Here is a 103,972-nt window from a genome sequence, read left to right as displayed (position 1 = left end):
ACAGTGGGGATGGGAGAAAAATCATTTAAATTTTTTTTTTTATTTAAATATGTAAAACTGGTTTTACATAATGCTCCATACAAATGGAATGCACAGAAAACCTTGAAATTGGAGCATTTCATTCCGTAAAGTTTTAAACTGACTTTAGATATTGATTGTAATGGTTTTGTTCTACTTGTTTGTTGTTCAACTCGTTTGGTACTAATTGTTTAAAACTGTATTAGTCTGTCCAATGCGTTTGTATACTCCTATTGTCAACAACAGGTCTCTCTTGAAAGAGATCTAGATCTCAAGACAAAACCAGTAAAAATAAACTAAATTAAAATGATGAGGGTAAAACATGGCTGAAATCATGCATTAGTCGTTTTGAAGTACCCATGCAATGAAGGCTTTTAAATGATTATTTAAACATAAGTACTTTGGAATTTCATTTTGAATTGTTAAACCAAAAGCACCTCCATTATGCACAGTAAACCAATGGCAGGACTCTTTCCCCTTCTCATTTAAAAAACATCAACAGTTTCTCAAGAAACCATTGATATTTGGTGTATACACCACTAGATGGCAGCATATACTGACCAGGCGACACGGCTGTCTGTATCCCCCTCTAACAGTTTGCAAGAATGGTCTGAAAACAACATTGTAATTTCCTTTCAATCATCCATGGCGGTGGTTCTCAAAGTGGGGTCTAGGGACCCGTAGTGGTTATTGTGGGGGTTCCAGGGGTCACCAGTACAACTAAGAAGTTAGTACAAGAGGGAGAATGCATAAAAATTATGATTATGAGAGATTCCCCTCTCTTCTGCCATCTACAGTAAAGGCAGTTAGGGAATTCTGGATTAACGCAAATATCTATTCATATAGGGGTCTCTGCAACAAAGTCTTATCAAGTGGGGTCCATGGCCCATTACGCATCTATTTGGGGGTCCTTGACACAAAACAAAAATCACAGAACCACAGGTTTATACCACATTGAGATCATGCTGGCCTAGATCTAGGAAGAATCCCTGAACCAAGCCAACTGCTGTCTCTCCCTCGAGTTCCATCACAAGGAGACAAAGACCACCTCAAACAACACTATGGCAGGAGGGAGAGAGGTCAAGGGTCAAATCAAATGCAAGTGAAAAAGGCTAAGACAATCCAAACACAGCTCTAGAGACTCCTATGCAGAGCTCTGTACATCACACAAAGCCCAAAACATGTTTTGAAGGTGAATGGTTACAGGTCTCATGGTTAATGAGGCTGGTTGTCATGCCGATAGTTGATCAAGCCCATTTCCCCCTTGTAGTCATGAAGAAAATAGCTAATTAAAAGGGTATTCATCCACTAATTAAATTTATTTGATAAAATAAAAAACACAACCACAGGGCCAGGGTAGCGGCTTGCCATCAACAATGTATCCATACAGTTACAACGCCCCAACATAATGAATGGCTTAAGATATGCACACAATCTACATTTAAAATGGAAGAAATAAAACAAGATTGCAGGGGAAAAAACAAGCAAGCCCTTTTCAATCCAAATCACCAAGTACTAAAAATTATGAATTCCGTTAAAGGAATAGTGTTTTGTCTTTTACATTTGGAGTGAAAATGTCATTCTAACCTACTTCTTACATGCACTATCAAATGTATGGGATCTCAAACAGTGAACACATAACAGTATTTACACTCTATAAATACATATATATATCCGTCTTCATATGCCTTGCATCGAAGAAATTACATTTCATACAATTGAAAAGACAAAAAGATATCACACATAGTTTCAGGGTGCACAGTGGTAATTCAGTAGTCAATGACCCATTTTACATAAATAAGGCACAGGGTTATGCCTGTCACTCATTAACAATGTTCACCGCTGCCGACAAGGACTTTGTTCCATGCAGTCACCAAATCCTATGGTTCCTGCGCCCATCATGGAGGCCACAAGGCCTCGTAGGACTAATTCTAAGTGTACACACACAAATAAAAAGGCTGAATCCTATATTGTGCATACCTCTATACATTACATATTTAAGTACTTCTTTTCTAATAGACCGTTCACTCTCACTGGCAAGGTGACCGTTAGATGCCATTGACCAGAGCAGTTTTACTTCTTGGTCTTTAATGCCTCACTGGGCCTGCAGAGCCTGGACCAGGTTGATACCCGACCCAGGGGCCAAAGCCCAGCCCTCCTGACCCTGGTGGGTCTGGAGCAGGCAGTACAGCTGCTTTAGGTGAGTCACAATGTTGTCCTTGATGTCTGGGATGGAGATCTGCAGGCGAACACTGCCGCTGTCGAAGGACCGCGTATTGTCTCCGGAGAACATCTCGCTGATCATACGCGCCACCACCGGGATCACCTGGGCGGGGGAGATGAAGGACCATTTATTGTTAGGACAGGACAATTAATACTAGGGTGCAAGGTTATCTGGTTTGTTTTAAATTAAAGATATTTTTTTAATAGTCAATTCACATTTATTTATTATTTATAGTATAATAGTATTCATTTTATAGGGTGAATGTAAAAATGTTAAATAAAGTGAACACATGAGACAGCGCAGATTCTCTATGTTTAGACTGATATGTCTTTGATTCGTTGAGTTCTAACAGCGCATGCCTGTGTATTAAACTGTCAATGGGGAAGATTAATTGAGCACATTGATTAGTAGGAAGAGAGTTGTCAAAGCAGCTTTCTCATCAGTCTTGGACTATGGTGACATAATGTATAGGCAATTAGGCTGCTGCGGCCTCAACCCTTACCTCTTCCGGTACCGGACCGCAAATGACATCACGTCATAAATCAGTCTCTCTAGACTGACATAATTATCGTTTTTATTTCCAAATGTATTCAAGAGTAAACATCCTAACCATGTCACAACAGCAGTCAGTGTATATTTTCAGCAATACGTTTGTTTACCAATAGGTTAAAGTGTTATTAGTGAGATTTTAGTTTTTGAAATGTGTTGTTTTGATCGCGGGGATCCGCCATTTTGAATTAGCGACCGTCACTGAATGATGACGATTGTAGACATTTTGAGAAGAGGACATCCAGATCTCTCAATGAGCGTTGGAATTTTTTTAAACTACACTTCCCAACGGCTTCTAGCTGCCTTCAAGGAAATGACTAGTGTATGAATTTTTTTTATTTCTCTTACTACTCCGGAATCAGGATTATATACCACAAAACTTAACGTTATTGGCATATATTGGAGCGCAGTTAGTTTGTCTCCCCTATTGTGAACATTTAGCAACCATCCGATTTGAAATCAGTTTAAAAATGGCGGAGCTGTCGCAAGAATAAAAAATAAAAAATAAAAATTGTTGTTGCATGAAGCCTATTTCCTAGGGGTGGAACGGTACCCATTCGAACCGTACACCGTTCGGTACAACCTCCATGGTTCGGGGCATGTGTGTAATTGTGTATTGTTCGGTTATAAACGTTAGCCTCGAGCTAGGCTAACGTTACGTTAACCACGAGCTAACTAACTTTAGCCGCAAGCTAACCGTTAGTGGGGAAGGGGGGTATATTGACGAGGCTTGACAACAGAAGTTCAAAGATAACGGTTTGTGTTCAATAACGAGCCAGGAGACTAGAGCATGTGTGTCAACTGTGCGTCTGTATTGCCAACCCATAACACAACGTCATAGTTTACATCCTGGTCACTGCTGGGACATACCAACTCCACACACCACTGTGGGGGGGGGGGGGTTATATAACATCACCCATTCCCTTGTAACATCTTATTTTTTATTTTTTTAAAGATAACAGTTACAACATTCCTTAGTGCAAATTATTATTAATACAAGAAACCCCATAAACGTCCTCATTTAAAACCCTAATCATCTTTTCTGTGACTTTTCCTTTTTGATAAGAAAGTCTAGTGCTGGTTGAGCATATGCATACTTTATGTTGATGGCCTTTGTCTATAATGTGGCCACAAAAATGGAAAGGTTTAATTATTTTTGTTTGTTTGCACTAAGTTAATACTTTGACAAATGTTGCCTATATTTTTCAGTCAGTTCGGTCTTTGTGTGCCAAACATTATTTAAGGCAAACCGCTGTAAACCTTTTTTTTTACCAAATAAATTAGAAGCATGTTTAAATTGGCAATGCCTCCCCTCTTGCTGTACCAAAATATCTCCTAGCTCTAACCCGGTCACTGTCAAAATGATGTGCCTGATGTCAAACTGCCTCATTCTTTCAGTTTTTGCATGACTACGTCCTTGAGAATAACTGAAAAGTTGGATTATTTTTAGGCTATATATCTTATGGTATTTTTAGAGTGTTAGATTTAAAAATAATAATAAAAAACAACGTATACCGAACCGAAAACCGTGACGCCAAAAGACAGTGATACGAACCAAACCGTGGATATCGTGAACCGTTCCACCCCTACTATTTCCCATATAAACGAGTATAGGCATATACACGTGTAATTGCGACGGCGTTGCGATCACTTGGAATTATTCTTTTTGGAATACCTTCTGGCTAAGGTAAGGTATATTCTAGGTCTATTTTACCGAACCTGAAACATGTTTTTGTAACGATCACAGTTTTGTGTTTTACCGGACGTAAAACATGCTCGACAAACACGATCGCAGTTTCTAGTTGAAACACCCCCCCTCTTGATGATTTTGTGTGAAGGCACATATGTACATGGTATATACCTTTGATTTGGGAGTATTTAGGGTTTCAGGCGATCAACCAGAACGATTTGGGCTTATTGCATATAACGCAGCGTATCTCGCGATCTATGGAAAAAGACTGGATTATTTTGGAAAGGGGCGATGTTTAGCGTGTAACAAACTACAGTGTGTAGAAATGAACTAATTAGTCAGTAATGGACTATGAACAATACCTGTCAAATGAGCCATACTATTGTCTCCATAGCTATAATACAGAACAGGCTCTTTTATGAGTCTCTAATGGGGATCCTTTAATAAACAAACACACGATGGGTCTGCAAACATCGCTAAAATAGTCAATAACGCTGGCCCTAGCCAGTAGGGATGGGTACCTTTCACATTTGAAACGATACGGTACGGTACCGGTACCTGTGAATCGATACCGGTACCCAACGGTACCTTTTTTCGGTACTTTAGTCTAAAAAAATTTATTTACCTACCTCAGTCGTGAAAAAAATAATCCAAACTTCAAATAACTACAATTTCGACCGTTTTCGGCTTGCCATTGCTCCGACTGCTTTGTTGTTGAATCAAGTAAAATCCTAGGTAAGCATATATTGTGCGTGTGAACGTTGACATGAAAAGAAAAAAGTAAAAAAAAAAAGTACCGACGTGTTTCGGTTCGGTACCTCAAAAGTACCGAATTCGGTACCCATCCCTACTAGCCAGTGCAGATGGGGAAAGCTTGTGGCGCTCAAAGAGTTAAGAGGTTAAAAGAACACGCCAACATTTTGGGAAATTAGCTTATCGTCTTCTCCAGAGAGACAAGATGATAAGATACCAGTTTCCTCTCTGTGCATTCAGTAGAAAGCTATCTGGCTGCACGTTAGCCTAGCTTAGCACAATTAATGGAAGCGGACATGGCCGGTTAGCCGAGGCATTGTCCTACTAACAACTCTCTCGAAGGATAACCGGCCATGTCTGCTTCCATTCATTGTGCTAAGCTAGGCTAACATGCAGCCAGATAGCTTTCTACTGGTGTTTGTTTAGGAAGAGTGTCTGTCATCATTTTCACCTCAAGTCTGTACTGTCCTGTGGACATGAGTTTCAGACAGTTTTAAAAAGTGTTGCTACTAATGATTAGTAAATTACAGTAATCATGCAGGGGCTCTATATGTTTGTAGTTTGCTAGCATTATGCATTAGCAAGCATTGTTGTGTGATGATGAGCAGCAGCGTTAACTCATGGATGATCGCTGTGTGTATTCTATGTTGTAGGATGTTGTCTGTTAGATAGATTTGTATTGTCGTGTTGAGAAATAGAAATATAATTAGAATGTGAAATGGGTAGGCGGTCAGGTGGCGTAGCAGAGATTGCGTTCGTCACCAACCCCGGAGACGCTGGATTCGCCTGTTCGAATCCAGCTCACAGCTCCGGGGTTGTCACCAGCTTGGCTGGCCATTCACACTAATACAATTGGCAGTATTAGAGGGTGGGAGAAGCTGGCGGGGTGTGTCCGGGTCGTTGTAAACAGAGACTCCTACAGTTCGGTCGGGGCGCCTGCTAAGCGCGGATAGGATCTAAGTGGGATAGTGTGATCCTTCCACACGCTACGCCCGCTACGCCCTCTCAGTAAGAGTCCGCGCTGCCAGGTGAAAAGAAGCGGTTGATTGGCTAGACGTGTGTCGGAGGAAGCACGTGATACGTGATAGCCTCCACTCTCCCAGACCGACTGTGGGGGGTAAGTGCGCAGTGACCAGGAAGGGGATTGGGAATTGGCATAACGACTAACATTGGGATGGGAGAAAATCGGAGTAAAAAGGAGGGGGAAAAAGATCAAAAAAAAAAAAAAAAAAAATGAAATGGGTAGATTGAGGTACGGCAGACCACTTGGAACCATGTTAAGTAAAAGATAAAAAAAACAGCTATCTGGTTTATGACAGCGGATAGCCGGCTATCAAAATAATTGTTATGCACATCCCTAGTTAACACATCCAGCGCCAAAAACGCTGTCCAGCGTTATTGCCCGCCAACATCGCTGTACAGCGTTTTTGAGATCAATATTTAATTTTTTCGCCATGGCATTCATAATTCATCCACCCAACCCCCGGTGCCCTAGCGGGACCCTAAGTGGGACTGCAACGACTCAATACCGCCGCCTGGTGGATGGTCGGGCGAGTTACACACTCAAAAACGCGAAAGTGTCATCGGTGCGTCAAGGAAATTCCTCCGGCAGTCACATCTCGCTACGGGACTCCTGACAAACACTATAGTACATATGGATCGCTGCCATAACGCAATAATCGATATGATTTCGGCGTTTATTGCGCCATACAAACCGGAAATGGATCTAGGTGATAGGTGTCAAATAATTGGGATCTTTCTCCGCCAGTCTCATCGGCGCACGGTAAGGGGGCAGTAACGTTATTTTCAACCCGATTGTGCATTTCCTTGTTTGCAAACAGTCTGATCAATATATCAACCCATAGTAAATAAAGCCGTTACTGACGATCAAGGAATTATAAATGACCCCCCCCCCCTTTCCTCCACGCATGATGAAGCATAATGTATACCGATCATATACATTTGAATTTTGTTAATATAGCGTGTATGGGAAAGAAACGCCAATCGATCATCTATATATGCTTCAGGGCCTATAACTACTGTTTTTGGAATTACAGCAGAAAAGATTAAAAACACTTATATTCTTGAAGGTATTAACACAACAATGTATGAATGAAAAAAATAGAACGTTCCCACATCCTGAACAATAGATAATCGATGTTGAATGGGCCATAGTAATGTCAATATAGCAATAAAATGTTTAAAGTTATAGCCCTGCAAAGAAGGTAAACATCTCCATAGGCTTTCAACGGTGGCAGAGAGTGGTATAAGATGGGCACAACCCCCGGCGCTCCAATGTGTTAATACAAAAATAGACCCGTTTTGAGTGAAATTTACCCATTTCAAACACTGCCTTCTTTTCTTGATCCTCCAATCACAACTGTATTGACAAAGTCTGGAGTGAAACAACAGTTGTGATTGGAGGGTAAAGAAAAGAGAGCAGAGCTTGAGATGTCAAGCTCAATTGTGTTGCTAGGTAACAGCTTGGGCAGCAATTGATTACCTGTCAGTGTTTGCGAATATCAACAACTCGACAACTGACAGGAAATCAAATGTTGTCCATTTAGAATGTTTATATTTTGTCATCTGGTATATAAAGGATCTCTAGGTAAGGGGTTTATGCATAATTTCAGATCCTTGCAAATGATTGTTCTATAGACGCTGAAATAGAATCATCGGTTACTATTCTTTGTTGACTTTATCAATTAAGGGAATTAGGCAAATTATTAGGCATGAACACAACATACGGTATTGTTTAGATTAAATACAGTGCACTTAGTTGGGTTTTGTAGACCAATCAGTGTGCATTTATATATTTGTGGAATAGTGTTTTTTCTTTCCAGAAAACACTTTAGAAATAGTCCAGAAAAGTCAAAACACAGTCGACACACGAAAAAAATTCCAAACTTGTCACTTATAAAATTCATTGAGCAAATAACCGACTATCAACTATTGTTAGTCGATGTCCTAAAAAGGACATCCACAACAGACGTTCAACAAAATATTACACAATCATAAATGACTCACCTGTACCATAATGAGTTTCCTCTCCCTCGGCCTGCCATCGGGCCACTCCTCTCCAAAACACAGGTTTATGTCAAAGTCAGGGGGGCTTGATGTCAGACCACGCTGGTGGGCTATTACACCTACACATCACATGAACCCTGTCAAAAGTTCTGTTCCACAGAATGCTACATTCAATACACAATGAAAGTGCATGTATGTCATTTGTAAATGTTGGAGACACCTATAATGGCTGGAGACATCTGCCATCATTCGATTGCTTGGTTATTGGTGTTTGATTACTTTGATAGCTTGTAATGTTGCAGCTTGCTGGTTGATTAACCTTAATTAACCAAAGCTGCTTCAGTCCACAGCCGACTGAAATCAATACAAATACAGTAAGTATATAATCTATATAAAATGCTTGCTGGTTGATTAACCTTAATTAACCAAAGCTGCTTCAGTCCACAGCCGACTGAAATCAATACAAATACAGTAAGTATATAATCTATATAAAATGCTGCAGCATCCCTTTAGGAACTGTCCAAGATGTAAATTACTTATGAGCAAAGTGATGTAGTCGTAAAATTTAAAAAAAGGTTGTTAAAGTATGAACTCCATGTATGTATACCACGAATTTCTATAATAAAAAAAGGTTTAAATTGTTGGGTAAACTATTTCACAAATAAAAGGTTGAATAAACAAAGTTCAGGTGGCGTTTACGTGCGGTGTCATAGAGTTGGGACTCACTCACCACTGAGAAAAGACTCTAGACAGAAGAGCTTGACCTTCCTCTGTCGCTCTATCAGGTTGGGTGCTCCAGGGTTTGGAGCACAAGGCCCAGACCAGTACACCTTGCACTGGCACAGTCGCACCGCATAGATGTCGTGGCCGCTGACCTCCAGCACGAGGCCTCGGTCCATCACGTCCAGCAGGCGGCTGGTGAAGACCCTCTGCTTGTCGTTGGTGATGTGCTCCGTGGATGGGAAGCGCAGCTGCTCCAGGCTCACCGGCCCAAACAGCTCCTCCTGGTTGACCATGGGACCCAGGTCCCCATAGAACAACCTGCAGCCCTGGGGGTTACTGATCGTCACCATGGGACACACCTCCTTCCCCCGGTACTGGAACTGCACCTCCAGGTCAGTCACTGACGAGAGAGAGAGAGAAAAGATCACATGTTAAAAATGGATGTCTGATGAAGTGTGTGTTCAGGAGAGTGGTTTGATGCTCCATTTATGATAAAGAGCATTCCTGTTCCATCGGGACAAAGTATCAGGGGGATTTATGAATTGTTCAGATAGATGGCAGGATTGACCAAGATACGTGTCAACATCCCATCACAACACACTTGTAATCAAGCAGTTCCTCATTCCCAATATAATTTGTTCCTATTCCGTTGATACATTGTATTAAATCACAGAAATAATTGGATGTGTAACCTTTGTTACTGCTACATCTTTTCTGCCCTATACAAGAATAAGAACGTTTAATTTAGTTTATTGACGTTATTATAGGTTCATAAAAAGTTAAACACTGAATTATTTTGCTGTTACAATGAAACATCAAGTAGACAAAACATTTTAAATGTAGCAATTATCCATGTTAAAATATAATATCTCATGTCACAAATCTAAAATCTGCCGTCATTGAGGGCTCTGCACATATATAGGGCAGCGTTTCCGTTAGCCGGTAATTACCGGTATTTGACTGGCAAAATCTGTTGAAGTCCGACAAATTTAATATCTCCGGTCATAGTGTCCGGTGAAAATAGTTCCCTCTGGGCACAGTTTGATTATTTGAATTGTATTTGGATGGGCTGGAGTTGGGTGGCCTATGCGATGAACGAAACAATCATTGCGTTTGTTGTCGTTGCTTCGCTCAGCGAGAGCTTGCTGCTGGATTTGCGGAAGGCATGCAGCTGCAGACCCACAGAACCCACCAGCTTTGCTGGCACAGTGCGGTCCCCAGACCTGGAAAGCTGCTCTGCGGGTCTGCAGCTGGATGCTTCTTGCAAACTAACTGCGGCGCTCGCGCTGATATTGTTGGACCGGCTGCTTGGTGGAGCAACGATGAAACGAATGTAATGAATCGTTCGTCGCATGGGCTATTTAATTTTGGCCTGTTTTGGTACGGTTCGGGTGGTCAAGTTGTGCTTGGAGGGAGTTGTTTTCACCGGACATTATGACCAGCACCAAGTCGTTGGGACTAGGTGGAGATATACATCACGCAAACCCACGATAATGTTGCCGTCTCTCTGCCAAATTTCTCAGTTCTTCGCTTGATATAATTAATACAAATGTCCAATATAACGGAATTCGTTAGCTCATAAATGTGATTATAACAGACTGCTGTTTATTAATGTCGGGCCGACTGCCCACAGACACAGGTCTATTTGATTTAAAGTCGGCAGCAGCACGGAGTCTCTGGACTTATTTTATTTGGAATATAATGACTGTATACGCAAAAGTAGCCTAGCTTTAAGTTAAAATATTATAAATCTACATGCCTTGAGGATGTCATTCTTTATATAGCCTGTTGTTTTTAAGCTCAATAAACTCTGACCGGAATTTCTCTCATTTGACCGGTAGATAAAAATCTACCGGACCCTGAGACCGGCAACAATTTTTTCTAACGGAAACCCTGATATAGGGGACTGGTGATCTGCATCTCTCAGGTCAACATATTGGCCAGTTTGTTTGAGTTCCGTGTCTGATGACCTGCAAGCTCCTCCCTGGGGGGGTGGGGGGAGACACAGCGAGTGCATCTCTCTGCTAGAGCACAATCTGAGAGTGCAGCGGGCTTCTGGGTAGCCCGAGTACCACTGGTCAAGTATGATTTTATGATTTGCTGTGCCATTCCTCTGGCTCCTGCCTGCAACCGCAGTGCAAAGATCTTAGTATATTACTCTCTCTAAATACATTGGTCAATTACTAAGAAAATGTCATTTTTAGTGGCAGCTAGTTTGCTAGCAAATTTACCCTGTTGGCTTGACGCCATTCAGTACATTTGAACCATTTGCTACACGTACTGTGTATACCTCACTGAATGGCTAGAATGTTCTGAATGAATGACTCTGAATCTGAATGCTTTGTGAGGGTTTACACTCAGACTAATTGGAGTCAGGTGGTGGCTTCCGGTTTACGCTCGGATCAGATGGCTGCGTGACTTTTCCGAGCTCCGTGACCACTTCACATTAATATTGATAACGACGCTAATTTTACACCATACGCTCACATTATACTTCGTAGTTATGGCTAAACTAATACCGAACAAGATTGGAACATTAAATGAGGTTGACAGTGAATTTATCAGGACTTTGTTCCGTGCTGAGCTTGATGCTAGTATGCTGCAGCTAACCAACAGACTGGACTCGGTACAGGAGGATGTAGCTAGCGCTACCACGCGGCTCACTAGAGTGGAAGAAGAGATGGCAGAGGTTGCGATTGTAGCTGAAACCAACTCCACCAAAATCTCTGTGATTGAAGACAAGTTTCTTTTTTACGAAAATAAGATGGCTGACCTAGAGGACCGGAATAGAAGGTGCAACATCAGTATATACGGCTTGCCCGAAAACATTGAAAATGATGCGCCGATTCAGTACCTTGAAAAGATGATTCCACAGTGGTTTCCGACCATCACTCTACCGGAGATTGAGCGGGCGCATAGAATATTCAGGAACGGTCCCCCGGAGAAGGGCGAACGTCCACGCGCCATTATATTCTGCTGCCAGCGGTTCACTACACGCCAGACTATTCTCAAAGAGGCCAGGAAACACCCTCCAAAAGTGGGTAATTATACCCTTAGATTCGCCACGGATTTCAGCGATTACACCGCCAGTCGTCGCAGGGCCTTCTCTAAGGCTATGGGATTTGCTTGTGAGAGGGGCATCGAGGTTTACCTACTATACCCTGCAACTTTGAAGATCGCGGAGTTGTCTCCTGCAACCGCCTGTTCACGTCGCCGTCCGAGGCAGAGTTTCCTTCGAAGGGAGGCGAGCCGGCCCCGGTGGAGCAGGCTACGGGCATCGGGGAATAACAGGCCCAGAGCCCTGGTGTGCCAAGTACGAGGCGTGCTTATTTTCCGGCTATCTAAGCTAACACTATCGCTACCACTCACCTACCGCAGCTTTTCGGACCAACAGAACGGTAACACTCAAGGTTTATCTCCGCTGTATTATTCCAGAAACGGGTATGCATACTAACTATTTTCAAGTATAATTCAGACGACCTGTGCTTTTTAACACATTGGCCTTTTTATTGTCTGAACATTGAACTCTGCACTGAACTTCGCATAGATTGTTATGCATAGTCTTTTTTCAAGTTGCACTTGGACGAACTGTGTTTCACTAGTTTCACTCAAACAAATGATGTTTTAACGTATCTGCCGGTCGAGGGGGATGGTCCTTTCTCGGCGGAGCTGCCTACGTGAATCAGGGTATAACAGGCCCTAAGCCTGATTAAGCTAAGCTCGGGGCGTGCTGGTCAGGCCATGTGAGCGGATCGGAGCGTGAGCGGCGCGCGGAGCGGGGCGGTTTTGACGTGAGCGAGGAGTGGGTTTTAAAATGGGTCGGTGCGACGTCCGGAGCGAGAGTTCTCCTCCGCTCCAATCCACTCCAGGTCGCTCACAGTGGTTTAACACTGTTGATGTAATATACATGCAGTACAATGCCAAAGCAACAGATGGCGATGTACAAACATGAAGGCCATTTTCAACCAATGAGAAGGGTGAACCTGTGATATCCGGTTCAGGCTTTGTCACTGTAGAGACGCCCACACTCACTCCTGTTCGAAAAAGTATCGACGCCATTGTTGTTGACGTTAGCTTACATGCTAACGTTAATGGCAGCGACCATAGCATTGTGGCTCGGCTAGCCTATCATCGCTTAATATAGCTAGTGAATGGATAAACAACGTTATTTAACATTGCAGAATGGGTACAATTACAATGCGGCTCAATACAAACAATTGTTAAGGGGCCCAGGGGGTGTAGACTGTTGTAGTTTGAGCTAATTTACACCATGCTCAAAAAAAAAAAAAAAATCTGCCGAGCGATCTGGCGCGGGGCTCGATTCAAGGTGAGCGGGGAGCGAGCGGAGAGCGACTTGGGGGCGGGGTCAACATGATCGATTAGCGGAGCGGACCAAGCTTTAAAGAGCGAAGAGCGGATTTCTCGGCCGCGCCGATCCGCTCACGTGGCCTGGTGCTGGTTGTCCAGCTCTCCTAGCCAACATTGCCGTTGCCACGTGCCTACTATGACTTTTTGCTCCAGCTGAACGATAACGCTCAAGGTTTGTCTCCGCTGTATTTTCTCAACAACGGGTACGCATGTTGCCCTTTTTTCAAGTTTAACTCAGACAAGCTGTGTTTTAATGCACCCGTTTTTATCGTCTGCACTTTGAACTTCGCATTGAACTCTGCATAGATTTCTTCTCTCAGTTGAGTGAAGTGGGTTCCTTTTTTCTAAATTGTTGAAACGTACCTTACAAGTTATTGGTATGGTTAAGTTACATAATGTTGTTGTGGTTGCTGTGCTCGGTCAAGGGTGACCAACTGATGTTTGATCGATACCGGACAAGTATTCTGATGGGGGGGGGGGGGGGGGGGGGGGAATGGGGGATTGTGTTGTTTTTTGTTTTTCTTTCCAGTCGACTCGCTGTTTTATTTTTGTTTTCACGTTCACGCTCTGTACTCAATAGGACCTTAACAAGTGGATATGTATCTATTATAGTGTTCTACTCCAAACGAATTACATTCAATCATACTGCAGCCTTTTTAGACTATGGCTAATTTGAATATCCTGATCTGGAATACAGGGGGTCTCAATATACCGCTAATTTGAATATCCTGATCTGGAATACAGGGGGTCTCAATATACCGCATAAACGCACAAGTGTACTAACGTGGCTAAAAAGGAAGGAAGTGGACCTTGCTTTACCGAGTGAAACGCACCTTTTATTGGCGGATAACGCAAGACTGGCAAATAGATTTGACCATAACATAAGTTCTTCTTATTTTAGCACCAAGGCCCGAGGGGTAGCCATAATAGCGAAGCGAAATTTGAAGATTAAACTGTTGGATGTGTGGTCTGATGCAGAGGGTCAAATTACTATTGCTAAATTAGAATGCTCTAACCGGAATATTGCGCTGATAGTTTTTGGGACGCTGAATTCAGTATGCAGTAAAGGATTATAGCATCAGCCAATGGACATATGGATCTACCAGATGGCGATCGATAACTGGGAAATCCTTTTTGCAGTCCAACCGGCCACAGGTAAGAGCTATTTGATGTAAATTACAGCCCAATCGGGCCTTGCTTTGATTGCTTTGCCATCCACCCGGTCAGCGAATTAGGCTACTGAGGCTAATGCCGTTATTGGTAATCAATAATCAGAAACGAGGGGTGGGACGGTTCACAAAATGGACGGTTCGGTTCACGGTTTTGGGGTCACGGTTTTAGGTTCGGTTCGATATACGTTAATTTTTATTAAAAAAAGAATTGAACACTCAAATCTAAACATGCTTCTCTATATATATATATATATATATATATAAAAAAAGTTTACAGTGTTAACAGCCTTAAATAATGTTTGGCACACAAAGACCGAACTGACTGAAAAATATAGGCTACCGTACATTTGTCAAAGTATTAACTTAGTGCAAACAAACAATATGCTCAGCCAGCACTAGACTTTCCTTTCTTTAATATAAACACAAAAAAACAATGTCAACCATGTTTAAATTCCCTGATTGTCAGTTCTTAATGGAAAGATTCGTTTTCTGCTTGAAATTAAAGTGCAGTATTTGAAATACAATGAAAGGAATATGGCTGGATTTCTTATCAAAGGGAAAAGTGTCACTGTTATTTAAAATAAATAAACAAATTAGAAAGCCATCAATATAAATGGCAGCATACATCAAACTAACACACACACACTGTACCGTTTAAAAACACTGCTCTGTTCATTCTATTTTTAAAATACGTACATTATCAGTCTACATTTATTTAGACTAACATTATTTAAATATTGAGTGCAACTGTGGTGGATTACGTAATTCGGTGAGTTGGAACTATCTATGGGTTGGCGGGTCCCCACGGACATTTTAGTGTCACGGACCTTCAGCTCAGGCAATGTTATCAGCTCCGGTAACGTTAGGAGGAGTTCATAACATCAACATGCAGTCGGAAAACGGCAATAGTCCCGGTTGGAGTTAGTAAACACAGTTGTATGTTAGCCTTCTTGGATGTTGAATAAACGCCTATCATTGTCTTTAAACACCCCGCCTCTCAGACTCCCATTTCCTCCTCTGCTAGCTAGTAGCTACGGTAACATTTCATTGACTGTATTAGCTGGCGGGCTACCATAGTTAAAACGTGTGTTGTGTTGTACAAACTGCTAACGCTATGGCAAGATGTGTGTAGGCCTATGTAATGTTAATGGCTATGTTTTTAAAGGTGTAATGAAGATTGATTTATATTGCGCTTGCCATTTTTACACAAACTGACTAGCACCTGGCTGCAGTGCTGCCTGCAGCCAGTGCTCACCTCTCCCGGCTCCGCTAAATGAATTTTTTCTTTTTGCAATTTAAAGAGAAGCTCACTGAATTCCTCCAGTTTAATGCTGGTTCGGTACAGGACCCCAGAATTCAATCCTACTAGGGCCGGAGTCCGGTGACCTGCCGGAGGGGCCTCCTCCCGGGGGCTGGCGGCCGGCCACCGGCCCTGGCACTGGATATGCCCCCCTATGTGTGCGAGTGTGAGTGTGTGTGGAGGATCTGCAAATACACACACACACGAGAGAGAGAGAGAGAGAGAGAGAGAGGTCAGGGAGCCACCAAGCAGGGTCCTCTACAGAATGGGCTAGGGTTCAAGGCTTAGTGGGGTTTCGTTGTATCGTGTCATTTGACTCTGTGTGTGGGTCATGCGTCCGTCTCTCTCTCTCTCTCTCTTCCATCTATATAAACATCTGATCGACGAACACACTGCAACACTGCTCCGTAAGTGTACAGTCATGTCTGGAATCTGTTACCTGATCAAATGGGGCTACCAGTCTCCCAAGACTTGGATGAATGGTGTGCAATTAAGCTTGACGCAAGCCGCTACTAGGAATAGCTTTCATTTCGAAGAGGACTTGGAGATTGTATTCAGACTACATGGTATTGAGAAATGGTGTTATTCCAACGAGATAAATAGACAGTATCACACCCATGTCATCATCGATGGTACCGACTATTCACCAACCTATTTGTGTAGTTTCAAGAAGGATCTCAATGCTCTGGTGGCTAATCATTGGTCAATTCTCAAACAGGAGGATTCCCCTGCGCCGTTCTGTCCCCAAAAGGTGACATCAAAGAGAGACAGTGGAGGTGCCATCGCGAGATATGGTTTCCTCCGCCTTGTCACAGGATATTTCCTATCAAAACAGGAAATTCCCTTTACGGGATGTGGATCGGACGACATTCATATTGACCCGTTCACTAATAAGAGGACGACGTTCAAGTGTGTGTGTAGCATGGGTACACAACTGTTAATAAACACAGTTTCCTTGCCGAATACTTGTGACCCTTCGCCATCTGGCCAAGTCATGTTACAGACACCCTCCAGAGATGAACTACAATCAAGAGACGACATTTACCTGTCGAAACAAGGTAGCCACTTCAGGACATACGTGGACGAATGTGTCGCTAAAGGTGTTGTCTGCCACGAAGACGTCCGAACCTTTCTACCGTCCATTTACTTCAACAGCATGGCCAGAGGACAGTATATTCTAAATAATATACTCCAGGCCGCTAAGATTGAGATCATAGAAAAGAAGTCGGCCTCTGACTATCTCATGGGTTCACAGCATATAGACAGTCGGCCGTTATGGGAGGCGTTGCCTTGTCCGAATGTTTTAGCTGATATTGTTAGGTATCAGGGATATGATATTAACTACTTCTGCCGTGTATTTCATCTCTGGTCTAGGAAGAAGATGGGGAAACGCAATACGTTTGCCATATGGGGTGTGCCCAATGCAGGGAAAACAATGTTTCAAAAGGCTGTATCCTTCGTAGTGCCACTGTGTACATCAGTGAGTAAGCAAAGTGAGACGTTCCCATTCAATGATTGTATCAACAGTCTGATGATTATATGGGATGAAGGCCTTATGAGGGGTTCTGTAGTCGAGCAGTGCAAAGGCATTATGGAGGGTAGTCCTACCTGGGTTGATGTGAAAGGAAAGGGTGGGGCTATGGTCAGGCCTACGCCCGTCCTCATGACCACTAACTCTGATAAAAGTATTGTGACCAATGGCAACACGACAACTCATGCTTACGTGGAGTCATTGCATGCTAGAATGACACAATACCATTTCGTAAAACCAGTGACATTCGATACACAGGCATTCCCCTACGCTTATCCCACAGACAGCCAGTTAAAGCTTGCTATCACAGAGTTATATCTGTGGGGTGGTTATGCTAAGTGTAAGGAACAGACTATTCGCACAGACAGTCATATTCCTCACACGTACCATGAGTTATAGTCACGCACTTATTGATCTCGGTGTCAGTACCAGGAGGACTAACAACCGGTTCCCGTTTGTCACGACAGGATATCAGAAGGAATAAGACACTGTCAAGAGCGAATGGGAAAACGATCGGCTAATAGAGTACCGTGAGTTTCAAAAACAGGATACTCTTGATGATGAATGTAACACACTGATATTATTATATTGTAATAAAGAAACATCAATACAAATTGTATTTGCTTGTATTTTATTCTGCCATGAAATCGGGATTACGTCTTACAATCCTCCTCGTAATTATACGAACAGCCGGAGCGACGGGTGGGAACCACTCTTCAATATCGGTTGAGTCATCATTGTCGAGATATTCCACGGGCATGGCAGCAGATGTCGTATGACTCGTCACAGCAGCAGACGGCACATCTATAGGAGAAAGAACACAAAACGGCCTAAGTCCCATTTGCACATCATACACCCATCTCCTCTCCCGGGTGTAGGGCTTCACGACACCTGAAGTATGACGAGGATGTACATACCAATATGCTGGTTTATATTGCCAATTATGCTTCTTGGGTCCATATCCTTTCTTCTTGGGCTTGCCTCTGTAGTGACTGTCGTCGTCAGACTCGGAGTCATCATGATACGTACAGTGCTTAGATACAGCGTATTTTATGGTGAGCTTTGCGAGCCGTACAATCTCTACCATGTCGGTGGTGTCGTCCAGGTATGTGACGGTCACCCGTTCCGCCAATGTCCCCAAGGCAGCTTCCATGGTCTTTCTTGCACAGAAGAACTTAGTCTGCGTCCACTTAAAATAGGAAGGTGAAAGATAACAGCGCGTTGCATCATCTTGTTCGTATTCAGAGTGAACATCGAGGATCTCCCATTCCCCTGCCCATTTACCGACGATCAAGGTTTTTAGATCTGCAGCCTTTTCTTGACGGTCGATTTCACTATCAGGAACGTAGCAGAACAGATAGGAGCAACAGCGGGGTCTGTCTGTGGCAGTAGACATAATTATGGTACAGTGTGTCCATGAACCAAACGCTTATATAGACGAGACAGTGAGCTTCGATATTTAAGGCCAGATTACACACACACACACATAGAAAGGTAACCATGTCCCACCTCATATAAATTTAACTCTGACACGCTTAACGTATGTAAGATAATCTTAGCTATTTAATGTCATGAACTAAGCATCACGTCAGACACAATCTATAAATCAGAGTCACTACAGACAGATATCATTCTCTGTCATCCCGAGAGAGACAGAGAGAGAGAGACGGACGCATGACCCACACACAGAGTCAAATGACACGATACAACGAAACCCCACTAAGCCTTGAACCCTAGCCCGTTCTGTAGAGGACCCTGCTTGGTGGCTCCCTGACCTCTCTCTCGTGTGTGTGTGTGTGTGTGTGTGTGTGTGTGTGTGTGTGTGTATTTGCAGATCCTCCACACACACAGGGGGGCATATCCAGTGCCAGGGCCGGTGGCCGGCCGGTGGCCGGCCGCCAGCCCCCGGGAGGAGGCCCCTCCGGCAGGACACCGGACTCCGGCCCTACTAGGGCCGGAGTCCGGTGACCTGCCGGGGGGGCACCGGGGGGGGGGGGTTCAAGAGCGCCATCTGGTGGCCGATCGGCAGATCGCCAACCGGATATTAACCTTTGAACCGGTAGTACTCATCCATATGTGGTCCGGCCACTCGCTATAGCTCCCGCGACTCCATCTTGAAACTAGAGATGTTCCGATACCATTTTTTCCTTTCCGATCCGATTCCGATACCTAAGCTTTGGGTATCGGCCGATACCGATACTTATCCGATACCAGTGCATACATAAAAAAAAAAAAAAAACGATATTATATAATTTTTTTATAAATATATATATATATATTTTTTAACAAATACTGTTTTATATATACTGTTTTTTAGTCATAACTAGAAAGTAATGGTATTTATTCAACAACAGGTGATTGTATAGATTTGTATTAGTATCATTAATCAATGAGTATGGGGCTTCAGCACTGCAGATATACCCTACTCCAATGATCCACACGGACATTATACGTTGCTGCACTCGCTACCCACTGGCTCTGCAGATATACCCTACTCAGTCTGTCTACAAGGCTCCGTTCAGTAGCAGTCGTATCTGTTGTGATTTTTGCACAATAAATATTCAACATTCTCTTTTGAGACTCCGCCTCAGACTCTTATCATTTGGCACTAAAAGCTAAACATTGTCGCCGATATGGCTGTCCGCAACATGTCATTAATTGTGTACGCGACGTGCAATTGTGCAATCACGACGTTACCGTTAGCTAGCATGAGCTACCGGTATATGGGAAGACCATAGAAGACTGTAACGTTACTGGTGACATTGTGATTTAACTTGGAATACTCCTTTGCCAACTTGCTGTACTTTGCTTGCAGGTCTGCAGCCATTATTGCTGGATTATATGAATAGCCCCAACTTTAGCCAAGGTAATGTTAAAGCTAGCTTTCGGTTAGCTGACGCTAATAACACCAGCCACCAAGCGAACCCATGAGCTCTCCGTCAACACCGCTCTGTCGGGACGATGACATTTAAGAAAGTATCTGCTGTTAAAATGACAAATGGCATTGACACTTTAATCGATTAAGCACACGTTTGTTTTATAATGCTTACTCAACAGACCAGTGTTGTTGATAAATTACGTCATATGGTATCGGAGCGCAGCATTAGAGGGTACTCGCCGATACCGATACCAGCATTTTAGCCAGTATCGGCGGCTTTTCCGATACCAGTATCGGTATCGGAACAACTCTACTTGAAACACTGGATAATAGATTGCTCGCCCTAACTCAATAAACAACGTTATTTGGACATATATACTATTATACAACCTGGAAATGGATCGGGCATTTCTACATCCCATAATAGAAAAAAATCTGTTCCACACTCATCTGCCAGCGGCGCGAGGAAGCCACGGTAAGATTCAGCGTTATTTTCTAACGTATTCTATACTAACTGATCTGATGAACATATGACCCACTCTGGATGAATCATCTAACGCTGCCCACGGAATTATAAACGATCCCCCGCCCATCCGGTCAACATCAGATGATGCGTAGAAACTTCTAGAAGTACGTCCAGTTGAAACTTTTTATCTCGCACAGATTCCTACCAAACTATCATCAATATAATGCATTTAGGGCTATAAATCATGTTCTGAAGAAGGCTGCAGAAAACGATAACATACTTATACTTTAGACCATATTTTAGTATGAATATGTGAATGAAAAACGTTAACGTTGCTACACCCTGAACAATACATATAGGACATTGAATGGGCCATAATAATGGCAATTTAGCAATAGAATTTAAAAAGTTATAGCCCTGCAAAGAAGGGGAACTTCTCCATAGACAAATAGAGCTGGCGAGGGATGGTAAATTATGAATTTAACCCATGGCGATTAAAGTGTTAAGATCAACTGGCCAAAATCTGCTTTTCTTCCACTTAATGAGCCCATGAAGGCTACCATCCTACCTGCAAACATACTTATGGTGGAGCACTTTAAATGTCTCTGGATTGAAATATTCCCCACTATTAGCCAGACGGTAAGGTATAATTACACCATCTTGGGTGACAGGATTACGAATGACTTCAACAGATGGTCCAAATAAAAAAATTCATTACAGGCCTGTGCGTCAATAATTAACATTTATATTTTACCCAGAATTAACTTTATCAGCTCCATGCTCCCGTTACCTCCTCCTGTTGGTTACTGGCAGAAATTGCAGAAATTCATATTCTATTCAATAACAATCTCATCCTTATTAGACAACAACCCATTAGGTACCCTAGATGGGAAAAGAAAGGCATCCACACGTTGGGGGATATATTCGATAACTCTGGTCTCCGCTCTTTCCAGGATCTATCCAACGGATATGATCTCCCCGGTACCTCCTTTTTCTTTTATTTACAAATAAGAGCAGCTCTGAAGGCTCATGGCGTTCCATGGGATGTTCCACTAGTGCAGTGTTTCTCAAAGTGTGGGGCATGACAGGGGGGCCTTGAGATTTACAGAAAATTATCACTAAAGTGCCATCTGTTGCAGCTGCACTGTTCTCCATGAAAATACCATATTTGGATAAGTTTGACCATTTCTCAAAATCAGAAAATCATTATTTAATAAAACACAGAAAAGGTTCACCAAGAACAGGAAAATAGCGTTGATAGCGGTATACGCCCCAAATTTGTACGAAGAAGATTTCTTCACTACACTAACCAATGCAATGTTAGACATTCCCGATTACTCATTTATAATAGGAGCGGATTTTAATGCCATCTGGAACCCAAGGATGGACAAATCTTACCTCGCCTTTTCCAGCGAACAAAATAATTCATCGAAGGCATTAAAGGATTGGTCGAAGATTACAGGTGTAAATGACTTATGGCGGTTACTTAATCCCACGACCCGAAAGTACTCTTGTCGATCTGCGAGACATAATACACTATCCAGAATAGATTATGTCTTTGCATCACAGAGACTATTTGATAATTATGAAGTGGAAATGATACCCAAGATCAGATATCAGATCACTGTTATTTACTCCTTAAAGGTACATTTGGTATACTATCCTCCCGAGCCCCAAGATGGCGATTTAACTCGTTGCTGCTTAATAACAAGGAATTCATTACACAACTCAAAGAAGCTCTTATAGTATTCCAACGGGAGAATGCAAACTCGGTGCAAGACCCCAGAATAATATGGATGTCGGTAAAGGGAATGATCAAAGATTTCACGGATAGCTTTTCCTCCAAAATGCGCAAGAATCAATGCACAAAACTGGCTGAGCTGGAAACGCTTTACTCAACGTTATTTAATTCTCTAAAATACAACAACTCAACTCGACTAGAAAATCAAGTTAACGTACTAAAAATAGAGATCAATGCCATATACAGACAACAATCGGAAATACAAATACGCAGCACAAGACAACAGCAGTACTCCCAAGGTTCCAAACCCAGCCACCTATTAGCCATGCGATTAAGAATGAATGCAACATTTGCAGATATAACTACCATTAGAGCACAACAAGTACTTGTAACAGATCCTGTAAAAATAAACGATACATTCAAAGTATTCTACTCCGACTTATATAAATCAGAAACGACCTTCGATCAAAACAAAATGGACACATTTCTTAATCAAATTATTCTCCCTAAACTTTCAGAGGATGACGCTAAACAGTTAGAAACACCGATCACACTAGAGGAACTCAAGAAGGCCATAACCGCAATGAAAAGTGGTAAGGCTCCTGGAAGAGACGGTTTCCCATCAGAAATTTACCTTTCTTGTTGGGACATAATTGGCCCCTTATTACTAAATATGATCTTATACTCAGTCAAGGAGGGGAACTTCCATAAGAATGACAATATTGCACTCATAACAGTCCTCCTTAAAAAAGACAAAGACCCCAACGAGTGCGGTAGTTATAGACCTTTAAGCCTCCTCGGAACAGATATCAAACTGTACTCTAAGGTATTAGCCATCAGATTACAAAAGCATATGACGTCTTTAGTTCACCCGGACCAAACTGGCTTCATAGGAGGCCGCCTGATCACTGAGAACATAAGACGAATACTGCACGTACTTGATGCCGACAAGGAGGACACCATACCTAAGGCGATGCTGTCCCTGGATGCTATGAAGGCCTTTGACAGGCTGGAATGGTCGTATCTGTGGGCAGTGCTAGAAAGGATGGGGTTAGGAAAAGGATTCATCGATATGATTAAAGTATTATACAAAGACCCATCGGCCATGATTACAAGAGGCACAATCATCTCCAAAATATTTCCGGTATCACGCTCTGCCAGACAGGGTTGTCCTCTTAGTCCCGGACTGTTCAATCTATCATTAGAGCCTTTAGCACAATATATAAGACAATCCCAATTAGGGATGTCCCGATCCGATCACGTGATCGGAATCGGCGTCGATCACGTGCTTTTCAGAGTATCGGGGATCGGGAAAAAATAATAATAAAAATCGGCAGTCAAAAAAAGTAAAATTTTATTCAACAAACATGACCATGTCCACGTCTTAAACTCATACAGAGGCCTTAGTTTTGGTTTTAAATTACATATAATATATCATCATTAATGTATTTATTGTCACACAGAGCAGAATAATTATCCACAACAAACACATTCCCCTTTAATTTTCACCGTTGCAACAAACATTCCCTTTAATTTAGACGCTACACGCTACACGCGACCACAACAACAACACGTCGCTCCCGAAACACGGTTAATATCCACTGACTTGAGCAGCTAGACTTAATGTCAGAGGTTTGGAACTAAGCATTTTAAAATATAAAGTCAAGCCAGTTGCAATGTTTGCAAGGAGGAGATTCCGCGTGGAGGAAAAACTCATGAAGCAGCAGGCTGGAGGCGAAGTTTTCAGACTAAATTTTCACCTGGAGGATAACGTTACGTGACTGAGGTTTATCGTCGGCGTTTCAGACCAGAATGGACCATTACGTAAGTCGAACACTGAATGTATACTAATGTGCAAACATATATTGAAACTTTTAATATTTCTCATATGAAGCAGAAGCACATTTCTCAGGGTGAATGTAATAACAAACGCCTCCGCGCTCGCGCCCCCGGACTATTATAGGCAACAGATGGGCTTGTCTCACTCTGCCAGTTTCTGACAAAAATGCGTCAAAATTGATTACTAATGTGAAAGATCGGATCGGAAACGATCGGATCGATAGATATTTAAAATCACATGCTCGGGATCGGATCGGAAGCAAAAAAAGGCGATCGGGACATCCCTAATCCCAATCCATAGAACCAATCGTAATCACGGGCACACAACAAAAAATTTGTTTATATGCGGACGATGTAATATTGTTCATGCAAAACCCCAACACCACATTGCCTCATCTGCTCAAGTTGATTGAGGACTTTGGTGATTTATCGGGATTTAAGATAAATTGGCCGAAGTCGGCTTTCCTTCCACTTAACACCCCTGCAAAAAAAGATACAACCCTCCCAGGACAGATACCGATGGTAAAACATTTCAGATGCTTGGGAGTGGAAATATTCCCTACCATAAGACAAACGGTGAAGCACAACTACACAAAAATCCAAAACAAAATCAAAGACGACCTTGATAGATGGGCAAAACTTAAAAACACAGTACAAGCACGGATATCAATAGTTAAGATGGATGTACTACCTAAAATCAACTTCTTCTGTTCAATGCTACCGTTACCCCCTCCAGAGGGTTACTGTAAAAGATTACACTCCTCCACATACAAATTTATTTGGAATAACAAACCACCACGTATAAAAAGATCCACCGCACAGAGAAATAAAGCAGATGGTGGCATGACATTTCCAGATTTTTTCCTATATTTTAAGGCGTACACATTAAGTCCATTGACAACATGGTTTGACTCCCAAGCATTAGCATCCTGGAGAAAAATAGAAGAAAACATAGTAGCCCCACATAGACTGAAGGACATAGCATACACTAAACTACCAATCAAGCACTGTGAACGAAAATTTGGCCCCATAATTACTCATGCGATCCGGATATGGCGTGAATCACAAAAATAAAATCCTAACCCACAAAAATGGCACAATCATACTCCCTTATTCAATAACAATGCACTCTTAATTGGAAAACGACCTATAAGATTCCCTATATGGGAAGAGCAAGGCATACACTCATTAGGGGATGTTTTTAACAAACAGGGTTTTTGTAGTGATAAAGAAATACGCAAAAAATTTAATCTCACCAAGTCCACATGGCTTTTTCACAAACAGTTAGAGCTATGTTTGAAGTCTCACGGTGTTCCATTAGACAGACCAATTGAACACCACAGATACCACAAATTCTTCTACGCAAGAGAGACATCGAGAGGTTTTGTTTCAGAATTGTATCATCAATTACTAACGTCCTCGTATGAAACCCTCCAACTTGACTCTGTCTGGAGGAGGGATATACCAGACCTGGAAAATGACTTTGATTGGCAAGGAGCCTGGGCAAATGTCCGACTTACATCAAGGAACCCGGATCATCAACAAATCAATCTTAACTATATTCACAGGACATACTTGACTCCTATAAGACTGTGTCGAATGGGGCTTAAACAAGATTCCAAATGCACCCAATGTACAAATGGGGACGAAGGGACATTTATGCACATGTATTGGGACTGCTCACCAGTTAAGGCATTCTGGAAAGATGTGACCCAACAAATATCAAAACTCGTATCTTGGAATATACCTGTACACCCCTCGGTATTACTATTGAATGATGTTTTTGAGTTTGCAGTGAATCCACAGCTAAAGAGATTGGTTTTATCGGGTATCACAGTAGCCAAAAAGCTGATCGCATCACGCTGGTTTCAACCGGAAAAAATGTGCCATAAAGTTTGGTTTCTTACATATCTCGATGTAATTTACCATGAAATATCTACAGCAAGAATTCTGGGTCTCAATGAATCCAAAATGTCAATGTGGTTAGAAGTGGTGGAGAGAATAAAAGCTAGCTTATAATGGTAGTGTCTGGTTAGGTGCGAGGGATAGTGGAGGTACTTCTCAAGGTGGGGTCCGGGAGGGGGGGGTTCGAGCTGAGCATATGTGTGTAGGTTTTTTTAGATAACAGGTATTAGGGGTATATCTTATATAAGACAACTAACTAAAATGTGAACTCATTGGATGTGCCCTGACAATTAATGCTTGTATATCTTATCGTGTGTTGTCATGTTTGTTTATATGTTTGTTTAAAAAATAATAATAAAATAAAATACAAAAAAGAAAAGGATCACCAAGTTACTCTGGATAAAAAAAAACTTTAGACAACATTGAAACAAAGCTTCCTGACACATCTCCATCCGAACTCTTGGAAGAACTAATTGAAATCTCATCTGATACCACCTGGAGAGCTAGTTTCAGAGTGTGGTGCCGAGTACCAAGTATCTCATGATGCAGCAGTTAAGGTGTTGATACCATTCAGCACCACATATCTGTGTGAAGCTGGCTTTTCATCCATGACAGCTCTGGAAACAAAATATAGGGCCAAGTTGAGCCTTGAGGATGACATGAGTGTTGCCTTGTCAAAGACTGACAGCAATAAAGACTGTTTGCTTATTTCCCATGTTCGCTTTGTAAATTCCCAGTCACTGAGTGAAGATCTGCTGTTTTGCAAATATGTCAAAAACAGAGCGACAGCTGATGAGCTCTTCAAAATTATTGACAGTTACCCGACAGAACATGGACTGAAATGGGAGAACTGTGTGGGCTTTTGCTCTGACGGTGCGCAGGCCATGGCAGGGAAAAGGAGGGGGCTACAGGCGCTCATCAAGGGGGTCTCGCCAAACGCGCAATGGACGCACTGTAAATTCACAGAGAGGCGCCAGCGTCAAGACAGCTTAGCCCTGAGCTGAATGAGGTTGACAGAAGTTATAAACGTGGTAAATTTCATCAAAACCAGACCCCTGAAAGCGCGCCTGTTCTCTGCGCTGTGTGAGGAGATGGGAACTGACCATTCTGCAGTGCCGTTTCACAGCGAGGCAAGGTGGCTCTCGCGAGGGAAGGTGTTGTCAGGTGTTGAAAGGTCACGATATTGGTGTTATTTCAATACATTTAAACATGGCCCATTTCATGACTATTTTTGTTGGGGCGAGGGGGGGGGGGGGGCGCAAAATATTTTGGTCCGCCAAAGGGGGGCCTGACAGAAAAAGTTTGAGAAGCACTGCACTAGTGCATCACCGTTTTCACAAATTCTTTTATGACAAAGAGACATCGAGAGGCTTCGTTTCTGACTTTTATCGCCATTTACTTATGTCCTCGTATAAAGACCTCCCCCTGGATACGATTTGGAGAAAGGATGTCCCAGAGTTGGATGTAGATTTTGATTGGGATGCAGTCTGGGAACATTTTTGGTTATCCTCACGCAACCCAGATCACCAACAGATTCATCAAAAAAAATTCACAGGACTTATTTAACCCCTAGACGATTGAATCTAATGGGTCTCAGACCTGACTCTCGATGTACCTTGTGTCCAAACGGTGCCACAGGAACATTTATGCATATGTACTGGGAATTCCCTCCTGTTGAGATTTTTTGGGAAAATGTTACCTCTCAGCTATTTTCCCTCTGACCATACCTGTATCTCCTTCTGTATTGTTATTGAATGATGTCTCTCAATTACCGACCTCTACACATGTGAAAAGACTAATTTTGGCCGGCCTCACAGCCGCAAAAAAAATTGATTGCCTCACGTTGGATACACCCAGACAAACTCTGCCCGAAGGTATGGATTCTCACCCATCTTGATGTGATCTATCTGGAGATATCCACTGCACGTTATAGGGGTTAATTAATCTAATATCGCGATTTGGTTGATAGCAGGGATGCCCCGATCACGTTTTTTGCCACCGATACCGATCACCGATCGTCGTGAGCCATATCGGCCGATACCGATCCGATACCGATCGTTTTTGATTAAAAAGAAATTAAAAATTATTTTTAATAAAATATATATATTATATAATTAGACTTGTACTTTTATTATCTGCGAGACATCGCCACCACGCAACAAGCTCCACTGTCTGTGTGTACTCTAGTAGCCTCCAGCTACGGCCAGGATTCTCCGGAGCTGCACCTGGACCTATACTCGAGTAGCCTTGAGCAGAGCTACGGCCAGGATTCTCCGGCGCTGCACCTGGACCCTATTGGCATAACGTTACTTAACTGTGCTCAGCAAGCCCTCAGCTCGAATACGCATCGAATCAGTGTTATAAGACATTGATATCAGGAGCTATCTGTAGCTACTGCTAGCCGGATATATAACGTTAATACAACGCCTCAGTGAATTATTTAGTTCAATGGGACATTTCGTTTTGAACGGTGAACTAACTTGCGCTAACGTGAGCTAACAGGTAGCATACACGTCTCTACTAGACTTTGTGGAGCGTTTGTTGATGTCAGGAGCTATCGGTAGCTGGCCGACTAGATGTTATAAGACATTGATAAGACATTGATATAAGACATTGATATCAGGAGCTATCTGTAGCTACTGCTAGCCGGCTAGATGACGTTAAGACAACTATTTAGTTCAATCGGACATTTAGTTTTGAACGGTGAACTAACGTCAGCTAACGCAAGCTAACGGAGATATCAACATGGACCACTAGACTTCTGGGGCATTTGTTGATATCCGGAGCTATCAGTAGCTAGCCGGCTAAATACCGTTAGACAATGCCTACTAAAAGTGAATAGTTGACTGGGTAATTTTGTTTAAACAGTAACGATAGCTAGGTAGCTAACGTTAGCTCAGGTCGAATGCACTATCTAGACTCAGCAGAGGAGGTCCGCCTCCTCTGTGTTTACAAACTCTACACGGGTACGGGCGGGGCTAGGGAGGAGGAGCAGTTTGCAGGTCCTGTGCGTCTGAGACAAGCGAGTGAGATATCCACTTGATCAGTTTCCGCGATCGGCGAATATGACTAATTATCGGAATTCCCCGATCGCATATTTATACTAATTATCGGCCGATAACGATCGGTGGCCGATCGATCGGGGCATCCCTAGCTGCTATATTATGTATGTAACTCACGTTGAGGTCCTGGGGTGACGAGCGAGAGGGGGGGACCGGGGGGGACGGGGACGAGCGAGTGTCCATGTATATCGGTTTTTCTTCTTTTTTGTGTGTTTTTGTTTAATTAATTATGTGTATGTTCTGGGCCCCTTTGGCTTTGGGTCGGATGGTCGCAGGCTCGGGGTGGGGGGGGCCCCTGATTCGGGGCCTCGGCGGGTCGTGGTGTTAAAGAGGCATGATGCTTTGACTCGCTGGGGTGCCGGACTCTGGGTCCTCGAGGGTTGGGGATCGTGGCTGCCGTGTATGGTGATGGAGGGGGCTCAGGATGATCACTGTACAATCAGTCTCAATTATTGTCTTGTCATTGTTGTATTAAGTTATTGTCCTGGTATGTCTTTTTATGTATTATTATTGTATGGAAAAAAATAAAGAAAAAGATTTGATAAAAGAAAAATACTAATTGGAGTCAGACCCAGAGTGCAGATGAATTTACAAACACAACCAAAAGTCTACAATCTCCATGGTTATGCTCCCATGCAAGTAATATGCTGTAATAATCTCAATCCAACAGGCAGGGACGCATACTCACTTGGAAGAGAGCTGATCCACATTTCTGGAGAGGCAAACAACATTGTCTCAGGTATATGAGGGGGCTGCATTATGGGATTCGGCAGAACAGCAGGGGGCATCTCAACCATGGGTGCGGGGTCCATCTCCACATCCACAGGCTCCTCCTTAGGCCACACCTTATTAGGCTCTTCTTTGGGCCAAACCTCAATGGAAGGGGGAACACTTGGGGCTCGCATGGATGACTCCGACCCAGCGGGAGACCACATGAGAAGAGGAGAGGGGCTGGTGCCTAGTAGGACCGAGGAAAATACATTAGTTAATAGCTTGCATGCCAAAACAATATCAAAACAATATCAATTGATCAATCAGTCAATCTACAGTATCCATCCATCAATATATGCATCTTCACTGACTGAATATCTAACAAAACAGATAAATACGGCAGGTCACACTGTATTGCCGGGTGTTAGGAGAATTGTTTAAAACCATTGAGGGTGATGAATAGACAGAACCCTGACCGTTGGATGGGTATGGAGGGAGAGATTCTGGAGTATCAGGAACATCATCGTCACCACCCTCTTCCTCATAAGGAGTCCAAGAACCAGCATCTGAAGACCCTGAGGGGGAACAAATATGGAGAGATTAGCTATTGAGGCATCTGAAACATCAGCCGTAAAGATGATTTTATTATACAAGTTATACAAGAGCTTGTTGGGTCTCTGCATCATGTTATTGTTACACCTGGGTGCGAAGGGGTAATCAGTAGTATCTGCTAGTTTGTAATCCATTTTGCTTAAAAGGTTTTTGACCACTAGATGAAATTGATGTTATAGAGCAGTGTGAAGAAAGGGGTCCCTGAAAATTGTGCATCATCTTCCAGAACACACAAGCACCAGGTGACACAAGCATCAAGTCACACAAGCACCAGGTCACACAAACACCAGGTCACAAAAGCACAGGGTCACACAAGCATGCCACGAGCGGTGGGGGTGACATAAAACACTTTAAAAAGAATAATAATAAGGGCGGCTAAGTGGCGCAGTGGGCAAGGCGCTCGCCACTAACGCAGGATATGCTGGGTTCGAGCCCAGCTCTCGGCGTTGCTTCCGGCTTGGCTGGTCGTTCATACTAATACAATTGGCAGTATTAGGGGGTGGGAAAGCCGGTAGGTGGGGATCGGACGTTGTGGACAGCGACTCCTACAGGTCGGTTGGTGCGCCTGTAGAGCAGAATCAGGCAGTATCTGGGGCAGCATGAGCCTCCCACGTGTTACTCCTCGCCACTGAGAGACCGCGCTGTCTGGTGAAAAGATGCTACGGCTGCCTCCTCGTGTACCGGAGGGGACACGTGATGCAAGGCTTCGTCCACATTGCAGCCGACCAGTGGGAGGCATGGTCTAACAACGTTCGAGACAGGGGAGGGTAGAATTGGATAATACGAAATTGGGATTTCGTGAAAATTGAAAATGGGGAGAAAAAGTAGATTAAAAAAAATAAAAGAATAATAATACAAATGTAAAAAGGGCAGACTATGCTATCTGGCATATGCTACTGTATGCGACCAAGCAAAGTCTTTAATATACACAATATTATGAGTCATAGTCTACATTGTACTAACCTAAATATTCATGACTGGATGTCGGGATTAGCATGGGTGGTGACTCTCTTGAGTGCCATTTATTTACCCAAGTTATTTACCTGATGCTGTGGATGTCACAAATATCATATATTTTGAACCCACAGTTGTTTACCTGGGTTACTCAGGGGCTGTGGGATGTCAGTTATTTACCTGGGTTACTCAGGGGCTGTGGGATGTCAGTTATTTACCTGGGTTACTCAGGGGCTGTGGGATGTCAGTTATTTACCTGGGTTACTCAGGGGCTGTGGGATGTTAGTTACCTGGGTTACTCAGGGGCTGTGGGATGTCAGTTATTTACCTGGGTTACTCAGGGGCTGTGGGATGTCAGTTATTTACCTGGGTTACTCAGGGGCTGTGGGATGTCAGTTATTTACCTGGGTTACTCAGGGGCTGTGGGATGTTAGTTACCTGGGTTACTCAGGGGCTGTGGGATGTCAGTTATTTACCTGGGTTACTCAGGGGCTGTGGGATGTCAGTTATTTACCTGGGTTACTCAGGGGCTGTCAGTTATTTACCTGGGTTACTCAGGGGCTGTGGGATGTCAGTTATTTACCTGGGTTACTCAGGGGCTGTGGGATGTCGCAGACATCGTATATCTTCAGTGGATTCATGGGCACCTCTTTGGTGCCATCATAGACTAGGTTGAATTCACGGCTTTTGTTCAGGGCACAGCGAAGCTGAGCTTTCCACTTGGCAGGATCGGGTTCATCAACTCCTTCCTGGAACTTACCCGTCTCCAATGCCCAGGCCTGGGGGGGGGGGGGGGCAAATATCACACCAGACATAAAAATCAGAACCACTTTATTTGCCTAATAATTGTGTTTGACGTACATGGGCCTGACGTTACCATTAAACAGACCAGACTGTTTATAATAAAGTTTATGAGAACTTCAATAATAATTATATATTTTTTTTAAATATAAATTGAACTTATTCTAAACGTTACTAATATAGTACTTTTCAAAACAAAATGTTACAAAGTACTTTACAAAACAAAATGTTACAAAGTACTTTACAAAACAAAGCCTTGTGGCATACAGTATGGTTGTGGTAGTGTAGCATGAGGTAGTTAACCTGAATATACTAAGTAGCATGAGGTATTTAACTGAATAGACTTAAGTAGCATGAGGTATTTAACTGAATAGACTTAAGTAGCATGAGGTAGTTAACCTGAATATACTAAGTAGCATGAGGTAGTTAACTGAATAGACTTAAGTAGCATAATGTAGTTAACTGAATAGACAAAGTAGCATGAGGTAGTTAACCTGCATTTATTACATGGCGTTTTAACATTCGCCGAAATGCTTGATTGTGATTGGTCAATAGCCCCCGACAGCGGTGAATTATTTTTCGATAACCACCAGTGATTATTGTTTTTCGCAGCTGGAGCAATCAAGCCCACTGACACACTGTTTCAGTGCAATCAGACACACCTGCCGTCTGCCGGCGATAATAATAATCACTTTATTTGGACTGACACAGAACAACTGCGTCTGCATTTGATCTCGTCTTGTCGATGGTGTAAAATGAATTGGGTATATTGTTAGTAAGTTAGCCATGTAATAAGCGGGATAATGTATAGCTATACTCTGTCATTGTCGCAAAATAATTGACCTTCACTGACGTTTAAAACACCTCGGCAAAGCGCCTCGGTATTTTAAACTCTGTCGGTCAATTATTTTGCGACAATGACCTCGTAGCTATACATTATCCCTTACATACTAAGTAGCATGAGGTAGTTAACTGAATAGACTTAAGTAGCATGAGGTAGTTAAACTGAATAGACTTAAGTAGCATTAGGTAGTTAACTCTGCTGCTGTGTGACATCACAGGAAGACTGTTGTTAAAGTGATAGATATGTGACTGAAGATTCAAGACGACTTGCAAACATGTCACTGCATTGCATTCCATACATAGATTTGTGGAAACTCACCACAATGTTACAGGCCCACCACAAATAGATTTTCCAAAACGGACACAGTAACGTATGAACAGTGCTTCTTGTGGTGTGGGGCATGTACAGCCTTTCCCCCAGCTGACTGTGTAACTAAATCTGACCACCACGAATAACCTGAGGAATCTGGCCAACCACCACCACGAATAATCTAGTAAATCTGGCCAACCACCACCACCACCACCAATAACCTAGGAACCAGGAACCAGTGGGAAACACATCCTTGTTTACAGGTTTCATCACCTTAAAGATTGTGTTTTCTTCCTCGTGCTGGGGTGTGTGGCGTGTAGCATGTTTCCATGGGATCCTGAAACGCATGGCTTCCCGGTCAATCCATACCAACCCTGGGTAGAGCCCACTGTCCACTTGAGCAACCAGCCAGGGCTTGAGACGAACGCGCCGTGGGGTGACCGACATCCTTACTGGAAGACAAGAGATGAGTTTGTTAGGCCATGATAGACTGCACTTGAGCCTGAACAATATATCTATAGCTTATCACTATGGATGTACCAATGCAGATATTGGTATACATATGGATAAAATAGGGTATTGTATTGAGAGAAATTCCCCAATAATAAATCCAATACCAAGAAACATGTAACATACTAGAAATCAAAGTAAAGTTACTTGATTTGCTGCAAATTCAAAGTAATGGATCGGATCAGTACTTTGTATCAGTTTAGAACTCAGAATCTAGAATCTGCATTGGCAGTGAGAAGTGGTATCGGTGGAACCCAATTTATCACAAATATATTGGTAATCGGTCCAATAATCTTCTATGGGTTATAGCGGGCTCATGCAATGCATATGAAAGCTTGAGAGCTGAATCCATAGATACCAGCCATGTCATGCTAGCTGAACAGAAAAGGGGTTATTGCAAAAGTCAAGCTAAATCTGGATTTTGGGGGTGGGGGCATGAACATGGCCATTTGGGGATTGGGGACCCTTGACATCTCACCTCAATCTGAATGAAAACGATGCCCATTTTTCAAGTTTGTTCAACTGTAAAATATCCAAATATCCTGCCTTTGTCACAACTCTGATAACAAAATGTGAGGGATGCATGCTAAAAATGTGTGTGACTATCAGCCGATGGATCAATAGCATAATTTGTTTTACTCAAATATCAGTCCTGCACTCTCAATGACCAGCTTAAAATCTCAGCGATCCCAGGAGAATACAGTGTGATCATGTAGTGAGTCTAGCATCGTCTGCTAGACCAGGGGTTCCCAAATAGTTTCACCCCCCACAGTTGCCCATAAGGTTCTGTTCCACTGCTATCTTGAGGAAATATTTATAAAAATATGGTTAGGCTAATTAAATTGCATAACTCTATACTGTAGATGTTTAAATGATGTGTGGGTAAAGAGAGGGATGTTCTGTAACAAACGTCTGCCAGTGAAGACAAAAGGCATTCCATTGAGCTGTACTGTACCCATTCTGCAATCTGTTCATTAAAGTTTTCAATCAATCAATCAAGAGTTCATTGAGTTGAAATTCTACTTTTCCTCATTTAGCTGAGATCCCCCTTCAATAACTCTTCCCCAGGCTCCACTCTCGGAACCACTGGACTTACTCAATAATCAACTAGGCTGCAGTAAAAAAAAACTTAAAACCAGATTCTCAAACATAAACATAAAGACGGACAAGACGCTCATCACAGACAAGCTGGATGTAGCCAATTACTTAAAACATCTTCTTCACAAACATAGCCACAACACTGGTAAACAAACTACCCTCCCACTCAGGGCATTATGGGGTAGAACACATAGTAGCATACTACAAAAACCTAGGGGTCCGCAAAGACGACTTCAAACTAGAAATGGTAACAACCGATGAGGTACTCAAAAAACTGAGCGCCCTCCAACCTAACAAGGCCACTGGCCATGACAACATCCCCTCCAAATTCCTCAGAGACTCAGCAGCCGCCATCACCCCAGTCATCACACACATAATAAACCTCTCCATAAAACAGGGACACGTCCCCATGGACTTCAAAATTGCGAGAGTGACCCCACTGCACAAAAAAGGCAGCAAATTAGACCCAGGCAACTACCGCCCTGTTTCTATTCTTACCTCCATCTCGAAAGTCATGGAGAAAATAGTCTACGAACAGGTCGAAAAGTACCTGGCAGAGAAAAATCTAATCTACGAATTCCAATCTGGCTTCAGAACATCCCACTCCACTGACTAGGGATGCACCGAAAATTCGGCTACCGAAAATTATCGGCCGAAAATGGTTAAAACGGCTCTTTCGGCTAAAAAGGGTTTTAGCACCGAAAATATATGACCGAAAGTCAAATAACGCGACTACTACAGACATACCGGTAGCATGCGCAACATGTAACATAAGCAGCTTGGCAGCTCGTCCTGCATTCTACAGCCTGTGATAACTAACTCCTCTTGGGAGTAGGGATGTCCCCCGAAACCCGGTTCTAAACTAAATTAGAAAAAAACTGAGTATTGATCAGCTCCGACGTTAACGGTACTGCTATCAGTAGTCTAGGAGCGGATTAGCTACGGAGCTAACAGTGTACCATCCATCTCCAACGCAACGGTGGCAGCAACAGTGGACACTGAGTAATGTTAACGTTATGACGAGTTCATACTACACTACACGTATGAACTCGACATAACGTTAACGTTACTCCGTTTAAATGAAGTGTTTAATTAGCAGCAATCTGTTGAAAATGTATCGTTAAACCGCAAATGGAAATGCGAGGACAGGAAGTCGTCATCAATCGTTGTAGTCTCTCGTAAGCTACGTCATCCCCCGCTAAGAGTCATGGGAGATGTAGTAAATGCAACAGTCCTGTGTGTGTGTCTTTATGCAATCGTTATGCAGTTTTAAAGCACCTTGGCTTTGTTCTGAATGCACTTTGTTGTAATTATCCTACAGAGAAAAGAAAATGCACACATGCACACATGAGGGAGAATAGCTTATAGCAGACTTAATGATGTTACTGTAGTGGCTACAGTAAGCATTTTATATAAAAGTACTGTATTTTTGTATGACAACTAATAAAGAAACTTGAACTACCGTCATTCACTGCGTTCTAGCCTACATGGAAGGACTTGTATTTACTACATCTCCCGTGACTCTTAGCGGGGGATGACGTAGCTTAAGAAAGACGAGTGAAATAAAGCAGACGGTGGCATGGCATTTCCAGATTTTTTCCACTATTTTAAGGCGTACACATTAAGACCATTGACAACATGGTTTGATCCCCAAGCATTAGTATCCTGGAGAAAATTGGAAGAAAACATAGTAGCCCCACATAGACTGAAGGACATAGCATACACTAAATTACCAATCAAGCACTGTGAGCGGAAATTTGGCCCCATAATTACCCATGCGATCCGGATATGGCGTGAAACACACAAAAAATATCCTAACCCACAAAAATGGCACAATCACACTCCCTTATTCAATAACAATGCACTCTTAATTGAAAAACGTCCTATAAGATTCCCTATATGGGAAGAGCAAGGCATACACTCATTAGGGGATGTTTTTAACAACCAGGGTTTTTGTAGTTATGGAGAAATATGCACAAAATGTAATCTCACCAAGTCCACATGGCTTTTTTTACATACAGTTACGGCTATGTTTGAAGTCTCACAGTGTTCCATTAGACATACCAATTGAACACCACAGATACCACAAATTCTTCTATGAAAGAGAGACATCGAGAGGTTTTGTTTCAGGTTTTTATCATCAATTACTAACGTCCTCATATGAAACCCTCCAACTAGACTCTGTCTGGAGGAGGGATATACCAGACCTGGAAAGTGACTTTGATTGGCAAGGAGCATGGGCAAATGTCCGACTTACATCAAGGAACCCGGACCATCAACAAATCAATCTTAACTATATTCACAGGACATACTTGACTCCTATAAGACTGAGCAGAATGAGTCTTAAACAAGACTCCAAATGCTCCCAATGTACAAATGGAGACGAAGGGACATTTATGCACATGTATTGGGACTGCCCACCAGTTAAGGCATTCTGGAAAGATGTGACCCAACAATTATCAAAACTCGTATCTTGGAATATACCAGTACACCCCTCTGTATTACTATTGAATGATGTTTTTGAGTTTGCAGTAAATCCACAGCTAAAGAGATTGGTTTTATCGGGTATCACAGTAGCTAAAAAGCTGATCGCATCACGCTGGTTTCAACCGGAAAAAATGTGCCGGAAAGTTTGGTTTCTTACATATCTCGATGTGATTTATCAAGAAATATCTACAGCAAGAATTCTGGGTCTCAATGAATCCAAAATGTCAATGTGGTTAGAAGTGGTGGAGAGAATAAAAGCTAGCTTATAATGGTAGTGTCTGGTTAGGAGCGAGGGATAATGGAGGTACTATCCAAAGAGGGGTCCGGGAGGGGGGGGGTTCGAGCTGGAGCATATGTGTGTAGGGTTTTAGATAACAGGTATTAGGGGTATATCCTGTATAAGACATTGGTATAATTGGTAATTTCGTTGGATATACACTGTATACGGTAAAGTATTATATATATTTTTTGCTTTCTGTTTCTGTGCTTGCATGTCATTTTAGCCATCTTAATTGTTAGTTTCATTATGCATTGTGTGTTGCGTACTGACTTTTAATAATTTTGTTTTGCAATAATAAAAAAAAAAAAAAAAACACGAGTGAAAGAGGAACTGAAGCGGTGTTAGCTAGCTTAACGCTAAAGTTAGTTAAGGTTTTTAACCGCGACAGGCATATAGTAATGGCGAGGATATAAAGCATGTTAAAGACGCATTTATTGGACGCGTTGCGCGCAGAGTTTACATAGAAACAGCGCGACTCCCGAGTCCCAAGAGGAGTTATCACAGGCTGCAGAACGCAAGACTGAAGAGCTCACGTTGCGCATGTAATGACTGAAGCCGCGTTTTGATGACATCATCACAACAACACGCGTTAGGTTACAGGTTGTTTCTGTTTCGGTGATATATTTTCTAGGGCTGACCTTCGAAGCTTTTTTTGGCAATCGAAGCTTCGGGGCCGAGCTTCGATTTTAATTCGAAGCTTCGGAAAAAAAGAAAATGTATCTTATGTTGTGGGACTTGTACAGCACTTTCGTAAACTTTGTTTTTAAATGTGCTCTATAAATAAAGTGGGTTGGATTAATTAATTAAGTAGCCCCTTTCGTGACTGAGCCAACAAGGTTTCACTCGGCTGTGTGATTTAATTCAAGGTGGATCGCTGTTGTCGTTTGAACAACTTCAGATTTCATGGGAACTACCAATCCCCCAAATCAAGAATGTTTAAGATGAATGAAGTAAGATTTTGATTATTTGAAATATGCACAGAATTATGTCAGTCTACAAGGTCCGGATTCTACATGGTCCGGCAATGTAGACCTTGTAGACTCCACTACAGACCAATTATCAGTGAATGTTCATGCATTTTTAAGAAGGGCAACTTCCACAAAAAAACAAAGAACTCACCAAAACATCTCAGTAGCACCTTATCTAAATTTTATTTCCTATTTTGTTTATTCATCCCAGTATCTTTCTTTCTTATGTGTGGAATTCTACAAGGCTAGAGCCATATGAAATCCGCGTTCACGGAATCGCGGACGGAATCGCGGAATTAACCAATAAAAATGGAATCAACTGCAAAACGTGGAATATTGCCGAATTTGGCCTAATCTGGACTGAAATTTCGTTTTTGGGTGGAACGTTTGGTGCACACGCGACCGGGGAGGCGGGGACTCTACAGCGTGTTACACACAACACAGCCGCGGTGCTCAAGCGTCTGGCTGCTTCAGTGTTAACATCGTCAAGAAGCTAAACAATTCCACAATAAGCCCTCAATTCAGAGCAGAACAGTATCCTAATGACTTTTATGCCTCCGGTGATAAGGCCTAACAAAATTAATAGTTGGTTTCAGGTTGGTTGTCAGTTTGGCCATGGGTAGGTAGGGAATTTATTTTATTTTATTTTTTTATTTTATTCTTTCCCACGGCGACTATGGATAGGGAATTTCTTTATTTAATTAAAATGTTCACAACAACATGGATGCATGTACTCTGCCAGCATGTTTAATATCCATAATACTAAATGTTTGACTAAGATTTCTATGAAACTTCATTCAAGGGAGCTCCCGTAGCTCACCGCGTATCTCGGCGCTATTTCGGCGTCGGGGACAACCGTGCCCGTCACGGATCTGGGGTACACGAGTTCGACTCCCGGACTCGCCGTATTTTCTCAGAGTGTCTTCCCCTGATCTATATCCCATTCAACCTGTTTCTGTCGGTCATGCTTGACCAGAAAAAGCGATAAACGCTAAAAAATGAAGTAAAAAAAAAAAGTCATTAAAATATTTTTTTTTTTTTTTTTTTTTTATATACTTTTTTTTTTTAAACTCATAAAATATATTGGGTCGCACCTAAATCGGCAGGGTCGGTCGGCAACCTGAAACCAACTATTAATTTTGTTAGGCCTAAGGTGCTTTGCTAATTCTGTCAACGTTCCGTGGACTGGACCCGCAAAAACACTTGCGACACTATTGTGATTAAATAGCTATAACGTTAGGACATGAATACATGATAGCTTCTAGCTAAATCTAGTGCACCCATCCATTTGTTTAATGCAAACGATTGTCATTATACACTGCCCTTTATAATCTAAATAAACTTAAATAGCTATGAAACGTTACAGTACATAGGACTATAGATGGAAATGATAGCTTCTTGCTAAATCTAGTGCACCCATCCATTTGTTTAATGCAAACGATTGTCATTATACACTGCCCTTTATAATCTAAATAAACTTAAATAGCTATGAAACGTTACAGTACATAGGACTATAGATGGAAATGATAGCTTCTTGCTAAATCTAGTGCACCCATCCATTTGTTTAATGCAAACGATTGCCATTATACACTGTCCTTTATAAATGAAATAAACTAAAGGTGCCTAAATTATGCATTACTATATTTCATCACAATATAATAGATATAGCTAGGTTACTGACATTGGCATTGTGATAATGTCAGTAGTAGCTAGCTGTATCTATTGTTTACACTTGAAATATGTATTTTTATTTTGTCACAATATTAATTGAAAAATATTGTGTAAAATTGAACTGTATTTCTGAGTTGCAGCACTTAAAAACATTAAATGGACTGTTATATCTTATTCAATTGTGGACATTTATTCATTCCCACTTATTAGACACTATTTCTGATGGTAAAATGAGCATAAAAAGCAAAATACAGAATTCTGAAATATTAACACTTTGACTGCCAGGGGGCGTCTTTAGACGTCTTTGCTGGCCATGCTAAAGTTGCCGGGGGACGCTGTACGTCGTCTTTATATCAATATTTCAAAAATCTGCGATCTGCGACTGACAAAGCCATACTTGGTCTTTACTGTACAACTGGGTCAGGACATTTGTAGGGGCCAGTTTCGAATTGCAGTCTCCCGTAGGTGTTCTTTGAGAGTGTTTTTGAAAGTGGGTAGTGATTCACATTCCTTTACAGCTTTGGGTAGGGCGTTCCACATTGATGTGGCATAATTGCTAAACATGTTTAGTCCCTTGTTTGAGCCGAATCTGGGTTTAACATGATTTGTGGAGCTCCCTCTGGTGTTGTGATCGTGGTATTCACTGACCTTTGGGAAGTATTTTGACATGTACATGGGTACCTTGGTCGTGTAGTGTATCTTGTAGACCAGGCCCATTGCAAGTTGCTGTACTCTGTCGTCTACTCTAAGCCACCCTAGGTTGGCAAAGTGGGCAGGGGTGAGGTGGGTTCTAGGAGTCAGGTCAAGCAGTAGTCTGACTAGTTTGTTTTGAGATGTTTGTAATTTGGTTTTTAGTGCCTTTGAGGTGCTTTGGTACCATGAGGTGCAAGCATAGTCGTAGTACCCTTGAATGAGTGCTCCTGCCAGAGTCTTCAGGGTATTCTTGTTTACCAGAGAGGAGATCCGGTACAAGAATCGAGTTCGTTGGTTGACTTTTTTTATTACATTTTGTCACAGGAAAGATTATCCTGGTAGACAGTCTCCTCCCCACTGCATGTATATATTCTCTCCCTGCCGTATGTATATTTCTCTCACACCCACCCACCCCCTCCAAATGTACAGTCTCCTCCCCACCGTATGTATATACTCTATCAGTATCTATGGGTAATAGTACTGTATATTTGAATATCGTATAAGTCACAAACGTAACCGTACTAAATACCTGTATGTCATGCAAGTCCCTATGCCATAAATGTCATGTATGTGTTGTATGTCATAAATGTCACTATGAATTGAAAATGGGGGACCCTGATGTAAACAAGACGAAAGTCTCTCTGGTCTGCATCCCCTTAACAATTGTGTGTATTGAGCCGTACTGTATTGTACCCATTCTGCAATCTGTTAAATAAAGTTCTCATTCATTCATTCACTACTAGATGGTTCACCATAAACGGAAACACACAGACCCCCAACAGGCGAGATAATTGAATTGAGTGATCCTTTAAGGAAACCAACATAGAAATGTGCTGCCAAAAATGCAGTTTGCCGAGACAAGATGGGCTACACAGGTGTGCGTCGTCGTGTCCTGTCCGTCCCAAAACGTGTGTGTAATTCTTTAGTTACAACCATTAGCCTAGTCTGTTTCTTAACTTCACCTTGGCGAATGTTTGCTGTGCTGTGTACCTAATATATTTACTGCGGTCAAGTGAGCCGTCTTTTGCTTTTGCGTGGTCAAGTGAGCCGCTCTTGTTTTTCGAGTGCGCGATTAGTTCCAGGTTTACGGTAATGCATTAAAACAAGCCTGGGACGCTGTTGTAATGAACCGACGTGACTTTTGAACACAGTCTCACAAGTAGATCTTACAGAAATACTTAATATGACATTGAATGCGCATCGAATCAATAGGACGTTTAGTCTAATCAATAGGACGTTTCGTATGTGCAGTATTATTGAACATCGAATCAATAGGACGCGCAGTATATTCGATCACTAAACTAAAGCTACAGACAATTCCACAGAGGAACACTTCCGGTGAGGATTTCAAAGTAAAGGATGGCATGTGGTTCATTTCTATTATTTCATAAGTAGTTTATTACACTGCCATGTTTGTACTTAATACTTCTCAAGACTACTTGCACAAATAATATTAACTACTTTTACTGTGTACTTTGAGCAATTTGAGTTTCAAAGTCCTTTTTATAGAACAATGAGTATTTTCGACTAACTTTGATGTGGGATAAAAAAAGATTTTCCCATAAGCACTTTATGAAACTGCCATGGTTGTACTTAGTACCTCTTAGACTACCTGTACAAATTATATGAAATATTTTTACTGTGTACTTTTTGAGTAATTTGAGTTTCAAAGTCCCCAGAATCAGCATTTTCGACTAACTTTGATGTGGGATAAAAAAAGATTTTCCCATAAGCACCTTATGAAACTGCCATGGTTGTACTTAGTACCTCTTAGACTACGTGTACAAATTATATGAAATATTTTTACTGTGTACTTTTTGAGTAATTTCAGTTTTAAAGTCCTCAGAATCAGCATTTTCGACTAACTTTGATGTGGGATAAAAAAAGATTTTCCCATAAGCACTTGATGAAACTGCCATGGTTGTACTTAGTACCTCTTAGACTACCTGTACAAATTATATGAAATATTTTTACTGTGTACTTTTTGAGTAATTTGAGTTTCAAAGTCCCCAGAATCAGCATTTTCGACTAACTTTGATGTGGGATAAAAAAAGATTTTCCCATAAGCACCTTATGAAACTGCCATGGTTGTACTTAGTACCTCTTAGACTACGTGTACAAATTATATGAAATATTTTTACTGTGTACTTTTTGAGTAATTTCAGTTTTAAAGTCCTCAGAATCAGCATTTTCGACTAACTTTGATGTGGGATAAAAAAAGATTTTCCCATAAGCACTTGATGAAACTGCCATGGTTGTACTTAGTACCTCTTAGACTACCTGTACAAATTATATGAAATATTTTTACTGTGTACTTTTTGAGTAATTTCAGTTTCAAAGTCCCCAGAATCAGCATTTTCGACTAACTTTGATGTGGGATAAAAAAAGATTTTCCCATAAGCACCTTATGAAACTGCCATGGTTGTACTTAGTACCTCTTAGACTACGTGTACAAATTATATGAAATATTTTTACTGTGTACTTTTTGAGTAATTTGAGTTTCAAAGTCCCCAGAATCAGCATTTTCGACTAACTTTGATGTGGGATAAAAAAAGATTTTCCCATAAGCACCTTATGAAACTGCCATGGTTGTACTTAGTACCTCTTAGACTACTTGTACAAATTATATGAAATATTTTTACTGTGTACTTTTTGAGTAATTTCAGTTTTAAAGTCCTCAGAATCAGCATTTTCGACTAACTTTGATGTTGGATAAAAACAATTCTTCCCATAAGCACTTTATGAAACTGCCATGGTTGTACTTAGTACCTCTTAGACTACCTGTACAAATTATATGAAATATTTTTACTGTGTACTTTTTGAGTAATTTCAGTTTCAAAGTCCCCAGAATCAGCATTTTTGACTAACTTTGATGTGGGATAAAAAAAGATTTTCCCATAAGCACTTTATGAAACTGCCATGGTTGTACTTAGTACCTCTTAGACTACCTGTACAAATTATATGAAATATTTTTACTGTGTACTTTTTGAGTAATTTCAGTTTCAAAGTCCTCAGAATCAGCATTTTCGACTAACTTTGATGTGGGATAAAAAAAGATTTTCCCATAAGCACCTTATGAAACTGCCATGGTTGTACTTAGTACCTCTTAGACTACGTGTACAAATTATATGAAATATTTTTACTGTGTACTTTTTGAGTAATTTGAGTTTCAAAGTCCCCAGAATCAGCATTTTCGACTAACTTTGATGTGGGATAAAAAAAGATTTTCCCATAAGCACCTTATGAAACTGCCATGGTTGTACTTAGTACCTCTTAGACTACCTGTACAAATTATATGAAATATTTTTACTGTGTACTTTTTGAGTAATTTCAGTTTCAAAGTCCTCAGAATCAGCATTTTCGACTAACTTTGATGTTGGATAAAAACAATTCTTCCCATAAGCACTTTATGAAACTGCCATGGTTGTACTTAGTACCTCTTAGACTACCTGTACAAATTATATGAAATATTTTTACTGTGTACTTTTTGAGTAATTTCAGTTTCAAAGTCCCCAGAATCAGCATTTTCGACTAACTTTGATGTGGGATAAAAAAAGATTTTCCCATAAGCACCTTATGAAACTGCCATGGTTGTACTTAGTACCTCTTAGACTACTTGTACAAATTATATGAAATATTTTTACTGTGTACTTTTTGAGTAATTTCAGTTTTAAAGTCCCCAGAATCAGCATTTTCGACTAACTTTGATGTGGGATAAAAAAAGATTTTCCCATAAGCACCTTATGAAACTGCCATGGTTGTACTTAGTACCTCTTAGACTACTTGTACAAATTATATGAAATATTTTTACTGTGTACTTTTTGAGTAATTTGAGTTTCAAAGTCCCCAGAATCAGCATTTTCGACTAACTTTGATGTGGGATAAAAAAAGATTTTCCCATAAGCACCTTATGAAACTGCCATGGTTGTACTTAGTACCTCTTAGACTACGTGTACAAATTATATGAAATATTTTTACTGTGTACTTTTTGAGTAATTTGAGTTTCAAAGTCCCCAGAATCAGCATTTTCGACTAACTTTGATGTGGGATAAAAAAAGATTTTCCCATAAGCACCTTATGAAACTGCCATGGTTGTACTTAGTACCTCTTAGACTACCTGTACAAATTATATGAAATATTTTTACTGTGTACTTTTTGAGTAATTTTAGTTTCAAAGTCCTCAGAATCAGCATTTTCGACTAACTTTGATGTTGGATAAAAACAATTCTTCCCATAAGCACTTTATGAAACTGCCATGGTTGTACTTAGTACCTCTTAGACTACCTGTACAAATTATATGAAATATTTTTACTGTGTACTTTTTGAGTAATTTCAGTTTCAAAGTCCTCAGAATCAGCATTTTCGACTAACTTTGATGTTGGATAAAAACAATTCTTCCCATAAGCACTTTATGAAACTGCCATGGTTGTACTTAGTACCTCTTAGACTACCTGTACAAATTATATGAAATATTTTTACTGTGTACTTTTTGAGTAATTTCAGTTTCAAAGTCCCCAGAATCAGCATTTTCGACTAACTTTGATGTGGGATAAAAAAAAGATTTTCCCATAAGCACCTTATGAAACTGCCATGGTTGTACTTAGTACCTCTTAGACTACCTGTACAAATTATATGAAATATTTTTACTGTGTACTTTTTGAGTAATTTCAGTTTCAAAGTCCTCAGAATCAGCATTTTCGACTAACTTTGATGTTGGATAAAAACAATTCTTCCCATAAGCACTTTATGAAACTGCCATGGTTGTACTTAGTACCTCTTAGACTACCTGTACAAATTATATGAAATATTTTTACTGTGTACTTTTTGAGTAATTTCAGTTTCAAAGTCCCCAGAATCAGCATTTTCGACTAACTTTGATGTGGGATAAAAAAAGATTTTCCCATAAGCACCTTATGAAACTGCCATGGTTGTACTTAGTACCTCTTAGACTACTTGTACAAATTATATGAAATATTTTTACTGTGTACTTTTTGAGTAATTTCAGTTTTAAAGTCCCCAGAATCAGCATTTTCGACTAACTTTGATGTGGGATAAAAAAAGATTTTCCCATAAGCACCTTATGAAACTGCCATGGTTGTACTTAGTACCTCTTAGACTACGTGTACAAATTATATGAAATATTTTTACTGTGTACTTTTTGAGTAATTTGAGTTTCAAAGTCCCCAGAATCAGCATTTTCGACTAACTTTGATGTGGGATAAAAAAAGATTTTCCCATAAGCACCTTATGAAACTGCCATGGTTGTACTTAGTACCTCTTAGACTACGTGTACAAATTATATGAAATATTTTTACTGTGTACTTTGAGTAATTTTAGTTTCAAAGTCCCCAGAATCAGCATTTTCGACTAACTTTGATGTGGGATAAAAAAAGATTTTCCCATAAGCACTTTATGAAACTGCCATGGTTGTACTTAGTACCTCTTAGACTACCTGTACAAATTATATGAAATATTTTTACTGTGTACTTTTTGAGTAATTTCAGTTTCAAAGTCCTCAGAATCAGCATTTTCGACTAACTTTGATGTTGGATAAAAACAATTCTTCCCATAAGCACTTTATGAAACTGCCATGGTTGTACTTAGTACCTCTTAGACTACCTGTACAAATTATATGAAATATTTTTACTGTGTACTTTTTGAGTAATTTCAGTTTCAAAGTCCCCAGAATCAGCATTTTCGACTAACTTTGATGTGGGATAAAAAAAAGATTTTCCCATAAGCACCTTATGAAACTGCCATGGTTGTACTTAGTACCTCTTAGACTACCTGTACAAATTATATGAAATATTTTTACTGTGTACTTTTTGAGTAATTTCAGTTTCAAAGTCCTCAGAATCAGCATTTTCGACTAACTTTGATGTTGGATAAAAACAATTCTTCCCATAAGCACTTTATGAAACTGCCATGGTTGTACTTAGTACCTCTTAGACTACCTGTACAAATTATATGAAATATTTTTACTGTGTACTTTTTGAGTAATTTCAGTTTCAAAGTCCCCAGAATCAGCATTTTCGACTAACTTTGATGTGGGATAAAAAAAGATTTTCCCATAAGCACCTTATGAAACTGCCATGGTTGTACTTAGTACCTCTTAGACTACTTGTACAAATTATATGAAATATTTTTACTGTGTACTTTTTGAGTAATTTCAGTTTTAAAGTCCCCAGAATCAGCATTTTCGACTAACTTTGATGTGGGATAAAAAAAAGATTTTCCCATAAGCACCTTATGAAACTGCCATGGTTGTACTTAGTACCTCTTAGACTACTTGTACAAATTATATGAAATATTTTTACTGTGTACTTTTTGAGTAATTTGAGTTTCAAAGTCCCCAGAAACAGCATTTTCGACTAACTTTGATGTGGGATAAAAAAAGATTTTCCCATAAGCACCTTATGAAACTGCCATGGTTGTACTTAGTACCTCTTAGACTACTTGTACAAATTATATGAAATATTTTTACTGTGTACTTTTTGAGTAATTTCAGTTTTAAAGTCCCCAGAATCAGCATTTTCGACTAACTTTGATGTGGGATAAAAAAAGATTTTCCCATAAGCACCTTATGAAACTGCCATGGTTGTACTTAGTACCTCTTAGACTACCTGTACAAATTATATGAAATATTTTTACTGTGTACTTTTTGAGTAATTTCAGTTTCAAAGTCCCCAGAATCAGCATTTTCGACTAACTTTGATGTGGGATAAAAAAAGATTTTCCCATAAGCACCTTATGAAACTGCCATGGTTGTACTTAGTACCTCTTAGACTACCTGTACAAATTATATGAAATATTTTTACTGTGTACTTTTTGAGTAATTTGAGTTTCAAAGTCTCCAGAATCAGCATTTTCGACTAACTTTGATGTGGGATAAAAAAAGATTTTCCCATAAGCACCTTATGAAACTGCCATGGTTGTACTTAGTACCTCTTAGACTACGTGTACAAATTATATGAAATATTTTTACTGTGTACTTTTTGAGTAATTTGAGTTTCAAAGTCCCCAGAATCAGCATTTTCGACTAACTTTGATGTGGGATAAAAAAAGATTTTCCCATAAGCACCTTATGAAACTGCCATGGTTGTACTTAGTACCTCTTAGACTACGTGTACAAATTATATGAAATATTTTTACTGTGTACTTTTTGAGTAATTTGAGTTTCAAAGTCCCCAGAATCAGCATTTTCGACTAACTTTGATGTGGGATAAAAAAAGATTTTCCCATAAGCACCTTATGAAACTGCCATGGTTGTACTTAGTACCTCTTAGACTACGTGTACAAATTATATGAAATATTTTTACTGTGTACTTTTTGAGTAATTTTAGTTTCAAAGTCCCCAGAATCAGCATTTTCGACTAACTTTGATGTGGGATAAAAAAAGATTTTCCCATAAGCACTTTATGAAACTGCCATGGTTGTACTTAGTACCTCTTAGACTACCTGTACAAATTATATGAAATATTTTTACTGTGTACTTTTTGAGTAATTTCAGTTTCAAAGTCCTCAGAATCAGCATTTTCGACTAACTTTGATGTTGGATAAAAACAATTCTTCCCATAAGCACTTTATGAAACTGCCATGGTTGTACTTAGTACCTCTTAGACTACCTGTACAAATTATATGAAATATTTTTACTGTGTACTTTTTGAGTAATTTCAGTTTCAAAGTCCCCAGAATCAGCATTTTCGACTAACTTTGATGTGGGATAAAAAAAAGATTTTCCCATAAGCACCTTATGAAACTGCCATGGTTGTACTTAGTACCTCTTAGACTACCTGTACAAATTATATGAAATATTTTTACTGTGTACTTTTTGAGTAATTTCAGTTTCAAAGTCCTCAGAATCAGCATTTTCGACTAACTTTGATGTTGGATAAAAACAATTCTTCCCATAAGCACTTTATGAAACTGCCATGGTTGTACTTAGTACCTCTTAGACTACCTGTACAAATTATATGAAATATTTTTACTGTGTACTTTTTGAGTAATTTCAGTTTCAAAGTCCCCAGAATCAGCATTTTCGACTAACTTTGATGTGGGATAAAAAAAGATTTTCCCATAAGCACCTTATGAAACTGCCATGGTTGTACTTAGTACCTCTTAGACTACTTGTACAAATTATATGAAATATTTTTACTGTGTACTTTTTGAGTAATTTCAGTTTTAAAGTCCCCAGAATCAGCATTTTCGACTAACTTTGATGTGGGATAAAAAAAGATTTTCCCATAAGCACCTTATGAAACTGCCATGGTTGTACTTAGTACCTCTTAGACTACGTGTACAAATTATATGAAATATTTTTACTGTGTACTTTTTGAGTAATTTGAGTTTCAAAGTCCCCAGAATCAGCATTTTCGACTAACTTTGATGTGGGATAAAAAAAGATTTTCCCATAAGCACCTTATGAAACTGCCATGGTTGTACTTAGTACCTCTTAGACTACGTGTACAAATTATATGAAATATTTTTACTGTGTACTTTTTGAGTAATTTTAGTTTCAAAGTCCCCAGAATCAGCATTTTCGACTAACTTTGATGTGGGATAAAAAAAGATTTTCCCATAAGCACTTTATGAAACTGCCATGGTTGTACTTAGTACCTCTTAGACTACCTGTACAAATTATATGAAATATTTTTACTGTGTACTTTTTGAGTAATTTCAGTTTCAAAGTCCTCAGAATCAGCATTTTCGACTAACTTTGATGTTGGATAAAAACAATTCTTCCCATAAGCACTTTATGAAACTGCCATGGTTGTACTTAGTACCTCTTAGACTACCTGTACAAATTATATGAAATATTTTTACTGTGTACTTTTTGAGTAATTTCAGTTTCAAAGTCCCCAGAATCAGCATTTTCGACTAACTTTGATGTGGGATAAAAAAAAGATTTTCCCATAAGCACCTTATGAAACTGCCATGGTTGTACTTAGTACCTCTTAGACTACCTGTACAAATTATATGAAATATTTTTACTGTGTACTTTTTGAGTAATTTCAGTTTCAAAGTCCTCAGAATCAGCATTTTCGACTAACTTTGATGTTGGATAAAAACAATTCTTCCCATAAGCACTTTATGAAACTGCCATGGTTGTACTTAGTACCTCTTAGACTACCTGTACAAATTATATGAAATATTTTTACTGTGTACTTTTTGAGTAATTTCAGTTTCAAAGTCCCCAGAATCAGCATTTTCGACTAACTTTGATGTGGGATAAAAAAAGATTTTCCCATAAGCACCTTATGAAACTGCCATGGTTGTACTTAGTACCTCTTAGACTACTTGTACAAATTATATGAAATATTTTTACTGTGTACTTTTTGAGTAATTTCAGTTTTAAAGTCCCCAGAATCAGCATTTTCGACTAACTTTGATGTGGGATAAAAAAAAGATTTTCCCATAAGCACCTTATGAAACTGCCATGGTTGTACTTAGTACCTCTTAGACTACTTGTACAAATTATATGAAATATTTTTACTGTGTACTTTTTGAGTAATTTGAGTTTCAAAGTCCCCAGAAACAGCATTTTCGACTAACTTTGATGTGGGATAAAAAAAGAGTTTCCCATAAGCACCTTATGAAACTGCCATGGTTGTACTTAGTACCTCTTAGACTACTTGTACAAATTATATGAAATATTTTTACTGTGTACTTTTTGAGTAATTTCAGTTTTAAAGTCCCCAGAATCAGCATTTTCGACTAACTTTGATGTGGGATAAAAAAAGATTTTCCCATAAGCACCTTATGAAACTGCCATGGTTGTACTTAGTACCTCTTAGACTACCTGTACAAATTATATGAAATATTTTTACTGTGTACTTTTTGAGTAATTTCAGTTTCAAAGTCCCCAGAATCAGCATTTTCGACTAACTTTGATGTGGGATAAAAAAAGATTTTCCCATAAGCACCTTATGAAACTGCCATGGTTGTACTTAGTACCTCTTAGACTACCTGTACAAATTATATGAAATATTTTTACTGTGTACTTTTTGAGTAATTTGAGTTTCAAAGTCTCCAGAATCAGCATTTTCGACTAACTTTGATGTGGGATAAAAAAAGATTTTCCCATAAGCACCTTATGAAACTGCCATGGTTGTACTTAGTACCTCTTAGACTACGTGTACAAATTATATGAAATATTTTTACTGTGTACTTTTTGAGTAATTTGAGTTTCAAAGTCCCCAGAATCAGCATTTTCGACTAACTTTGATGTGGGATAAAAAAAGATTTTCCCATAAGCACCTTATGAAACTGCCATGGTTGTACTTAGTACCTCTTAGACTACGTGTACAAATTATATGAAATATTTTTACTGTGTACTTTTTGAGTAATTTGAGTTTCAAAGTCCCCAGAATCAGCATTTTCGACTAACTTTGATGTGGGATAAAAAAAGATTTTCCCATAAGCACCTTATGAAACTGCCATGGTTGTACTTAGTACCTCTTAGACTACGTGTACAAATTATATGAAATATTTTTACTGTGTACTTTTTGAGTAATTTTAGTTTCAAAGTCCCCAGAATCAGCATTTTCGACTAACTTTGATGTGGGATAAAAAAAGATTTTCCCATAAGCACTTTATGAAACTGCCATGGTTGTACTTAGTACCTCTTAGACTACCTGTACAAATTATATGAAATATTTTTACTGTGTACTTTTTGAGTAATTTCAGTTTCAAAGTCCTCAGAATCAGCATTTTCGACTAACTTTGATGTTGGATAAAAACAATTCTTCCCATAAGCACTTTATGAAACTGCCATGGTTGTACTTAGTACCTCTTAGACTACCTGTACAAATTATATGAAATATTTTTACTGTGTACTTTTTGAGTAATTTCAGTTTCAAAGTCCCCAGAATCAGCATTTTCGACTAACTTTGATGTGGGATAAAAAAAAGATTTTCCCATAAGCACCTTATGAAACTGCCATGGTTGTACTTAGTACCTCTTAGACTACCTGTACAAATTATATGAAATATTTTTACTGTGTACTTTTTGAGTAATTTGAGTTTCAAAGTCCCCAGAAACAGCATTTTCGACTAACTTTGATGTGGGATAAAAAAAGATTTTCCCATAAGCACCTTATGAAACTGCCATGGTTGTACTTAGTACCTCTTAGACTACTTGTACAAATTATATGAAATATTTTTACTGTGTACTTTTTGAGTAATTTCAGTTTCAAAGTCCCCAGAATCAGCATTTTCGACTAACTTTGATGTGGGATAAAAAAAGATTTTCCCATAAGCACCTTATGAAACTGCCATGGTTGTACTTAGTACCTCTTAGACTACCTGTACAAATTATATGAAATATTTTTACTGTGTACTTTTTGAGTAATTTCAGTTTCAAAGTCCCCAGAATCAGCATTTTCGACTAACTTTGATGTGGGATAAAAAAAGATTTTCCCATAAGCACCTTATGAAACTGCCATGGTTGTACTTAGTACCTCTTAGACTACCTGTACAAATTATATGAAATATTTTTACTGTGTACTTTTTGAGTAATTTGAGTTTCAAAGTCTCCAGAATCAGCATTTTCGACTAACTTTGATGTGGGATAAAAAAAGATTTTCCCATAAGCACCTTATGAAACTGCCATGGTTGTACTTAGTACCTCTTAGACTACGTGTACAAATTATATGAAATATTTTTACTGTGTACTTTTTGAGTAATTTGAGTTTCAAAGTCCCCAGAATCAGCATTTTCGACTAACTTTGATGTGGGATAAAAAAAGATTTTCCCATAAGCACCTTATGAAACTGCCATGGTTGTACTTAGTACCTCTTAGACTACCTGTACAAATTATATGAAATATTTTTACTGTGTACTTTTTGAGTAATTTGAGTTTCAAAGTCCCCAGAATCAGCATTTTCGACTAACTTTGATGTGGGATAAAAAAAGATTTTCCCATAAGCACCTTATGAAACTGCCATGGTTGTACTTAGTACCTCTTAGACTACGTGTACAAATTATATGAAATATTTTTACTGTGTACTTTTTGAGTAATTTGAGTTTCAAAGTCCCCAGAATCAGCATTTTCGACTAACTTTGATGTGGGATAAAAAAAGATTTTCCCATAAGCACCTTATGAAACTGCCATGGTTGTACTTAGTACCTCTTAGACTACCTGTACAAATTATATGAAATATTTTTACTGTGTACTTTTTGAGTAATTTGAGTTTCAAAGTCCTCAGAATCAGCATTTTCGACTAACTTTGATGTTGGATAAAAACAATTCTTCCCATAAGCACTTTATGAAACTGCATTGGTTGTACTTAGTACCTCTTAGACTACCTGTACAAATTATATGAAATATTTTTACTGTGTACTTTTTGAGTAATTTCAGTTTCAAAGTCCCCAGAATCAGCATTTTCGACTAACTTTGATGTGGGATAAAAAAAGATTTTCCCATAAGCACCTTATGAAACTGCCATGGTTGTACTTAGTACCTCTTAGACTACCTGTACAAATTATATGAAATATTTTTACTGTGTACTTTTTGAGTAATTTCAGTTTCAAAGTCCCCAGAATCAGCATTTTCGACTAACTTTGATGTGGGATAAAAAAAGATTTTCCCATAAGCACCTTATGAAACTGCCATGGTTGTACTTAGTACCTCTTAGACTACGTGTACAAATTATATGAAATATTTTTACTGTGTACTTTTTGAGTAATTTGAGTTTCAAAGTCCCCAGAATCAGCATTTTCGACTAACTTTGATGTGGGATAAAAAAAGATTTTCCCATAAGCACTTTATGAAACTGCCATGGTTGTACTTAGTACTTGGGTTTAGATTTTTCCTTTTTCCTTTTAATTAACATTTCTATTTCGAGGTCGATTCCATGCCGTATGAGTAAAATTTTAACATTTGGTTATTACTCTGGATATAAAATTAACATAGACAAAACAGAGGCACTGGCTATTGGGGGGAACATTTCTCAACAGGCCATATCCCTCTTCCCTTTTAAATGGCCAAGTACTGGTATTAAATATTTAGGCATACCATAACACCCACATTTGACCAATTTGTATAAAGCCAAGTACACGAGGCTTATCAATAAGATCAGAGAGGACGTGGATAGATGGACTGTTCTGCCTCTTTCCTTGATAGGGAGGGTGGAAATAATCAGAATGAACATACTCCCTAGACTACTGTATCCGTTTCTAATGCTGGCCATCCCAATTGGTAACCACACTTTTACTAAATTTACTAAATCAATTACTCTCACGTTTAATATGGCAGGGGAAATTACCTAGTGCGTTTTAAAACATTACAGCTGGCCAAGCATGGTCGAGATTTACGATACAAATATGGAGAGCGGTCCAGAAAGAGTTCAGTTTGCCTTTAACATCGGGCCTGACCTCAATTGGTTTCATTGGGGACTTTACACCATCAACTCTGGATGCAGGATTCAGTGGATGGAGGACAAAGGGTCTGAAATTTGTTTACCAATTTATTCACTCCGGCCAGCTTAAATCCTTCCAACAACTCAGAGTGGAGTTTAGCCTTCCTAGTACTGACTTTTTCAGATGTCTCCAATTAAGGAATTTTTTTGAAAACCAGGAAGATTGGGACAAAAAATTCGACACCCTTCTCCAATAGAACGCTTTATAGCTAATATACAAATTGATGCTTCAAAACAAAAAATTCGTTCTAAATTATATCAAAACCTAATATCAATGAACCCCAACGACTCGCTATACATTAAGTTGAAGTGGGAGGCTGAGCTCCAACAGGAGATCTCACAAGAAGAGGAGTGGTTCGATGTTTGTACTGAATTACATAAGGTGACTAATTCTAACTCCTGGAGAGAATATATATGGAAGGTCATTAGTATGTTTTTCAAGACCCCCTTATTGACTGCTAAAGCAGGTACAACTCCCACAAGCCAATGCTGGAGGGGATGTGGTGAACAAATTAACCATACATTTTCTGGACATGCCCAAAATTATGTCACTTCTGGGTACGGTGACCAGGTGTCCCCCTTTTGGTTGTACTGTTTCCACCATTTGAGACCGCGTCCCACGTATTGAGAGGATGTCCCTCTTTTCGAAGCAAAAATCGAACACAAGACATTCCTGTCAAGTGATAACACATAGTAGCTTACTACAAAAACCTAGGGGTCCGCAAGGACGACTTCAAGCTGGAAATGGTAACAACAGATGAGGTACTCAATAAACTGAGCGCCCTCCAACCTAACAAGGCCACTGGCCATGACAACATCCCCTCCAAATTCCTCAGAGACTCAGCAGCCGCCATCACACCAATCATCACACACATAATAAACCTCTCCATAAAACAGGGACACGTCCCCAAGGACTTCAAAATTGCGAGGGTGACCCCTCTGCACAAAAAGGGCAGCAAATTAGACCCAGGCAACTACCGCCCTGTTTCTATTCTCACCTCCATCTCGAAAGTCATGGAAAAAATAGTCTACGAACAGGTCGAAAAGTACCTAGCGGAAAAAAATCTAATCTACGAATTCCAATCTGGCTTTAGAACATCCCACTCCACTGACACATGCCTTCTCTATTTGAATGACCACATCAAACAAGAGGTGGACGCAGGCAAATACTGCGGCATGGTCATGCTGGACCTACAAAAGGCCTTTGACACGGTCAATCACTCCATTCTGATTGACAAGCTAAAAGCAATTGGTTTTGATAGTCTATCAGTGAGCTGGATGCAATCCTACCTTGAGGGGAGGGAACAGATGGTGGAGGTAAACGGTACCCTATCCCCCCCCCTCACAGTGAGCTGTGGTGTTCCACAAGGAAGCATACTAGGACCGCTACTGTTCCTAATTTATGCAAATGACATGTCGTCAGCTTGTGACTGCAACTTGTTCCTGTTTGCGGACGACTCAGCCCTACTGGTCTCTGACAAGAACAAGTTACAGGTTGAAAAAACCCTCAGCTCGGAACTAGGCAGAATCTGCATATGGCTTGCTGATAACAAACTATCATTACACATGGGCAAAACAGAGTCCATTCTCTTCGGTTCAAATAACAAACTCAGCAAGACCGACGGCTTCTCAGTTACAGTGGGTGACAATATTGTCACAAGGAAAGATGAAATTACCTACCTGGGTTCCATCCTAGAGGCTAATCTCTCCTGTGACAAAATGGCATCCAATGTAATAAAAAAAGTCAACCAACGAACTCGATTCTTGTACCGGATCTCCCCTCTGGTAAACAAGAACACCCTGAAGACTCTGGCAGGAGCACTCATTCAGGGGTACTACGACTATGCTTGCACCTCATGGTACCAAAGCACCTCAAAGGCGCTAAAAACAAAATTACAAACATCTCAAAACAAACTGGTCAGACTACTGCTTGACCTTACTCCTAGAACCCACCTCACCCCTGCCCACTTTGACAACCTAGGATGGCTTAGAGTAGACGACAGAGTACAACAACTTGCAATGGGCCTGGTCTACAAGATACACTACACGACCAAGGTACCCATGTACATGTCAAAATACTTCCCAAAGGTCAGTGAATACCACGATCACAACACCAGAGGGAGCTCCACAAATCATGTTAAACCCAGATTCGGCTCAAATAAGGGACTAAACACGTTTTGCAATTATGCCACATCAATGTGGAACGCCCTACCCAAAGCTGTAAAGGAATGTGGATCACTACCCACTTTCAAAACCTCTCTCAAGGGACACCTACGGGAGACTGCAATTCAACACTGGCCCCTGTAAATATCCTAACCCAACCCCCTCCAATGTACAGTCATTTACCTAGTATGGTTTTGTCAATAGTTCAATGTAAAATTGTGTTTGTTTGTACAGTGTCTCCTCCCCCCCCCCCCCCCTCAATGTACAGTGTTACTTGTTTATACAGTGTGCCCCCCGCCCCCCCCCCCCCCCCAACCACCTCCAATGTAAATTACCCAGTATGGTTGTCAATATCCCAATGTACCCAACCCCCCCCACCCAACCTCCTCCAATGTACAGTTTCTACGTCAAATGTATATACTCCCTTTTCTTGACTCCTTCTGTATCACAAACAGTACTGTATTTGCAAATCTGGTATGTCATAAATGTATAGATGTAGCAGTACTGACTATCTGTATGTCATGTATGTCATATATGTCTATATGAATTGAAAATGGGGGACCCTGATGGAAACAAGACAAACGTCTTTCTCAGGTCTGCATCCCCTTAACAATTGTATGTATTGAGCCGTACTGTATTGTACCCATTCTGCAATCTGTTAAATAAAGTTTTCATTCATTCATTCATTCATTCATTCATTCATTCATTCATACATAAAGTTTGAATATTTAAAACAGATGTTAGGTGGTAACAAGCCGGCTGCCAGTGCCAAGATGAATGTGGAGAGATATAATTCTGTATTTAATTTGTATTTATTTTGATTTAACCTTAATCTATTCGGTGAAGACGAGTTATTCTAATACAAAAATTTACATTATCTATCTGTCCCACTTTGTCCCACCAAAATCTTACTGTTGTCCTGCTTTTGGACTTTTTGCATTCAGGGATGTAAAAAAAAGTATTCGACATGGACATCCCACAAGATTTCAAAACTGCCATCCTCGGAGTCATAACGGAGGGCATTGAGCGAAGGAAAAGTGTGTATCTTCTTCAAATACTGTTAACTGCTGCCAAGAAAATTATCACACAGTCCCCCAACACATAACCAATGGCTAAACAAAGTTAAAGAAATTCAGGACATGGAGAGGATGACTCATCTGATCAGGTTGCAAGGTGAACAGTTCGATATAAAGTGGGCTTGTATAGAGCGTATAGGGCTATAAAGGCACTGCATTATATTTATTTTCATCTTATTTCCCATTTGATTGTCATTTTCTTTTAAAAATGTGTTTGATTTATCTCACCAGTAATACTTACCAATGTACAGTTTTGCTTGTAGTGTTCCCCACCCACCCCACCTACCCAACCTCCTCCAATGTACGTCTTTTTTACGTCAAATGTATATACTCTCTTTTCTGGACTCAACAGTACTGTATTTTTTTATCTGCAAATTCTGGTGTACCTGTTTTTCTTTTTCTTTTTATGTTTCCCCCACGCCCCTTCCCCAAGCATAGCAGTCTCGGTACAGACATGATGTTAAACGTGTTGTAAAGTATATCTGCATATCTGTACTGTCTTGATTTTGTGCTGAATAAAAAAATATGATGAACATTTCTATTTCACAATGACATTGCAATTCTAAATGATTGAATCAATACAATAGTTTTAGCAAAAAGTCATGAACATGTAGTTATGGAATGACTGTTTTTGATTATCTAGCACAAATGAACAGGGTTGGTTCATTATACTTTTAGACTGCATTGTCAAAATTTCACGAAACACAGTGAAAATTATTTTTGGATGTATTGCAAGAAGATATTTTAACTTTTACCTTTAAAACAGTATAACTGTAGTAGCACGTGCCAATATTAGAGTTTTTATAGTTTGTTTTTTAACTTTTGTTTTGGCTTTTGATGTTCAACTTACCTAGGTTGCTTTGATGTTGCAATAAAAACACACATACAAGCATCTTTGAAATTAGCATGATGTATTTGAAATACAAAATTACTATTTACACATATAATATCAATAAACGTAGATACTTATAACATATATTTGAAAATAAAATGAATATGAACACCTTTAACTATATATATACATTCTACTAAAAGTAAGTAGTCATGCCAATAATAAAAATATGAATATCCAACTAAACTACATAGATAAGCATAGGAGATGAGCAAATATTAAAAACAAAAAATGAAAGCTTATCAACTGAAACAGTCATTCAGTGATTGTGTCTATGTATGACAAAAACAGGCAAACAGATTGTTAAGTGTAAGTACAGTATTAATGTTTGCATGTAACTGCACTTTAACTGTTCCACAGTAAGAGGGCGCTATAGGCGTAAGGAGACGCAGCTATTGTAACTGACGTCAGGTATCAGGTATAAGGGATTGTTCCCTGCCCCTCTGTCTCTCTCTCTCTCTAGCTCTCATGGAGAGCAGGTCTAGTGGCGCAAATGTACATATTAAATAAACCACGCCAGTTAAGGCTAAAGGAGAAAATATTAAAAACAAAAAATGAAAGCTTATCAACTGAAACACTGTCATTCAGTGATTGTGTTTATGTATGACAAAAACAGGCAAACAGATTGTTAAGTGTAAGTACAGTATTAATGTTTGCATGTAACTGCACTTTAACTGTTCCACAGTAAGAGGGCGCTATAGGCGTAAGGAGACGCAGCTATTGTAACTGACGTCAGGTATCAGGTATAAGGGATTGTTCCCTGCCCCTCTGTCTCTCTCTCTCTCTCTAGCTCTCATGGAGAGCAGGTCTAGTGGCGCAAATGTACATATTAAATAAACCACGCCAGTTAAGGCTAAAGGAGAAAATATTAAAAACAAAAAATGAAAGCTTATCAACTGAAACACTGTCATTCAGTGATTGTGTCTATGTATGACAAAAACAGGCAAACAGATTGTTAAGTGTAAGTACAGTATTAATGTTTGCATGTAACTGCACTTTAACTGTTCCACAGTAAGAGGGCGCTATAGGCGTAAGGAGACGCAGCTATTGTAACTGACGTCAGGTATCAGGTATAAGGGATTGTTCCCTGCCCCTCTGTCTCTCTCTCTCTCTAGCTCTCATGGAGAGCAGGTCTAGTGGCGCAAATGTACATATTAAATAAACCACATCAAAGTTAGTCGAAAATGCTGATTCTGGGGACTTTGAAACTCAAATTACTCAAAAAGTACACAGTAAAAATATTTCATATAATTTGTACAGGTAGTCTAAGAGGTACTAAGTACAACCATGGCAGTTTCATAAAGTGCTTATGGGAAGAATTGTTTTTATCCAACATCAAAGTTAGTCGAAAATGCTGATTCTGAGGACTTTGAAACTCAAATTACTCAAAAAGTACACAGTAAAAATATTTCATATAATTTGTACAGGTAGTCTAAGAGGTACTAAGTACAACCATGGCAGTTTCATAAGGTGCTTATGGGAAAATCTTTTTTTATCCCACATCAAAGTTAGTCGAAAATGCTGATTCTGGGGACTTTGAAACTCAAATTACTCAAAAAGTACACAGTAAAAATATTTCATATAATTTGTACAGGTAGTCTAAGAGGTACTAAGTACAACCATGGCAGTTTCATAAGGTGCTTATGGGAAAATCTTTTTTTATCCCACATCAAAGTTAGTCGAAAATGCTGATTCTGGGGACTTTGAAACTCAAATTACTCAAAAAGTACACAGTAAAAATATTTCATATAATTTGTACAAGTAGTCTAAGAGGTACTAAGTACAACCATGGCAGTTTCATAAGGTGCTTATGGGAAAATCTTTTTTTATCCCACATCAAAGTTAGTCGAAAATGCTGATTCTGGGGACTTTGAAACTCAAATTACTCAAAAAGTACACAGTAAAAATATTTCATATAATTTGTACACGTAGTCTAAGAGGTACTAAGTACAACCATGGCAGTTTCATAAGGTGCTTATCGGAAAATCTTTTTTTATCCCACATCAAAGTTAGTCGAAAATGCTGATTCTGGGGACTTTGAAACTGAAATTACTCAAAAAGTACACAGTAAAAATATTTCATATAATTTGTACAGGTAGTCTAAGAGGTACTAAGTACAACCATGGCAGTTTCATCAAGTGCTTATGGGAAAATCTTTTTTTATCCCACATCAAAGTTAGTCGAAAATGCTGATTCTGAGGACTTTAAAACTGAAATTACTCAAAAAGTACACAGTAAAAATATTTCATATAATTTGTACACGTAGTCTAAGAGGTACTAAGTACAACCATGGCAGTTTCATAAGGTGCTTATGGGAAAATCTTTTTTTATCCCACATCAAAGTTAGTCGAAAATGCTGATTCTGGGGACTTTGAAACTCAAATTACTCAAAAAGTACACAGTAAAAATATTTCATATAATTTGTACAGGTAGTCTAAGAGGTACTAAGTACAACCATGGCAGTTTCATAAAGTGCTTATGGGAAAATCTTTTTTTATCCCACATCAAAGTTAGTCGAAAATACTCATTGTTCTATAAAAAGGACTTTGAAACTCAAATTACTCAAAGTACACAGTAAAAGTAGTTAATATTATTTGTGCAAGTAGTCTTGAGAAGTATTAAGTACAAACATGGCAGTGTAATAAACTACTTATGAAATAATAGAAATGAACCACATGCCATCCTTTACTTTGAAATCCTCACCGGAAGTGTTCCTCTGTGGAATTGTCTGTAGCTTTAGTTTAGTGATCGAATATACTGCGCGTCCTATTGATTCGATGTTCAATAATACTGCACATACGAAACGTCCTATTGATTAGACTAAACGTCCTATTGATTCGATGCGCATTCAATGTCATATTAAGTATTTCTGTAAGATCTACTTGTGAGACTGTGTTCAAAAGTCACGTCGGTTCATTACAACAGCGTCCCAGGCTTGTTTTAATGCATTACCGTAAACCTGGAACTAATCGCGCACTCGAAAAACAAGAGCGGCTCACTTGACCACGCAAAAGCAAAAGACGGCTCACTTGACCGTAGTATATAACTCGGCCTGTAAAGTTCCATATTTTCCAATACCATGGAATAGGTTCACTATAGTTGGCTGACAAACCTCTAATAAACCAAACAGATTATAAACATTAGAGAAACGTACCTGGCTGCTGCTGCTGCGCCGAACCAGGAAGTTGGAATGGTGTGTCCTTGCGCTGCTCAACAGCTGGAGAAAAGACGGTCTATAACATCAGTGTTGTTTTCCTCTCCGAAAGGTTGCGCAGCTATTATTTACACTACGCTGGTTGAGAAGAATGAGCAGTTTTAATCGGATGAAAAACTTTCAGACATCGATGTTTTCCAGAGTCCGCTCGCCCCTCCCTCTTTCCTTACCGAAACTCAGGTACGTGTGTGACGTAATATATTTTCCGTCTGACACACCTTTTTCAAGGGAAATAAAGGCTTACTTTTCTTTTCCCCGAACCAGTGGGAATCCTAAAATGTGCAAACATATTTCTGGATTACATATTCATCCATAATCCTTGGCACATACTGTTATAGTTAAATCTACACAAACTCAAACTAAATACTAGGCTAGACTGAGCTCCCTCCTCCCCCCAGGGCTTCTCTCTGACAGTGAATGAACGTTGATATAACGGAATGATAAATTGAAAGTGTGGCGCCAAAAAAAGTGCCACAGGTGGGCAGTTACAGGCTAATAATAGCCTAATAAACCACACCCTGAAACTGCCCATGGCCTTTGTGCTCGCGTGGCTGCCATCGAGTAGCTCACGCAGGCCACCGTGTGCTCATCAAGGATTCATTCCCAGGTGCAGGGGTTTCCTAGTTTCGATGCAAATAGGTTTAGTTGGGAAGGTTTGTCTACTTAAAAAATATATAACCCCTTACAAACTGCTGTTTAGGCCTACCTGTTTAAAATCACCCAAACATCCACTCACTCAAATTCATGGGAAATATAATAGGCCTACTTTTAGTTACTTTAGAAATGTGCCTCCAAAATATTGAATATACCGTTCATAGCCGTATAGTATAATTTGGGGGACATGGTGGAGACCAGCAATAAACCTAGGCTTGGTGCGGGGCCTGAGGGCCCATTCACTGGACTTTTCCAGGGGACCAGTCATTTCTATTTGAGCACTTAAAATAATTATCTTATTACTTTATTTAACTTCAAGATGTTCAATTATACACTAGCCTAGGCAGTGATATATTATGCTGTTTTCCATTCGAATGGGTATCTAATCATATAAACACCCCCCTCTAAAAATAAATAATTATAATATAATTATTGCACTATTTGTAATATTTTTTTTATTTTTTTTACTGCCAGTAGCCATGTTTTTGTAATCAGATAATTCTAGTATGCGTGCGCGTGTGTGTGTGTGTGTGTGTTTTGACCCTCAGTGTTTTATTCTCTTCAGTTACACTTATCTGAAATTGTAGATTTGACCTCAACATGTTTCTTTGGCATCAAACCCATTAGTGTGCATAAAACGCCTGTCGATTGCATACCCAAAGTAATTTAAAAGCTATTCTTGAACCATTTAGAACATGCATGAGTCTGGCCTCTTTTGAAAGGAAACAGCGATACTGTAATAGAGTTACAGAGGTTTGAACACACTGAAATAAAAGTTTTCTTTTTACTTACGTCTGAATTATTTTACAAACAGATGCCTTTTACAGGTTCCAGCTGAGAGGTATTCGCTGGAAAACACAATGGGGCCATAGCCTAAAGTCTGATAACTGTTACGTATAGGGGGTGAGTGGTAGTGAGTGGAGGAGACAAGGAGATATGGAGATAGGTAGCTCTTTCTAAGGATGTGTCTCTATTAAAACACACAGAGCAGCGATAATCCATGAAAGACGCCGGGCGTCAACAGAGAAAACAGAGCAAGAGTAACATAAGTGCACAGCGAGTGGCTCAGCAACCTCTGACCAGCTCCTTCCCACACGAACGGATATCTGAAGCCTCGACAACAAGACAAGGGAACAGAGAGTGAATAAGTAGTCACAACCCAAACATTCCAATCAATTAACAGTGACAGTAAATTGACAGTTATATTGGAAATAGGCAGCAATTTGTTTAGATGGATAAACACACGTCAGTGTACCTCAACATTACCTGTGGGGTCCCACAGGGGTCAGTCTTGGGCCCCAAATTGTTCATTATATACATACGTTATATTGTGGTGACCCACATTTAGAGACATTCACTAAGGAGGGCTTGTGCCTTTAACACATTCGGGGCCAACCACATAACGTGTTTCGGCGCCATGCTTAAAGGGCCAACCATGTATATATATGTGGCAAGGTTGTTTTGGCTTTTATTCCATTGTAATATCCTACTCAATGTCATCGAGCGGCACTGCAGATTTACCCTACTCTTGGAATTTGGAAAAGTGCATTACCGGCCAGATCCTCGTAGGGGCGCTGTCTCGATAAGGCAGTGTTCCCTGTTACAGACCGGTGTTTTTAAATTTTTTATTATGAATGGACTTTTCTGTTAGCCTAAAGCTATGCGTGTAGCCGATCGCCTAGAATAGTTTTTGGGACGCTGAATTCAGTGTGCAGTAAAGGAATATAGCATCAGCCAATGGACATATGGATCTACCAGATGGCGATCGATAACTGGGAAATCCTTTTTGCAGTCCAACCGGCCACAAGAGTGATTTGACGTCAATTTCAGCTTGGTCGGGCCTTGCTTTGATAGCCATCCACCCGGTCAGCGAATGAGGCTACTGAGGCTAATGCCGTTATTGGTAATCAATAATCAGAAACGACGTCCCCCGCCCCCCCCCCCCCCTTTCATGCATTCATGGTGGACCATGATACCGACAATATGCATTTTGAGTTTTAACTCTAGCTTGTCTATAGCTGAAACGCCATTCGATTTAACGTTATTAGCTTAGCACCCTATATCTCTCGTTCCAGGAAATACCCCAGAACATTCTGCTATAACGTTCATATTCAAGACGCTATAAAATGGGAACGTATTGATGAAAAAATTATTTATTTAAGGCATATTGAAGGGACGGTTTATAGTGTCAATTGACAATGAGAATGGACAGATAGCAATAATATAAAGTATAGATTTAGCTCTACAAACAGCCTCACGCACAATGAAAGGTTGTTATGATATGCTGGCCGTATAGAGTGGGCCCCATCTAATCCCAATGGCCCCGAATGTGTTAAGAGCGAGGGTTTAGGCCAAGGTGAAGTACCGCTTCCGGTTCCGGGTTTAGTTTGTTGTTGTTGTAAATGCTATGTTGGAAGATAAGTAAAATACCTCGACTCGAATATGTCTCTGGCTCGCTATTTTCTTATCGCCACATTGGTGACCCTGAGAAGAACATAATGTCTCAAGGCAACGGCATCGCGGAACCCGCAGCACCCGCACTGAATGGTGCTAGTGACGCTAACATGCTAAATGCGAACATTTACGCCGCAACCGTCAAGTTGCCCGACTTTTGGCAGCATAATCCCTGGCCGTGGTTTCAACATATCGAAGCCCAATTCCAGCTAAGAGGAATAACACAAGACATTACGAGGTACTTCCATGTGGTGGCGGCGTTGGACGCTTCGATGATGGCACGAGCGATAATTTGTTAGACTAGAAGTCTTTATTTGTCATGCAGTTTAACACACACACGCGAGATGGGCGACCCACAGGAACACACACACACATGCACTGAGTCGCAGATGAAATGTCTCTCTGCACTTTTCCCATCCCGTTGTCCCCCATGGGCAGCCGGGAGCAGATAGGGCGTCAACGTGAGTTGCGCCCTGGGGACCAATCCAAGTGCTCCTGTCCATCTTCGTCAAGGACGCCACAGCGTTAGCGATCTGTTGTGCATGTTTTTCCATTGGGTTTATCTTATCGGGGGGAAACCCTTGCGAGCACGGGGAGAACATGCAAACTCCACACAGAAAGGCCTGGGAGATACCCCACCTGAGTACCTGGCATCATGGAAACCTGGTCCCCAAGCGGGAATCGAACCCTGGACCTTCTTGCTGAGGCGACAGTGTTAACCACTACACCACCGTGCCGATGATGCTGTTGGAGGATCCACCGGCTGCCGGGAAGTACGATGCGCTAAAGGCATTCCTTCTAAAGCTGTATGAGCTGTCGGAACTGGAGAAAGCGGACCGCCTGCTGTCTCTCAATGGCCTCGGCGACGGCAAACCGTCAGAGTTGATGGAACAGATGCTGGCTGTGCTGGGATCAGCTGATCTGATAGTATAAAAACTGAGTTCTTTGGATTGATATGATGAGCCAGCTGGACAGATATTCAGGAGACGAAGGTGAAGTCAATCGATGGTATTTATTGACAGGAACGCACAGAGAACGAGGAACAGTCCTGGAGACCACAGCCCTCCATGGGGGCTGCAAGGCTCCAGAATGATGACACAATCAGGCTTAAATACTATGTGGGTTCCAAATTTAGCGAGCCACTGGTTAAAAATGATGATCAGACAGGCTTGGTCGTATATGGTAGTAGTCTAAGGATGAATCTGGTTTGCTCCTCATAGTATAAACCTGGCCTGTGCCTGGATACAGCCATGCATTAGGTCACACAGGTCACACAGGTCAAAGTATTCTGGGTTCCTGGCTGGCGTCGTCACACGACCCTACAGTCCAGAGTGGGGGAGATTATGCTCTCACCAGAGGATCTGGATGTAAGGATATTAATCCTTCAGTGGAATATTAATGAATATACATTACAGATCCCTCCTTTCTATTTACTCACATCTTCCTGTGACAGCTTCCAGTGCCTGTGCACTGGCACTGGCCACTTCCCTCCTCTCCTCCACCAAGGACTATCGTGGCCTGGCTGCAGAAGCAGACAGTGTTTTGCGGTGACATCCCGACGCCAACCCGACGACAGGCTCTGTTATTACCATGCCAGGTTTGGGGACAGGGCCAAGCAGTGTCGCAAGCCATGCAGTTTCAGGGGGCAGGGAAACGCCAGGGCCGGTGCTCATTAGTGGGTGCCGGCCATGACTGCAAGCTGTTGTTCATCACAGACTCCTTGGCTGGCCGGCGGCTGCTGGTGGACTTGGGCGCTCAACGCAGCATCCTGCCGGCACAGGCCATGGACACCATGGCTGGCAGACACGGGCCCCAGATGGACGCAGCGAACGGTACGCCAGGTATGTGGAGGTGTGTGGGACCTGCACTGGCTCCCCATTGCTGCACGAATCCGCTTCAAGGCCCTCGACCTGGCATACCGTGCGGCAAAGGGAACCGCTCCTGCCTACCTCCGGTCAATGGTCTCTAACTACACACCCTCAAGACCCCTACGCTCTGCATCTTCTGGACGTCTCAGACCCACTCCTATCCGAGCTCCGGGAGGGTCATCAAGGAGAACCTGCCTTTTCTCAGTCCTTGCCCCACAATGGTGGAATGAATTACCCACCCCAGTTAGGACAGCCGAAACCCGTCCAATCTTTCGCCGTCGACTAAAGACACACTTCTTCAACCATTATCTGAATTATTATAATTTTTTTTTAAATCTAACCTTAACTAACCTTACTGTCATGCACTTGTCCTAATAAACTAACCTACACTGTAGCACTCAACACTTTGATGAACATTGTTACTCAGCTGAGTTGTGCCCTTCCTGATGACTTGTCGTACAGAACTTGTAAGTCGCTTTGGATAAAAGCGTCAGCTAAATGACTAAATGTAAATGTGTGTTTTGGGGGGCACCGTTTCGGTTGGGATTTTGTTATGGCTGCTGTGTCCACTTCACGCCGCTCCTGGGCTCAGACTTCCTCTGTGCCTTCAGCCTGCTGGTAAATGTTAAGAACTGTCGCCTGATCGATGCCAGCTTTTTTTTTTTTTTTTTTTTTTTTATCCACTTTTTCTCCTATTTTCTATATTTTCTCCCATCCCAATTCCGTATCATCCAATTCAACCCTCCCCTGTCACGGACGCTGTTTCTTGCCTCCCACAAGCCGGCTGCAATGTGGACTAAGTCATACATAGCACAAGTCCCCTCCGGTACTTGAGGTAACAGCAGTCGCATCTTTTCACCTGCGCAGCTCGATCTCTCAGTGGCGAGGAGTAACGCGTGGGAGGCTCACGCTGCCCCCGACACTTCCTGATTCTACTGCGCAGGCGCACCAACCGACCTGTAGGAGTCGCTGTCCACAACGCCCGATCCCCACCCATCAGGGGGGGGGGGGGGGGGGGGCGGAGCTCTCTGCCTGTTGAACACACTTCCCACCGGGGACCCGTATCAACGCCTGCTCGCCGCGTTCCCTGACCTCACCACACCCACGCTCTTGTCTGCAGTGGCCAAACACGGTGTGGAACACCATATTACCACCGAGGGCCCTCCAGTCTATGCCCACGCCCGGCGCCTCGACTCAGCTAAGCTGGCAATCGCCAGGGGGGAGTTTTCCACCATGGAGGCTGTTCCACTGTCCTCCACTACGGTAGCGGAGGTGGCCCGGGCGTTCATCGGGTGCTGGGGGGCCCGCTTTGGCACACCAGGGGACATCACGAGCGACAGGGGCCCCCAGTTCACTTCGGAGCTCTGGACTGCGGTTGCAGAGCACCTGGGGGTGAAGATCCACCGCAACCCGCAAGGCAACGGACTTTGCGAGCGGTTCCATAGGGACATGAAGGCCGCTCTTCGGGCTGGACTTACAGATGGCGACTGGGTTGACCGCCTCCCATGGGTCATGCTCGGTCTTCGCTCTGCCCCCAAAGAGGACCTCCAGGCCTCGTCCGCTGAGCTGGTGTACGCTGAGTTCAGTTGACCCTACCCCCGCGGCGGGGGTGCCCCCCGGTTTCGGCCCAGACCCCTGCCCGGTCCTCTGTTCCGGCCCTCCGTGGCCTGGCCGCTGGACTTCTCTCCCTTAATCCTCCTCTTGCTAAGCGCAGCCGTTTCGGCCGTTTGATCCGTCCCCACCACGTTGACTATTTCATTTTGGAGTCTGTTCACTGATGGACTGTTCACTTGCTATTATTTAGTGGCAGTTTTTATTTTGGTGAATTCTGGGGGGGCCTGTGTGGTGACCCACATTTAGAGACATTCACTAAGGAGGGCTTGTGCCTTTAAGAGCGAGGGTTTAGGGCAAAGGTGAAGTACCGCTTCCGGTTCCGGGTTTAGGTTGTTGTTTTACGTTGTTGTAAATGCTATGTTGGAAGATAAGTGTGGTAAATATTGACGATGAATTTCATAATTAATATGTGTGAATAAATTAGAGAACCATAAATGTAAAGCCAGATGTACCTTTCAATAGCAGAGTGGACTCAGTGGGTAAACAGTCTCAACTGTCAGTTGAGACAGCTGCATCAGATAACAGCTGCAACAGTTATTTCAACCCCCACTCAAGCAATGACTAAATTAGAGAACAAACGACACCTTCTCGAACTGACTATATGTAAATGCTGATCAGAGAAAGCTGGGTTGACCACAGGGCAGACCAGTTTAGACTTGTTGAAGCATGGACACTAACTCACAAACAAAGTAATCGATTAATCAACTGTTTAGTATCAAAAGGTCTCATATGATGTCTGGTATCAGTCTTAGAAAGCACTGACTGTACTTGGATGATATTAGACATCTATAGCCATACCAAAGGGTTAAAGCGATCATGTCACACCCCCCCTCGTGAGACAAGCCAGGTCCCTTCATCTCAGCAAAAGATCACACGGACGTGGGCCACCGATGGGCCCCTTCTGTCCCATCACGTCCCCACAACCCCAAGGGGGGGGGGGCTGCCAGCGCCCACAAGGACACCCCCCACAAGAAGACGCTAGGATTGGACCAGCCATATGTATTATTGGCTAGAAATGATAGGATAAAAGGCCCTACATAGGGTTATTCAGGGGCTCTCAGGCCGAAACCAACCAGGGTCTGGGGGCTCCCCCACCGCTAAACCACCCAGAAACAACTGTGAGCTGATTGCATTTTACGTGAGTAAAATCATGGGAAACACCAAATGGTTGTTTATAGATTAGAGTAATGTTGTACAGATCCCTGATCTGTAAACCAGATTTACTCATGTATAATGTGTACAGTAAACCATGTATGTTCAAATTATGTTAACCAAGTGACTGTTTGATGTGCAGTATTTAGGTTTGAGCTGCAAACCTGATTGTGATATTTCTGTACAACAGACAGCTGTTAAATATTCTCTGATCATCTGTTGTATGTAGAAGTCAACCTTCTATTCACCTTGGACTCCTGGCTCTGATCAAATAAATCAGCTGAGTTGAACTACAATTCTGGTTTGTCTGGCGTACACGTTTTATTCTTCATCTGCATTAAGCCAGATGTGGAGACCAACCATTCTATCAAGTATGAATCTTTCCTCCTCCTTCCAGATAATCAATCTCATTGTAATTGTACTACAATAACCACAAATTATTGTAGGAAGTCTGTGGGATTTTACTACAGAAATGGTGCCGTGCTGCCCTACCCTTCGTGTCTCCCCCTGGAAAGGTGCGGTAGGGTCTTGTAGTATGTATCATATCTGGATCTTGCTGTGTGTTGGGGACACGGGGCGAAGAGCTGGGGTGTTGCTGCGTTTGAAGTAATTAACGATGGGCTTGTTGTCTGTATGGAGGAGGAAGAGGAACAGAATAAAGGTTGGTTGTGTACGCCACTGTTTGGGGCCCACGGTGAATATGGCTTCGGCATGAGTGGGTTGGGGGTTGCGGTGTCTTGGCTTGTGTGTCCGGAGGTATGACGATCGCGCTTGTTGTGCAGTGAACATGCAAACGTAGGCTTTTTGTGTTTGTGTGTTCATTCAGACACAGGAGGCCGGTCTCGGCCCAGCGGGCCACGGGGGTTAGTTAACTCGTATGGAATATACTTTATGAACTATACGGGGGAGTTGCACCAAGAAGGGTGGTGGCGCACAGACTATCTGGTCATGTTGTGGAAGATAGCGTCGCATGACGGCAGGTAAAAGGCTTTTCTTGCTAGGAAGCACGGTTATTCTGTTGTATACGACAGGGGCGCGTTCTGAGTATATAATTGCCCTAAAATTATTCTCAGGAAGAGGGCGCAGGTAAGACGAGGAGATTTGACTGTTCTGAAATGGAAGGGGAGCTGGGTCCAAGGTGCATTGTGTCCCTGCTTGTAGCCACAGATAGCGGGACGGGGACCGTGAGTGACGGGTCAGTATGGGCATAATTGCGTCGGGCTAAGGGTTCTGTTACTATTTCAGAACATACGAGTCAAGTATGGTGAAAGGTTGTTAGACCCTGGCATGATCAGCGCAGGGGTCTGTGCGATTGCAGGATTAAAACGTAGTAATTAATGGAAATGTAGGGTGCCGGCGTGTTCAGGGTGCGTAGTACGTCCTATGGTAGGATTATAGCATTAATTAAATGTAGATATATTTGCCGTCCTTAGGCATAGTATCCTTTTTAAGCTTGAGCGAAACCGGCCTGTTGATTAATTACGTTCGCTGTGATACAAAAACGATTCGGTCGAACTGACTGATAAGTACTTAATGGTTTTGTTATGGTATTTTAATGACCAACGGACATATTATGTTTGAGGCGAGTCCCTGCTGTTGGTTGGGGCTAGCTGGCTAGCTCTGTGGAAAAGTCCGCTGTGAAGCTGGGGACGTTACGATGGCGTTATGAGAGAATTGATTAAACACTGTGGCGGCGATTACAAGTAAGAGGCGGTTGAGACGCAGGGTGGCAAAATTGTGGCCGTTTTGAGGGTTATTATTAATGCGGTAACGTGGTAAATGATATTAAGGATTCGCTGCTTGGTGACGTCATGGTGTTGTGGAGAGTATGTAACGTTCGCGGTGCTATGGAGTGAGGCGGAGAAGGTAGGAGAAAGGGTTCGTGTTGAACTATGTGTGCGGCGTTGGTTGGTGTAAATGTTTTAAAAATTATTTTCTATTAGAGTGGTTGGCTATTTGAAGCTTGTGTGAATTGTTTATGCTTTGGATGGTACTGAGCGAATTGCGTGGATGAGCGGATCTTGAAAGGTACGGCTCCCGTGAGGACCTTGAACGTCGCATTAGGGCTGGCTAAAGCTAGTTAGCTTGCATGCCGTTGTTTTGTGGCGTTTGGGGGGCGGCATATGTTACGTTTCGAGTTTTGAGAAAGATGTTGGGGAAGGGGTAAAGAAACGTGATAAATGTCGTGGCAGATTATGAATATCGGGGCATGTTATTATGTTGTTGTGGCGGACCTTGGTTGTCATAGCAACGTTATAACAGCCGCATCGGTTGCCACTGCGCATGCGCGGTACAACGTGGATTGGGTCTATTCGAAGTAGTTCGCTCAGGGGATAGGAATGACGGGTAAGTGTTATATTCTGCATTATGTAATATGGCGGTGTTTGTATATTGTGCATTGTATTTTTGTGTAAGCAGGGGAAGCGGTAACATGTATAGGGATTGATTAGAATTATGTACAGCTCAATACACACAATTGTTGAGGGGATGCAGACCAGAGGAAGACTTTTGTCTTGTTTACATCAGGGTCCCCCAGTTTCAATTCATCAGATAGTCAGTTAGGGAGGGGATTAGGCACCCCGAACCTCTAGCTGTCAACAGGCGGCAGTGGGCTCGCAAGAGTCTGGGCGCACGTTAAACACATTCTATAGTGCTGGGGAGAAACTGAAGGCCCTCGTGCGTAACGAGGTATGAAATAACATACCACTGTGGCACCGCCTAGTCGGCCCAGGAAACGTTGCACGTAAGTTGGTGTGGGCACTGGGTGGTACGTGGGCGACAGTCCACACCTAGGAGCAGGGCGGTGCACCGTAGGGGACACAGCTCCTGCCATGAACAGGCAAGGCTGGCGAAAACGGTCAATATTTCCATGCCCAGAGCAAGCGGGGTGGGGACAAGACCGTCGGTTTCTAAACTGAGTGGCTGATAGGTACTACGGACAGTCAGCTGCTTGGGGTCCTGACTTGATGACGGACTATGAGGTCGCTATCGACTGGGTCGCCAGCCGGTCAGGAGAGCGTTATGACCCCTGCTTATAGTCACAGATAGCGGGACGGGGACCGTGAGTGACTGGACAGTATGGGCATAAATGCACTTGGCTCAATGTACAGTCAGGCCACGGTAACCTTACTAGCCGATACAGGGTTAGTAGGCGAGCTGTGCTTCTGTGATCAGTGTTTTTGAAAAGAAAATGCTGGGAAGCAGAGGGATAAGGGGTGTCAATTCAGAGGAATCTGGATTGTCTCTCCTAAGATTGGAAAGGGACCCAGCCTTAAACTGCACCTGAAAGTAAGATAAGGGGACTTCTTCTGTTCATGTGAGGAGACCTTAGCCTGGAAGTGGAGGCCTGTATCCTTGGTTGGGTGAGAGGGGGTCCAGTGTAGGCGGCAATGCGGCCCTGAAAAAGCCGGTTTCCCCACACGTGGTATCTCCTGATCCTGGAGGGGAGAGGTGCATCTAAGTAGGGCAAGGAGTGCATCCGAACGGGAGGAGGGTACTCTTAACTGGAAGGAGGTTAAAAGGGTCAAAGCGCAGTACTGCTACAACTACATACCAGATTTGCAAATTCAGTCACCCGTGTTGAAATTGAGAGTAGCTATGGGCTGAATTTGGAAAATGGCTCTACACTAAAGTTACACAATGCTTGCAATAAAATCAATTTATCACATGTGTATGAAGAAAGGAGCATTTAGGGCTAACCACTACAAAAGTTATGCTGAGATGGAGGATGCCTACATGTGTGATAATTAGAGTTGATGGACATTTCCAGTTTTTTAAATTTGTGTAACGTGTACAATGGTAAGCTTGAGGATAATAATGTTGTGTTTTATGTAGCTTGAATTAAGAATGCATTGATGTTGAAATGTCAGAGGTTGATACTTGTTATGGCTTTAATAACACTGGAGATTTAAATAGGATAATGTTTATATTATTTACTAAATGTTTTTGTAGTGGAATTTGATACAAGCCCGGTTGTGAAGCAGGATAATTTACTGATGCTTGTTTTAGATTGTAGATTGTTAAATCTTTAATACACTGTTGATATGGTTAGGACATGTGTTTATGCTTGTTTTGGATTGTTAAAATCTTTGATATAGTGTTAAAGTGTTGACACAAGCCTTCGACTTGTAGGATAATTTATTGATGGAGGCTTGCTGAAGATGACAAATTTTGACATGAGTGTTTTATTAATCCTTAATAATTTTATACGCTGGGGAGGGGGTTGGCCTTCTCCCTGGGAATGTGTGATTAATTCAAAAACCTGGGGGCGCTTGCCTTTGGGAAGATGAGAAGTGTGATTAACCGTTTAATGATTTACAGATGAAGGGTTGTATTACCCAGGGGGGTAGGAATCCTTTTGAGGCGGGCCAATAGGCCCAAAGGGGGTTGTGCATACAGCTGTTGTTTACAATGGCTGTTTGTTCTTTTATGACAGGATGACGTGAGATTAGATGCCCACAGGAGAGAGAGGTGAAGATGCAGGAGACAGTTGTAGAGTGAGAGAACAGTTAGGGAGGGGATTAGGCACCCCGAACCTCTAGCTGTCAACAGGCGGCAGTGGGCTCGCAAGAGTCTGGGCGCACGTTAAACACATTCTATAGTGCTGGGGAGAAACTGAAGGCCCTCGTGCGTAACGAGGTATGAAATAACATACCACTGTGGCACCGCCTAGTCGGCCCAGGAAACGTCGCACATAAGTTGGTGTGGGCACTGGGTGGTACGTGGGCGACAGTCCACACCTAGGAGCAGGGCGGTGCACCGTAGGGGGCACAGCTCCTGCCATGAACAGGCAAGGCTGGCGAAAACGGTCAATATTTCCATGCCCAGAGCAAGCGGGGTGGGGACAAGACCGTCGGTTTCTAAACTGAGTGGCTGATAGGTACTACGGACGGTCAGCTGCTTGGGGTCCTGACTTGATGACGGACTATGAGGTCGCTATCGACTGGGTCGCCAGCCGGTCAGGAGAGCGTTATGACCCCTGCTTATAGTCACAGATAGCGGGACGGGGACCGTGAGTGACTGGACAGTATGGGCATAAATGCACTTGGCTCAATGTACAGTCAGGCCACGGTAACCTTACTAGCCGATACAGGGTTAGTAGGCGAGCTGTGCTTCTGTGATCAGTGTTTTTGAAAAGAAAATGCTGGGAAGCAGAGGGATGAGGGGTGTCAATTCAGAGGAATCTGAATTGTCTCTCCTAAGGTTGGAAAGGGACCCAGCCTTAAACTGCACCTGAAGGTAAGATAAGGGGACTTCTTCTGTTCATGGGAGGAGACCTTAGCCTGGAAGTGGAGGCCTGTATCCTTGGTTGGGTGAGAGGGGGTCCAGTGTAGGCGGCAATGCGGCCCTGAAAAAGCCGGTTTCCCCACACGTGGTATCTCCTGATCCTGGAGGGGAGAGGTGCATCTAAGTAGGGCAAGGAGTGCATCCGAACGGGAGGAGGGTACTCTTAACTGGAAGGAGGTTAAAAGGGTCAAAGCGTGGCAGTTATTTTTATGACAGGGGAAATGTTGAGACAGGAAGCGTGCTAATACAGAACACAGCTGATGGAGGAGTGAGCACAGTAATTGAATTAGGATAGCCAGCTCAGATGAGGTTAATTACATTGGGGGGCTACCTGTTTGATTAGAAGGATTAGCTTTGGCTCTCAGGACACTGGGTATGTTTTGGGGTCTATCGCTGAGGGGGTTCCCAGACTTCCTCTGGATGTGAGGAGTAGAAGATACAGTGAGAACTGTATGGTGAGAAAGTGTGTGTTGTATTAGCCAGAGATGAGTGTAGCAAGATGAGAGAGTAGAAGAGATGAGCGCAGGGGAACTAACCCATTGTCGGTCTGTGGTTGATTAACGAGTGTATGAGAGAAATATATGTTTATAATATGAATGATTACTGGAGCTCGTAATTTTGGTTGAGCTGGTACAGATGGTATTTTTTATTTAAATTTAATTTTTGTATGTATGTGTGAGATTGAGATGTCCTTTAGTGAATGATTGAGCGGGGGATGGGGGCAAGGAGGCTTTGTCTACCCATTCACACACAGGCGCACACACACACACCCATTCACATTCACACACACACACACACACACACACAGACACACACACACGCACACACACACACACAGACACACACAGACACACATTCACACAATTTGGGCACACATGCATGCACACACGCAACTTAGCTTTCACTTAAGGTGAAACTGGTCTTAAGAATAACAAAATGGGTTTAAGTATGATATATCTGTGTTTATGTAATCAATTGGATGAGGAATTGGATTAGATTTTTAGAGTTATTTTCTATTTTTTAATCTTTGAATTTAGAGTTTTGATTTCTTTTCTTTTCTTTCTAAATAACCATTAAGGTGGTCTGCGGTTGGAGCTGGTTAATTTCATTTGATTGATTTTCACATCTGTTGGAATGTTTTTTTTGATTATTTGCCTTTTGTTTTTTGTTTGTTGTTTCTCTGAGAGGACTGTTGGAGCATGAGATGCATTGGGACAGATCAATGGCAGTTAGGGAGGGGATTAGGCACCCCGAACCTCTAGCTGTCAACAGGCGGCAGTGGGCTCGCAAGAGTCTGGGCGCACGTTAAACACATTCTATAGTGCTGGGGAGAAACTGAAGGCCCTCGTGCGTAACGAGGTATGAAATAACATACCACTGTGGTACCGTCTAGTCGGCCCAGGAAACGTCGCACGTAAGTTGGTGTGGGCACTGGGTGGTACGTGGGCGACAGTCCACACCTAGGAGCAGGGCGGTGCACCGTAGGGGGCACAGCTCCTGCCATGAACAGGCAAGGCTGGCGAAAACGGTCAATATTTCCATGCCCAGAGCAAGCGGGGTGGGGACAAGACCGTCGGTTTCTAAACTGAGTGGCTGATAGGTACTACGGACAGTCAGCTGCTTGGGGTCCTGACTTGATGACGGACTATGAGGTCGCTATCGACTGGGTCGCCAGCCGGTCAGGAGAGCGTTATGACCCCTGCTTATAGTCACAGATAGCGGGACGGGGACCGTGAGTGACTGGACAGTATGGGCATAAATGCACTTGGCTCAATGTACAGTCAGGCCACGGTAACCTTACTAGCCGATACAGGGTTAGTAGGCGAGCTGTGCTTCTGTGATCAGTGTTTTTGAAAAGAAAATGCTGGGAAGCAGAGGGATGAGGGGTGTCAATTCAGAGGGATCTGAATTGTCTCTCCTAAGATTGGAAAGGGACCCAGCCTTAAACTGCACCGGAAGGTAAGATAAGGGGACTTCTTCTGTTCATGTGAGGAGACCTTAGCCTGGAAGTGGAGGCCTGTATCCTTGGTTGGGTGAGAGGGGGTCCAGTGTAGGCGGCAATGCGGCCCTGAAAAAGCCGGTTTCCCCACACGTGGTATCTCCTGATCCTGGAGGGGAGAGGTGCATCTAAGTAGGGCAAGGAGTGCATCCGAACGGGAGGAGGGTACTCTTAACTGGAAGGAGGTTAAAAGGGTCAAAGCGTAAGTGGTCCCATTACGTTTTGCATAATGATTAAACATTTGGTTTCTCTTGAGGAATATTTGACATGTTGTATAAGGAAAATTTGTTCTGTGTTTTTGTTCCCTTGCAGTTCAGGCGGAGAGGGAGGATGGACCATCACAAGTGGGGGGATCATGGGGAGAATGTGTAGGGATACATTTCATTAGATTATGACACGATGGTGTGACCCGTTCAGTCGGTTCCTGTGGGAGATTGTTGGATTATGAAGAGAGGTCGCTTGGGACTCTGCCCCTCCTTCAATATAGCCCCGAATACGAAGGCCGGAGGTTGAGACCAACCTCCAGACTGACGGAGTCGTTCGTCTGTAGATCCATGGAAATACAGTCATGGGACAGAATATGGCGAGGTCCAGGCCTACAAACGTTGGCTTCAGCTGAGGCTGGCCGACATGGGGTGGAGGGGGGGGGGGGCGAAAACGGTCGGAGACTGTGCAACCAAAGCGTTGAACAAGGGCCTCTGTGTGATTGATTGGTGTGTTGGACGGGAAGTGACTGAACGGTAACGACTGATATAGATTATGACACAACGCAAGAGTACTAAACTAAACACATACACATAGGTAGAGTAAAAAGTAAGGTGTAGGTTATGGCCGACGTGGTGGAAATTTTTTTTCCCTTGCGTGGGGCTCCGCCCTCCCTGTCCGTCTGTGCGCAGAGGTGGTAAGGTTTATGTCCATAGGGATGTTCATAAAAGGGGGGAGAGGTGAGAAGACCAACTGGGTTGATTATGCAAAATGTGATTGGGCTGACTTGGAAAAGGAATTAACAGGAGAGGAGAAGCAAAATGTATGAAAGAATGAAGAATAATCTCTGTGTCTCCACAGATCATGTCAACGGATACCATAATTTTAAAAAATTGTGTTTTACTTTAATGTGTAATGTTTAGATTACATTGTTTTAATTGTTTTCAACAAATAAGCCTCTGGCTGTGAGCCCAGAGGAACAAAGCCTGATGATAGTAGGTGGTAAACACTGTTTCATTAAAGGCAGAATAGTTTAATTGGGGATCTGGATGAAGGGGTCACCAGGATTCCCCGGGAGGGGGCCATAGTCAGGGGAATGTGGGGGAGAAAAGAAGAAGACAAGAAGAAACTAATTGATGATATGTACCAAAGAATAATGAAAAAGAAAAAATATGAGAAAAAAGAAAAATTGAGAAATTTGAAGAAAAAATGATTTTTATTATTATATTGTATGGTTAGTATGTATAGAAAATCAAGTCAATATACAGTATGTGACAATGAGAATTGTCAAAGTGGGGAAATGTGGTAAATATTGACGATGAATTTCATAATTAATATGTGTGAATAAATTAGAGAACCATAAATGTAAAGCCAGATGTACCTTTCAATAGCAGAGTGGACTCAGTGGGTAAACAGTCTCAACTGTCAGTTGAGACAGCTGCATCAGATAACAGCTGCAACAGTTATTTCAACCCCCACTCAAGCAATGACTAAATTAGAGAACAAACGACACCTTCTCGAACTGACTATATGTAAATGCTGATCAGAGAAAGCTGGGTTGACCACAGGGCAGACCAGTTTAGACTTGTTGAAGCATGGACACTAACTCACAAACAAAGTAATCGATTAATCAACTGTTTAGTATCAAAAGGTCTCATATGATGTCTGGTATCAGTCTTAGAAAGCACTGACTGTACTTGGATGATATTAGACATCTATAGCCATACCAAAGGGTTAAAGCGATCATGTCACACCCCCCCTCGTGAGACAAGCCAGGTCCCTTCATCTCAGCAAAAGATCACACGGACGTGGGCCACCGATGGGCCCCTTCTGTCCCATCACGTCCCCACAACCCCAAGGGGGGGGGGGCTGCCAGCGCCCACAAGGACACCCCCCACAAGAAGACGCTAGGATTGGACCAGCCATATGTATTATTGGCTAGAAATGATAGGATAAAAGGCCCTACATAGGGTTATTCAGGAGCTCTCAGGCCGGAACCAACCAGGGTCTGGGGGCTCCCCCACCGCTAAACCACCCAGAAACAACTGTGAGCTGATTGCATTTTACGTGAGTAAAATCATGGGAAACACCAAATGGTTGTTTATAGATTAGAGTAATGTTGTACAGATCCCTGATCTGTAAACCAGATTTACTCATGTATAATGTGTACAGTAAACCATGTATGTTCAAATTATGTTAACCAAGTGACTGTTTGATGTGCAGTATTTAGGTTTGAGCTGCAAACCTGATTGTGATATTTCTGTACAACAGACAGCTGTTAAATATTCTCTGATCATCTGTTGTATGTAGAAGTCAACCTTCTATTCACCTTGGACTCCTGGCTCTGATCAAATAAATCAGCTGAGTTGAACTACAATTCTGGTTTGTCTGGCGTACACGTTTTATTCTTCATCTGCATTAAGCCAGATGTGGAGACCAACCATTCTATCAAGTATGAATCTTTCCTCCTCCTTCCAGATAATCAATCTCATTGTAATTGTACTACAATAACCACAAATTATTGTAGGAAGTCTGTGGGATTTTACTACATAAGTAAAATACCTCGACTCGAATACGTCTCTGGCTCGCTATTTTCTTATCGCTACAATATCTACATATGACAAAGTATCTGATGTATTGACATTTGTTGTATTTGTGAATGACAAATATATTTTATTTGGGAAGGACTTGCAGCAGTTACTAGGGGTGGTCAAGAAGGAAATGTATAAGCGGCTGAGTGGCGCAGTGGGCAAGGCACTCGCCACTAACGCAGGAGATGCTGGTATCGAGCCCAGCTCTCGGCGTTGCTACCGGCTTGGCCGGCCGTCATACTAACACAATTGGCAGTGTTAGAGGGTGGGAAAGCCGGTGGGTGGGGATTGGACGTTGTGGACAGCGACTCCTACAGGTCGGTTGGGTGACGCCGGTACGGCGGAAACAGGAAGTATCGGGGGCAGCGTGAGCCTCCCACGCGTTACTCCTCGCCACTGAGAGTTCGAGCTGTTGCGGTGAAAAGATGCAACAGGCTGCCTCCTCGTGTACCGGAGGGGACACGTGATGCAAGGCTTCTATCCTCACTACAACCGACCAGTGGGAGGCATAGTCTAGCAACGTTCAAGACAGGGGAGGGAAGAATTGGAAATCCGAAATTGGGATGGGAGAAAAATAGAAAATGGGGAGAAAAAGTGGATAAAAAAAAGAAGGAAATGTATACATTTAAATGTTGGTTCAACATCACGACGAGAGGGCCTACCTGGAAGAGGTAGAGGACCTGGCGCGGTGGTGTCGGGAGAACAGCCTCTCCCTGAACGTCAGCAAAACGAAAGAGATGATTGTGGACTTTAGGAGGTCGGGGGCCAGGGACTACAGCCCCCTCAGCATCGACAGGGCACCGGTCGAGAGAGTGAACAGTTTTAAGTACCTCGGAGTCCACATATCCGAGGACTTGACATGGACCACACACATTGACAGTGTAGTGAAGAAGGCACGGAAACGCCTCTCTTCCTTAGGCGCCTAAGGAAGTTAAAAGTGAGTCAAGATCCTTAAGAACTTCTACTTGTGCATAATAAAGAGCATCCTGACTGGTAAAATCACCTTCTGGTTTAGGAATAGCACCGCACAAGACCGCAGCAGACTACAGAGATTAGCCCGTTCAGCCGAACGCACAATTGGAGGTGGGCTTCCCACTCTCCAGGACATTTATAACAAGCGTTGCAGAGCCAAGGCTAAGAGAATAATCAAAGACTCTAGTCACCCAAACAACTGCCTCTTTGAACTGCTGCGGTCAGGCAAGCGCTACCGGAGTCTCATGGCCAGTACAGAGAGACTCAGAAGGAGCTTCTATCCCCAGGCCATCAGGATGCTCAATGACAATGACACTATGTAACAACCCATCATCTACACTCACTGCACACACATCCACATTACTCACTTTAAACATTCACCTTACCACTCACTCTACTCACGTTAGAGACACTCTAACACACTTTATATTTATCTATTATTAAAGAGATTTGCACTACATTCATACCTCATTTGAGTTTTGTACCTCATCTCATTTCTGCATTGTACCTCACTGTTACTCATTTTACTCTGTATTGTATATTGTATGTATATTGACTGAACATTCCTTTACTTACTTTTTATTTACTTCTTAATGACTTTTTTTTTTACTGTACACACTCTCAGGGGCTCATACAGAAACAAGCATTTCATCATAAAGTATTCTGTATTTTATTATGACAAATAATAAACGAACTTGAACTTGAAACTATCATTAAACTTGAACAAAACTAAATGTATTTTGGAAATTGTGAAGTAAAAATAGATGTTCAAGTGGAAATTGATAATGTGGGAATTGAAAGAGTATATGAAAGCAAGTTTCTGAGTGTATTAATAGACCACAAGCTCTGCTGGAAACCTCACATAAAATATCGGTGCTCCAAGATTGCCAGAAGCATTGGCATATTGGGTAAAACTAGACATTCTGAATCAGAAAGCATTGCACACTTATTTGACCGTATCTAACCTATTGTGTTGAGATTTGGGGGAATACCTATAAAAGCACTGTACAAAAGATATGCACATTGCAAAAAAATAGCAATAAGGATTATAAATCATGTTGGGTATCATGAGCATACTAATAAATTGTTTAAAGTCAGAGACTTTAAAATGTATGGATTTAGTGATATTTAAAACGGCTCAAACCATGTTTAAAGCCAGAAACAATAAATTCATGGACAGAGAGGGAAGTTATGATTTAAACTTAAAATATCCTACTGTCCTCACCACTCTTAAAAAGCATGTGCATTTCAGTTTGTGGGGTAGCTTTATGGAATGGACTACAAGTGGAAACAAAACAGAGCAATAACATTGCACCGTTCAGAAAATAGATACAAAAAAGCACCAATAAACAAATACAGAACTGAGGAACTATAGTGCTATAGATGGTATGATATTGTAAGAAAGGGGCAGGACTAGATAAGCTGTGCTTCTTTCTGCCCCATTCTCGAACTCATCCTTGTTTGTTTTTCAATGGATGAAGACAGACTAATTTCTTTATGTTTACATTTTGTGTTTACTGTAATTTGTTGTGTTCGAGATTAATAAAGATCAATCAATAAATCAAAAAAGTACATAGCGGGGAAAAAGCAGAATACTTTAGTGCTCTTTAGTACTGTAGTATGGAGCACGACTGATATTACAAAGCATTAAAAAGCTTTAGAAGCACAAGCAGATTTTCAGATGTGTTTATTTAGAAATACAGTACATTTAAAATTGCTGTGTTAACTTGACAGCTGATGCAACACAAGCTAAACTAGCTAATAAGGACACCTCAGCAAATGTGTGGGCTACATGCTCACTTGTTCAAAGGATTAGGTAGACTGTAGCAATTTGGTGTAACTGTGGCATGCTAAGATGCAGATGCAATGTCATGCCAAGTTAATGTCAATACATTCTTCAACCAAAATCATTTATGGTATTATGCTATGAGTTTTGAATCAAATTGAAGTCTTACAAATCATCCTATAAACAAGGACACTCTAGATGCCAAGCATAGATTGCACTGGTCTTACACAAAGTGCCATGCATGTGAGCCGCCACTAGGGGCAGAGTGGCTAAGTGTGAGTGAATTACTGGCTGGATGAGTGAATGACTAATGAGTGAGTGAGTTGACATTGCTGGCCATACAGATGCTTTGCATCTAAGAGAGCAATGTTCAACAGCCTATACAACCTATGTGTCTACATTATCTAGTGGCCCTATCTAAGCCTATTTTACATGCAGTGTAAAACATAATTTTAATCATTTTAAAGACAGAGAATGTGATGGATGTCAGGTTTGTGACAATAAGGGCACTTAACATGGATATGAGTGAATAGCTATAGGAACAGACCCAATTGCATCAGTTTAATTGGAATCTAACAGCAAACTAAGTCACCCATGCAACTACATTGTGTAAGACTGACTAATATACATTTTATATAGCTCAGAAAATTTTGTTGACTCAATCAAAAGACACATCATGTTAACAATGGCTTTAAAGGGGAACTATTTCAGAATTCATAAGACAGTACAAATTATATTAGTGAAAATGAGTTAGTGCTAAAACTCAAACTTTTTATGTCATCAAGTATCAAATCTGAAACTGCTCCATAGACAACAAATTAGAACATATTTTATAGATGACACTGAGAGCAACTAAGGGAATGTTCTGAGTTTATAGATACATGTCCTGTTTCAGAACTGAGAACACTACTATAGAATAAAGCTCATTTGGCTATAAAAAATAAAACAAATGTTGTGTGGGTCCACAAAATCAGTCTCCCATTCATTGTTAATGGAGTAGCTCCAAACTTTATACTTGATGACATACACGTTTGATTCTTACTTCTCTGGTTTCAGGCTTTGGGAGAGAGTAGCTCATGTTCATAAATACTTATTGAACTGTCTCAGGCCATGTAAATAACATTCAAATGTTTTATTTGAGTGGTGTTCCCCTTTAAGGATAAGTCTATACTCAGCGATCCAGATGAAGCTTTCACTCTAGTCTTGAGGGATCCAGAATATAACTTTATTCTATTATCTGTCTGTTAATGTCTGTCCGCTAATGTCGCAATAATGTCCAAAGCAAATTCCTTGTATGTGAAAAGTATACTTGGCAATAAAGACCTTTCTGATTCTGATTCAGATTCTGATAACCCTGTCCACTCCATTTTCCATTTTGGCACAATCATACAAAGTCCATTGAGCTGGAAACCTATTTTTGGAATTCAACCTCTCCTGTAATTCTTTGGACAATGTGTGTGATGTCCATGCTTTCTGTCAGCATCAGCAGCAGCATCTCATCCTTTTGAATCCCCTCCACAAACTCTTCATAGGACAGCTCACCTAGCAAATAAACAAACCAACACACACACACACACACACATGTTAATGTTGTGTAGTCGATGTGTAGGGGATAGTAGTTTCCAAGCTATCAATCAATCATAAATATTTTTTAATAATTCCATTTTATTTTTTAATTGTTTATTGATGGATATGTATTTATTTCCCTCCAGATGGAATGGCCTTCCAGAAAAGTAATAAGACTGAAGCCATAATGTGTAAACAAATACATTCAGTCCCTCAGGAATCTCACCATCTCCATTGATGTCAATCTTGTCAAACATCATATTGGTAAAGTCCTCAGCAGACATGTCATTATGAGCTGCATTGATGGCACGGATGGACTGTGAGGAGGAGAGGATACCACTTTAGACCTGGGCTACAAGCATGCTTTTATCTTTCTGCTAACATATTCTACATAGAAACATCTCCTTGTTGTGTAACAGAAGAAGGTATTGAAAAACCCTTTCAACGTTATCTCCAAAATGTAATCTGGGTCTCTTTTGTCAAGCAAAAGCCACAAAAAATATCGATTGAAAACTTTTTTTTAAATATACATGATCAAACTCATTGGTAGCTACTTAAAATCGTATCATAATGAGTCCATGTCGTGCAGTAAACTGTAGCACTTTTGTATTTTAACTAAGTTTTAACCTTTTACTTTTTACAGAAATATTGATAAATGAGGCCCATTGTGTTATTTATTTCAACCAGTAGGTGTCAGCTAAGTATTAGGCATTTACCTATTCCCGGCTACAATCCCCCACTCTTCCCTGAGCAAGGTAGGATTTACACAGTTATCTCTATCCAATTTATCTCAGTCAGAGCCTCTGCAGTCTATTGAGGGTCTATTGGGCTGTTTCAGGAGAGGGGCGGCAGAGCATTGGCTTTTTTTAGGTCCTGCAATTAGTTATAATCCTTTAAGCCATTAGTCGAGGTTTAACAAGCTTATAAGTAAGGTGAGCTTTGAGGCCCATGATCACCTTAACGATGAGAAGCAGTTCATCACGGTCAATGCATCCACTCCCATCAACATCATACAGTTTGAAGTACCAGCGAAGCTTCTGTTTCACCTCTCCTTTCAGCACCAGGCTCAGAGCTGCTACATATTCCATGAAATCAATAAAGCCATCCTGCAGATTGTACAAAAGACACAACAATAAACATACAGTATATGCCTCAACGGCGCAGTATTCCTGCAAATATAGTTTCAAATAGAAATGTGCACTCAGTAGAGTGCAAATCTCCACCAAGAGGCAGCATAGACCAATGAAAGCAGCTTTCCCCGCGCAATGTAGGGCTGGAGTAAACAGGAAGCGACAGACGTTATTTTGTTGTGGAAAAATCCCAACTGGAAGTCTTAGCCACTAGGTGGCACTCAGGTTCCAAGCACGAAGGAGAGCTGGGGTAAACATGAAGTGAGTGACAGATGAAGAGGCATGGGCACAATCGTTCTTACCATCTAGCGTTAGCATGCTAATACTAATACCTACAATTGGAGAGTGGTCAGTGTGTTTGTCTGCGTGGTTGTTAGCATTAGCATGTTAATGATAATGCAGAAACAGGAAGTGAGTGACAGACAAAGAGGCATGGCCAGAATTGTTCTTACCATAATAACACATCATAACAACAAATCATTCTTAAAAAAAAAGAAAAAAATGTATTCTATTTATTTTTGGGCTTTCTATATTTTTTACCCATCCCAATTTAGTTGTTATGCCAATTCCCTTCCTGGTCGTTGCGCGCATTGCCCCACTGTCGGCCTGCGGAGGGTGTAGAACTACCACATGCCTCCTCCGATACATGTGGAGTCGCCAGCCGCTTCTTTTCACCTGACAGTGAGGAGTTTCACTGGGGGAACATAACGTGTGCGGAGGTTCACGCTATTTGCCCCAGATCCCCTCCCTGCTGAACAGGCGCCCCGACTGACCAGTAGTAGTCGCAGATTACAACAACCAGGACACATACCCCACCCGCTAACACTGCCAATTGTGTTAGTAGGGACGACTGACCAAGCCGGAGGCACAGCTGACAGCTGGATTCGATCCCAGAGTCTCTGCAGTGGTAGGCGAGTGCTTAGTCCACTGCGCTACCCAGCCGCGCCTCAAAATCATTCTTACTGTTAATAACTATAATTGGAGAGCGGTCTGTGTGGTTGTTAGCATTAGCATGCTAAAACAGGAAACAGGAAGTGAGGCACAGTCAGAATCATTCTTACCATCTAGTGTTAGCATGTTAATGCTAATAACACTATTACACACTTAAGCATGGGGACGTGGTTAACCTAGACTAATGAACGTAGTACTCTGTACGGAGTTCAACAAACGGTTCATGAGATGAATATGTATTTCAATGGACAAGGATGGAAATTAATTCAAATAAAATACTTGTCGCCTCTTAACATGCGAGGAAGATTTTCACACCTGCACTTTGGCAACCTCTAGCCAAAGTGCAGTTTTGTGCATAGGGTGTGCATATTTTTGTGTGCATATTTTTTTAATACAATATAGAATTAAAGCCCTATTTGTTGCCTGTCGATAGCCGTTTCAGGTGACAAATCAGAGTTACATGCCGATATGTGAGGCGTGCGCCGAAGTACACAGTGTTGTACAAATACCACACAGACTCCCGGGGCGCTAGCTCCGTCAATCATTTGGTGATCTTGAAAATGATTCGACAGGGTTGTAGCCAATGAGTGTGATTCCAATGATACCCCACATGGGGATGTACGAATCAGGGATCTAGGTGTTAAGGTCATTAGCGAAAACAGGAAGAGAAAAACCGCTGAATGAATGTCTATGAGGAAATAAAAACCAGGAACGCTACACAATTGACCGAAAAACGCTCCTAATCACTCATTTCTGAACGTATTTTTATGAAATTTGGCTATGGACCCAGGGTGTCGTTTCAGCCATACGCATTTCTGGGGAAATGCTACTTCTGGACTACTAACTACTACAGAAAAACGTGAATAACAAGTTTTTCTACAACTCAAGTTCAGACCTATGTTACACTATTTCATTAGCACTTAAAGTGGATTATCTTTATTGTATCAGAAACTTCAGAATGTCATCTTTCAAAATCATTCTTACTGTTAATAACTATAATTGGAGAGCGGTCTGTGTGGTTGTTAGCATTAGCATGCTAAAACAGGAAACAGGAAGTGAGGCACAGTCAGAATCATTCTTACCATCTAGTGTTAGCATGTTAATGCTAATAACACTATTACACACTTAAACATGGGTACGTGGTTAACCTAGACTAATGAACGTAGTACTCTGTACGGAGTTCAACAAACGGTTCATGAGATGAATATGTATTTCAATGGACAAGGATGGAAATTAATTCAAATAAAATACTTGTCGCCTCTTAACATGCGAGGAAGATTTTCCCACCTGCACTTTGGCGACCTCTAGCGGCTCGGGTGTGTATATATTTTTTTAATACAATATATATCGAATTAAAGCCCTATTTGTTGCCTGTCGATAGCCGTTTCAGGTGACAAATCAGAGTTACATGCCGATATGTGAGGCGTGCGCCGAAGTACACAGTGTTGTACAAATACAACACAGACTCCCGGGGCGCTAGCTCCGTCAATCATTTGGTGATCTCGAAAATGATTCGACAGGGTTGTAGCCAATGAGTGTGGCTTTCCAATGATACCCCACATGGGGATGTACGAATCAGGAATCTAGGTGAAAGGTCATTAGCGAAAACAGGAAGAGAAAAACCGCCGAATGAATGTCTATGAGGAAATAAAAACCAGGAACGCTACACAATTGACCAAAATAGCTCCTAATCACTCATTTCTGAACGTATTTTTATGAAATTTGGCTATGGACCCAGGGTGTCGTTTCAGCCATACGAATTTCTGGGGAAATGCTACTTCTGGACAACGTGAATAACAAGTTTTTCTACAACTCAAGTTCAGACCTATGTTACACTATTTCATTAGCACTAAAAGTGGATTATCTTTATTGTATCAGAAACTTCAGAATGTCATCTTTCAAAAGAGACCAGGCTAATGCATGTGCTATAAGTATAAAGTATCGTGTTTTGGTTTGCAAAAAAAAGATGCAGTCCTCAAAAACTAAAACTAAAATGGCCAATTTTGGGAGTGAGGATAGCTGGATGTCTGTACCAAAGTGTTGTGTAAATCAGACTTACGGCGTAGGAGTTATGACTTTTTAAAGTTCAACATTTTGACCTTTAACTATAGTGCCCCCCATCAGGCCGATTGGGGTAATATTCCCGGAGTTACTGAGTTTATAACACAGCCTTCATTTTGGTCCATTACAATTTACAAGTTTAACTACTCGATGGCTGAAATGCAAAACCTACTGTCTGAGCCAGTCACTCACCAGGGGCTCATTTGAAAATTGTAACATATTATACAATATTGTGCAATATGAATACAGTATGTACCAAAGCCGACAGTTCCCACATTATGTATAATCTTGTACCTGCATTATCTACGGCTGTGGGTCAGTTGAGTAACAGCAGTGGGTGGGATAAGCCCCTCTCTAATAGGCTGTGGTCCTCTCCACCTAGATTACTATGAGGACCAAAATAACAACACTAACCATAAGCACTCTCAATATAGCAAAATGCTCCCCAACAGAGAAAAATCACATTTTAAATCAACCAAATAACAATAATACTGTAAAGGCTGCTGTTATGAACGATTACACTAGCCTATTCCATGAACAAAACAGCAACAGAAGATGAGCACACCACTATCACTACACTGCAATACATTTGTGTAAAAAGATGATAAATTCTCTTACATCATTCATGTCAAATGTATTAAACATTGTTGCAACGTAGGCATCTGAAGTCGGTGAGAGGTTTTTTAAGCCAAAGAACTGCTTGAATTCGTAGAAGGTGAGAAGTCCAGATGGGCACTCAGTCATGAATTTTCGATACCACTGATGACTCTCACAGGCGGTCAGTTCTTCCACAGAGGTCCCACTGTTATTTCCCATGTCTGTTCCTCGAAATAAAAGAAAAGTACAGTAACAACCATACCAAAAAAGACACAGGTGGTCACCGAGTAAATCCAGACAACATTGCAAGTGTGCAAACTGTTTGTAAGCAGCAGGATTCTGAGTGCACTTTAGCCAATCAGGTCTTTGTGGGTCGACTAGAAAAGCTCATATGTTCTAATCCACTTTGCTTGTTGTCACTGCAGTAATTATAGAAACCATATAGCTGGTAACAACGTGATTGCCTACCATTTTCAAAACAAATTGCCAGCTGTTTATTAAGAAATTCACAATCGTCTATTGTGACTGCATTTCTTGAACAACCAAATACATTTATGCTTAATTAATTATCCATTAGATTTATCAATTAGAGAGCAGATACTGTATATTTTTGTGCAGGCCCTCTATAAACAATGATTAATGCGATTGATTGATTGATTGATTGATTGGGTTTTTGGGTCCTTGTATCTTGTACATGGTAGTCTTGTACATGTATCTTGTACATGGATGTACATTTAGTCATTTAGCAGCTGACGCTTTTCCAAAGCGACTTACAGGAGGGGTACATCTCTGGCGGCTAAGGGGTATTGTTTGTCAAACTTGAGTGTTACACTCTGAGTGTATAGTAGTATAGATACTGTACTGTTTTAGCATAGTAGGTATTAGTATATGCATAGTAGCATAGTAGATAGTAGTATAGACATAGTAGCAAAGTACATAATAGTAAAAGACAGTAAGGTAAGGAAAGTATGTTTATTTATTTTTTTATTATTTCAGGTATCGATTGAAGAGGTGTGTTTTTAGTCTACAGCAACCTTTTAGTTGGCGGGTTTCAGCTGTTCCAACTGTGGTGAGAAGTTCATTCCAACATCGTAGGACGAGGACAGATAGTAGCCTGCTTCACTTTGATGACCCCCCCAGGAGCCGAAATAGCAGTTGATCTCAGGTGGCTAGAAGATGCAGAGTGTATGGGTGTGTAGTTAGAGACCATTGACCGGAAGTAGAAGGGACATTCTGAATCTATATATTATATATATATATTGCATACACTCCATAGTATGTATTCTCAATAAAAAGGGAAATAAGTTTAAAACAGAACTGACAACAAAGCAAGTAATGATAAAACCATAACAGATGGCATTTGAACAGTAACCACAGTTTTATTGTAAGGTCCCCGCTTGACCTGCTTGCTGGGCTGAATGTCAATGCACTTGTGGTCAATCTCCCAGGAGAAACGTGGGCTTCATCATGGTATAAAAGGGCTTCAGGGGGTTGGGGCAGTTCATGGGGAGCAGGATCAGGGTGGTACATCATGGGTAGGAGGAGGGTTTTTCCCATGCTGTCGTTGAGCAGAGGAGAAGGCATGGAGCTCTCTTTGTTTTTCCTACATCACTGTTTCTGTTGCCATTGACAGCAGTATTCTGTGGATTCATTGACACCCACAGTATAGGTGAAAATAAACAGCACACAATTATGAAGCCATGATTACAGTTGTAAGTAGGGATAGAGAGAAAGAGAAATCCAAGAATATAACATAAAGATGAAAAAGTACCCACTTTCCAGGGTGTTGCATTAAAGTATAGAAACTTAAAATTTTTGGAGGAATTGTAATTTTACGTGAAATATAAGCCACCACACATAGACTGATATTAACTGTTGTGTAACATTATTTTCTGCTGATTTCAAGATAATATTTGCTGTAAGCTTATGATGTTTATGAAAGATCATGTTTGAAACTCCTATCATGTTCACAAATCCTCCTCCCACAGCCTCCTCACTGTGCCTCTACATGATCTCCTAGTTTAGCTTAGTTCTACTTATATTCTCCCTGGGTTACCTCACATGCGCATAAGGATCCTCCACATGGAGTCAGGTCAATAGTAATGAGCAGTGGAGGGACAGGGCTGAGCAGACCATGCTGGGGCTACAGGGTCCACTTTCCCTTCTCTGAAAGGACCCTTGATGGTCCTGAGGTGAATAATAATAATAATAATAATAATAATAATAATAATAATAATAATAATAATAATAATAATAATAATAATAATAATAATAATAATAATAATAATAATAATAATAATAATAATAATAATAATAATAATAATAATAATAATAATAATAATAATAATAATAATAATAATAATAATAATAATAATAAATTGGATTTTAAGAGAGAAGCGCCTTTCTCAGACTCAAGGACACTGTACAAGGAAAGGGTTGAAAAATAAAAAATTTGAAAAAATAAAAGATACTAATTAAGAATATATGTGTATAGTAACAACAGGAAAAAACAAATGAGATAAAAGAGATAAAAAAAGGAAGCAAGGTGCTGTCCAATTGGATGAAGTGGTTGAAATTAACAAACAAAAACAAACAAACAACAAAACAAAACAACAGGATCTGTGGCTTAAAAGAAAAGAGTCAGGGGTGGGCTACTTGGGAGCGGGCCGTGTTGCGTGAAGGCAAGTGTGAACAGGTGGGTTTTTAGCTTGGTTTTGAAGAGGTTGATGGTGTCAGAGCCTCGGATGGGGGGGCAGAGGGAGTTCCACAATCTGGGGGCAGCTACAGCGAAAGCTCGGTCTCCCAGTGTGGAACGCCTGGTGCGGGGGATGGTGAGGAGGTCGGAGTTGGAGGAGCGGAGGCCTCGTACTGGAGTGTAGGGGTGGAGTAGGCTGGTCAGGTAGGAAGGGGCCAACCCGTGCAGGGATTTGTAGGTGAGGAGGAGGATCTTGTAGGGGATTTGGTAGTTGATGGGGAGCCAGTGGAGTTTTTGCAGGGTGGGGGTGATGTGCTGCCAGGGTTTGGTGCGCGTGAGGACCCTCGCAGCAGAGTTTTGGAAGATTTGAAGATTCAGTGACTTCTCCCCCTGTAGCCTAATGTCATGAATTCTTTATTTTTCATAAAGAATCCTTGTGTAATGTGGTCCTTGATGAAATCACAATACATTGTGTTGTGCATTGAAAATGTGATGGTTCTAAATTGGCTCTGTAACTCTACGCCTCTGTGTTATATTCCTATCTTAGTTAGTTGTCTTGTACATCATACTATTTATGAAATCTCTATTTTTAAACTATTTAATTTTTCTTTCACATTTTACATACTGTTGTTTGTATTTTTTCATCTTCTTCTTCATTTCAAACCTTTATTTATACAGGGATACACTGAACTTTGTTGGCTGTCTATCTGTATGTCATGTATATCATATATGTTATGATGAATTGAAAATGGGGGACCCTGATGTAAACAAGACGAAAGTCTTTCTCTGGTCTGCATCCCCTTAGCAATTGTATGTATTGAGCTGTACTGTACTGTACCCATTCTGCAATCTGTTAATAAAGTTTTCAATCAATCAATCAAACAGCACCCATGGCTGCTCTGTTGAGCCTTACAACCTGCCCACTATTTTTGTCTCAGAGAGATGACTATCAGGATGACATATTGATGTAACCATAAAAATGTTTCCTTCCCACTGACTAAGAATGTCTTGAACAACCCATGACAACGTGACAACATGACAAATATACAACAAGCTCATGTTTCATGACTTCGTCCTGGGTAGAGAACAGATATATCTGCTCTCGGGAGCCTACGGCAGGGCTTGCCAGCACATTCTAAACATTTCTCCTGGCATCAGTCGGCATGGTGACTTCCCACGAGGACAGAGGAACAGGATGGACCAGTCTAGTTTTGTCCCTGTGACAACCAGGGTGGGTTGGGTGCAGCAGCAAAAAGGTATACCTTGATTTTTTATTTTAAACCTTGATTTATTCTCGAATAGGGACATTGAGGTTTTACCCTAATTTGCAATGCCATCAAGATTACAAATACAAACAGTTCAGAATACATATAAAAGGGATAAATACATTTGCATAGATAGGACAAAAACACAAATGGAAAGAGAAGAAAACAAAAAAGAGATCAAATTAAAAACAGTTACATATTGAGATAGGGAGATTTGTGATCATGTTCTTAAAGGGGAACTAAATGGCCTTTTTGAGTGTTTAGCATTGTTTCCTAGCTATGTGAACTTATATTAATATGATCTATGTCTCAAAATTCTCATATTGGTGCATTCTTCCAATTCTCCTCTCACAATATTCACCCTCACTGAACTGAGTCGTTTGAAAATGTGCCTATATGTGATGTCATATAGTCACCGCTGCATGTTAATGTTCAAGAGGCGGCGCAGGCCACACAGTGGTTTAGGAGCCCAGGCTCAAAACAGCTCGAAATCTTGAGGTAGAAAAATGCTGTTTTTGAGGACTTGATTAGAAATACAAAACAATGAATAAAGAAAATATATATATTACAGAGGTGTTCCATAGACTCACAGGAATTGTGTAAAAGTGCCCAAATAGTGAAAGAAATAGTAAAATAGTTCCCCTTTAAATTGTCCATAGGATCTATCGACCAAGCCACTGGATCTGCCACAAAGTCAGCACTATACACTATTTGCACAGCTATTTGAAATATACAGTTAAGTTACACATTACTGTATTTAGTGAGGTAAATGAGTACAAGAGACACTGAATACGTATGTTTACATTTTTTTTTTTTTTTACTGCATATGCTCTTTGCAATTCTAATTTGTTCTCCTGAGCACGCTGTCAATTGTAGCGATTGAAACAGATTCAATATTCCCAAAGATATTGTCATCTTCTATAACAGCGGAGTAAAAAGGGGCCCTCTTCCACCTCTGCGAGGTTGTCTTGCAATCATATGTGGTGCAGAGTAAAATTACAGTACAGTAAACATGATATACTGCTTTAACGCATATTACTGTAGTGTACAATAACAGTGCTTCCCACTTGTAAAATGCTGCAGTACAGTACCATATTGTAAATATGGCAAATCTTTACTGTAACACTACAATACAGTAAATCTGTGCTGCAGTAAAGCTGTAAGTCTAAATGTAAAATGTAAAAAATGACATGTTCTTGTCCCACTGTAAGCTTCATGTAAGTATGACACAATGGCAGTAGTGCAGTGCAGATTGTTTAGTGCTGAATTACTGTCCAATATACACACACATTTTTTAATAATTGAATTTACAGTGGTTCTCCCAACATTTGGCTGCACCCGTCGACCAGCCTCAGCCGTTGTGAGGCCATGATTGACAACATGGTCCGCAATTGTAGCCCTAATTTCATCAGGAATCTGCCTATGTACTTGGCCTCTTCTTCCTCTTCCCCTGTTTTGTCCCCTTCCCCCCCGCATTCTTGCCCCTCTTCCACAATTCTGACCTTCCATTTCTGTGTCACAGTATTATCGAAACACTATGTCCTGCTCGGTTCATATGCTTGCCAATTGAGGGTTCATGGGATTCAAATCTGAGTGACTGTGGAGAACTGGCCTATCATTGTTTACAACTAATGCTTCACACACTCCTCATCAGTGAAAGCTGAGGTTCACATTTTCAGGAAAATATTATAAAGAAATGTATAACATTTGATTTGTACAACTAATTCAACATGTTTGTATGTAATGACTCAAGCAATGAAATGAGGACTATTAGTTTTATAGGGAATGACTATTCAGCATTCATAAGTAGTTAATTTTGACTGATTATCATAAGCAAATGATAATGTTATAAAACAGCAGAGAATTGTATGAAAGCTATTGATGCATGTCCAAAAGCATTTGCAATTTGTTGGAAGGAATGAGAAACTGCTATTGTGATGTGCACAAATGACTAAATGTTGTGGAGGTTGAACTAACAGTTATGCGAATTTTAATTTGGATGATAAATGCACCAAAGCAATTGAGAAAAACTGTAATCAGGGAGATACTTCAGAAATGTAGTCCAATGTACAGTAGAAAGTGATCCAAAGTATGGAGTAGTACTTTCTTAACCCTTGTTTGGTGCTGGTTGGTGCGGGGTCTTTGCATTTAGTTGGCTCTTAGAATCTTTGAGGATTCTTGATCCTCTTTAGTCAAGGCTCCTCAACTTTTCTTTGTATTAGCCTACTTACAGTCACATGTCCCTCCCCTCTTCCATAGCTCATTATTGCAGTAGAATTAAGGAAATACCCAAGCAATCGACAAACAATGACAGTGATACATAATGATAAAAGGGTTGATAGTGATACATAACAATGATAAAAGGGTTGACAGTTATACATAACAATGATAAAAGGGTTGACAGTGATACATAATGATAAAAGGGTTGACACTGTTTTGATTGATTGATTGATTGAAAAGTTTATTAACAGATTGCAGAATGGGTACAGTACAGTACAGCTCAATACATACAATTGTTAAGAGGATGCAGACCTGAGAAAGACTTTCGTCTTGTTTCCATCAGGGTCCCCCATTTTCAATTCATCATATGACACACATGACATACAGATAGACAATACTGCTACATCTATACATTTATGACATACCAGATTTTCAAATACAGTACTGTTTGTGATACTAAAAAAATCCAGAAGAAGAGTATATACATTTGACATAGAAACTGTGCATTGGGGGAGGTTGGGGAGGTGGGGTGGGGCTGTACATTGGAGGTGGGGGGGGGGGGGGGGGGGGGGGGCGGGGTTGGGTAGGGGGGGGGGACACTGTACATTGGAATACTGACATACATTTGACATGGAAACTGTACATTGGAGGAGGTTGGGTAGGTGGGGTGGGGTTGGGTGGGGCTGTACATTGGAATACTGACAAAGCCATGCTTGGTCTTTATTGTACAACTGGGTTAGGACATTTGTAGGGGCCAGTTTTGAATTGCAGTCTCCCGTAGGTGTTCTTTGAGAGTGTTTTTGAAGGTGGGTAGTGATTTACATTCCTTTACAGCTTTGGGTAGGGCGTTCCACATTGTTGTGGCATAATTGCGAAACGTGTTTAGTCCCTTGTTTGAGCCGAATCTGGGTTTTACATGATTTGTGGAGCTCCCTCTGGTGTTGTGATCGTGGTATTCACTGACCTTTGGGAAGTATTTTGACATGTACATGGGTACCTTGGTCGTGTAGTGTATCTTGTAGACCAGGCCCATTGCAAGTTGCTGTACTCTGTCGTCTACTCTAAGCCATCCTAGGTTGGCAAAGTGTGCAGGGGTGAGGTGGGTTCTAGGAGTCAGGTCAAGCAGTAGTCTGACTAGTTTGTTTTGAGATGTTTGTAATTTGGTTTTTAGTGCCTTTGAGGTACTTTGGTACCATGAGGTGCAAGCATAGTCGTAGTACCCTTGAATGAGTGCTCCTGCCAGAGTCTTCAGGGTATTCTTGTTTACCAGGGAGGAGATCCGGTACAAGAATCGAGTTCGTTGATTGACTTTTTTTATTACATTGGATGCCATTTTGTCAAAGGAAAGATTAGCCTCTAGGATGGAACCCAGGTAGGTAATTTCATCTTTCCTTGTGACAATATTGTCACCCACTGTAACTGAGAAGCCGTCTGTTTTGCTGAGTTTGTTATTTGAACCGAAGAGAATGGACTCTGTTTTGCCCATGTGTAATGATAGTTTGTTGTCGGCGAGCAGTGATGCCGGTAACGCGTTACTAAGTAACGCGTTATTGTAATCTGATTACTTTCCCCCGAAAATAGTAATCTAACGCGTTAATCTTTAAAAGCCAGTAATCTGATTGCAGTTACTTGTCCAAGTGGCTGTGCATTACTATTTCGTTACTATCTCATCATAAATTCATAATGCATGCGGAATGCAGTATTTTATTTCGTTTTCGACAGTCAAAAATACATTTTTGAGCTGTTTTTCTTATTTGGGAGTGACGTGGTGTGGCAGTGAAAGGGTTACACAAGAATGTGTCCTCGCGGCGTGACTGGACTCTCTGTCTGTGAGTGACTCTGCTTTGGCCCAATCACATTCCCCATCCACAGTCTGCGAATCAGAGGCAGAGTAGGGCGGGTCTTCACAGCACGTCATGTGACATATGCGCCAATCGTCTGACAGCAGGGCTCTGTTGCATTCGTCTGAGAATTCCACTCCAAAACGCTTGTCTAAACGAAGTGAAACCGCAAGAAGACTAGAGAGACATTTATAAAAACAATTTAATAGTTACAGTTGATATAATTGAATAGTTCAGCCTGCATTTGTTAGATGTGAATGGATACACTGGTTTTGTAAAACCACTGGCTGGCTGCTCTAATGCTCTCCCACAGTTCTTCAGGTGGGAGAACACGAGTGACAGAGAGAGGGGAGAGAGACACACACACACACACACACACACACACACACACACACACACACAAGCACAAGCACACGCACACACGCGCACACACATACACACAGAGAGGGAGAGAAGGGATTATATTATAATAATAATAATTATTATTATTATTATTATTATTATTATTATTATTATTATTATTATTATTATTATTATTATTATTATTATTATTATATTAGAGATGTAGGCTGTCTGGGTGGGGTTGGAGAGAAAGAGGCATGGGGTGAGAGAGAGAGAGAGAGAGAGAGGGGTGAGAGAGAGAGAGAGAGAGAGAGAGAGAGAGAGGGGTGAGAGAGAGAGAGAGAGAGAGAGAGAGAGAGAGAGAGAAAAGCTCTTATTTGCCAGATTTACAGTTAATTTACATGTTAAAGAGAGACTGCTTGTATGTTTATAGAGAGACATTTATAAAAACAATTTAATAGTTACAGTTGATATAATTGAATAGTTCAGCCTGCATTTGTTAGATGTGAATGGATACACTGGTTTTGTAAAACCACTGGCTGGCTGCTCTAATGCTGTGAGCATCATAGACTGTTGCTTTACCATACTTGATGGTACAGAAGCTGAAGCACTAGTTTAACAATTTACGTTATGTGCAGAGAAACAAGTTAAAAACAATTTATGCACGTTCAATAAAGCGTTTAAAAAAAACTGTTGGGGGAACGACGACTTCGTAACCTAGTTACTTTCAAAGTAACTAAGTTACTCTGATAATCAAGTAATCAGTAAAGTAACTTGGATTACTTTTTAAAGGAGTAATCAGTAATCAGTAATCGGATTACTTTTACAAGTAATCTGTGGCATCACTGTCGGCGAGCCATATGCAGATTTTGCCTAGTTCCGAGCTGAGGGTTTTTTCAACCTACAGGTAACTTGTTCTTGTCAGAGACCAGCAGGGCTGAGTCGTCCGCAAACAGGAACAAGTTGCAGTCACAAGCTGACGACATGTCATTTGCATAAATTAGGAACAGTAGTGGTCCTAGTATGCTTCCTTGTGGAACACCACAGTTCACTGTGAGGGGGGGGGGATAGGGTACCGTTTACCTCCACCATCTGTTCTCTCCCCTCCAGGTAGGATTGTATCCAGCTCACTGATAAACTATCAAAACCAATTGCTTTTAGCTTGTCAATCAGAATGGTGTGATTGACAGTGTCGAAGGCCTTTTGTAGGTCTAGCATGACCATGCCGCAGTATTTGCCCGCGTCCACCTCTTGCTTGATGTGGTCGTTCAAATAGAGAAGGCATGTGTCAGTGGAGTGGGATGTTCTGAAGCCAGATTGGAATTCGTAGATTAGATTTTTATCCGTAAGGTACTTTTCGACCTGTTCGTATACTATTTTTTCTGTGATACCATAACAATGATAAAAGAGTTGACAGTGATGAAAAAAGGGTTGACAGTGATACATAATGATAAAAGGGTTGGCAGTGATACATAACAATGATAAAAGGATTGTTGACAGTGATACATAACAATGATCAAATGTTTTACAGTGATATCCTGTGTTTAGGCCTATGCTTCACCAGGTTTATGATACCTGGCTATAGAGCAACTGGTCACAGGGATGTCATTAAATAATTTTGGGCAATATATCTGCTTTATTGGCCTGTCACTATAATGATGAGGACCTTCTCTTATTTCATCAGACCTCTGGTCTGGTTTATGGCTATATTAACATAATAATAACAATGTAATTATCTACCAAGATCTCATTCACTACTACCCAAATAATTCAGCGTCCTCGAGTATTAATTCAATTACACATCGATATCTAGTTATTGACACGTCATGAGAGTAGACATACTATGAATTGGAATGTTGCTGATAAAGGTGTGTGCTCTATATCCCAGGCCTCACCTGTTGGAGGACAAAGACCAGAGGCATAGCAGCAGGAGGCGGAGACGGATCCATTTTCTCTCTACACAAGTTTTCAGCAAATCAGAGGAATCCAGTTTAGGCTACTAGGTGCACGCACCTTTCGCGAAGTCGAATGCAGTTTACGTTCTTACTTCTGAATTACGCACTAAATAAAATGTATTAGCTTACCACATTTCCTCGATAGTCCTATATTCACACAAGCTGATTAATAATCATGAAAAGGGGAGCATTGCATTTTTTGACTCGAAAGAATCCATCTCTTTTCGACACTAATATCAAAATCAAGGAGATCGGTGAGTAGACGATCTATGTAGGCCCATATGGGAACTACACCAGATTGATATATGTTTGCTTTAATTGCACATTGTTGAAACCCTACATAAGTTAAATGACAAGACAGGGCTATAGGAAAGTTGCGCTGTCAACGTAGCAAGACTTTGGAACTGTTTTATAGCCTCCGTTGATATGTCGATTCATCTGAACATAGGCATAATAGGTCTCGCCAATGTTAATTGAGTTGTCTGTACACATGGCCTGATTCATAAATGTCAGTATAGTCTAGCTGTCAAAAGCGTAGCAGTTTAGATCCACCAGTAGCCTAATAATGGAGATGGAATATCTTTTGTTCATTAGGCTACTAATAAAAAAACGATATATAAAGGAGGGGGTATTTATTACTGTTTAACTACTATGTAAAATAATGGTGTCATATATATATAATATATAACACTTATATGACACTTTCTGCTCTTATTTTATATTGCTGATATAGTAAGCTGTACAAACAAGCAACAGGTTGAAAGTAGGCTACATTTGTATATTCAAATCAAGCATGGTCTCTCAATAGGGAAATTAATAGCCAAGTGACATTGGGCTAAAGCCTCAGGCATTATACCCAGTTGTCTCCTTGGCTACTCCCAAGTTGTTTGAGTAGGTAACGGGTTGCTCCAAATCGAGAGACGAACGAAGACTGTAGAGGGCTTTTGTCATGTTTATGTAGGCCAGTGGAGAACATGTAGACTAAGTACCTTTCAGTGACATATTTCTCTCATCGTCTGACTCTGGTAGACAGTTAACATGCTTGACATTGGAATGTCTGTAGCAGCATACTACAGAAGGTAATTTTCTCAATGACACCAATGACCTCTAACCTAGCGCAGTTATTACAGATTCTCAAATGAAATGCTGGTGGGAAATAATCTCTTTACAACATTCAGAGTCCCTGTTGAAACTTAAAATACACTTCCATTTTGCTCCAACACTCACGATAAACATACAGTACACAAAAACTATTTTTAGTTTCACATTATGAAGAGCTCAGTCTATCAATTTCAAAGTGAAAGTCTTTATTCCAATTAAATAAACAGAGACTAAACCAGGTGTGTGATTAGAATTTAATAGAACTAAATAGTTATAGAATTACAAAATACACAGGGCGGCTACGTGGCGTAGTGGGCAAGGCGCTCGCCACGAATGACGGAGACGCTGGGCTTGCCTGTTCGAGCCCAGCGCTCCACATTGCTTTCAGTTTAGCTGGTCGTTCATACTAATACACCTTGGCCGTATTAGGGGGTGGGAAACTGATGGGTGGGGATCAGGCGTTGTGGACAGCGACTCTTACAGTTCGGTTGGTGCGCCTGCGCAGTAGAATCAGGAAGTGTCGGGGGCAGCGTGAGCCTCCCACGCGTTACTCCTCGCCACTGAGAGATCGAGCTGCGCAGGTGAAAAGATGCGACTGCTGTTACCTCAAGTACCGGAGGGGACTTGTGCTATGTATGACTTAGTCCACATTGCAGCTGGCTTGTGGGAGGCAAGAAACAGCGTTCGTGACAGGGGAGGGTTGAATTGGATGATACGAAATTGGGATGGGAGAAAATATAGAAAATGGGAGAAAAAGTGGATAAAAAAATAAAAAAAATTACAAAATACACATTAGAAAATGCTCACTCATCAAAGGGTTAATTCTACACACTATATATCCGCTAATAACACAACACTTAACTGGGTGTATATTAAGAGATGGGTATCATTATGTAACCCGATTCTTCAAGCTGTGTGGTTGCATTTAACTTTTAGCTGGTACCTCATTTGCGCTTGCACTGGAATGAAATGGTGTAACAGTCAGTTAGGGTGATAACACAATAACACAATAACACATACCAGGGGCGGAGCTAGGGGGTGGCTACCTGGGCTCAAGCCCCGGATGTATTCTGAAAAGCCCCGAATCTATTTAAATTTAATATTTTTTTTTTTTTATACAATTCATCATTGTTACATGAAAATATGTTTGCACCAGATTTAGCAGAAGCTAATTTCCATCTGTGGTCTATCCAGCTGCTAACTGTATTTGAGTGAGTTAAGTCTTGGTGTTATGGTAGACTCAGACCTAAGCTTTAAATCACAATCAACAAGTTGACAAAAACTTAATTCTTCCACCTTAGAAACATAGCTAAAGTACGGCCATTTATAAATCAAAAGGACGCTGAAAACCAGATCCATGCCTTTATCTCAAGCCAACTCGACTACTGTAATGCACTCCTTACCGGCCTCCCGAAAAAATACGATGATAACTATTTTATTGCACTGCACTATTTTACTTTGTATCAGTGAATCATAGACGCCTGGCCATAAGAGCATTCGGAGCATCTCTGCTCTCCCACTATTGAACTTGGGGGAGCAAAGGTATGATCTTGCTCCACCACTTTTTGATTATATGAAAAATATGATATATCCCCCCCCAATATATAAATCTAACCATAACTACGTTATGGTTAACTGAGTTTTATAGTGAAAAGAGCAGCTTTATTGGTCAAGATTGAAGGCTCTATATTGCAGGAAATTGCACGTACAGGTTCATTAAATTCAAAAAAAAAAAACACCCCTTGCCTGCAAAAAAAAAAGGAAAAAAAATATAAGAAAAAAAAGGGAAAAAAAATAATAAAAAAAAGGGGCCCATCTGGGCTAAGCCCCGGATCTCCTACAATCCTAAATCCGCCCCTGACACATACCTTTGTTCACTGCATGTCTATGTCTAAGTACCCTCCTTTACACAGTCACTTTGTACAGACCGTGAAGGAAGAATAAGATGGATGCATTTTCAGAGTAGGGCCAGGAAATAAATACAAACAAATGGTTTACAACATGATGAAATTATGATGTATTGTTTGTGTTACACAATCCTATTGTCTAACGATAACAAGCAAATAAATGAAGGAGTAATAAAGAGTTTGATGTTGTTGATTGGACCATGCCCTTTTTGAATGGATTAGACAACGGTTGTTAAACTTGTTTGGTAGTGTCTCTCCCTCTTGGGAACAGACCAACGTCTGCTGTTTACATTCCAAACAACTTGTTTTAATCGGAATGCTTTGACCTGATCACGAATGATCAAAAGTAGGTCTACACATCAAACCCCTCTTTACAAGACCTTGAGGTTGAGCTTGCTATACTAACAATGGCTTGTTGCTTTCTATTGTCAATTGTGTTTTTGTGTTTTGTTTCTCAGACAATGTGGAGCTGGTGCTGGACTCATCAGCCATTCCTGAATCAGGCACCGCTAAGGTGCGGTCCAGACCCACAGTCAGACACTACATTGTGAGTAAAGCCCAGTAAAGCCTTGTGATGCGTGTGAATATCATATTCACTCATATCAATGCATGTCATGCGCCTGATGCGATGGCAGAAAAAATAACACGATTTGCAGCTGAATTCAAGGATAATGACAATCTTTAGAGTTCAGCAGACTGTGAGCTGTTCTTTTGCTGAAAACAGCTTTCAGGTGGAGAACTACTCGGGAACCTTTCCTTTTTTTGTATCTACTTTTTCTCCCCATTTTCTATTTTTCTGCCATCCCAATTTCGTATTATCCAATTCTACCCTCCCCTGTCTCGAACGTTGTTAGACCATGCCTCCCACTGGTCGGCTGCAATGTGGACCAAGCCTTGCATCACGTGTCCCCTCCGGTACACAAGGAGGCAGCTGTCGCATCTTTTCACCTGAACAGCGCAATCTTTCAGCCGCGAGGAGTAACGCGTGGGAGGGACACGCTGCCCCCGTTGCTTCCTGATTCTGTTGTACAGGCGCACCAACCGACCTGTAGGAGTCGCTGTCCACAACGTCTGATCCCCACCCACCGGCTTTCCCACCCCCTAATACTGCCAATTGTATTAGTATGAACGACCAGCCAAGCCGGAAGCAACGCAGAGAGCTGGGCATCGGGAACCTTTCCTCAAATAACACATAAAATCTCAGACAATGAAAAACATAATAGTAATCAAGGGACATACAAGGAAACAAGGATATAACTCCTGCCTGTGCTTCAGCCCGATTTACACACATCAGATGTGGGTGTGAGTGTTTTGTGAGTGACTGCTTCTCAGGCATGTATTGGACGTGGCACACCTAGCAACACATGGGTACGACAACTCACACTGTCATGAGAGATAAAAGTGAGTCACAGAGAAGGAAAAAGTAAAGAAAAATGATGTCAGATCACACCTTGTTGTGAAACACATACCTTTACAGGGAGCTACATGCACGATGCCTTGGTAGGCTTACTTAAGAGTGAGACGAGTACAGGGCAGCTACGTGGCGTAGTGGGCAAGGCGCTCGCCACGAAATCTGGAGACGCTGGGCTTGCCTGTTCGAGCCCAGCGCTCCACATTTGCTTTCAGTTTAGCTGGTCGTCCGTACTAATACACATTGGCCGTATTAGGGGGTGGGAAACTGATGGGTGGGGATCGGGCGTTGTGGACAGCGACTCCTTCAGGTCGGTTGGTGCGCCTGCGCAGTAGAATCAGGAAGTGTCGGGGGCAGCGTGAGCCTCCCACGCGCTACTCCTCGCCACTGAGAGATCGAGCTGC

General features: G+C 41.2%; 3 protein-coding genes across 3 annotated transcripts in view; 1 reads left to right on the top strand and 2 right to left on the bottom strand.

The window, feature by feature from the left end:
* Positions 1-1,316: 1,316 nt before the first annotated feature.
* irf6 (interferon regulatory factor 6) lies at positions 1,317-62,220 on the bottom strand. The gene is made up of 8 exons (XM_084316210.1): positions 61,887-62,220; positions 33,751-33,929; positions 32,107-32,302; positions 30,434-30,532; positions 29,935-30,204; positions 8,992-9,384; positions 8,262-8,380; positions 1,317-2,344 (listed from the first exon to the last, which is right to left on the bottom strand). Exons 2-8 carry the CDS (start codon positions 33,922-33,924, stop codon positions 2,114-2,116), a joined length of 1,482 nt encoding a protein of 493 aa, XP_084172336.1. The 5' UTR covers positions 33,925-33,929; positions 61,887-62,220; the 3' UTR covers positions 1,317-2,113.
* Positions 62,221-83,937: 21,717 nt separating this feature from the next.
* On the bottom strand, positions 83,938-89,050 carry guca1ab.2 (guanylate cyclase activator 1Ab.2; the record flags this gene model as incomplete). Its single annotated transcript, XM_084315745.1, has 4 exons — positions 83,938-84,068; positions 84,319-84,409; positions 85,049-85,198; positions 88,853-89,050. The coding sequence occupies 4 exons, from the start codon at positions 89,048-89,050 to the stop codon at positions 83,938-83,940; spliced, it is 570 nt and encodes a 189-aa protein (XP_084171871.1).
* A 10,071-nt stretch (positions 89,051-99,121) lies between these two features.
* Positions 99,122-103,972, top strand: part of LOC311230575 (uncharacterized protein) — an 18,014-nt gene continuing 13,163 nt past the window's right edge. Inside the window, exons 1-2 of the mRNA XM_084316892.1 lie at positions 99,122-99,403; positions 102,616-102,704. Of these exons, the coding sequence (XP_084173018.1) occupies positions 99,325-99,403; positions 102,616-102,704 (168 nt within the window). The 5' untranslated portion in view covers positions 99,122-99,324. The remainder of the gene's footprint in view (positions 99,404-102,615; positions 102,705-103,972) is intronic.

The sequence above is a fragment of the Notolepis coatsorum genome, assembly GCF_963971535.1.
Source record: "Notolepis coatsorum genome assembly, chromosome: 6".
NCBI classification, from domain to species: domain Eukaryota; kingdom Metazoa; phylum Chordata; class Actinopteri; order Aulopiformes; family Paralepididae; genus Notolepis; species Notolepis coatsorum.
The sequence above is the reverse complement of the archived record's forward strand: the minus strand, read 5'-3'. Positions and strand labels throughout refer to the sequence as shown.

Coding starts and splice junctions, on each gene's coding strand:
- irf6 (XM_084316210.1), bottom strand. CDS start 33,924: ATGTCGGTCACCCCACGGCGCGTTCGTCTCAAGCCCTGGCTGGTTGCT. Junction 9,385..29,934: donor GTGGATCAGCTCTCTTCCAA/GTGAGTATGCGT, acceptor CTCTCTCGTCAG/TGACTGACCTGGAGGTGCAG. Junction 2,345..8,261: donor GGAAACTCATTATGGTACAG/GTGAGTCATTTA, acceptor TCCCCCGCCCAG/GTGATCCCGGTGGTGGCGCG.